Source organism: Elgaria multicarinata, chromosome 7 (genome assembly GCF_023053635.1).
Source record: "Elgaria multicarinata webbii isolate HBS135686 ecotype San Diego chromosome 7, rElgMul1.1.pri, whole genome shotgun sequence".
Taxonomy (NCBI): domain Eukaryota; kingdom Metazoa; phylum Chordata; class Lepidosauria; order Squamata; family Anguidae; genus Elgaria; species Elgaria multicarinata.
Genome location: NC_086177.1, coordinates 79177537 through 79321715, shown reverse-complemented (window position 1 = coordinate 79321715; position 144179 = coordinate 79177537). Strand labels below are relative to the sequence as shown.

The 144179-nt window shown below is 41.0% G+C and overlaps 1 protein-coding gene across 3 annotated transcripts; it reads left to right on the top strand.

The window, feature by feature from the left end:
* Positions 1-32478: 32478 nt before the first annotated feature.
* PAG1 (phosphoprotein membrane anchor with glycosphingolipid microdomains 1) lies at positions 32479-135585 on the top strand. Of its 3 annotated transcripts, none has more exons than XM_063130885.1 (7): positions 32479-32510; positions 109327-109540; positions 114341-114392; positions 116317-116413; positions 125343-125935; positions 132742-132801; positions 134928-135585. In XM_063130885.1, exons 2-7 carry the CDS (start codon positions 109416-109418, stop codon positions 135276-135278), a joined length of 1278 nt encoding a protein of 425 aa, XP_062986955.1. In that variant the 5' UTR covers positions 32479-32510; positions 109327-109415; the 3' UTR covers positions 135279-135585. The 3 variants fall into 3 exon arrangements, with proteins under 3 accessions (XP_062986955.1, XP_062986956.1, XP_062986954.1); XM_063130886.1 differs by lacking the exon at positions 32479-32510 and adding an exon at positions 70268-70298; XM_063130884.1 differs by lacking the exon at positions 32479-32510 and adding an exon at positions 95184-95231.
* Positions 135586-144179: the final 8594 nt, after the last annotated feature.

The following is a 144179-nucleotide window of genomic DNA, read 5'->3' as shown; positions in this document are numbered from 1 at the left end:
GTGATGTCTGGCAATGTTCCAGGAAGGCTTTTCAGAGCTTCCATCGCTTTAATTAGTAGCTTTCTCCTTACAACTTTTGCTCCTGTTGTTGCTTCCTGCTCAACGGTGGTAGATGCATTGATAAATAGCTTCTTAATTGCCCAGTTCCTTTTCTATCCTATTTTGCAATTTTAAAAATGAAAAGAACAAAAATAGAGGAAATTAGTAACTGCATGAACTGACTAGTTAAGGACCAATTAAGAAGCTATAATGGTGTGAAAAAGTTTGTGAACCCCTTACGACTGTCACATATTCCAAACCTAAAATGTTGTTATATCGTAATCTAAACTCACAATCCTAGATACAGAATAATAGATAACCTGATTAAACAAATGACACACAAAGAGAATGCTTTGACCACTTTGTTTATCCACAACTTCAAGTAAGCATTTCCTGTAACTGTTGGTCAATTTCTCACATTGGTTTTAAGGAATTGTGGCCCATTCTGCTTTACAGAACAGCTTCTACTCAATGAGATTTGAGGGCTTCCTTGCAGGAACAGCTCGCTTCAGGTCTTTTTGATGGGGTTTACATACAGACTTTGACTAGGCCATTCTAAAACACAGAATTTATTCTTCTGCAGCCGTTCTTTTGTAGATCTGCTTGTATGTTTAGGGTTATTGTCTTGTTGCATGATCAACTTTCGGTTCAGCTTCAGCTCACAGATGGATGGCCTGACATTCTCCTCTGGTATCTTTTGATACACTGCAGAATTCATAGCACTGTCAATGATGGCAAGCCATCCAGGTCCTGAGGCAGCAAAGCAGGCCCAAACCATCACATCCCCAACATTACGCTTGATAGCTGGGATGAGATTCTTCTGTTTGAACTCAGTGTTTGTTTTCACCAAACATAATGTTTCTCTTTGAGACCAAAAAGTTATCTTTGACTTGTCTGTTCAGAGAACATTGTTCCAGAAATCTTAGAGATCTATGTGATCATTAGCAAACTTCAGATGGATGGCAATGTTCTTTTTAGAGAGCAGTGCTGTCCTCCTGGCTATCCTCCCAAGAACACCATTCTCATTCAGTCTTTTTCTGATCACAGAACATTCACATTCACATTGTGCTCTTGCCGCTTGAAAGCCTCTGAACTTGTAGGTTTCTGAGTGTCCTAAGGCCTGCTGGGCTGAAGCTGGGCGGGAGGAGTGGTGGACCTTCACCTCCCCATCCTCCGTCTTTCCTGATTTTTCACTAGATGGCATTTTCAGCCCATCTAGTGAGGGTGCTTTGGAAGGGGAAGGAAGGAGGCTGGAGGAGGCTCAGGATAATTCATATCCTGGCGTCTCTGGTTTCTCCCCCTCCCCACCCCACCCCACCCACTATGGTCCTTGGGAAGCTCACACAGGGACCATAGGATCCCTCTCTAAATATTCTATTATTGGTGAGAAATACCATGCATGTGCTTTTAAGTTTTCTAATTATTAATTTTAACAAAGACAGGGCTCAATTTGTGCAGAAAACATAATAAACAGAGTGGAGAAGCCCCATAAACCTCACCTGTCAACCATATGAACTGTACAAAAATAGCACTTGGGATATCCAGTTCAAGAGACCCAGTAAACTGCATCAGGGACATCTAATTTGCTTCACTTCAGGCTAATACCATTTCCAATAAGATGAGTGCATTGAACTCTACTATAATAAACCCATTGCTTTTCTTGCCATTGCAGATGTTACAGCTCAGATGCAGGCAACATAGGCAATGGTTAAGAGGCAGGTCAGATGTATCTTAGAGATTGCTTATGTCTGCATTGATTTACTATAAACAACTAGTTGTGATGTATGCTCTTAAGGCTGATGCAAAAGTACAAACTCATTTAATATTAGCCTACCTTGCAAGCTGTTGGTATTACCAGAAATGTGCAGTGCTGGTATAAAGACTCTCAGCATGCAGACTGCCTTCATAATGTGGAGTAGATCTTGCATATTATACATCATCCGGAGTCATTGCGATATGGTAGCATTTTTAGAAACCTTCATATGGTTTCCCACATGGTTTGGGTCCAGGCTACCTGCAGGATCGCCTTCTCCCGTACAATCCGCTCCACACACTCAGGTCCTCTGGGAAGAATCTACTCCAGTTAGCAAGAACTAGATTAACCACTGTTACCTAGAAGACCTTCTCTCCTGCTGCTCCCAGACTGTGGAATAGCTTGCTGGAGGAGACTCGTCAGCTTGACAGTCTTTTAGCATTCAAGAAAGCTATCAAGACTGATCTTTTCTGGCAGGCCTATCCAGTAGAATTTCAGGATATTTTTAGTATGTTTTTTGGATGCTTTAGGATGTTTTTAAACACTGTATACCATGTTTTTAATCAGTATTTTATGTATTTTATGCTTGTTGTTGTTCCCCGCCTCTATCCAATTGGAGAGGCGGATATGAAATAAATAAATAATAATAATAATAATAACAACAACAACAACAACAACAACAACAACAACAACAACAACAACAACACAGAGCTGAGCCTAACATGAGCTGTGCTGGAGCTCAAGAACTAGATATTGGGCCTATTCACTCGTCATGCTAACCCCTGGTGGCAAGTTATGTAGAATAGGTTGTTTGGCAAACAACCTACTGTGCCCATCAGATGATCTGACAACAAGCTACGCAGCATAGTTTATTTCCCTCCCCCTTGCTCCTCCTCTCCCAGTAGTTCTCCAGCCTGGCTGGGCAGGTACCCCAGCTTCCTTTGAGGTGAAAACAATTTGCTGCCGTTCTTCATGCTCCCACTATGTTAGCATCCTGTCTCCGATTGGTCTGCTTCACGCTAAGGGTGTCTTCTTCTGCCTCTGCTGGCTCCCCTGCCCCATTTTCAACCCAGTGTTGTTGCCATCATTCTCAACTGGGTGCCCTGCACATATGCATGCACTGTGTGTGTCACCTCTAATCTTTAGCCCTTATCCATTCAGATGTATGAAGGGTGGATTATGGTTATCAGTGGTCTTTTGCATTTGCTCAAAGGCATTCTTGGCTTTATTACATAACATCTCCCAGGACTGAATCTTGGCTTCAAAAACATGTTTTGGAACTAAGCCCTAGTAAGGCTTGCCATATGGTCCGATCCCTGAATCCATATGCAGTCATATTGTCTGGATAGCATAGCTATTCTCTTGATATATTGTAAAAAATTGCATGCTCTATAGGTGGCTTTGTAGCTAATGGATCTGTCTTAGATCCAGTTTTGATGAACACTTATTCAACCAACAGGCATGGAAGATTTATTTATCTTGATGTATTGTAAGACCTTTTTATTTGTGCTGGCGTTTGGTAGCTTGGTTAAACTGAAATGCATCCAGGATATTAACTTTTTATCATGCCTGCGGATAATATATTTTTGCTTGCTTTTTGCTTACCCTAAGCCCTTCAAATCTGGTAACTCAAATAAATACATACATTAGATGCACATTATTGCAAGTTCAGCTGTGACAAGGAAATAACTTGTGGGACATCACCACAATCCAGTATCTGAAAAATAACATGAAAAGACACCGTGAATACATAGGAAGCAACTGGGAGATCTTAAGATTTTCCTAAATTACAATATTGTTGCACTTAAATCAGGCCTATGTTCTCCTTTGGGGCACTTTAAGGATTTCCCTTTTATCGGATTTGCTACATTAACCTTTCAGCACCCTATAAGCCTGATAGGATACATCTTTGCTTTCTTGTTTCTCTTTTCTTGCTTTGTATCATTTATCACCCTTATAAAAGTTGTGGCAGCTGTTTCTTTCCTGCCTTTCTTTGCATTATAAAAGCCCAAGGGCTAACGAAGGCACTGATCCGGAAAAAAGAAGTTTAAACTTTATTGCCAGGAACAGTCAGATTGCATCGGCAGTATAGCGAAGCATGCATAAAACTATTTACAAGGCAGACTGCTACCAAGACTATCTATCTATTAAATTTGGAGTTAATTTGGGGTGGGGGAATCTTTCCCAAACAGATGTTATCCTAGGGCATGGACTGAGGGCAGATGGTGAAGCTACACTGAAGCTAAACAAGCCTGGGTCTGGTCAGTGCTTGGATGGGAGACTTCCTAGGAACCCTTGTAGCCCACCTTGATATACATGTAATCAATCACCTACTGCTCTGGTTGCCCACCTTCTTCTACCCATTCCACCTTGGGACCCCCAAATGCCCCAGAGCTATACCATCATAACACAGCATAAGGCCAATATGAGTGGTTTGTGATTCCTTCTCTATCTTACGACAGAAGGCATGTAATGGATTGTGATGGCAGCCATCATAGCTTTTGCAGTCTTTCCTTCTCATGCAGGGCTCCCTGCTATAAAGAAAGGAACAGTGACAACATTTGCATGTTGTCTCTGACCATAGGGACTGATTTCCAGTAACTGAACCTCTTGGTCCCAGGAGCCCAAGGAAGCAATGGGGGATATTCCCATGGCGACACTAACTAAAGCAGCACAGATTTCTCTTGGTCTTAATTCTGATTTAAGGGGCCAGAGGCCTTATGACTGAAGGTGACCCAGAGAGCCAAATACACAACCTGACATTATTATTGTTGTTGTTATTATTATTATTATCATCACCTTTTCCTTCCTTATTCTCTCTTCTGAGTCACGCAGGCACCGCCTCTGCATTGTGCTGCTTTCATTCAGGTTCCCATTCAAGAGAAATCCGGACAACCCGATTGACTGAGTAACAATTTGCCCTGGTTGAGCTGAAGCTCATTGGAGAAAAGCTCCGTGTGTTTAAATACTACTGACAGTTTGTACTTGTGGTTGTGACTATACACACACACACATCTCACCTTAATGATGAATCGAAGGTGGTGCCTTTGCCATTTTGCTAGAGTGAATTAAGCTGAACGTCCTCTAAAGATATAGTGCAATCTATATCACCATTGACTTTATGCCATGCTTGCATTCAATATTGCCCAATGAGAAAAGTACTCCTGGTATTTAATCATCTAAATGTATAAATGCAATCATATTTAATTAAAGCCATGCGACCGAGGATTATTGCGTGGTCACAACAATAAGCCTTTCAACGTCCTACTTGTCTTGTCCCAGTGACCCAGTAAATGGCTGCATTGTCCATCGTCTGCCAGGGCTAAAATTATGGCAATGTTGTGTGTGTGCACGTGCGCGTGCATTTCTTGTGCTCACCATATAAGCTCAATCATCCTGACACACCAATGAAAAACACATACACAAGACCGCCATCTAGAAGGGGAAAAAAGATGAGTTAACATTGACCTGGTTGAAACTTTAGACCCAGCAGCATTGTCCAAATTATTTTTATTACATTTATATCCCAATTTTCCCCCTCCAAGTTGCCCAAGGCAGCTCATATGATGCCCCTTATCTTCATTTTTGGCTGAGAGTCATTGACTGGCCCAAAGTCACCCAAGTGAGCTTCACCGTAGAGTGTGGATTAGTATCCGGGTCTCCCGAGTCCCAGCCCAGGCCAACGCTACAACATACTCAGCTCTCAGGCTGCTGACTTTTGCACGTCTGCACGCGCCACCGGCTTTCAATGAGGAGAGACACCCTACGCGGGGCACGACGAGGATGAGGGGAGAGCGAGAGAAATGTCTGGCCACAGGCAGGAGGAGGAGACACGGCCGGCTTGGCTGTATGCCGAGGAATTTGGCTGAGAGGCGCCCCCGCAGCAGGCCAAGGAAAGTGCCTCCTGCTGCCGCGCGGACTCGTCTCCTTCTCCCAAGTCCCCCGATGCCTCCTCCCTCGTCATTTGGCCGCCGCCGCCGCCAGCAGCAGCGCCTGTGGTGTCGAGGCTTTCGCGCTGGCGCCCATGCGCATTGGCGGCGAAGCTCGCGCGCTGTCCTCTCTTGCTCCGCGTCTGCTCCTCCTCTCTCGATGCTGCTGGCACGGCCGTAGCTCTTGCTGCCGCCTCCGTCCTCTCTCTCTCTCTCTCTCCTGCGTAAGACTCCCGAGCAGAGGCTGCTCTCGCTTGAGCTGACCGCCTCTCCACCCGCGCCCTGCGCTTCTCCTGCCTTTGCGAAACCTTTTCTTTGGGGAGGGTTGTCCTTTGCAACGCGCGGCTTTCCCCCCTCTCGCCTCCTCTCCCCCTCCTCCGTTTTCTTAGTCAAGCGGCGCTGAGGAGGGAGAGGAGCGGGGCGGGCTGATACGACTTGGGCTCCCAGCCGCCCGCACCGGCTCGCTTTGGACTCAGCGCCTCAGGCTTTGGGAGCGCGGGGTCCGCAGCCGCCGCGCAGCAGTGCCAGCAGCCGCCTGCGGGGGCGCTGGGCGTCAGGCTCGCCGCGGACTCCGCAGCCTGAGGCGGACTCGCGGTCTTCTTTCTGCCGCTGCTGGGGATAGCCTGGATCTCGCTGGTAAGTTGAGGACCGTTTGCAGCGTTAGATGCGTAGAAACCATGTGCAAACCTTCCTAATGCTCCCGAATCCTAGGGTGTATTGGAGGGGGGTATATGTGTCAGGAACGGCTGCGGATATCCACTGGCGAGGGAAATACACTCTGCAGTTGCTCAGAGGCACTACTTTCGTGCTAGAAAAGCCCCAAATAAGCATTTGGTAGACTTGACTTTGACGATGGAAAATAGGAATCCAGGATTGCTCAAATTTGGTCCTAAGAGTTTGCGCGGTGGCGGGGGAGGAAGAATGACAATTTCCAATAGTGAAATGGAAGGCAGAAAGGAGACGGTGAACTATAGGTACACCTATATCCTGATTTCTTACCCAAGAGTCTTACCTCCCTAGGCCAAAAGGCAGGTGAAGAACAATAATTTGATATGATGAGAAGGGGTTCGTGAGCAATAGCTCAAATAACCTGGGGGTGATAAGATGGTGAAAGCCCAAGTTCTCCTTCACTCCCAAGAAATCGCATTGGGTTGCATTTGAGTTGTACGAGACTGTTCCTGAAATCAGCGATTTCGAGATTGCAGCGTTAGGCTGAGATCCTAAGAGCAAGTGCAGCCCTGTCCTAGACTTGCTTACTTGGAAGTATCATCCACGGTATTAAGTGGGGCTTACTCCCAAGTAAGGGTTGCAGCATCATTGGGAAGAAAGTCCAATTGGAATACAGGTGATTGCTTACAAGGCGATGCGTTTTATTTATTTATTAATTTATGAGTCACCTTTTGGGCCAAATAGAGCCTCTAACACGAAGTACAATTAAAATGTTCCATGTTCAAGATACTGATGCTTGTCAGTGGACACCAGCTAGTGTTTGTGGTGGCAGTTTGCAAGACTGTATGATGTGTAGCCTGGATTTAGGTTCCTGTTCAGTGTTGAAGCTCGCTGGGTGGTCTAGGGCAAATCCTTGGATCAAGGAGATAAGAATTATAAAAACACTTCAGATGCTGAGAGGTGCTTTAGACGGTGGAATAATACTATTGCTTTATAGTGAGAAGGACTGTAGGGGCGGAGAGGCAAAAAGGAGAAACAGTGGCTTTGAGATGTACACTTGGCATGATATCTGCAGAAACTTGTGGAAGGTTGCCAACCACAAACCATTTAATTACAAGGTTTCTGTTTTTGTTAAGGTGCTATTGGATTTTATAGGGCTATTCTGAAATTAGGGGGGAAGTACCCAACTAGTCCTATGAAGATTAGACCCATTGAAATGAATGGGGCTTGACTAACTGAAATCTCATTCATTTCAGTGGGTCTACTCAACATAGAACTAAAGGTGGATACAACCCAGGTATTTGTGGATTGCAGCCTGAGGCTCTGAAAGTAAGTATACTTGCTTGGAAGTCAATATCACATGGAAATCTAGAAACAGCAGGTATAGGTGGGAGGGCGCCAGTTGATTGACAGCAAATTATATTTGTGGCTATAATCTCGTAATATCCCATTGATTTATTGATTTATTTACTATATTTATTTATTTATTTACAACATTTTTATCTTGCTCCTCAGACAAAAAAATGTCCCCAAAGCAGTTTACAAAGATTAGTAACAACACCGTTCCTGCCCTCAGGTTTTGTGAATGGTTTGCAGATAGCAATCTAAGCAACTGTGTTCTGTAGCGGTATTTGCATTGGAAGGTTAGGATAGGAGAGGGTGGGGGTGGGTTTGGAACAGCAGGGAGGAAATTCTAGTCAATGGTAAAGCGGGGGGAAGAAAGGGAGCATGTGGTGAGAGTGGTTGTAAATACACTGTATGCAATTTATTCCTGTACTGAAGAGCTGTGGGATTATTCAGTTCCAGATTATCTGACCACAGGTCATGTTGCACCTAATGGATTGCTGCCAAATCTGTATGACTAGTTGCAAAGGAGTCCTGTTTTTGTTTGTCTGTTTTTATTCCAACGCCAGGACATTTATGTCAACGAAGGCCCATTACTTCCAGCCAGATTTACTTTCAAACAAGTGTTCAAGGTTTCCATTTCATACCCAGCCCTAATTAGTGTGCATACTTGGAAGAAAGTTTTGCAAAAAAACCCAACCTATCGGTTTTACTTCAAGGTCAGTGTGGCTGGGACTGAAGGTGCCTTCTCTGTGCAGACTTTATATAAATTAGTGTTGGAATTTGGGATTTAGCCCCCATATCAATGGATTGTGGAAGGATCCTGTTACACCAAGGTGGCTTTTGTGTATATCACTCTTATAATTTTGTTTTGGGAGTAAATTCACTGAGCTAATAGAGGTGATAACATAAGAGGTGCAGCAGCAAGTGAACTTTGCAGCATTGCATGACTGCATAGCTCTTTTCTGTCTCTCTGTGCCATCCCATTCCTTTTCAACCCCCTCTCTTTCTCACATGCAAACACACAAAGTAGAGGAAGAGAGGGCCAGTCCAGAGAGCAAGAATTGGCTGGCAATGTCTGGAGAGATGGATGATGCTTAGGGCTGCATGAAATTAGGCTGAAAGCTGCAAGTTCCCCACCCCAGTTATCAGGTGTGCTAAGAACAGCTGCTGGCAATAATTGGGAACCTTTTACAACAGATTAGTTACTAAGCCACTGCTTACACTGTCCACGCTACAGCATAAATATGTACTATTATCCAATATTCTTTGGCAACAGGTTTATTTGCGGTAGATAATGTACTAAAGCCCTATTCAGATACAATGCTAAACTAAGGATGGTTTTCCTTAACTGTGGTTGCAGTTCAATCTCATGCAGTTACTCAGAAGTAAGCCCATTTCCAAGTGGGTATGTTTAGCCTCCTTCCTAGTGGGAGTGAATAGTTTATGCATTAATGTCTAAATACCTAATCATTAGCTGCAAACCTGGATGTGACATCATGGTTTGAAATGAGTTTGCAAACCATGGATTGTATTAACCATAGTTAAACAGTTCATCTATGCCAAACAATGGTTAAGGCAGTTTTACCCACTTTCTAGCCTCTGTTTGCAATATGATGAGCAAATTTCATTGGTGTCTCCCTATACATGCAGTCTCAAGCTTTTTATTTATTTATTATATGTTTTGACCCCACCGTTCTTCCATGGATCTCAGGGCAATAGACAGTGTTCCTTCCCCCCTCCCATTCACTTTATCCTTGCAACAGCCCTGCAAGGTACAGTAGGTTAGGTTGAGAGATAGTGGATCTACTCAATTAATCAGTCTTTATTTACAGTCAACAGACCACCATTACAACATATAAGTACACAGACGTAATGAAATACATGATGATAAAGAAGTAGGGATACAAAATCTGTAAAAATGCTAATCAGTAGGTTTAAAATAATGATCAAATATCCATGAGTGGTCTAATGAGAATAGCCAGATTCAAAAATTTGACCACTTGCTCAGAAATAAGCTTACTGGTACCCTGAAGTAAAATAATCATAAGAGACTCAGCGACCGGGGAAACGCTTTATAATAGGGCATATTAGGTCTTTCCTGGCCTCTTGATAGTAACTGCAGTAAAATAGTCCATGCAAGATGGATTCCACCTCGACGTCATTACAGGGGCAGCATCTAATATTCTTTGGAATTTTCTTGAATCTGCCCTCCAATAACTTGGAGGGGAGAACATTGAACCTTGCTAAGGAGAATGCCTTCCTATATTTAGGGATAGTTAGCCATCCCAGGTATGGTATTCCGTCTTTGCAGGGATGGCCTAGTAGACCCAATGACTGAGGGGAACATGGTCCCCAAGCAACTCCCTGGAGCTCCTGGTAGCTGAGAGAAAGGCCACCATCCCCCTGAGTGGGGATTTGAACCAAAGTCTCCCTGGACGTAGTCTGACACTCTACTGACTACACTGCACTGGCTTCAGGGTGCAGCTCAGATCAGCATGCTAAACCATGACTTCCTTCATGGTACGCTTGGGACCTGAAATAGGATGAAACCATCAAGTTATATCTAGTACGCTAATCATAGTTAAGTGTTGTGTGTGCACTTAACTTGTGGACTGATAGGATTATATTTTTTGCTATGTATTAGTGACCATCCTGTACTGGGATCAAACCAGTACACACAAGTGCTTTTCTTGTATAGCGCCCCCGTTGCAACTGCATTTTCATTTCATTCATTCATTTCATTTATTGCATTTTTATACCGCCCAATAGCCGAAGCTCTCTGGGCGGTTTACAAAAATTAAAAACTACAACAATATTTAACAATGTACAAATCAACAATATCACAATAATATTCAAAATATACTAAATACGCATGTACAGCAAAACAAACCAGGTAAGGGGAAAAAAAGCCTTCAGCTCCAGCCTTGCTTTAATGTCTCCCGGTGGGGGGGGGAAGGGGAGCAGGTGGAATAGCTCACCCTTGATGGTCCAGCATTTCTCCCCCAGAAGCAGCACTCTAAGATGCTGCTCCCAATGGGCTGCCACTGGAAGAATTTCGCTCCTCTTCCCACGCAGAAGCAGCTTCCGCTCAAATGTGGAGGTGGAAGAGGGTCTTCCCATGGTAAATACTCTCACTGTTATTCAATGGAGAAACCTGTAGTAAGTCATACAGCGAAAAGCTTTTCAGTTGCACAAAACTAATAGACCTAATTATCTGTATACACACCCAGTGATTTATAAGCGGTCGAACAGTAATGCTTTGAATACTGGAGCTCTTTAACCTTTCATTCTGATCTGTCAGCCAGAGATCTGGTTTTAAACAGAGTAATATATCATCAGTGGTGCTGAATACTTGAACTGATTAAATTTGTAAAAGGAGTAGGCACACAGAGAACACCAGGCAACTGAACAATAAGCTCAGCAAGTACAACAAACAGTTTAGCAATGAAGTCACAAAATGTGCTTTTAAGTGTAAAGACACAGTGTATTTTGAGCTGTTTAGATTTCTCTCTCTTTAAATTATTCTTTCATTTTAACTGTCTGGGATATTAGAAAATTCAATATTATTAGCTATGTCCACTCAATAATAGAGGGAAGTTTCTTAGCTCGTCTAAATCATTTTGTATAATATTGGGATTCTGCTAGTGCACAGTGTCCTCAAGATAATGGTCATAGAGCCAGTTCAGGTATGCTGGTATAGTCCTCTCATGAAACTGTACCCCTGAGGATGCACGTGAAGATTGTATCATATGTACCCAATTGCACATTTGTAGCAGTTCATTTGCTCTGGTAATCCAAAACGTTATACTTGAAACCTTGCTTCATATACTTTCAAGCAAGCATTCTGTGGATCAAGGCATTGTTATTCTTTGCTGTACTCTACAAGACAGACACACTTTACCAAATCTGTTGCAGTACTTGTTGCTTTAGTGTTACAGCTGTCACCATCTTTTAAAGGTATACATGTCCTCTATTTCTTCTTAAGAACCGGGATCTAATCTTGCTGTGTGTTAAATATATTTTTGGAAGATACTGGCCCTTTCTACAGCTAGGATTTTTCCAGGGATCATCCCTGTGCATCCAAATGACACACAGGGGATCCCTCCATTTCCCCGGGATAACTGAGATATCAGTTATCCCGATTTTACCTGCAGTCCTGGGTCAATCCCGAGGACTGCAGGCAGCATGGGCATCCATCCTGGCTTTTTCCCTCTTCCCAGCGAGTAGCAAGGGTCATCAGAGGGAAGGAGCCAGGATGGGGGGAGTCCAGGGCCATCGGGGGTGGGTTGGAGAGTGGGGTTGGGGCTTTTAAAATTTTTTAAAGCTCCTGCAGGTTTAAAAAATATGGCCGCCTCCACTCACACGACACCCGTCTCCCATCCAGGATGTTGCACTGGCCATTTGGACATGGGGGACGATCCTGGAAGAAGGTAAGTCCGGGATTGTCCCCCCCTCCCTCTGCACCCATATGGTGTAGAAAGGGCCACTGAATGTCTTTAAGTGAGAGAATATTTTCCATGTAAAGTCCACATACCTTATTAATATCCTTTGGAGTCTGGTAGTCTAAAACATAACATTATACTTGAAACTCATGTACTTAAAGAAAACACAGTGGCCTGGTTCACACGTCACAATAAGATGGTGATCATTTATGTGCAGCCAGGCTTGGGAGTCTCACTTGTCATGGGGAAACAGAGTTCCTAGTCTGCATGTAATGTGGTTTCTTTAGCTCAGGGTTGGGGAACCACCAACCCACAGGCATAATCCCACCTGTAGAAGTTCTTCATCTGGCTCATGGAAGCTTGGGCTTCCTCCTTAGGCTTTTCTCCCTACCTAGAGTCTACCAGGGGCTTGGGGAGAAGACAGAGAAAGGAATCCCTTGTATCTCCTATCTGTTATTGGATATAAAAAGGGAATTCTCCTTACATTAGTATGCTGCTTCCTTTCTAGTTTGAGGTGCACTTGGCCAATGCTTTTAGGTGCTGTCTGAGCTCCAATAATGCAATCCACTTATTTCTCACCTTCCCTGTATGGGAAAGCAAAGCCGGTGATTTCTAGAAATGTATGGAAGGCGAGAGACAAGCAAACCCAGTTCCTTGGCTGAAGTACTGGCCAGCCAGCACTTTGGATGAAGACCTGTTGATGTCTGGGGTGGTGGTCCTGATGTCACGGGCAGGACTCCAACCCCTGACATCATCCAGCCTGTAGTGGGGTCAGCTCCCAGAACCAACATGGTTCCTCACGCCTAGTTTAGCATGCTGCTCGTAAATGATAAGGTCATAAATGGCTCAAACAGTTATCATGATATGTGAACTGGGTCATTATTAAACTGAGATCATAACGCTTAGTCACTTTCAGCCCTGTCTAGAATTAGTTACACTGACTAGGATTAAAAATCTAAATCCTAAATATTCCTGCCAGCCCTGGTCAGAGTCATGGCTGGGGAATGGCCTGAATTCCAACCTGGGAAAGGTCTCAGGCCCACATTCCACCTGTGGGCCATAACCAAAGGCAGAGTGGCCATTATTCTTTCTGATTTTAATCCCACTCAGAAGTAAGCAGGATAAACCTCTGAATATCTACTCATGAGTAAGCAGGACTGACATTTTAAGCACAAGCATCCTAGTCCTAAATATTCCTGCTAGCCCATCCCTGTCCATTTTGCTGATACATCTCGTAGATCTTGCACTGAATATGAGCCAAATTAGTCAGAAAAACTGCTTGACTGAGTAAAACAAAAACAAACAAAAAACCCTAGAAGGATCATTCTAATCTTTAAAATGCACATAAATGGTTTTCCCTAATTCCTTTTGTAAAAAATATCATGTAATGAAAAATTAATCTGCAGTCTTGTTCTTAATGCATCTCAAAACCCAGAGCTCTGGATAAATCTAATTGCAAGGAGTTTTAATGACAATATGAGGGCAGGGGGAAGGGTTAGTTCATGCATCAGTTTCCCAAGGACTCCATTAAGTAACTTAAGCTCCACATTTAACCAGCCATTAAAATGATTTTAATTTGGTAGACGGCACCATCTGGAGTCTGCCTTTTAAGAAGGAACACTTCATAATCTAAAGCAGGAATTGCTAAAAGAGCCATGGTTTGGTTTTGTCCCAACAAGCAGCTTTTCATTGAATTTTCTTTATTGTCCCTAGGGTATCATTCAACTGTTGTTCGTTCCCAGGAGTTCACATCATCCAGATATGAGAATATTATATAAACTTGGACACCTGAACTTTAGAAAAATCTCAAGGGGAAACATCCTTCCTGAATCCCTTATTTAAAAAAGCAGGCAATCATATCCTTAAGCCAGACACAAAATAAAAGACCTGGCACATTATTTTGTTCTTCTTAGTGGAAGTTGGTTCAAAGAAAGCAATTTTAGGATTGAAACTGATGGTCAGTACTTGTTTCTCCTTGAAGCGGATGGCAAATAGTTATTATTGAGATGCTTTTTTTTTTTTTAGTGTTGGCAATATATTTATACATTTTAGTTGACATTATGCTATCAATTTATGGAACAAACCAGGATTCTAAACCATGATTCGAAGTTGGTTTAAGGTCTTGGTTTTTTCCAAACCTGATAAACAGTGCAGACGAAATGGGAAACAATGGTTAATTAAAGACATCTACCTTGCATTCAGATGTGTTGTAAATGAAGAAGAGAAGGGGCTGTGTGTGTGTGGATGAAAAGCTTGTTTACATTTGAGTTTATTAAACTGATTTATGGTTGTCTGAATTGGAGCAGTACCTGGCACTTGTCCACACATTGAGCTATGGCCTGTCCTTAAAGCTACATTTCTACATGACCACCATTTGAGAAGATGGAATAGTACGTTATTATAATAGCACACACACGACACACGCTTCAATTCAAGATCTGTCAGGGTTGTACCGAAGAGCTAGCTTTAAAATATATATTGACACTTATTTTAACAGATCACTCTCTGCTTCAGTTGCTAGTAGTTTGTAGAAAGAAAGCTATAGAAAAGCCTGAAAGCCTTCCAACGCACTGGGAGGAAAAAATGTCTTTAAGCTTCTTTTTTTAATTCATCCTGTTGCAAGGAGTAGAGAGCCTGTGTGTTGTATAAGAGTCTCAAGTTCCAGTCATTACTTTTTGTCAGCAACACTGATTAATCAGGAGGCAAATTTTAATCTGTGATCAAAGCTTCAGTGGATTAATTACATTGGTTAAAGTTTGCAGGCTTAGCGCTCTGTAATACAAAGCAGTATATGCAGACTTCCTGACACAGTGAGTTTGTTAATGTTACAAACCTCTCTTTCTATTCCTAATAGTAGGAATCAGTGTCTGGGGTCAGTTCAGGAATGGATGGGAGTTTACCAACAGAAACCTAATCCAGATGGAGATCTCTTAGTCAAGAATACTTGGTGAGGTGATTCAGTCTGATCTGGATAGGTTGCAATCCCCTTGAAAGAGCAAGGACATATTTTGGGGATGCTCCTTGATAAAATAACTTGCCTTGGATTCTCAGGTTGTGGCAGTTGCTAGCAACAACTTTTATCACTTTTGTCTGATACACCTTACCCTGAGAAGATGGACCTGGCTTCAGTCATCCATGGATCAGTTAATTTCAGACGGGATTATTACAATGTAGTGTATGTGGGTTGCCTTTTAAGAGAGGCTGGAAGTTTCAGTTGGTCCAAAACTCAGGGACTAGGCTTTTGTCCGGCCCTTGCAGTCAGAACATATAACTGATATTATGTCAGCTTCATTGGCTTTCTGTTTGCTTCTGGTTTCAATTCAAAGTACTTAGGACCAGGGTACTTTAGAGATCGCTTGCTCCAATATAGGCCTAGATCAGTGTCAGAGGCCTTGCTTTTGCTTTCATTACTGGAGATTCAGTGGGAGCACAAAGGAAAGGGCTTTCTCTGTGATATTGCCACAACCCTGGAATGCTCTCCCAATTTGTCAGGCTACTTCTTTGCGTCTTTTGCCAAAAATGCTTCTAACGTGTAACACGTAATGTTATTGCTTCCAGTTTTGCTCTTGAGGCTGTTTGTTTTTCCTTTTGTTTCATTTTAAAGAGTTTGTATATTTATATGATATGATTATATTATATTATATGGTATTGTACTCTCTTTTACTTTTATTAGTAGCATGGGATATAAATGCATTTTAATAATAATAATAATAATAATAATAATAATAATAATAATAATTCTTGTACAGTTATTTGATTATAGCCAGGGTAGGCAACCTTTTTGGTCCATGGATGCACTTGGCAATTTGAAAAACTGTTCTGGACAACTTCACAAAATGGCTGCCATGGGAGGCATGGGAAAGGGCAAGTAACATTACCAAAAAACTGAGTACAAGGCAGATGTGGGGACTGAGACCTCAACACACCAAACAACTCCTCTGAACCCACAGTTTTCAGCACAATAGGAACCTATTTCATGGAAATCCCAGCTGCTGGTAGGAAAAATGTTAATTATACAAAAAAGGTGGGAGGGGTTGGGCACTTTGGTTGGCACCAAGAAATGTGTCTAGGAATGCAGTGGTGCCCATGAGTGCCACATTACCCACCCCTGGATTATAGAATGGCAACATCTACAGTATTTAGGATCTAATACCAACTTAACATTGTCAATGACCCATGGAAGTAGATGGGACATTCCCTTTCCTCCCCATCCCTTCCCTTGCAGGGACTAATGGTGGTTAACTGTGAACAACAGCATTGACATTAACCCTAACTAGGGTTAACCAGGTTTCCTGATTAATCTACAATCTGAAATCAACTTTTGTTGCCTAATGAAAAACATTTATGCATCCCAAGGATTCACAATATAAACAGCACCCGCCTACCCAGATGTCTTAACACAAATTATATTTTTCTATAAAATATCCAGACTTCCCATTTCTGCAGTATTTCATAGATATGAAGCAAATGCATGAATAAATGGATTCATACTTTGTCTCTCATTTGTACCTGAAGAAGGTACAAATATTCTTGTAGCTCATTTATCAGCAAAGGATCATTCATAAAGTTTTTATTAAAATAATAATAGACCTTTGTTTGCTGTGTTCCATTATTGCAGCAAATCTGTATTTAAAATTAGTTTGCTTGCAAAATTTAACTATTAATAGGCGTTTCTATCTTCTGATCAATCTATGCATTAACTTATAGTAAGCTTATGCTAACTTGTTAAAAGCCCGAACGTCAATTAATGCCAAATTATGCACAGATTAGCCAGCGTGGAAACAGAAAAAGCACTTCAGTTCTATACAAAATAAGAACATTTAAATTGGGTATGATTTATTATTTTTATTCCTGAGGAAGAACTCAGGTTGCCTTGGCTGCCTTGCTTTGCCAGATAAGGGCTAAAAAAGACTTAGATCCTGACACTTTATCATACAAGTTAACAGATAAGTCCGAGGTACCGACTTCATAGCAGCCTTGCCAAATCCTATGTAGGCTTTTCTGATAGCCTGATACTGCTTATAAAATGACACTTGGGTATAGTGATCTTTCAGCCTTTCAATGTTTCACTTTTATGTAGTTAAGCTTTCAAATCTCCATCCTCGATGTCAGGCAAAGATAGCTAAAAATATATAATCTGACTTTCTGGAATAAAGACCCGAATGTGATTTCAAATCCCATTTGTTGTATGTGACAAAGGAGATACAGATATTGGTAACAAAATATTAGACTACTGTCTGCAAGCAGTTTATCTTAAGTGCTTACTTGTAAGCAGCTTTTGTACCATTCATTGCACTGGGAGTATATAGGCACAAATGCATGTTGAAGGATGATGATGTTGCTGGTAATGGAAACATGTCAAACTGCAGCCTGGCAGGGCTTAAAGCAAAAGCATCATGGAATGGCAAATCCCCAATCAAGTGTCTTGTACTACACATACATATGACTGTACATCATTAAATCATTAAGGATGCAATGTTATACACACTTGATTGGGGGGTAAATCCCATTTAACTCAATGGAGCTTACTTCTGAGTATATATGCATAGGATTGAGCTATAAACCTTCTTATATTTTCTGCCCATTTCTAATCGTTTTGCTATTGTTACTGTGCAGAGAATGTTAAAATCACATAATGAAATGTGGAGCCCCAAGAAATCTTATGGTTATTTTAAAGCTAGGCTTCAGATGTTAATGTCCCTTTTATCAAAAGGTGAACATGATAAAAGGCTTATCAGTCTGCTATTTCCTCATGACAGTAAATTTTATTTATTTACTGCATTTCTATACCTCCCAATAGCCGAAGCACTCTGGGCGGTTCACAAAAGTTACAGAGTTTTATGGAGTAACTGACGTGAAAGCACCAGTGCTAGGATCAAATCTCTCAGTAATAAGCACCACCATTTCCTGGTTATAGGCCTCTGTGACCTCTAAATGCATGCATTTAATATTGAACAGTCTTGGATTAGACTAATTATCTGGTTCCATTTCAATTGGTATTCAGGCTGGGTTTTGGCATGGAAACAGCCTTGATCGTCCTGCATGAAGACCTATATCAGGAGAGAGATGGGGGAGTGTGACCTCGTTGATTCTCCTTGATCTCTCAGCAGATTTCAGAACCATCAACCATGGTATCCTTCTGGGACAATTGTCCAAATTTGGGAGTGGGAAGCATGGCGTTGCAGTGGTTTTGCTCTTGCTTTGATGGTCGGTTCCAGAAGGTAGTACTGGGGGAATACTGCTCGGCCCTGTGGATTCTCCAGTATGGGGTTCCACTAGGGTCAGTTTTGTCCCATATGTTATTCAACATCTACATGAAACCATTGAATGCGGTCATCTAGAGTTTTGGAGTATGCTGTCATCAGTATGCTGATGACATGCAGCTCTATTTCTCCTTTTTGTCTTCTTCAGGTGAGGCTGTGGATGTGCTAAATCAGTGCCTGGTTGTGACAATGGATTGGATGAGGACTGGAAGGATGTAGCTCAATCTGCCCTGGTTGGGGTTGCTGACAGAGCAAGTTCATAGCTTGGGGTCCTCCTGGAACTATCATTGTCACCTAAGGCTCAAGTAGCCTCAGTGGTACAGAATACCTTTTATGACTTTAGGTTGGTGTCCCAGTTATGCCCCTATCTGTACAGAAATAACTTGGCTTCAGTAACTTGGAGGCTCTGGTAACCTACAAATTAGATTGTTGCAATACACTCTATGTGGGGCTTCCTTTAAAGACTGTTCAGAAGTTGCAGCTTGTGGGAAATGCAGCAGCCAGACTGATAACAGGAACAAGATGGTCCAATCATATAACAGTGATTCTGGCCTGCTTGTACTGTCTGTCTGTACGTTTCCAAGTCCAATTCAGGGTGCTGTTTTTGACCTATAAAGCCTTACATGGCTCGGACCATAGTACCTGATGGAACACCTCTCCTGGCATGAATCAGCCCACACATTACACTCTGCATCCAAGAACCTCCTCCAGGAGCCTCCGTGCTGTGAAATCCATTAATTTAACCCATGGTGGCTTAGTGTGCAAATCATCTCGGTGTCTTTGATTTCTCCCTAGGCCAGAGGTACAGAACCCCCGGGCTTTGACCCCAATCCACCTGTATATTAAATGGAAGATATTCTCTGCAGTGGTAGATGGGAAGAATAAATGATTATTTCAGCTACATGTACTTTGGCTTAGTTACGGTATAGTAATGGGATTATTAGTTTGTTCATGATTGGGTCATGTCGCAGTTTTAATCTACGGTTGATACATACCTTAAGTTGCACTTTGATTGTACTTGAGTTGCTTTTGCCTCCTTCAGAACTTACATAATTCCTGCCTAGGAACCCTGTCTTCTACATCATGCTATCCAAATAGTGTAGATACCTGTAAAATTCCATGAACAAGGAAAACATGTGAGGGTTGCAAATGGAAGACAACACTGTGCAGAAGCCCGTAAAATTCCATGAATGAGACAGGCAGACGGCAGGATAAAAGCCTTGTCTGGAAGCACCCTTGAGGCAAAGGTGATGCACTCTAGCTTGGAATGTTCCAGATTCATGCTCAGTGTGCAATGCCAGCTATATTCAGTGGCACTGCAATTCACATTCCAAGCAAGCGTGCATCACCTTTTCATTCCTCGGTATTTCACCTGGGGAACAGTGACCTAGCAGCAATCAGGGCTGATTGGGAATATAAGGACTAGGACAAATTTTGGCTATCTCTGCAGGGCTCCAAGGTTGTATGTTGGCTTATATAACCTTTCGTTGAGTCCTTTTCCTTGCTGCCTGCAACCAGCTGTTGGGTATCCTATGTTCTGTAGAAAACATTGTGTAGCTATATTATTGTTCACAGAAAAGATCTTTCAAAATTGAGCTTCTGTGTTACCCTGTAATAATGACTATGGTCACACTACAGTTCACCCATTTCCTTATTTTAGCTAGAAGCTATTTGACGATTGGATAGCTCTCTTCTGTCTGTCTTCACAGCCTGACATCCATGGTTTAGTGGAATGAATGTTTACGGGGGGGGGGGGGGTTGTTTTGTTTTTTAAGTGATGTATTTTGCTCTTGCTTGCTGTTGCCTCCTTTATGTGACTAGTCATGAAGCTTTCCTGTATAGATTAATGCATAGCTCAGGGGAGCAGTAATTTTTGTAATATATTTTGAGGTAACAAAAGCTTGGCATTTCAGTAGTTCAAAGAATAAACATCGAACTTAAAATATATCTTCAGAATTGTACTAAAGATATAAAACTAGTAGTGTTACATTTTGCAGACCAGATGACAGAACTACACAGTGGCTTGGATCCAATAGTGTCCATCTGCCAGTGGAATGGAAACTGCTGGTGGAAGGGATTTTCCCTCCCTGAAGCCCCGTCTCCACTCCCCAAAATCTGCTCTGGAGGATTGGGGCCCCTCTAAGTAGATTTGGGGGTGGACGTGAGGAGTAGATTGGGAAAGTCCTATTGCATGATCAGAGTTCTACTCATGTGATGTAGGAAGTAAGCCTAAGGATGCAATGCTATTCTCATCTGGGAGAAAGTCCCATTGTACTCAGTGAGCTTACTTTTGAGTAGACCTGTATGTGATTGCACTGTTCAGTAGAAGACCACCATTCCCATGTACTATATACTCAATGATATCTTCTTTCAGCTAAAAGTTTTAGAATATTGGTTAGTCTTTAAAACACAGCCCACACAGCCTTCACTTGTTTGATAAAATATGTTATGGTTGGAAAAATACCTTTGCTGTAATGTTTTAATAGATCAAGTAATTTGCTAACATGCTTGAGAGAAAAAGCTGCTGATATAAATTTAAAATAATTTAAGAACCGATATGGCACAGTGCTTGGATTGGGCTTTGATCAGGGAGAGATTCAGGTTCAACTTCCTTTTCATCTGTGAACTCTTGAACTTTCACTTGTTTGTTAGCTTAGAGGTTCATCAGATAAGTGTTTTATTTCATGCTCTCTACTGTGGACTTATGGATGTGCACATGTCCTTTAGATAAAGTCCGCCTCCCGGACTGCTCCTGCTCCTTCTGCTCGTTTTTCCATAGCAAAATAGACCCCCTTGTAATCCGACTTTTTTTTTAAAAAAAACAGAACTTGCTGCTATCTCCTGCTGTGTGCAGGAGAAACACCGTGATCAAAACAGTCCACTGAATGGGCCACGTGCACGTTGTTTACTTCATCTTTTGAAAGAGGAAGTAATGAGGGACAAAAGCACAGGCGGAGAAGCGACGGTAAAGAAATGCAATTTCCCCCTGTGTGATGACGCAGTTAGTTATCTTTCACCCAATGCCTGTTTGTTACCCATTGGTTCTTAGATATATAGCCTCTTCTGGATGGGGTTGTATTGAAGGATGAAGTTTGTAGTTTGGGATTGCTCCTAATCCAACTTTATTCATGGTTTGCAAGGTAGTCGCTGTGGCTAGGAGTGCATTTGCACAACTTTGACTGCATCCTTTCCTGTAGAGCCTTTCTACATGAGACATTTATTGTGCACTCATGATTAGTGAAGCAGGCGCAGTGTTGGCATAACATGAGCTATCACAATGGTTCCTAGTAGGGCTGTGCACTGCTTTGGTTCCGGATCTAAATTCTGAACCAAAGTGGGGTGCTTTGGACTGCTTAGTCCAAATCTGGAGCAGGCCAAAGTGGTCTGAAGTGGGTCGGAGCGATCTGAAACACTTTGGATTGCTTTGGAGTCCAGACAGCCCTGATGGCGGGCCTCACGCCTGGCTTTCCCAAGCGCCCGCCAAACAGCTGTCCCCACTCGCACCCCCCAGATGTGCCTAACCAGCATGTGAGCCCCCTGCTCCTTAACTGGACCTGTTGTGAGTGCTCCCTCTTCAAGGGAGTCACCATTTTCTTTTAAAATGGCAACTTGTCTATTTCTGTAAAACAAATCAGGTGCAAGTGGCGGCTGTTAGGAAGGTGTAAATGTTTATCAGAGATACACTGGAGCAATAATTTTAATTAAAATTATTAACTTTTTAATAATAACTGTGCTGAGAATCTTACAGAAAGGATCAAAAACATTTCTCCCCATGGCTTCATTATTTCCAGAGAGTTTACAACTCTAGTCTTTTTATAAAGGTCTTCTTATTACATCACTTTTAGAACTGATGGGTGGGTGGGTGGATGGAATAAAGGCTTGGTTGCACTAAATAAACACCTTGGCTTAAATTCTAATATATATATATATATTTAATCCAGAGCTGTTCAATTTTTTAGAAAAACAAAAACGGTCCTTTGAAAAAAACAGAAAAACCTCTTTTTTCCTGAATTTTTCCAGTGTTTTTCCAGGCCTTCACATTTCTAATGGTTCCAGGCAGTAGTAGTTTCTCTGCCACATTCTAGCTTGAGTGGTAGAAAAACATTTCTGTACTTTTCAAGAGATCACAGTGTTATTTATAAAATATTTATGACTTTAATTCAGCACACCTCCTTGCAGATGCCTGGGCATGAGTTACCTTAAATGACCCAACCTGGATTGTCTCATGAATCACTGTGCATAAACTTATTTCTGTCCTTTGGTTTGTAGTTATTGTTGAATGTGATGTTTGCATAGACTTATGCTCAAGCTGAGAGAATATAGTGCTGTAAATTTTGGAAATGTTCCAGAATAGGCATACTATCATATTAAATAATTGGAGGCTATTTGACTGTAGCAGAGTCTTGTGACAAATTTATGGTAGCATAAGATTTTATGGAATAGAACCTTAGTAGATTCTACTACATGAATGTGTATTCTGCAATAAATCTCTTAGGGTACAATGCTATGCCTGTTTAGACAGAAGTCCCACAATTCCAAGCACTTGGGAATTTTAAGATGTTTTCTGTTGTTGTTGTTATTATTTATATCCCGCCTTTTCGCCCAGTACTGGGACTCAAGGCAGTTTACAAGATTAAAACATGTACAATTAAAACATAAATATAAATTTACAAAACCTAAAATAGAATTAAACCCACATTTTTAAAAATGTAAAAACAGTAACAAATACAGTACATTAATACAGGTCCAGAGTATTTCTAAAAGCCTGCTGGAACAAAAACATTTTTGCCTGCCTCTGAAAGTGTAATACAGAGGGACCCAGTCTAGCCTCCTTGGGAAGGGAGTTCCAGAATCTTGGAGCAGCCACCAAGAAGGGCTTCTCCAGTGAACCTGTCAGGCATACCTGTGATGTTGGTGGGACTGAGAGAAAGGCCTCCCCAGAAGATCTCAGAGCATGGGCAGGCTCATATGGGAGAATGTGGTCTTTCAGATAACCTGAACCCAAGCCTTATAGGGCTTTATAGGTATAACCAACACTTTGAATTGTGCCTGGAAACTGATCAGAAGCCAGTGGAGCTGTTGTAACAGGGGAGTTGCATGCTCCCTGTAACCTGCCCCGGTCAACAATTTGGCTGCAGCTCTTTGAACCAGCTAAAGTTTCTGAACACTCTTCAAAGACAGCCCCATGTAGAGCACGTTACAGTAATCCAGTCGGGATGTAACTAAGGTATGTGTCACCGTGGCCATGTCTGACATCTCTAGGAACAGGCGCAGCTGGCGCACTAGTTTTAACTGTGCAAATGCACTCCTGGCCGCTATTGAAACCTGGACATCCAGGGTCAGGGCTGAATCCAGTACACCCAAGCTGCAAACCTGTGTCTGAATCCTTATTCCTTGATCTGCCTTTTGAGTGACCAGGAACACCCTTAATCTTGCATGTGGAGCTGAGAGTGACTAATATGGCTGCCCCCTGGGACTTGATTATAGCTTTATTTTATTTTCCCTTTGTTCCTTAAAACTACAACTAAAATAAACATATGTTTAGAGATAAAAGTGGCTGGGGAATGCTGGTAGTTGTAGGACTTTCTGTCTAAACATGCATAGGATTGCACCCTTAAAAGTGTAGATTTTTATCAGACACTCTGAATACCTACTGTCTTTATTGGTAGAGGAAAAACAGAGGTATACTAAGACATGTGAGATGTTCTACAAAGACATGTGAGAAATTGCTTAGAAAAAGTTACAAGAGGCATTGTGTAGCTGTTCGATCTTTCCTCCTTAACAGATTTTTTGTGGTAAGAAGAAAGACAGGAGGGTTACAAACGGAAAATGGTAGTGAGCTTTTCTACACAATAAATTTATTGTGCTTCCTTACTCATGGTTGTTTATGGGTTTTTTTAGACAATGTCATGATTCTCCAGTTTTGCTTCTGTTTTTTTCAGAGCACTTTCTCAGGTTGTTGTTGTTGTTTTTCGAAAATGGAGTATTATCTCAGAAAGTGCTGTTTCTACTTGTATATTTGTGCTACTCCACTATGGCCAGATCTACATTTTGTGTCAAATCATTATGGATGTGGAATAAAAAGCAGGAAATAACACTACGGCCTTAGCTAGACCTAATGTTTATCCCGGGATCGTCCCGGGGTCGTCCCTGCCTGCTCCTGCGATCCCCTGTGTGTCATTTACATGAACAGGGATGACCCCGGGATAAACCTTAGGTCTAGCTAAGGCCAAGGAAAGCGGTATATGGAATGTGGATTGTGCCCCAACAGTTATCAGTGCACTTCAGTACCATTATAAAGCAGGAGTGTAGATCTAGCCTACTTCATGTAGAGGTTATGTGGCAGAAAAGTAGGAAAGGAGAAGCTCTTTGTGTAGAGCTGAGGTTTTAAATCTGTGATGAAACCAAAAGTAGATACAGCAATTAACAGCCTCATGTAGAAAAGCTCAATGTCTGGACTGCTTGTCAAATTCTGTGTTTGAGGCAGGGTGATTGCACAATAAAAGCCTCACCTGGAAGCCACCTAGGATTGCTCTATGTGTGTTTGCACACACACACACATGTGGCTTAAACATTTTCTGATTTAAACATAACCTCTCCTTCCCTGTATTTAAACCCTTTCTTTTGACAGGTGAAATTTTTAATAACGTTGTTCATACAAACTAATTTCTCTTGGCCTTTTGTGGTGTTATTATACATATTTACAGTAAATGTGATATGAATTTGGGTGTCAGAACAAAAATAAATGGATGTTCACATGGTGCCTTTTCTTTGTGGGACATTCATGCATCTATCTGATGATGACAATGTTTTGATTAGACACTTCGTATATTGATGATAAAATACAAACATTAATGGATTTTCTCTGCCCACCTGCAATAATTGCCAAACCATCTATTTTAATGAGTACTTTCTAGATTTCAGAAAGACGGAAATTATAGAGTAGCTTTATCTCAGTAAGAATCTTTTTCTAGTGATTCAAGTCAAATAAGCGGTATTGAGAAATATTTATGAAGCTATCACTGTTCTTCTGTAACGGATAATGAGTTATGGTAACTTTATTTCAGCACAGCTGAGACAGCTATAGATAGCCTAGGAATGAAATGTTGTTATCCATAATACATGATGAATAGTAGTTGTGTCTTATGCTCCCTGATACATCTTTGTTGGGGTGATCCTACATTCTTAGATGAGGTGTAAATATTCTCTTACTGCCCAACATACATTCCTCGGCCATATTTACAGGTTTCTTTTTTTGGCAAACTTTATATGTCCGGGGATAGTCCCCCCATCACCCCCAGCCTGAAGTGCATTGGGGTGCTGGCTGGGGATGTTTGAAGTTGTCCCCAACCCAACTAGAGAGCACGAGGTTGGGGAAAGCTAAGGAATCATTTGTGAGTGAAACAACTTGATTTTGCTAAAGCCTCCTGAATGATGCTGTATTTGTCTGTTGCGTTGTGCTCTAAGCAGCCTTTCCCAAACTGGAGTCCTACAACTCCCATCATCCCCAGCCAGTATCATACTGCCTTTATACAAATCTATGGTGTGACCACACTTTAAATACTGTGTGCAGTTCTGGTCACCATAACTGAAAAAAATGATATTGTAGAGCTGGAAAAAGTGCAGAAAAGGGAAACTAAAATGATCAAGGGGCTGGAGATCTCCCCTATGAGGGAAGGTTACAACAGCTGGGATTGCTTAGCTCAGAAAAAGGGTGAGTAAGGGGGGGCATGATAGAGGTGTACAAAATTATGCATGGTGTGGAGAATGTGGACAGGGAGACATTTTTCTCCCTTTCTCAAAATACTGGAACCCAGGGTCATCCCATAAAGCTGATTGGTGGGAGATTCAGGACAAATAAAAGGAAGTACTTCTTCACACAGCGCATAAAATTATGGAATTCACTACCACGAGATGTAGTGATGGCCACCAATTTGGATGGCTTTAAAAGGTGGTTGAATAAATTCATGCAGGAGAAAGCTATCAATGGCTACTAGCCCTGATGGTTATGTGCTACCTCTAGTATCCAAGGCAGTAAGCCTGTGTGCTGTTGCACCATGTCCTGCTTTGTTGATTCTTGGTTGACAGCTGGTTGGCCACTGTGTGAACGGAGTGCTGGACTAGATGGGCCCATGGTCTGATCCAGCATGGCACTTATGTTCTTACGTTATGGATCTGACTGACACACACACACACACACATACACACTTGTTCCAGCAACTGTTTCATTTCTATTGTGCGCTGAGCTGTTTATGAGAAAACAGAACAATAGTAAATCAGGGCCATCTCTGCTGATTGCAGGGGCTAGCTTATCTGTTAAATCTAAAACTAGCCTAATGGGGAATGTTACATGTTGCAACCAGTCATATTATAAATATATGGCTTAAAGGGGAATTGGTAAGCCTCTTTACCATATCTCATTTCCAGCGAATGCAGATTCTGTTTCATAGTGTCAAAAGGTTTTTCTTCCTACATCATTTTGCAAAATGTGTAGAGGAGTCACTGGTGGGGCAGCAGGGGTGGGGGAGTACCAGTTTGAGGTCTGAACTGAAATATCTCATAAACTGAGTCTGCTTGAGTGCATTCAATTGAGAGGCATCATTCTATCACTGTTGTCCTCTGCAGTTTACGCATGCTTTCGGATTAGGCTTTTATAATACCATCACCATCACTCATTCATGAAATTTGGGAGGGGGAGGGGACAAGCAGACAACAAAGTTTTCTACTTGTAACTCTCCCATGTTTTCCCGCTGCTTCCTCTGTAGAAAATATATGGGGTGGGGGAGGCAGAATAGCTGTGTTATGGCTTCTAATGGGCAACACTAGGACTCCTCCATCTAGAAGCACTGTTTAGCAACCCTACCATACATTACCATGTAACTATCCCTCCAGCATACATTTTAATAAAATGCAGCTTGTGGAGATGAAATTAGGAATGGAGGAAGGGTGAGTAAGGAAAGTACTTAATAATTTGCCACCCGGTTGTCCTCTCAAAATCCACCCTCCCTGCTCCTTTTCTTGCTCTAAGGGAAAAGATATAATGACCTGTATCTTTTCTTCTGCAGAAGGAAAATCATCAGAGGGAGGGGCTAAGAGGAACAATAGCTAAGAGGAACAATAGCTGGAGAGAAGGGGTGAAATTCTTGTTTGCAGCTTCCTGTTACTCCATTTTGAAATAGTTTGGAAGTTACAGTGAACCCTGAGTAGCTTGTCCCTAAAACTTAGCAAAACCACAGTGAGGACTTTTAGGTGGTGGGAAATTGCGTTTCCTTACCGTCACTCTGCTTCCTGGTTCTCTTCCACACTTGAAACAAGCATGAAACAAGCATGCGAGGTACGGTTCCCTGGTTCGGCCCTGGTTAGGCCTCATCTTGAGTATTGCGTCCAGTTCTGGGCACCACACTTCAAGAAGGTTGCAGACAAGCTGGAGCGTGTTCAGAGGAGGGCAATGAGGATGATCAGGGGTCTGGAAACAAAGCCCTATGAGGAGGGACTGAAAGAACTGGGCATGTTTAGCCTGGAGAAGAGAAGATTGAGGGGAGACATGATAACACTCTTCAAATACTTAAAAGGTTGTCACACACAGGAGGGCCAGGATCTCTTCTCGATCATCCCAGAGTGCAGGACACAGAATAATGGGCTCAAGTTACAGGAAGCCAGATTCTGGTTGGACATCAGGAAAAACTTCCTGACTGTTAGAGCTGTACAACAATGGAACTAGTTACCTAGGGAGGTTGTGGGTTCTCCCACACTAGAGGCATTCAAGAGGCAGCTGGACAACCATCTGTCAGGGATGCTTTAAGGTGGATTCCTGCACTGAGCAGGGAGTTGGACTAGATGGCCTTATAGGCCCCTTCCAATTCTACTATTGTATGATTCTAAGATTCTAGACGGAGAAGAGAGCAGCGACCATGTGGCCTATACAATTCAATGGGACAGCACCTTCTACTGTGCATTTTATAGCGCAACCTTGCCTGCATACAGCAGGAAATCATGACAAACCCGACATATCTCAGAAGAGTCGGGTTTTCTGAGGATTATTATTTGAGGCTAAAACTGGGAAAAGGAGCGAGAGATGTGTAGGAGACTCACATTGAAATGCCCCACGAACATCCGCCAGTGGCCAGTCACAAGCTTGCTATAAATCGCTCGTTTAAAGAAGCCTAGTCTCTAGATACAAATAACAGAATAATGACCCTTGACGTGGAATTGAAAAATAGGATAAACACAATCCTTTTAATGTTTGAACCTTTTCCCCAGCACATTGAAACTCTGGCAAAGGAAGGCTTAATATTGGGTGATGACCATTGTACGGAATTGCCTTATTCAGCTGGAAAACTGACAGTGTACAGTCTACTTGAGCCTCTCACCACTATTTGGGCTGTTACGTGTTAACGTGCATCTTTCTTTGAATGTCATATGTTTACAATATTGCTGGTGTAATATTGTGTATTCTTTCCAGATAACACATGTAAGACACAAAGTAAATAAAAAGTCCACTGATTCCAAATAAAACACGTCATGGTACTCTCTCATTCCAAAATTCATGTGTACAATTCTAGCTCCCTGACAAATGCCTCTAACATAATGCATTCCACCTCTGAAAATGTGTTATCAAGAAGCAGGCAGAAAACAGCAGCTGACATGCTGCAGCAGCTAAAGTGAACAGATTGTAAGAGATTGCAGATATTTTCCATTACTGAAGCAGCTCTTCAGATATGGTAGTGACTGTTGAGATCTACTTGGCAAATTTGGTCAACAGAAATGATAAAATATGAGACTTGTTTTTAAAGAAAGCAAAAGTGAAAATCTCTGTTTGAAGGCAAACTGTAGCTCTTGACCTGCTAAACTAGAATTCTATCTTATGAATAGTCTACTACTTGAGGCAACACATGGGAGTACCTTCGGAACAATGTTGAGACTGAATAAAAATAAGTAGCTTTTCCACTTAAGGAAATAACAGTTGATTTCAATGGAATTTACCAAAGGAAATGTTCAGGAACAGCGAGCAAAGGTGTATTACCGTAGAGCAAGAAAAACCAGGGGCCAAGCATCCGGGCCTCATTCAAGAAGAGTAGCTAGTATGTTAGCCTGTTGCAGTGAAAACAAAGAGTGCTACAGAACATTTAAAGATTAACAAGTATGTTGTGTTATAAGAGTTTGTAGACAAGACCCTACATATGGATCCGGTGTTCAGTTAAGGAGCTTGAACTCCTAGACATGCAACAACGACAAAATAAAATGTTGACATAGATCCAAAGTTACCAATACATGAGCAGATGGATGCTTCTACCCAGGCTGTAGGGAGTAGCACCAATCTCCTCTTCCACCACTCTGTGCCCCCAAACCTTTGTGACTGGTTTTCATGGTGCAGGGGCTGCTTTTGGTTTTTGAGGGGAATCTCACCACCATTGTCAACAGCTGCTTGATAAATAGAGAGCCAATGGCCAAGTAAGCAGTGCCATCTATTGCTCCTTCTTCTCATTATCAGAGAGAGATAGGGGGCAAGGTTTCAACAAACAGGTTGCAGCGGTGAAGAGGAGGAGCATAGAATCATAGAAAAGTTGAGTTGGAAGGGGCCTATATAAGGCCATTGAGTCCCAGTCCCCTGCTCAATGCCAGTCCAAGGGGTTCTTGTCAATGGGTTCCTGCAGGGATGTGAGCCCTCAGCAGGTGCTCAACCATGCCTTTCCTTGGTCTTGACCCTGGGGGATACATGGAAGAAATCCTACAAACCACATTTCTTCTGTTAATGCCCTGACACCCTCTTAAACAGTAAAAAAAATCAGTGCACATTGATTTTTAATGTGTATTGGGTGGGGTGATGTTAAGAGGGAAGATTGACATATGCCCATTGTACATGGATACATAAGTACCAACACCATCTTTTAGCCATTTCCTCTGTTCTAAATAATGTAGAAGCCCACCCATCTTTTTACCACCTGGCCTCTAGCCCAATTTGTAGCCCAACCGTCCTGTATTTTTCTTCCGTAATAAATTCCCTTCATTTTTGCTATACTCCTTCTGTAAGAGCTCTTTGTGAGAGCTGAAGTACAAGGGAGTTTCTCTGCAGGTATATGTTTAATTTTGATCATGGTGGCTGCTGGCTTGAACCAGATCCAAATTTGGAAACTATTACCTATATAAGCAAAATGAAGGGGGGGAAACCTTCGCCATTCCCTCAGCATATTTTATTGAAATCCTGCCCAAAATATCAACAGAAAATAAGTGGCATTCATTTCTTCTTGGTATAATGTGATTTCTGCTAAGCTCCCAGTGGGAAACAAAAAGCTCCTTTCATCAATAATGCTTTTCAGTTTCTGATAACCAAGTCATGTGCTAATTTCATTTTTCAATTAGCAAACTCAGAGCTTTATTTGAGCTCGAGATGAAAATCCAGGGAAATGCACAGGTCATGGTCTTCTCAACAGAAGCATGATGCAGTAATAGAGGCCAACACCTTTCTAAATTTCCCTCCAGGCAAAGGGGGGGGGGAGAAATCACAAAGAAATTAATATTAGAAAGCCCAACGCAGAAAAAAACCCTTTAGAAATGTGTCTGCTTAAACACACATTTTAAGAATATTATTTGTTCAAATGTGATATAAATAGCAAAATTAAGAAATACGGAGTCACAAGGAAAGGATGCCACCTACTATCCTTAACCCCTACCCCTAACACTGCACCACACGTGGTAAACAAAGTTTCACTTTTTTGCAGACTCCTCCATCCAAATGCCACCTCACAAGCTGCTTTTGAAACTACACATGCTACTTGAGAAAAGCGGTTTCTCAAGTGACATGGGCTTGGGTTGGGTAAGAGCGACCAATCAAGTTGAAAGTCCCCATGGGACCCATGTAAATACATAAATAGCTGCATGATTCTTTTTACATTCTAGCCATTCGGTGGGAATATCTTCTACAGCTTTGAGTGGAACACGCTTCCACGTAATAGGTGTAGGTATCAAGACACAGCACTTTACTACACTGTATGTGGCTTCCCAGCTGATTAAAACGGGTCAGAAACTCTCTGTGTGTGCGTGTGTGTGTCCTTGCCCAACCACTTGCAAGCAGATATATGGGTTCATTGCACCGCACACCAGGGCAAAAAGATTTATGACTGAGGTGTTCGTGAAAGGGTTTGGTGTTGTGTTGTGTGTGTGTGTGTTTTAAAGTATGAAATAAGATTTGATTCCCACCCGTCTTAGTACTTTTTTCTGTTATTTAAGTGATACTGTACATTTTCTAGAAGATCAGAAACATCCTTAGACGGATGCAAGTTTTAGGCTTTTGGAGCTTTATTTATTTATTTACTTATTTATTACATTTCTATACCACCCAATAGCCGGAATTCTCTGGGCGGTTCACAAAAATTAAAACCATTCAAAGTATAAAACAACAGTATAAAACCATAATATAAAATACAATATAAAAGCTCAACCAGATAAAAACAGCAGCAATGCAAAATTACAAATTTAAAACACCAAGTTAAAATTTATTTATAGACTGTTAAAATGCTGGGGAAATAAAAAGGTCTTCACCTGGCATCTAAAAGCATATAATGTAGGTGCCAAGCGAACCTTCTTAGGAAGCTCATTCCACAGCCGGGGTGCCACAGCAGAAAAGGCCCTTCTCCTGATAGCCACCTGCCTCACTTCCTTTGGCAGGGGCTCACGGAGAAGGACCCCTGAGGAGTCTATGGGAGGAGGCATTCCTTCAGATAGCCTGGCCCCAAGCCGTTTAGGGCTTTAAATGTTAATACCAGCACTTTGAATCCGGCCCGGACCTGGACTGGCAGCCAATGAAGCTGGAAAGGGACTGGTGTGATGTGGTCTCGTCTAACTTACTTTAGATGTAAGTTAACACCCACACAAAGGAATATTAAGCCATAAGTAAGAAATTGTCAATAAAAGTCACACATAATGTTGTTATTGAATAATTGCTCAGAACTGGAGTAAACCCACAGTGACTTCTACAGAAAGCAGATACATAATTACTTACTTTGCTGACCCTGTAAGTTATTCTGATGCTGATATGATGATCTATAGTAACAAAAGGCATCTTCTCCTGGTAAGCGTACAGAAAATTCCTACAAATCTTGAGATGCAAATTACTAGAAATAGGGGAGGGGGGAGGGAGAAGAGAAGCGGTATGTAGCAACAAAATAGTTAAATAATCTAGGACATGATTACACAGGGATAGCTCGGGAACATATATGTATTCCCAGTTTGAAATTCATTTTCTTTTTCTCTTTTGCACTGTAAAGAGACATAAATGCTGCAAAATTAAAACAGCTCTTTTAACATAAGCCCATTCCAAATGGTACAAAACTGCACTGACACATGCTAGTACAGACCGACTTCCCAGTCGGAGGCTGGAGGCTCTGATTTTGGTGGGGCTGTGAATCCATTCTGGGTTTCGTTCATAATAAAGTGCTGAACCCTATCCCCAAAATAGGCATGTTGGGGGCACCTTTAGCATTCTGTCTGGTTCTGACTGAAACCCAGAATGGATTCACCAAAATCAGAGCCACAAGCCTCCATTGAGACCTCCCTATTCAAAGTTGAACTGATGATTCCAGGATCTGGGGTGATTCCAGGATCTTCCTCTCAACTGTGCCCCAGGTTGTAGTTGCTTGTAAAGTTGCTTGTAACACTTAATAAAAGTAATTGAAAATCAAAATTTCTTCTGTCACTGCAACCCCACTTCTTCATAAATGCACACTGGGATCCATATTTCTTGAGATGCTACCAGAGGAGGTTTTTATCATGTAATTCACCAGGAGGACATTTTGCTATTGTGTGGACAAAAATATAACAAACAATCACTCTACTTAATGCACGGAATTTTACAGAGGGTCCAGACAATGTCATCTTCCATTTGAAATCAGCATGAGTTTTCCCACTGCTTTATCTGTCTTTTTTCCAACCACCAAAATGGAGAGAAAGGGAAGAATAGCAGTACATTTTTTCAACAGGTGTAAGTCAGGAAAATGTGCACGTCAGTTGTCCCCGGGGAGGGAAGATGGCATGTTGGGGGCCCCCATCCTTTCCCTATTGCTTGCCATGTATTTCCAGTTGCAAAGCAAGTCCTTTTGCCTCTCCTAAGGCTTCTCTGAGGTTACAAAGCAGGGAGAAATTCTATTCCACAAGAAGTCTTATTTAGTAAAAACATGTAAGAAATGTCTATAAAGCTTCAATACTGGTGTTCCATCTGTTTGTTTTTAATTAAATTTTCACTATGCTAGTATAAGGGCATTCTGAAATTGCACAAAAGCTGCCTATTTTGGGTGTGAGGTTTTTAAAAAGAAGACATTGGGGGGTGGGGAAACTGACAAATCCTGACAATTTCAACAGCTATCTCTTTGTAGAAACAATGTTTTTGAAACATTTAATTGATCAAATGAGCCTCTTCAAATGTCTCCAACTGGAGAGTCAGGAAAGTGTTGAAAAGGTGGAGAAAAGTGTCAGTTCAACGCTTAAAAACTAGAGGATCACATAACCAAGGGGATGATATGCCTCCCCCCACCCCATTTTGCTGCACTTATTCCTTTGGTTCACCTAGTCCCATTTTTTGTGCTTCTGAATTACACTTCTGAACCCCTTCTTTCTCTTACTATTATTTCTTGCCAGTAATGTTCAGATTCCCCGATCTGCAACCTCATCTTGTCAATTTCCTTGTACCTTACCTACTGCACTTCACACCATTTGACAGTTGAAACATAAAAGGAAATTGATCAGGCAAGACTATACATATCAGACAGCTGTTAGTGCACACTTGTGAAAGACTGTTGTGCATTTTTGAAGCACCAAAAAATAACATTCAAGAGCTAGGGAATGAGTTATGGTCTTCCAAAGTGCCGTTTCAGCATTGGTGAAAGGTAGTCACTGGTGAGATTGTGAAGAGCAAGCGGCATAGTTTTTAGGGGTTTTTCTTTTCTTTTCTTTTTTTGCCATTTTTGCTGAGCAAGGCTCTGTAACCCACAATAATTGGTCTCCCGGGTTTGGATGATTCTGCAACCCACCATGGGTATGACCAACCCTACAATAAGCCATGGGTTCTGTGTGTGGTGTATTTGCAAAAAATAAGCTACCCCATGGAAAACACTGGCTGCCCATGGCAAGTTGCCGTGTCATGCAAACTCAGTCAAAGGGAATTCTACACTTAGCTTACAGTGAAAGAATGAATGCTTGGCGGCACCCTTGATCATGCTACAGCAACACACAAGAGAATATGGGGATATTGGGAACTTGCTTAGACAGAGAGATGATAGATGATAGATAAGAAGAGAGTATGGGGGAATAAAAGGAGGGAATTAACTGCCAGACTGCATTATTTTTTCAAATACACAGTCACCTCCTTTGTGTTTTTGACACTTGCAGCTGTGCAGTAGAGTATGGTACAGTTGCATAGGAGAACTCTTTGAACAAGAAAAAAGCACAAACTGCTGGGTGTTGTTTGACCTTCCCTGGAGAAAGGAGGCTCAAGACAGTAGTATTCTACATACCATGCTGTTATTCAAAGATACTGTATGTACTTATGTATGGTCACATGCAAGCCACTCTTGAGATGAAATCAGTTTCTGGATGGAATCACATCCCCTGATTAGTGATGAACAAATTTGTCAAGCTTAGTTTGCACTTGTCAATTCATTCTGTCTTGTTTCGGCATCAGACTATGATCCACCCCCACCCCCCATCCACATAGAAATTCGTACAGATTTTTATCTGCATTTGTTTGAAAATGTACATATTTTGTGCATTTTAAAAAATGCTTGCTTTTTTGTGTGCACTCTTGCAAATATATGTACATATTCAAAAGCAATCTTCCAACGTATAAAGCATTTGTGTGCATTTTTTCTAGCTCTTTTGCGGGGGGCATTTTTTATGCATGTGTGCATTTTTGGGCAATCTGCATCACAAACTTCAGAAATGGTTCATATTTAGATTTTGGAAATGCATATTTGGTAAGTACACATTAATATGTGAACCCAACGACTTTCTCACCCAACCCTGACCCTGATGTTTGTAAATATGTTTAAGATGTGGAATCCATGTTACTTTCCCCATTAAAGACTTTAATGGGGCATTTGTGCATGGGAGTTATTTCAGAAGACAGATATGCCTATTTAGCATCACAAAAGATACAGAGTACCTATGCAAAAGTTGCCTTCATCTCCTAGATGTGGAAAGTCCTGACCACAGTCCATGGTTGCCAAAATCCACACACACCTTTTTATATCTTTGCAGAACCAAACATGGTAATGAAAGAAAATGTTAAGCTTAAAAGCTGCTTTATAAATGACACTTCTGCTTCAACAGTACATAAATGTAGGGGGAAACACACCACTGTGTAAGAATCACAGGGGTGTATTTTGCTGTGTGCACCTGTGCACAAAGTTCACATGAGATTATTTACATCAGTGCACATAGGATTTTCCCTGTAGTGAAGGTGTCATGTGTAAAGCATCTCAACAATGACCCCGTAGGAACATAGCAAGCTGCCCAGCACAAGATCTGTCTTTTTATCTAACTTAGGCCAGTATTGGTTTCTCTAACTGGCATTGTCTCTTCAGGATCTCAGGAAATGTCTCTCACATCACTTGCTACCTGATCTTTCTAAGTAGGACTGTCAGGGATTGAACTTGAATCCTTCTCCATGCAAACAATATAATCTACTGGGAAGCTATGGCATTTTCATCCTAAATACCATATAAATGTGCACAATATAAATGAGCATCACAAGCAAAAGGTTTTTACATACCATAAAAATGAATCAATGAAAGCATTATGACCTCATAGTAACCTGATGACTGTTTCTTAACTGTTAAAATAGTTCTTGTATTATCACAAAATTTCTTTAGGATTACGCAAATTCAGACATTAACATTGCACTGTCCAGCAGAAGAAATATATATTACATGTTTTTATAGGCCCCAAAAGATGTCCTAAATTGGAATAGGCAAGTTTAGTTGCCAAGATGCCACAAAGCCTAATATTTAATAAGTTATTCATATAAGTAATATGAACTATATTAAAAAAAAATTAAAAGAAGTTTAACCATGTCAGTGTCAAAATGTCCTGGAAGGCACAACTCAATTTACAAACTATCTATTTTCACAGAGAGGATTGTTTTAAAGATGGAATGTGATGATGATGATGATGATGATGATTAGGATTAGGATTAGGATTAGCATTGTAAAACAACCTGAACAAATTGGTTGGTCTTCTTCAGTACCAGTTCCAGGTTTTTGAGAGCCTCTCAATGACTTGGCCTTCTCACCACCATTGTCAGTCCCTGCTATTACGCCTCATCTTCCTTCTCAGCATTGTAACCACTTAGTTGCTTGACAGGCTGAGAGCAAGTAGGCAGTAGCATCTGCTCCTTCTTTTTAGTGCTATCATTATCTGGACCAGACCAAGAAGTAGATGAACATGCAGGTTGCAATGGTGAAGAGGAAGAGCAGGTCCAGAGGGCTGTTGTCAGTGAGTGCTGCTGGGATGTGGGCCCTCAGAAGATGTCCAACACTGCCTACATTTGATGCTGGCCCTGGTCTTCCCTTTTGCTTCATAAAGCTCAGGTTATTGAATCCTTCCCTTATTGAAAAGGACTTTTTCAATAAGGGAAGGATTGCTATAGATACTAAAAACACTAAACTTAACATGACGTGGAACATGTGTGATTACATCTCCCAGCATCATTTTCTTTTGCTAAGAGTAGCTAGGGAGGCATGTTTTGGATTATTTTTCTAAGTTTGTATAGGTCTTCCACCAAATCGTGCCACGGCAGTGGCACAGTGAGATATAAACCTTTCTTCCTACGCAACAGCATTCATCTAAATTGTCTCCCTGAAGCTGTTCTTAGCTGCACAGGGTAAAACATATAAGCACAATACAAGTGCGAGCATATTTTCTTGTCTGAAGTGAATAGCAGCTCTGCCGAATGATTTATATTGGGGGAGTGTGGTATTGGGGCGGGAGGAGATTTTGACCTCTCCCCCAGCTCTGTAGCTCTAATCCAAATCAGTCCTCCCTTAATTCTTTTTTTTTTAAGCAAAAGGAAAAGAAATCAGGCAATGCATTCTTGGCATCTCCCATATCTCATTTAGTGGGGTCCAGAGTCTAACTGTTCATTTCATTGTTTCAGTACAACACTCTTATAATTGGCTTGTAAATAAGGCAGTAAGTACTAGGAACAATATACTTATATTACTGTTGGTTATATTCTCTATTTATTCATTGGGAAATGAATTCATTCATCTCCTTTAGGACAACCAATTAGAACCTAGATGCCCTCTAGATGTTTTGGACTCCAATTCCCATCAGTTCCAACCACTGCAGCCAGCATGACCAATGGTCAGGAATGCTGGGAGTTATATAGCTTTTCTACCCAAGGCTATTAATCTGCTGTATCTACTTTTGGATTCATTGTGGAATTGAGAGCCAAACACTACATGAAGAGTGTTTCCTTTCCCATTTTCCCACTACATAGCCTTTCGGTGGCACTGTGCTATAGCAGGATAATGCAATTACAAAAGTTATAAAGGTGTATAAACAACCATGAGTAGGGAATCATAAGTGCACAATAAATGCCTCACGTAGAATGCCATATAGTTGTTTTGGACTATGAGCTTTCAAATTCTATGATTCTAAAAACTCATAGTCCAAAAAATCTGGAGGGCACCAGGCTGGGGAAGACTATTTTAAAAAAGACATCCTGAGAAATTCATATAATGGAAGTTTAGAAGCAAAAAACCACACCAGTTTCTATAACCTCAGAATCACAGTATAGAAGAGAGTAATTCCGCCAACAACTTAACTGATTATTCTGTGCTTCCTTCCCACATACCATTTATATATTGATCAATTGTCCATTTATAGCTGGAAAGACCAACCTTGTAACCCCTCTAGAGAGAAAGAGGGGTGCATGTAAACGTACGAGAGTGTGTGTGTGTGAGAGAGAGAGAAAATATAGACACATAGAGAATGAGACAAATTCATTACATTTTTATTAAAATCATACACTTCCCAACTTTTATATTCTAGCCATTGTCCTTTAACTATTATAGCACTAACCACTGTCCTTCAGTTTATGTTGTAGGCAAAACAGCAGGTCATAGCTCTATAGCAAAGCAAACCTGGTATGCATTTCTATTAGAGCATGGGGAGTCAGCTGTTTCACACATATCAACACCATGACCTGCCATCCTGAAAGGAATAGGTGTCTGAGTGATAGTGAACTATAATTATTCTGGTTCTTTTACATTCGAAGGCATTTCGTAATTCCTCCCTGTGCTATTCTCCATCTGTTGAAAAACAGATCACACAGAACGAATGTAAAACCCCTAAGCCAGATGGAGTCACTGCAAACATTCTCTGTCTATTGTTGCTTAGATGTAGTACAAACACATACAGTTGTGTGAAAAAGAAAGTACACCCTCTTGGAATTGTATGATTTTACATATCAGGACATAATAACAATAATCTGTTCCTTAGCAGGTCTAAAAATTAGGTAAATACAACCTCAGATGAACAACAACACATGACATATTACACCGTGTCATGATTTATTTAACAGAAATAAAGCCAAAATGGAGAAGCCATGTGTGAAAAAGTAAGTAAACCTTATGATTCAATAGCTTGTCGAACCACCTTTAGCAGCAATAACTTGAAGTAATCGTTTTCTGTATGACTTTATCAGTCTCTCACATCGTTGTGGAGGAATTTTGGCCCACTCTTCTTTACCAGGTTGCTTCAGTTCATTGAGGTTTGAGGGCATTTGTTTATGCACAGCTCTCTTAAGTTCCTGCCACAGCATTTCAATCAGGTTGAGGTCTGGACTTTGACTGGGCCATTGCAACGCTTTGATTCTTTTCTTTTTCAGCAGTTCTGTTGTAGATTTGCTGGTGTGCTTGGGATCATTGTCCTGTTGCATGACCCAAATTCGGCCAAGCTTTAGCTGTCGGACAGATGGCCTCGCATTTGACTCTAGAATACTTTGGTATACAGAGGAGTTCATGGTCGACTCAATGACTGCAGGGTTCCCAGGTCCTGTGGCTGCAAAAAAAAAGCCCAAATCAGCATCCCTCCACCACCGTGCTTGACAGTTGGTATGAGGTGTTTGTGCTGATATGCTGTGTTTGGTTTTCGCCAAACATGGCGCTGTGCATTATGGCCAAACATCTCCACTTTGGTCTCGTCTGTCCAAAGGACATTGTTCCAGAAGTCTTGTGGTGTGTTCAGATGCAACTTTGCAAACCTAAGCCGTGCTGCCACGTTCTTTTTAGAGAGAAGAGGCTTTCTCCTGGCAACCCTTCCAAACAAACCATACTTGTTCAGTCTTTTTCTAATTGTATTGTCATGAACATTAACATTTAACATGCTCACTGAGGCCTGTAGAGTCTGAGATGTAACTCTTGGTTTTTTTGCAATTTCTCTGAGCATTGAACGGTCTGACCTTGGGGTGATTTTGCTGGAACGTCCTCTCCTGGGAAGATTGGCAACAGTCTTGAATGTTTTCCACTTTTGAATCATCTTTCTCACTGTAGAATGATGGACTTTAAATTGTTTGGAAATGGCCTTATAACCCTTCCCAGATTGATGGGCAGCATCAATTACTTCTCTAAGATCATTGCTGATGTCTTTCCTCCTTGGCATTGTGTTAACACACACCTGGATGCTCCAGACCAGCAAACTGAAAAAACTTTGACTTTTATAGAGGTGGTCATACTTGCTGATGATCAATTAATCATGGGCATTTGATTAGCAGCACCTGTCTGCTACTTAGCATCTTAATTCCTATGGAAGCAGTAAGGGTGTACTTACTTTTTCACACATGGCTTCTCCATTTTGGCTTTATTTCTGTTAAATAAATCATGACACGGTGTAATATGTCATGTGTTGTTGTTCATCTGAGGTTGTATTTACCTAATTTTTAGACCTGCTAATGAACCGATGATTGTTATTATATCTTGATATGTAAAATCATACAATTCCAAGAGGGTGTACTTTCTTTTTCACACGACTGCAACTTCTATGTGCATTAAACTGTTATTTTGTTCCTTTCCCACCTGCTAATATAAAAAGGCAAGACACTGGAGACAGAGCTACTATAATTATTCTAGTATATTTCAAAGAGTTAAAAAACAATAGCAAATTATAACAAGTATCTCCTATTCAGTTCTGACATACATGAAAGATCCCTTGCATTGTTTACTAGGACTCACATATCCCCATTACATAATACTTAGACATCAGAATAAAATCCCTCTGGTGAAAGTGACAGGATTTTCTGAAATCCTACTCTCCTCCCGATAAAGTATTTCATTACTCACACATGAATGATTCGAACTCAAAAATATGCCACACTTTCATGGGAAATTTGCCAAGTGTTACTTGAATTAAAAATATCCTCCTCTCCTATCCCTTGTAATATACCAGTTTATAGACAAAATTACTAAGAATTCATTAAATATATTGATACTGGTAAAATATAACAGTACCCCACATCCATTTTGCAGTCACTAGAACTCTCCAGCCCAGAACTTTGAACATCAAGTTGGTAAGGAACCCCAATACTGCAAAACAATGAACAATATAGATCAGGAGTATGCAACCTTTTGGGGGCCCTTGGACACATTTGTCAATTTGAGAAACTATTTGGGGGGGGGTCATTTCCAAAGTCAAGGTGTGAAGAAAATTGAACCCTTTGGTCTTTGAGCCCTACTCAACTGCACAAGAAGTCAAAATACTCTCTTCTTCTGGGTCCAAGTGGAAAATGTGGTCACAACAGAGTTTCTGTTGAGCTGGCACATAGGGGTCTTTTGTCTAAAGAGGAAGGAGGAAAGGAAGAGAGATTTCTCACAGCTAGTCAGAGTCTAGCTTGAAGCATTTGCTTTCTTCCTTGCTCTCTTGGAGGAAATATACCTTACATATTTATATGGTGTCATAATCTCTGTCCTAACATGCAACAACATCCCAGATAATATGGCCTTCCCACATATGTGTCTACCTACACACTGACTAGGTTTGGATGTCACAATAACCCACAATGGCTTAATTAATTAAGCCATCGTAGGTTATCGTGCCACCTGGTGGGAGGTGTTGTTGTTTTTTACATACAATGGTTTATTTAGCCAAAATAACCCACTATGATAACCCATGGTCTGCAGAGTGGGTTATTTAAACCATCATGGATTATCATGTCCTCTGGGTGGGAACCATTGTTATTTTGGCCTGCTAGCAAGCTCTGTGGCAAAAGCGGTCAAAACCGGAAGTGTAATGTTGTCCCGATCCTGCAAACCCCCAAGGTTTTCTAGCCGTTTCCCCCTTTTAGGTGCACTTGTCTTTTTCCCTCCTTGATGAGTGATCACAGAGGGGTTTGATAGTGGTTCAGGTGCCTTCTGACTGGGGAATTTTTTGTCCTGACCCTATTTAAAAAAGAAGCTACTGTGAGTAGCTTATTAACCCATAGAGTGCTATCGTGATGTCTGAACGCAGCCACTAAAACTTTGGAGAACCTGCCTCTCCGTCTGAAGAACTGTAGTTGGCTATTTGGCATAGAGCCTCCTCAGTGGTAATATCTCTTCTTAGGGATGCCTTGCTTCCTTGTTGTTGTTGTTGTATTTTTTAGAGAGCTAGATAAATACACACCCTTCACCCCTGCATTTTAGACAATTGTTCTGTTGGACTTTGAGATTGTACAATAAATCTGGTTTGAATATGGATTTGTTTTTATTAGTGCAACCTGATGTAATGCTGCTATTTTGATTATATTGTGATTTTAATATTTTGTATTGGACTGTAATAATCATTGGACTGTGGATTTTTAAAATGGAGAGTCAGATTATCAGGCTATACATGTTGAATAAAATTGTACCATTGAAAAAAAATATGAAGCAGCCTTCCCCAACCTCCAGATGTTTAGCACTCAACTCCCATTAGTCCCAGCCAGCATGGCCAATTATCAGGAATGCTGGGTGTTGTAGTCTAAACATCTGGAGGGCACCACATTAGAGAAGGATGCTCTAAAAGAGTTGTTGTGGTGCACACATTAGTAGGAAAGACTCCACCATGTCGACTTCAACTACACTCCTGTACCTATGGGCGCTGCCACATGTATAGCCACTTTTTCTGCCCCTCCCCACCACTGTCACCATCACCACCTCCACCTTGTACATGCTTGTGCTGATAGTGAAAGTAGGCAATAATATAGACGCTTTGAAGATGTTTGAAAAAGCAAGACAATAGCCCCATTGAGGCATTCCCCTCAAGACAACATGTGAGTAGTGGGTGAGGTATGCATGTAAGCCCCACCTCCAACTTCCCTGTATGTACTGGCTTCTCTTCAGACTTTTGCACAATTGGTGTGAAGAACTGAAAAGGGTTTCTAAGCATGTTTGGCTGAAAGTGCTTAGAAGCCTCTGTGTGATTGTGAACGCCAATAAGTCCAGATGAATGCATGAAGATCTGAAGAGGAGTCCATGTGCATGGGGACGTTGGTGGTGGGATTTGTGTGCACACCTTTGGGTGAACCCCTGAATAGGGCATTGTGAAGGACAAGGGGCCTGAAAGGGTTTCGGTTTTGTTCTGATTTAATGTTGCTTTTTGTGTCTACCAGAATGTGTATTTAATTGTGCTTCAAGTTTCGCTATCCCAGGCTCGGGTCGGAGGGAGAGAGCTGGGAGCGCCTGCCAAGGTCGTCTTCGCCTGGTACTTCCAGCTCCCACTGTAGCACCTGGGGGTTATCAGGGCTGCTTAGAAGTCAACTCATTTCAGCTGTCGGAAAGAATGTTGTCAAGATGTGGGTCTCACTCCTGTTGGGAGGGGTCGCCAAAAGCCCGGGAAGGGCATCAGTTGGTTAGCATGGGTCATGGGGCCATGGGGCCAGGTGGCCAAAAAAGGGATAAAAAGTCCAGTATCGGAAAGTCTCCATCTTCCTTTGCTGGGCGACCCATGTGTCAAGGGGAAGATCAGGTCCGAGCATTCAAAGGGGGCTGCTCAGGGTTAGATAGGCTTTTCTTATGTTTTAATGTGTTGGGCTGTTGTGGACAAGGTCAGCCGCCGCTGTGGCTGGGTGGTGGAATGACTGATGGTTTTATTAGGGTAATTGCTAGCCTTTCCCCCTTAATCTCTTTCCTCACTCCTTTCCCCTCACCTCCTTCCCCTAACCGTCTCTTTCCCCTCTGCTTAGCTTTTACCGACCAAGGCCTTACATGTTAGTCTTAGTGGTGTTAATAAACCTGCTTTGGTCCCTAATGTGTGTTTGTGCTTTATTCTCAGAACATCTGGCTCATCCCGGTTGTGGACAGGGCTAGGGAGGCGGGTTGCCTGGGAGTTCAGGATGCTTGGTCCAGGAGCCTACCTTACAGGGACGTCAGGTGGACCCTGACTTCCGTTACAGGCATAATTAATGGAGCATTGGCAGGTGCCATTTTTAGGAGAAGCATTCTCTCTCTTGTGCATATGCACAGAAACAGAGGAACGAAGGAAATTGAGTCGCAATATATCTCCTATGTTGTTGCTTGATAGGTGCTAGCACTACATAATGATATCAGGACATTCACAGCAGGCATAAAATCAGGAATTTTAGAGTTGGAAGTCATCTCTGCTCAATGTAGGACCTTCAGTGCAGGCTACATCTTACAATATCCCTGACAGATGGCCATCCCCCCTCTGTTTAAATACTTCCAGCAAAGGAGTGCGTACCACCTCCCCAGGCTCTCTGTTCCACTGCCAAACAGGTCTTATCATTAGGAAGTTTTTCTCAATGTTTAGCTGAAATCTGCTTCCTTGCAGTTTCCACCCCTTAGTTTTATTCTTTCCCTCTGAAGCTGCAGAAAATGCCTTCTCCATCTTCTGCCTGACATCCTTTCAGATATTTGAAGATAGCTACCATGACTCCATCTTGAAAGAAGCAGTCTGTGTTTCTGGTGACAGACTTTGGAAATGCTAGAGTACATTAAAATTTGTTTTACAATAATTAATAAGACTATCACCCTTTTCATTCTGCCCCCTTAGGTTGCTTGCTTCACCTTGCCTCACTGAAGGGCCAGTCTGCTAGCCTTTTACTGGCCCTGTTCAGAAGATACCTTAAACCACAGTGTTAACCATGATGGTTGAGCCAGAAAGCTGGCTCATTTTCAGAAGACACCTTAAACCACGGTGTTAAATGTGGTTAAACACATGTGGTTAAACTGATGGTTTGAGGTGTCTTCTGAACACGGCCCAACTTTCTGGCTTAACCACCATGGTTAACACTGTGGTTTAAGGTGTCTTCTGAACAGGGCCACTGCAAAATTAGACCAATTTAGAATTGGTGAGTAGATTTACTTTTCAACTGATCCATTTTGTAATGACAGTCAGCTTATTATACTGATGTGCACAATTCAAGAGTCAAGAGAATTTACTATCAATTTACTATCACTTACTTTGTGCTAAGTATTGAAATCTGTCCCCCAGTTATTCACAGACTACTGTGTAATCAGAATATCTATTCACTTCAAAAATAATTATTCTTGCAAATAGCAGTTATAGTGCAGCAGCAGCAGGCTTTTAAAGCCTCTGTTTTAAAGTGCCAAGTTTTTCTTGTTTTGTCATTAAAATTGCTCTATAAATTTTAGACAGACTTCAGCTGAATGAAAGTCTATTGCATGCCAGACACATATTGATTTCCCTCTCTCAGATCAATGCTTTCCAGGGGCACCATATTATTTATTCATAAGGCAGAAAAGATGCCTGAGAGGCATTTACAGAGGTGTAAATCTGTAATCTGGCTAACGTTGTACTGGGCTCTTCCAGAAGCCAAGAAATCAGTGCAGGCAAGAGAGAAAAAACATCTTCATTCTAAGCACACACTCATTTCTGCAATCATTCATCTATTTGGGGATAGAGCTAGCTATTATTAAAGCTAGAAGCTTAACATTTTAGCCCATTTTTTCTATTAGTATTCAAGTAAGGAATGCAAAAGAGTTTTTCATCCTCCTCCCAGTTTATGAGGCAGCTCCTCTTTTATTTCTAATAGGATATTGTGTGTATGACCCCCTTGAGGAGAAAAATGTTTTCCTGCAAACCAGATTTTAAACTTTCTCCATCGTGGTTCAGTCAGCCTAAACTGCTTATCAGTATGCATATTGTGTACTTCCCTTGACCATAACAGTATTTCATTTCACACTGCTGTCTCTGCATACATTCACACTATTAACACAGTGTCCACTGAGCTGTCAGTGCACTTCAATACTGTTATAAGGCAGTAGTGTAGATCCTGCCCTAGTCATTCACACTGGAATTCAACTAGATGTATCAACACATTCAGAATACTTACTGACTTCAGTGTCTTCTTAGAAACATCATAATTCAACGTGTTTATATCAAATACCCACATATAAGTTTGAAGCCCTTCTCGTGTTCTCCAGCAACATGAGAAGAACTAAAGTGGGGATGGGATTTATTTATTATTTATTTATTTATTTATTATATTTTTATACTGCCCAATAGCCGAAGCTCTCTGGGTGGTTCACAAAAATTAAAACCACAATAAAACAACCAACAGGTTAAAAGCACAATTACAAAATACGGTATAAAAAGCACAACCAGGATAAAACCACGCAGCAAAATTTATATAAGATTAAAATACAGAGTTAAAACAGTAAAATTTAAATTTAAGTTAAAATTAAGTGTTAAAATACTGAGAGAATAAAAAGGTCTTCAGCTGGCGACGAAAGCAGTACAGTGTAGGTGCCAGGCGGACCTCTCTGGGGAGCTCATTCCACAACCGGGGTGCCACAGCGGAGAAAGTGTTTTCCGCTGTGTTTGAGCATGATGAGTATGGTATTGCTTTCCAGTTGGGTTTTATAACATAGAATGGTAGCTTCAGTTGCATAGACTCCATATGTTTATGCCAGTGAGTAGACAAATCTGGGTTTTAGGTCCTCCGCTAACAGCCATCCAAGGTAGTGGTGATGCTGGAACTAGTCACAGAATAGGATATCATACCATATACATATTGGCTAAATAACATGTCTGTTAACGGCATCTTTTTTAACAGCTGCAATTTTCTGGCATTTCAGCACCAGAATGAACATGGAAAGCCCTTAACACATGTCAAACAGAAAGGGGTTTTGTTAATGGAATCTGCATATTGTGTGACACCTGTAATGATATAGGAAGGTTATCTATAGACTCTGAGGGCCTGTTCAGACAACATGCTAAGCCATGGTTAAGCTGCTAACCCTTTTGCATCAAATGGTCAGTGAGTGTTTTTAAACCATGGTTAGAAAGTAGGGTGACCATATGAAAAGGAGGACAGGGCTCCTGTATGTTTAACAGTTATGCAGAAAAGGGAATTTCAGCAGGTGTCATTTGTATGCATGCAGCACGTGGTGAAATTCCCTCTTCATCACAACAGTTAAAGCTGCAGAAACCCTCTCTAGCTATAGTAGAATGATGAGATATAAAAGAGGGCAGGGCTCCTACAGCTTTATCTGTTGTGATGAAGAGGGAATTTCACCACGTGCTGCATGCATACAAATGACACCTGCTAAAATTCCCTTTTCTTTACAGCTGTTAAAGATACAGGAGCCCTGTCCTCCTTTCCATATAATTACCTAGAAACGGTTCACATGACTTGCTAAGCCATAATGTTTAGCTCAAAATACTTAACCACCTTGGCTTAGCGTGTCATCTGAACAGGGTCTAAATGTATGATTAAGGCCAGTATTTCACTCCTTTGCTTCTTTGGATTTCCCTAAGGCCATCCTCCTGTTGCCAGGTTAAAACCAGTCATGTTCATATATGTTGGTGCAGACATGCCTTCACAACCTGAAATGATGCTGATTGACCCATTTGGGAGCCCTGAATAAAAACTTTTGTTAGAAACTCTGTTCTTCTGTCTGTAAAGCATGTTTCCAGTCACAAAACTTATTTTTAGTTTGCCATGTGTCCTGTGGCAGCAGCTGCTGTTTGTTTTTTTAACTGCAGATTTTCTACCAAACAAAACAGAAATAGCAAGAGGGAGGTAAGCATTTTATAACTGGGTACAATATAAACTGTATTTGCTTGCTGAGAATTAAGTATAATTCTTATTAAAATGTGTGTTTTCTGAACCACTAAGATGTGCTCGAAATTCCTGTGGTATTAATTTATCCATTTAATAACAGGTGTTTTACTAGTTGTTGGTAACTGATGATTTCTGCATCCAATATAAATATCCTTACTCAAATCTGTTTTCACAGTTCACCCTGTGACTGCTATAAAACACACAGATGCAACTCTTTAGTAGTTCTCTTTTCTTCCAAATAAAATCATTCATGTAGAGTATGTAGAAACCATTTTTCCATTAGCTCTTGAAAAATTGCCATGATCCAACTTCAGTACAGAGAGTTGCCTACTTCTAAGTTACTTTCCTACCATTATCTCCTCTTATCCTGATTACCGTAATTTTCTCCACTCTTGCTTAAGAAATTTGAACGCTGCATACTTGACTGTAGCAAGATAGTGACAGCCTTATTTCCTCAGTAATGCTTGTGACAAGAAAACAGCCTTCAGTTCCACTGACACCTCCAATAACCCCACCAACAGGCATATTCTCAATTGCAAAACAGTGAGGCTCTGTCCCCCCATATAAGATGTTTAGCAGCAGACTACCGAACCATGATTTACCTGGGTTTTCCTCATTCTAAGGCACACATCTAATATGTTTATCTTATTACACTGCTAATTATTGAATCAGGTGAGGATAATCTAAAGAACTTGGTCTTTGAGATTACAAACAGTTCCATGTTCCTTTCCCCAACATAAGAAATGCCGTGCTGGATCAGACTGAGAGTCCATCTAATCCAGCACTCTGGTTCACACAATGGCCAACTTGGCTAGCAGCTACCTTCTCCCACCCCATTTTTACTTTAGAGTAGGTGCAAAGCCTCTGATCTGGATTGGGACCCTATCATGAGGTGGTGGAGAGAATTTACCCTTTCCCCCCACTTTGGGCCTAATCCGAATTGGGTGGTGTGCACCTACAATTTCGATTACAAAATAGTGATCCATTGCTTTATAGGTATGCCTACCCGATTTCAGTAGATGTGGTTATCTTTGGGATGGTAGGTTGCAGGTAGGGGAGGTGAATTGTATATTCTTTTTTCTAAAACTTTTAGAACTGGATTTTAATCTTACTTTTACACTGTTCGTTTTATTTATTATTTATTTATTTATTTATTGCATTGCTCCATAGCTGAAGCTCTCTGGGCGGTTCACATAAGTCAAAACATTTAAAAGCATTATACAAAAATTAAAAACCACAAAAACATGTAAAATGCGCATACATTTAAAACCACTGTAACAACTTTAGAAACAATGAGCCAAAAAAAAAGAAAACAGACCCAGGCTCATTACATATTGCTATTTGTCCTGGCCCACACAGTTGCGTTGCGAGAGCAGCTCAGATCATTGCCATGGGACTCTCTATAGAGCAAACTTCAAACTAGCAGGTCCACAACTACAGTAGATATAGTGTCAAAAACATTTTTTTTAAAAGCTATTATTAATATCATGGGAAAGTTATCTGCCTGGTAAGAGGATTGGACTTCACATACCTCTCCCCTACCCCAGAGTGACAAAATAATGTCAGGATTTAGTGTGTGTGTTTCAATGTGATGTCTGCTAGCTGCTGTGGTAGAAGTCTCCCATTCTTTCTGGAGTATTCAGTGAGGGGTTCAGTATCAGGAAGACATTACATTAAAATAAAGATTATAGAGCCTGGTTCATACATTACTGTCTCCTCACAAGGAGGGGTGAACAAGAGTCTGGCCTTGTAAAACCTGAACCAAGCCTTAAGAAACTATATTATTTAAAGAGTGGAGTAAACTTTTACATAAAAGAGCACCATTGCTTGCTAGTGGATTAGAAATTTACTCTAAATACCTCCCCAAACTCTGTTAACTTGCTGAGAAAGTATCAGCAGCTGTATCATTCTCGTAGCGGTGAGCAAACTATCCATCCTGCTGCAGTTCAGTGACCACTGGCAGATGGACAGAGCTCAGTGACCTACAGCATTTTTTTTTATTGTCCCCTGTGCCTGTTTGGTGCATTCCCTTCCCTTTCTTATTGTTTTATTATGATTTTATTAGACTGTAAGCCTATGTGGCAGGGTCTTGCTGTTTTATTGTTTTACTATGTAAAGCACCATGTACATTGACTGTGCTATAAAAATAAATAATAATAATCTTAAAATATCTGTCAACAGTACAGAAGTAAGGCATTCCTTCCTCAGCACCCTCAGAATTTGTTACATCACAGTTTGCTAGATTATGGTTTAAGACAGAATCTTCTGCATGTTTAAATAGAAAAAAGTGCCACAACTCCTAGCATTCCCCAGTAAGCCATCATGTTGACTGGGGAATGCTGGTAGTTGTAGGACTTTTTCTGTTTAAACATGCATCCTTAGTTACTTACCGTATCATGTGATCTGGGCTATTTTCTCCGGGATGTGCATCAGACTTCAAAATACAAATTTCTCTGTTCTTCTACCATTGATGCTGACTTGGCAACAGGGGCTTGATCTTGATCCAATAAATACTATGGATTATACATGAATACAACAAAGAAAGATGATTCTCAACTGTATACTATTGAACCTGTTACAGATAGTAGCCTAGATGGTCACCTTTCGTTATCAGCAAAGATCCATAGTGTATAGATTGGTGGCCTGCATGCAGCTGTACTAGCCCAAGAGATAAAATATCAGACAAAAGGAAAGGGAATGTTAATGCACTGAATCGTTGCAATGTGTTACAAAGCAAGTATTGTACGAAGGCCACTTATTCATAGGACAATCTGAAAACGTTTGCTGCTATCATATGGTATGTGTCAAATGTGATATTTTATCTTTTGTGTATTGATAGGCAGAAATCTCATATTTGGCTTGGATATACAGGTAAAAATATTACCGTGTGTATGCATTGTGTGTGAGAGAGAACATCAAAACAAGAGTTGTATTCTAGTATGAATGATAATGACGTTATCTATATTAGCCCTTTTTATTTCAAGCTTAATTTATTGTAAATACATGCTTGAAGAGTTATTAAAGTGTAATTAGTTCATGAAAACGAACTATGGAGATAATGATGCCTTGGGATTTGAAATTAAACACAGAAAGATGCCTTAGTGCATTTTATTAAATCTATCTCTTCCTTTGGAAGACACAAGGAAGAAGAAGGCAAAGAATAATTAAGCTGAGATATCTTATAGATCTACTTCTATAACATGTTATACTGTAGAATGTTAGTGCCGCATTATTGTTACATGATTGCTGCTAACAGAATGGAAGGTAATGGCATTAGCATCAAATTATTCATTTGAATGAACAGGGAGCATCCAGATTTTCAAATTATCAGGCATTCGGATAACTATATTAGGCTTCATATTAACATAGGATGACTTGAAGGATGCAGCATCTATTTAAATAACCAGATTTTTTTTCTATTGGTAACTAGAATTCAGATACTGGAAGATCTTCTGTGCTGAAGATATTACATACATTGGGCATGGGGACAGGGACTTACACTGCCAAATCAAATGCTTCAGAGGGAAATAATGGCAGAATTTGGGTTGAACACCCTGGCTACCTTTTCTACTGGAGCTGCTATAAAAAACTGAAGTTAGTTCTCTGTGTTATGCTCTTTCCAGATATCTTTGCTCTAAGAGAAAAAAAAAGTAACTATAATCAGACTGTTCTGAGATCATCTGCAAAGGTGCTAACTGTAATGGCTTGTGATAGTAACCATTGTTATAAATTCCAGTGCTTTAAATCAGAATTGACTGTATCATTCTGGATATTGGATTACTGTAATGCGTTTGAAAACGGTCTGGAACCTTCAGCTGGTACAAAACAGGGCAGCCCGTTTACTAACAGGGTCTGGCTGGCGAGATCACATTACACCAGTCCTTTTACAACTTCATTGGCTGCCAGTCCAGGTACGGGCCCGATTCAAAGTGCTGGTATTGACATTTAAAGCCCTAAACGGTTTGGGGCGAGGTTATCTGAAGGAACGCCTCCTCCCATATGTACCTGCACGGACCTTAAGATCATCTACAGGGGCCCTTCTCCATGAGCCCCTGCCAAAGGAAGTGAGGCAGGTGGCTACTAGGAGGAGGGCTTTCTCTGCTGTGGCACCCCGGTTGTGGAATGAGCTCCCCAGAGAGGTCTGCCTGGCGCCTACATTGTACTCTTTTCATCGCCAGCTGAAGACCTTTTTATTCTCTCAGTATTTTAACACTTAATTTTAACTTAAATTTAAATTTTACTGTTCTAACTCTGTATTTTAATCTTATATCAATTTTGATGCATGGTTTTATCCTGGTTGTGCTTTTTATACTGTATTTTGTATTTGTGTTTTTAACCTGTTGTTTGTTTTATTATGGTTTTAATTTTTGTGAACCGCCCAGAGAGCTTCGGCTATTGGGCAGTATAAAAATGTAATAATAACAACAACAACAACAACAACAACAAATATTTAAAATATTTTGAATATTGTAATTCCTTCATAGGTTTCTTGTTGAAAAATGAACTTAATATTATCTTTACTTTCTTATGTATAGAGAAGCAGTTCTCTGATTGATATCGAAACTTTCTAGAATTGGTTACGTTTTTTATATTTGTCAAATGTCATTGCATGGTAATAGCACTGCCCCCCCCCCCCGTATTTAAAAGCTCTTTTAAATTACTTTCCACCACTATTAACTACACTCTAATTGTCCTAACTATTTCTCTCTAATAAAATTTCTCTGATAGCAGCAGGTCTGGGGGCCTTGCTAGACCAGCCGTGATAAGCCGGCAGGGAGGCGGGGCGACGGCACGTTAACTTTAGCGCGCGCCGCCCTGCCTCCTAGATGGCCGATACGCAGGGACGACGGAAGCCCTGCAGCGTCGGCCATTTTTTAAAAAGTTTAAAGGGGCCACGTGCGCCCTGAAGACTGCGGACAAGATAAGTTTCCCCCCCCCACCCGCTGCTGATCCCTCCCCATAGGCCCCTGCCTGCTCGCTTGTCCTCCCCGCATCTGCCATCCCCGATCCCGTCCCCGATCTTTGCCCCCTCCCTTAGCAGCCCCGTCACCGATCTTCTCCCCCCCTCCCTTAGCAGCCCCGTCACTGATCTTCTCCCCCCTCCCTTAGCAGCCCCGTCACCGATCTTCTCCCCCCTCCCTTGCCATCGTCGATGTCCAGCTTCCCCCCCTCTCTCCTGGCGGGTCCGGCCTTCCCCTTGCCCCTCTCCCACCCCCTTGGGATCCACCCCAGCTGATGGGCACAACGCTGAGCGCTGTGCCCAGTCCATGGCTTTTTGCGGCTACTCACGAGTAAGCGAGTAGCCGCAAAAAGCCACGGACCTTGCTAGATGTTCCGCAGCCCCGGCCTGAGGCCGGGGCTGCGGAAAAGGCGCGCCATAAGCGACTTCGCTTATGGCGCGTTAAGGGAGGCCTTAGCACGGCCTGGGGCCGGATTCCCCTGTGCGTCATGTGGACGCACAGCAGGGAAACCGGCCCACAAAGCGCGCTAAGGCCTCGTCTAGCAAGGCCCTGGTTGTCTACAGAGAGACTTTTTTACCATGCTATTGCATTGCTATGACTTGATGTATTTATGTATAGAGGGCTTTGATTATGGGGAAGAAAATCTATAGATATCTGACTGAAGCATAAATGACTATGAATGTGACATAAATAGTTGGGATTATCTTTACTTTCTCCCTCTGCAAATTAAAGTTAATCCACTGAGTTATGACTGCCTTTATAATTATGTTGCTTATTTTATGACTCACAAGTGTTACCACATATGCTTTTGTTGGGTAGGGAAGAAGGAGCCAGTAAGAACAAGAATATATGGTTGCTATGGTGTCCAGTATATTGGCAAACCCACTGAACTCCAAGCTGAGGAAAATTCCTCTTGATTTCACCCCTAGAAACATATGGTCTTTCTTCCTCTGATAGGGCCATGCAGGAGTGATTCATTTTGGATTGACATGTGCTACACCAGCCTAGTTTGAGTTAGGAGGAGAAATCTCTGAAAACTCAATGCAGAACAAAGAGAATAATAAAAACACACCTCCTCTACCACCCTGACTAAAGATGTTGTCTTAAGTATCATCCTCATTTCTTAGAGGCATTTTATTTAACTACTCTATTTTCCAGCCCTTCATTAATATTGGCAAGATGCCCCCTTTCTATTTCAATATACACTAACTTTTTATTATGAATTCCAGCAGGACCAAAAGAAGCAGTGTGCTGTTTGGCAGCTGGCATAATAGAATTTTTGATCCAATAAATAGAATGCAGTTGATGGGTAGTCTGCTGGTTTAAATCATTTATGATTCAGTGCAGGTCTTCCTTATTAACCGAAGAAATGACATAACTCATGCAGTGGTGAAAATACTTAGTGAAATGAAATGGATGCAAAAAATGTACCATGTCTATAAAATTATAGATGAAATGAAGAAAAAACACTTCAAAATTATCCAAATGAAACACAGTCATATTCCTAATTTTGCTACACTTTTCATAAAATGACCTCTGATTTGTAGATATTCTCACAGCTACTCTTCGGTTGCTGCAAGTTCTTCCTGTATTTTTGTATGTCGTACTTGCTGGGTTTTTAATCATTATTAAGTCTCTTCCGTTGTCACTAGCAACAGGAATTCCATTCTAGTTATATGATAATCTCTGTGCCCACAACTGTACCTTGACAGTAGTGCTTAAACAAGATTAGATTAGAAATTAACTCTCAGTACTCCTGCTGTCATAATTGGTTATAATTCTAAAGAATAATATTTCACTGTTGAAATCCAATTGTATAACATTGTAATGATATTGATTTCTGGATGAAAGTCAACATATGAGACAGCTTACTTACTAGCAGCTTCATTGCTAGTGTTCTCAGTAACATCTGGAAATAGCATGAGCATGAATGGATGAATCCTTGATAAATTCTGTTTAATTGTAAGGTGCAAACTACAATTGATTCATTTTTATATATTTTGCTATTTAATAAATATTCTTATCCCTAACACCATTAAGAAATAACTGAGGTAGTAAGGATGCTGATTATATTCAACACAAATGATTAGACATACATTTTTTTTCACAGATGATACTTTTGATATTGATCATTTCTGATTAATTTGTACCATGATGTCAGGTAGAGGAGTCTTTTGGTATCTGTAGGTGAAAAACAAGTGTGCAATCTCCATTTTCAGAGACAGTGTACTAGATTGAGTGATTTTTCAAACTATGTTCCCAGAAACCCTAGAGTTTCTCAGAAGCTTATCTGGGGTCTGTTCCTTAATGAGGATATATGTAACAGAAGTCACGATTCCTTGAAAGGCCATTTTCTCACTACTTTCTGTTTGGACAGAAAAAAGTCCTAAAATTGTGTTAATGATTTATTTTTGATTCTTCTTCTTATTATTATTATTTATTTATTTATATAGCACCATTAATGTACATGGTGCTGTACAGAGTAAAACAATAAATAGCAAGACCCTGCCGCATAGGCTTACATTCTAATAAAATCATAATAAAGCAATAAGGAGGGTAAGAGAATGCACCAAACAGGCAGTATATAATAACAGGCAGTATATAATATTCTTATATTTGATACCTCATTTTAATCATAATTATTTGCCCTATTTTGTAATGAGTAAAATTTTCAGTGGCAGCTATTGTTCATCCACCTGATTCCTAGTTCCTTGCTGGAACAGTGAACAGGGAAAGATGAACCAAAGGCCAGGGCAGCTGTGTGCAACAGACTCTGATCTGCAAAAGAAGCTCAATACACTATGATGCCATTAAATACACTGACCCAGTTCACACATAATGCTTAACTATGGGCTAAACAATCCATAGTTAACTGCTTTCCATTTGGATTGGCAAACAACAAAAGCCCTGTTCCAGGCTTGTTGCTGACATGTGAACCTGGCGCTCTGGGATGTTGAGAGAGAAATAACCTAGAATTTTAGCCCAACAGCAATCCATGGGTTAAAACTCTGGGTTGTTTCTCCCTCAGCAACGTAGAGTGCCAGGTTGCATGTCCAGAAAGAAAGCAGGAGTGTGCAGGGGGCAGCGCACTTGCTTGCTCTGGCATGGTCATGGTTAACTATGGTTGTTTGAGCCATAGTTAACAATTACGCACAAACTGGGTCACTGTGTAGAATGGAGTTTTAGGCCTTTGAAATATGGAGGTAGTTCAAATTAAACTGATCAAAACAAAGTCTAGCCAGTTTCTGCCATGCATGCAAATATGACGGCTTGCACATCTCCTTCTCTGTGAAATGCATGCCTTCACTTTGCGATTCAATTATGTTTCTTCTGTTGGGTTGCTTGCACCATGTGAAGCCGCCTTTTTTCACATATGGACATACTGTAGATCTCATAGCATTGCATTTCTAGTGCACACATGTTGGATGCACAGATTCTAAGACACTCTTTCTTTTCATGTGGTACATTTATTTTACTTTTTACATGGACTAATTTAACCAAGGAGGAACTTTACTTTCATACAGGGTATTATTCCTTCCCTTAAAATGTACAACTGCTTTATTGGGAAGAGCCCTGGACATAACGGAAGCCAATCAATGGAACAACTAAAACTGGTCTTTAATATTCAGTAGCAGAAAGTTCTGGCAGTATTAGATATACAAGTTTAGTACAATAAATATGAAAGCTTAGTGTGGTATATAGAACACTGGTTTTACAGTGAGTAAAACAGGGACCTTTGTGGCTTGTGATGGAGGACCTTTACTATGGCTGGTTTAGAAAATAGATTTGAGTGCATATCATGTGAAATTCTCCCTCTTCTCTGCTACAAATTTAATGGGAAAGTTCTGCTGTAGTGAACTCTTGTGGTTTTTGAACAAGAAAAACCAATCCATCTCAGCCATACCGATGGGAAGTATGCAATTAAATTAAGTGAAAAGGTTACAGTGTAGGATATGTATTAACATTCTATTAACCCTTCAGGAGATAAACAGCTATGAGAATGAGTTAATAAGGATATCTCTTGGAACTGCAAACTTGTTTTTGGTCTTCATGCTCTATCTACAAATTCAATTTACGTTAAGATAAAATAATTCAGGTACACTGAACAATGACACTGTAACTGCAAAACTGATTTGACAGGGTGATAGACCTCCACATTTATCTTTCAAAAATATTTTTAAATTATTAAAACTTATATTAGCTGCCCCACAACTGTGAGGCTCTCTAGCCTTGGAAACAGCCTGATATCCAAGCCTGAGCATTTTTCTCAAATGTGTAAAATTGTCTCATTTATACTGGCTTTCAGTAGCTGGGGTTAAAGTCAAAATGGTATTCTTACTTTTTGGATGCTCTTAATTTTATTCTATTGGGGCTTTTGGTGGTTTGTCCTAAATGTTGTTACTCATCACCCATCCTGAATTTCTTTGGATGAGAGAGGCTAAGAATCTTAACATCAATTATGGAAAGAGTGCCAGGAAAAACAGCTGCTGTTAAAATTGAGCTTAATTTCAGAAGCACAACTGTTTCTCCAGACCTCTTTCAATTATATCAACAAAATAGATATTTACATCTTTTGTACATAGCATAAGTTCTACTTTATAGCAGGGATCTTAATCTTATTTATTTATTTATTTATTTATTTATTTTTACATTTTTATACTGCCCCAATAGCTGAAGTTCTCTGGGCGGTTTATATCTTTATAAGCTGTTAACGAAAGTACAATCAAGACTGCAACTTTAGAAACTGAAAAGCTTTGAGGCATAGTTAAATTAACTTCCTGCTCCAAAAAGCTGCTTTACTATGCTGAAAAATATACATTAGTGATAGCATGAAACCAGATTATATGAACTTCTCAAATCCAAATTTGATTCTAATTCCTTCTAGCCTGTCTATGGCTTTTTAACAGAAATAAATCAATGTTGTGAGGAAAATGCATGTTTAAAATAAACCTATAGAATTGCATTTTGGAATAGCTATATTTCAAGACGAAATAGAAATTCCATAACTATCTTGTAACATCTGAGACGCTGAATGCGACTATAATATTTTCTGATTGGTCTTTTCAAATTATCAGCAATGATTATTTCGTGCTCTTAAAGAATTATGTATGACATATCTGCCTTCAGGAATCAATGCACCGGAAAAACTAATTTAGTAGGATATAAGGTATGGCTTAGATAATCAGTAAAATTAGAAAATAAATGCAGACCTATCAATAAACAGCGGAGGGAGCAATCCTATGGCCACTGGACATTGTCTAGAGCGCCATAGAATTCTTCAGTTTCTGGGAACTGAGTTTGGAACCATGGCTCTGATCTTGGAGCCCAGGAACTGCTCTCCCTGACCTCTTCCCCGACCCACTGTAGCTGCACCAGCTACATCTCTGCGCTTGGAAATGGCACATGGAGAGGGTGAGAAGGGGGCAGTCCCAGGGTCGGGGAGCGCACTGCAGAAGTTGCTTTATACAGCTTCCTATCAGGTCTCCAGGCTCCTTCCCTCCCCCTCCCCAAAGCTGTGGCTGGATAGGTAAAATCCCCCATCTAGGCAAAATGCAGCGCAACTGGAGCACAGAGGAAAAGATCCCTTCCATGCTCCGGCCACCCTGCCGGAGTTGGCAGCCTCCAATTTCAGAGATTGGCGATTATCCAGATAGGATTGAATGCTGAGTATAAGGTTTTAGATTCACCTAACCATTTGGTTCAGATAGTAGAATTTAGTTGGCCAAGGAGACTTCTAAAACAGGCTCTAAAATAATTAGTGTTATCTAAATTTGAATGGATGCAAGCAACTTTTTCTATAAAATGCTTTGCACACTAGTCACAACAAGCTTCAAATGGCTCCATGGTTTCATTGTAGGAAGATTGCAACAATACTTTAATAGCTTGGAGAGTGGGATTAAGTAGATGGAAATTTGGTGGAAATATACCTTCAGATGTAGAGAGAGAGAATTAGTAAATAATCTGGATAACCGCCCAGAGAGCTTCGGCTATTGGGCGGTATAAAAATGAAATAAATAATATAATTAATATAATATAATATAATATAATATAATATAATATAATATAATATAATATACAGCCCAGAAACACTATACGGCTATGCAGGTATTTGTCTGCAACACAGGGCATGTCTACGTGGGATTTTTATCCCGGGGTTGTCCCTAAGCGTGTACAGGGGATCCCGGGGGCAACCAGGGACAACCACTCCATTTTCCAAGGATAACTGGTTCCCCAGTTATCCCGATTTTCCCACGGTCCCAGGACTGTTCTCAGACCACAGTAGGTGTGGGCACCCGGCCCACCTTACTCATGAGTAAGTGCGGCACCAGAAACAGGCACAGAGCCACGTAGCGTGGTTCCGTGCCCATCGGGAGGGGGTGGCAGCAATTTTGCCACCCCTGGAATGGCAGGGAGGGGGCTTGGGGGCAATTTTGAGGGGGAAAGGTTCCCCCCTTACTTTTCATTGGAGCGGGGGCTCACTCTTGCACAACTGGCCCCACTGCTCCCCTCCCAAAAAAAGGCAGCTGCGACATCCTGCTTCCTCCCCAGATGTCACACGCCGTGTGTGAATCCAGGGGGAGGATCCTGCAATGAGCATATTGTGAGATCCTCCCCCCTCCCTCCCTATGTGTAGAAATGCCCACAGTTACATTCAAACTGGGATGGGACATGTGTGAGCTTTGCTACCTTACAGATCTTCATGCATTGAGTGGAAAGGTCTGCACAGGGGCTTGTAAGCATATTCAGTTGGACATACTTACACAGCTCCTGGAGTTGTAAACCGTGCCTATCAAGGTTCCAGGTTGTGGGAGCTGTGTAAACGCATTTGGTCAAACATGCCTACATACTGGCCATGTGGGGACCCTTGGAGGTGGTGTGAGTATGCTCACACATGTCCCATGCCCACATTAGCCCTATGTGCAATGCTAGGAAATCATAAGCTGTATATAGTGGTGTTTGAGGTGTAAACTCCAAATTCTGTAATAATTCTGGGGATTTTTATGCATGAGTTGCCAAGGGCAAGATGGGTATGATGCAATTAGTTTGTCTGGTTGGTGCAATTCAGTTTTCTTTTCACTTAAACTTTTAAAGATAATTAAGGAAACCTAACAGGTATTCAGTTCTTGAATACATTGTTTAAGTACAGTTTTTAAATTTTAGATGGGAAAGAGCTTTTGGATAAGAAGGGTAGCATTTATTTTATTTCTGTTCAAGCAAGTGTATATTACATGCATGTTACATCATCATTATTATTATTATTATTATTATTATGGGTTAAATCAATATTTTTAATGGCTACTTTTGTGAGCCCATTATGTAACTCTAGAATGATTGTAAAGCCCTCATATTTGACGGTCAAAATTCATAGGCAAAAACAGCTAAGGTGAAAGGGAACAGTTCCTGCAACAATACAAGACAAACTTTGTCAGAATTAGCTAATTTTGTGAGCTAATTTTTGGGCAGCTAATAGTAATTCCAAAACAACTGACATATTCTTCCCCAATATTAATCATGTTAAGCCACTTTTGATGGTTCTTTATAGATCCTTTAAAACTGTAAAAAGTATAATATGGTTTGTCATGGAATGTAAGATTGCCAAAAGAGTAATTAGGCAAGCTGCAAGACAATTAAAAATATTGGTTTGTGGAAAGTTGTTAAAGCATTAGGAAAATGATGTATAAACATGCTCCCTTCCTCTCATGGAAGGCAGATCATGGATCCAACCCACTGTTTATGTGGAGGTGGGGGGGGGGGTTATCTGCCACATATTCCAAATCGGTATCTTTTGTATTAAGGTCTTCAGCCACTTTCTAGTTGGAAAATACTATTGATCAAACTTGCAAAAATGCTGGTTTTCTACTTATCAACAGTGACAGATCTGTATTAAAAGGTGTCTTCTTTTGCTTAATTCTTTCATGGCTGGAATTATTAAAATATTTATATTACACATGTGGTTGGTTCTAGTTATTGTTACTGATTGTTGTATTTCACACTCTTGGAGTTCTGATTGCAGATGTTACTTGTTATGAACTGTGGTGTGAAGAATTCATAACAATAACATAATAACAATAAATCAGAATTAGTAAATTAACAACATTATGAAATTGCACAGTGGCCCAACTTTGCACAGAGATTCTACTGGAAGTGTTTGGATTAGAGTGTCTTAATTATTATGCAAGTTTCACCTATAGCGTAAATGCTTAATAAACATTTTAAACATCTTTGCATAAATGTTGCAGAGACTATGGCCCTTTCTACACCTAAGGGTTATCTCAGGAAAATAGACGGATCATCCCTGCCTGCTCCCAGGATCCCGTGTGTCATTTGGATGAACAGGAATGATCCCGGGACGATCCCGGGATATAGGGTTGGTGTAGACATGCCCTAAGTCTCAGTTCACACAACACATTTCTCTACGCAGTGGGCAAACTCCACTCAACAGTTGAGTTTGCAAGGGGTACTCACCACACAACATGTTCTAACTTCACCATTGTGTGACTATGGCCTCCATATGGAAAGGAGGACAGGGCTCCTGTATCTTTAACAGTTGTGATGAAGAGGGAATTTCAGCAGGTGTCATTTGTATGCATGCAGCACCTGGGGAAATTCCCCCTCCATTACAATAGTTAAAGCTGCAGGAGCCCTCCCATCTTTTGTATCTAGTCAGCCTGCAGCTTTAAGTGTTGTGATGAAGAGGGATTTTCCCCAGGTGCTGCATGCATACAAATGACACTGGCTGAAATTCCCTCTTCATCATAACTGTTAAAGATACAGGAGCCCTGTCCTCCTTTTCATATGGTCACCCTAGGTAAAACTCAACTCAGCATTTGATTGACAGTTCCTCTGCCCTCTTTCCTACCCCAGTCCTCCTGATGCTATCCCTTCTCATGTTTCTGCAAGGTGTTGTACAAGTGAAACAACATCGTTTTGATGTGGTTTCACCTTTGCTATACAGTGAGAATACAAGCCTTCTGTGAGCAGAATACAGGAGGCTATTTACAAAGAGTCAGTCAGACCATTGGCCTGTCTTGCTCAGTATTTTCTATTGGCAGTGGCTTTCAAGGGTTTCAAATAAGAGACTTTCCCAACCCTACCTAGAGATGCTTGGGATTGAACTTTAGACCTTTTGCATGCAAAGCATCTCATCTTCTATTGAGCTGGGCCTTCCTTCCCCCTGCTGCATGTTGGGTAAAACTTTTGGATCCAACCCCATATTTTGGGCCATAGCTAGTGGATGCATATTATTATTATTATTATTATTATTATTATTATTATTATTATTATTATTATTATTTTCACTTATATACTGCTCCCATAGCCAGGGCTCTCTGGGCGGTTTACAGAAATTCTAAAATTGAGATAAAAACACGTATACAAAATTTAAAATTCTAAAACACAGAACATACACACATAAAGCATTAAAAACATGTGGGTGATTAAGATGTGCTGCCATATGCCTGGGCAAAGAGCAAAGTCTTAACCTGGTGCCGGAAAGATAGCAGCTTTGGCGCCAGGCGAGCCTCGTCAGGGAGATCGTTTCACAGTCTGGGGGCCACCACCAAAAAGGCCCTATCCCTCATTGCCACACTCCGAGCCTCTCTCGGAGTAGGCTCCCGGAGGAGGACCTTAGATGTTGAACGTAGTGACCAGGTATATTCACGTCGGGAGAGGCGTTCCATCAGATATTGTGGTCCCAAGCCGTGTAAGGCTTTATAGGTCAAAACCAGCACCTTGAATTGGGCTCGGAAACATACAGGCAGCCAGTGCAAGCAGACCAGAACAGGTGTTATATGGTCAAACCTTCTGGTTCCCGAAATCAATCTGGCCGCTGCATTTTGCACAAGCTGCAGCTTCCGAACCGTCTTCAAAGGCAGCCCTACGTAGAGCGCATTGCAGTAGTCCAACTTGGAGGTTACCAGAGCATGGACAACTGAAGCCAGGTTATCCCTGTCTAGATAGGGACATACCTGGGACACCAACCGGAGTTTGTAGAAGGCACTCCGTGCCACTGAGGTCACCTGAGCCTCAAGTGACAATGATGGATCTAAAAGAACCCCCAAGCTACAAACCTGCTCCTTCAGGGTGAGTGCAATCCCATCCAGAACCGGTAGAACACCCCCCATCCTGTCAGCAGAATCACCTACTAACAGCATCTCAGTCTTGCCTGGATTGAGTCTCAGTTTATTAGCCCTCATCCAGTCCATTGTCGCAGCCAGGCACCGGTTCAACACATCCACAGCGTCTCCTGCTGAAGATGAAAAGGAGAAATAGAGCTGCGTGTCGTCAGCATACTGATGACAGCACACTCCAAAGCTCCGGATGACTGCACCCAGCGGCTTCATGTAAATGTTAAACAACATGGGGGACAAAACTGACCCCTGCGGGACCCCATACTTGAGAGTCCACGGGGCCGAGTAATGTTCCCCAAGCACCATCTTCTGTATCCGACCCGCCAAATAAGAGCGGAACCACTGCAGAGCAGTACCTCCCACTCCCAGCTCAGTGAGTCGTCCCAGAAGGATACCATGGTCAATGGTATCGAAAGCCGCTGAGAGGTCGAGGAGAATCAACAGAGTCACACTCCCTCTCCTGTCTTTCTCCCGACATAGGTCATCATACAGGGAGACCAAGGCTGTTTCCGTGCCAAAACCAGGCCTGAAGCCTGACTGAAATGGATCCAGATAATCAGTCTCATCCAAGAGTGTCTGGAGCTGGCCCGCAACCACCCGCTCAAGGACCTTGCCCAGGAATGGAACATTTGCTACCAGCCTGTAGTTACTAAGGTTTTCCGGGTCCAAGGAAGTTTTCTTCAGGAGTAGTCTCACTACCGCCTCTTTCAGATGGTCTGGGACCACTCCCTCTCGTAGAGAGGCATTAATCATCTCCTTGGCCCAGCCGGCTGTTCCATCCCTGCTAGCTTTTATTAGCCAAGAGGGGCAAGGATCCAGTACAGAGGTAGTCGCGCAGACCTGTCCAAGCACCTTGTCCACATCCTTGAGCTGTACCAACTGAAACTCATCCAAGATTACAGGACAAGCCTGCGCTCTGGACACCTCACTAGATTTAACTGCTATAACACTGGAGTCTAAGCCCTGACGGATGTCAGAGATTTTGTCCTGGAAGTGCCTGGCAAATTCATTACAGCGGTCCTCAGAGAGTTCTACAATGAGAATGTGTGCAGCTCAAGATGTGGAAATTAGGATTATTCAACATATTAGATAGCATGCTTTAAAAGCACCACAAATAGCAGTTTTTGCTATTTTGAAATTGAAAGTGCCTTGCATTAATATTCAGGTTCAAGCTTTTTGTATATTCAGTTCTTGGTTTGGTACAATTACATTTTGGGGGAGCAATTTCTTCCTTCATCAGTTAGATAAAACAGCCAGGTGGGGTTATTTTGATATAACTGAATTATATTATTGCATTATTGTTCATCTTTTTAAAACAAACAATACAGCTGATGGCTCTTTTAACTTGCTTATCTCTTTTTGCTTGTTTTAGAATATATTATGATCATACTTACAAAGGTTTACAGCATTTTAATAAAACCTTTGGGGACTTTCATAAGCAATGATTAGTTAATCCATGCGCCTGACCTCTAGTACAGATAAGATTCTTCATATGATACTGAGGGAGCGGTATTGTAATAGATTGTATTTGTTCTTTAAGTCATTCAAGAATTAAACAGCTTGTGAAAGTGTATTATTACTGAGAACCAAAGAATAATTGTGAAGCTAACGGTTTTATATGTGTATATAGCTAGTTGATAGTCCATTCCACTGAAATATAAACATGGTTGCCAAAGAATAATTGATACTTACCGTATTTCTTTGATTGTAAGACGCCATCGATTGTAAGACTCACACTAATTCCAGTACCACCAACAGAAAAAAAGCTTTGATTCTAAGAATAATAATCGCATCCGCAATTCTAAGACGCACTCCGTTTTTAGAGATGTTTATATGGGGTGGGTGGAAAGTACGTCTTAGAATCGAAGAAATCTGGTAATTCATAGTAAAGTTTATATTTCTAATGAGATGTGATCTATTTCTTGATACTTGGGGGCAAATTGTATGTATGTGAAAATATTTTTAATAAAGCCTTTATGTGTTGTTGTTGTTGTTGTTGTTGTTGTTGTTAAAAGTTTATTTTTGGTTCTTCTGGATTGTGGCTTTGGTTGGATTTTTAAAGAAAACGTCTTAGTAAAATATTGTGATCCAAAAAGCTTTTTAAATAGTAGCTGCTATATATTCAACCTAAAGATTAAGTAATTAAGAGACCCCGAAAGGGATGCAATTGTATTTAATTATACCAGCTTTTGTTGATTATGTAGGCCAAACTATACATGATGCTCAACTTACTTTTATTTCCCCTGTCCCAAATTCAGAGATGGAGGCTGAAATCTAAAATGAGATATTCACATGTGTGAAAAATTGGGGTTCAGATTTGTTGTATGTTGTTATATTTATTCTTATCCTCCAATCTTCATTTTCTAGTGATTCCCTCCCAGCTTCTCCCTCATCTTCCCCACATGCAAACAGGGAAAAATATATGGATACATGTAGAGATGTCTAAGAAATCCACAATGGAACCAAATGGAGTTTCGATTTTTATGAATCCAACCCATGAATTCCACAGAGAATTTGGCTTTTCCCACATTGGGCAGATTCTGCAGATTTGCAGACTGTTTTTCTAACTTGGAATTTTGCATATTTTTTTCATAGAAACATACAGAAAAATTTTAAAAATGGCCAAAAATATGCATTTCCCCCATAGGCTAAAAATATGAAAATGCACATTTTGAAGGAAACTGTGTGCATTTGCAGAAATGTGGTAATTACCCACCCACCCACTCCCATGGGCAGATGACAGAAGGAAAGGCACCTGACAATCTATGAAACACAGTCAGAATGGATTTTATGCAATCCATTCATCCCTAAGTACATGTACATTTTCCTCCATGGAGAAAAAAGCAGCTGAGGTGGGGGTGATATTTAGCAGAAAAATTGCTGGGAGGGTTAAAAAGCCACGTGTCCTCACACAGCAAGTTGTGATATAAAAGAATGTTGGAGTGTCTTGTGTTTGGACCAAAGTGTATGGAAGTGAACCACTTGCTTAATCCTGCATTCATAGAAGTTCGTTCAGTGGAAGCTATTACTTCACCCATTTTGCGATTCAAATCAGCAGCAGCTAAACATAAGCCTTTGAGTATCACTTCTGTGCACAACCCAATGAGCGTATGCTTGTTTTTGAATTATATCGCATGCTGTGAAGATTCTTTGTTATAGACATCTTGAGTATTACATTGTGATACAATTGATTTGTATATGGCATTACAGGCCAAAAATGTGAAAGCCTAGGGGTTTGCTCGGATATCACTTTCTACTAATTTAACCACGCTTATTCGAAACATGTAAAAGGAGATATTATAAAGTTCTGTTATGTTATTCAGAAAGGCAACCAGTACATTTTTCAGACACATTAATGTCTAGTGAAGATGGATGCTTATCCTCTTAAATTGATTGCATACTCTTAGAGAATCAGCTAAATAAAAAGGCTCAGTTTTCAATTTTCTGCAACTTTTAATGGCTTGTTAAATAAATGCTTCTTTTTTTATTGCAGGAAATAATGGAATTTTTGCCCTTTCACATTAAAGGTGTGAAACAAGCTATTGGATAGTAACATGGAGGCCATTCTTTATTACTAGGTCATGAGATTCGAATACTTTTTCTTCCTTTAATGAGTTTGAGTTTATAACCGTTGCTTCAGGCCACAGTAATTTCAAACTCTTAATGGCTTCCGAAGAAGTCCTCAATAATTATTTTCATATTGTTAAAGACCCGTGTGAGCTAATTTATTGAATTCAGAATAAACTAAGAAAATAAGGTTTGTAAGAAAGAAATATGTTCTTTCCCCAAGAACCTGAAGCAACTTCTAAAAATTTATACAGAGATTCATTAAAACGATTCCCATACCACTTCTCAGTTATTAGTTTCTGAGGAGAAACATCTGTTTTAAGGATTCTGATTATATATGTTGTATGTTTTTGAAAGACATTAAAATCTGATCCTTGCTCAGGTGTGGGAAAGTTATTTGTTCAAGATTTTTTCAAGAGCCATCAGCTTCTTCATCTGGTCCTCTGAATTCCTTGGAATGCCCCCCTGTGAATTCAGCTGAAATTAAAAACTTTATCATACAACTCAAAGTTCGAAAAGCTTCAGGCCCAGATTGTATTACATCAGAATTACTAAAAGCACATTTAGAGTGGTGGGCCTCCCTTCTGACAATTCTTTTTATTCTTATAAATCAAACATGGGAGGTTCCCTGAGGTGTGGAGCAAGGCTGTCATAATTCCCATCTTTAAAAAGGGAGATCCAAAGGCCCTGGCAAATTATTACCCAATAAGCCTTTTGTACATTATAGGGAAAATACATACAGGTTGTTCTCTTTATCCAAGGTGGTTGTAGTAGTCCTTCAGCTGATAGATTACTTAAAGCAAAGCTATTTGCCCAATTATTATATGGTGGTATTATAAGGCATCCAATATAGATTGAGGTGAACAATTCTGTTGTAGAAAAGGTTTAGAGGACCTACAGCACATTTCTGTCATCCCTAACTGTATAGGATATGCAGCCCTTTGTTTAGCAAGTGATGTAGGATTTGTACAAACTAGACTTTAAAATGTTGGCTATTTCTTCACTTCAGTGACAGCTAGAGTTGTACACCTTATGTTAACAGATTAAGACCTGATTTGCATATTGTAGCAACAGTTCCTGCGTTGTTTGACACAGGAATTGTGGGGATGTGCAAGCCATGCAGTAGTTGTTTCCATTTTTAACTAACAACCCAGTTCCTAGGTTGTTTTTTTACATGTGAATCTGGAAATTCTGAAGCTGTATGGTTAAACCGTGGGTAATTGTTGGGTTAACTCTGGGTTGTTCAGCCCATGAACAACCAAGAATCCTGGGTTTGCATGCTGTGAAACAACCCAGGAACATTCCTGGATTGTTAATTGAAAGCAGAAATGATGAGCACATGGGAGGAAGTATAGAAACAAATTTCAACCAACACAGAACAAAAAAATCACATTTCAGTCAAATTACAACATCACTACTTGGGGTGTGGTGTGGTGTGTGGAATCAAACTCAGCAGATGGCTTTCAACTGAGAGCCATCTTAGAAAACAAAAGTAACCAAACTTACGAGGTATGCCCCAGAAACCATTAAACCATTAGGTATACCTTAAAGTTTCCAAAATACCTTTTGCAGCTATAATTTTAAGCTTTACAGAGATGTATAAAACATCTTTTTGGGAAATTCGATTCTTTCCTAAGACATTCCACATTTTAAATACTATGCTTTTTCTGTATCTTAGAAATTTGCTTCTATCAAAGAGATGTCTGTAAGAGCTATAAAGTTGTTACCCTTCCTAAAAGACTAATAGCTACCTTTTAGCCTAATTTCAAAGTCTGGTCGTATTCAGTTCTGAGCATAAGAATTTGTAAATGTCAAATGTCTTGATTTTAAAGATCGTGGTGCCGTATGCTTGCAGTTTCTATTATTTTGTAATTGCTAGCAGTCATTTTGCTTCTGCAGACATTGGTAACCTTACATCTGAGAGACCTGGTGACCAATAAAGCACTTTGCTAAGGGTGCAATACTATGCATGTTTAGTTGTAGGACTTTTTTTCTGTTTAAACTTGCATAGGATTGCACCTTAAGAGTACTTTGTAATCATTGGACTACTAGATACAAATCTTTGTTTGTCCATAAATTGAGAGGTTAATCTGAGGAAGCCATTTTCTTTCAGCCTCACTTCTCTTCCTATAAAATGGGAACAGTGGTAACCATTATGCATAGGGTTATTGCAAGGATAAAAGACAAGTTAATTATTATACCCTTGCACTTTAAACATTCTATGATGTTTACTTAGCAAGTGCAGCAGGCAAGAAATTTTCAAAAGACATTAGAACACCATGGTGTCTTTTTATTTCCCATGTGGAAGCCCTTTAAGCTTCTGATCAAATTCTATTCAAGTAGCCTTTATTTTTCTGACTTGTATGTACGTATGTATCTATGTGTATCATATGCCTTATATATGCTATATATCTTAAATATCCAAACTTTCGTTAGACCTCCTTAAGCTGTTTTAGTCTAGCTGTTCCAAAAGCATATCCATTTTGGAAAGCAAAACAAACAAACACTTTAAAAAACACGCCTCTAATGAAATCCAACCCCCAAACTTAAAACATTCAATATCAAACAGATTCTTTTGGTTAATTTATGTGCATTTATAAGTATTCTTGTGATGACAGTTGAATACATTTGGATTTATTCCAGTAAAACATGCCCCAGTATATAGTCATGACAATAGAGGTGTAACACTGCTAATGGTTTATAAAAGCAGTTTTGCCCTTTTCTTAATGGAGGGCAAAACTGTGGCTCAGCTGAATCATTTTAAAAGCCATTTTAAAAAAAGGATTTTTCCTAATGGACGCTCTTTTTTTGAGGGGGTAGCATGCAGACGGACTTATGCTATTTTAATTCAGTGATGCATCAAAAAGGGAGGTATCATCAGTTGATGTGAGTGGATCATGTTAACACATCAGTTACTAGGAGAATTGAAAGAAAGAGCTAAGCCAGCTTGATGAGGAAATGCTGGAGAGACACAGCTGGAATAAATATATAAATAAGACACTGAAAGATACCAGAGAGAAGGAAGTTGGATACAAAGCTGAAAATGAATTGCGGACCAAGGCAGTGAAGGGGATTCATTTATGGGAGGCATTTACGAGGTCATAAATTATGTCTTGGGCTATTACTGAGTATGTTTGTTCGATGGTCCTAATATAGTGGTGTTGTTTGGAAGCTCTTGTATTGATTTAGCTCAGCCTATTAAATAAGCTTCTGTTTCCTGACATCTTCACTACTGCTTCAGAATTAGGAAGGGTTTCAAAAGAACACAAAATAATGAGGAAGAGGCATGCATAATCTCAGGGCTGGCTCATGGAGCCTCTAGCATAGCGCTCCACTTCCTCTTGCCCCTCCATTCACCTTGTGTTCCCTGGCTGGCCTCTTCACTCTCTTTAACATCTTCCCCTCCTACCATGGGAAAATAAGCCCCCTTTGAAAAAGGGGAGAGGAGAAGGAGGACGACGATGACGATGATGATGAAGAAGAATAAGTGTCCTGTTGTTGCCAGGCAACTGTAGGAGGTCAGTCCCATCCCAACCCCCCAATACTATCTTTTTCATAACCAATAAAATGGCCCAGTCAGGCTTTTTGCAATCTTGGAAGAGTGTGCTGAAGCTTGTATATAAAGCAAATGGGCTATTTAACCACATAGCCCCAGCCATTTCTGAAAACTGAAAATTCGTTTTGGATATAGGTATAAAATTGGATGTGTTCCTCTTCAAAATACTTGATCTTGCAGCGGAGCCTTTGCTACAAATAATTCCAAGATTTTAGATTCAGGTACATTTCGTAGTGTACCTGAATCTAAACAGATGAATACAAAATATGCCATTTTCTATAATCTTATTTAATCCCTGTGACAGCTTTCCCTAACCAGGAGGCTGCCTTCATGGCACCGAGTTAGCGCTGCTCTGCTGCCAAACCCCACGGTGCCGCTGGTGTTGGGTGGCGGTGAATAATCCCCAGTGGGGGAGGCAGCGCGTGTTCTCCAGAGGCTATTAGGCTTGCCAAGCCTGCCCCTCACCCTCCCGTGGCTTCCCACGACCAATGGGAGGTCACCTTCCACCCAGGAATGCCCCCAGAGCAGCGCCGGAAGCGTGGAAGAGTGGAAGAGCCACGCTGACCTCGCTCAGGCAGGAAAAGATGGGGTATTTTTCTGCTGCAGATCTTTGGCTCTTTGCCCAGGGGTGACTCCGAATCGGTGTCTGAGTCATATAACTGATGCAGCATGGATCCTAAGCCATCCTGAAGCAAAGATGACATTTAGACAGCCCCCGTCATCCTCCAGATGTGTTTGACTACAGTTGCAATCACTTCCAGACAGCATGGCAAATGACTTGTTGGAAAGGATTATGGGAACTGTAGCCCAACATGGACACCAGTTTGGGGAAGACTGTCATAGCAATTAAATAAACCCATGGAAAATACCATATTTCGTACTCATCTGTTTAATCATTTGAACAGGAAGAAAGGATGACGTGGAGGATGAGATGATTTATACCAAGCTCCATAAATTCTTTTGAGAAGACGGACTTTCTATTTTAAGAGCCAGAAATATTTTTTATGATTAGCCTTATTCTCTCTCTCTCTCTCTCTCTCTCTCTCTCTCTCTCTCTCTCTCTCTCTCTCTCTCTCTCTCTCACTCACACACACACACAGTTTCTACTCAATTGGTTTTCAGATAAAAATGTTTCACTTTTTGGATTACCTAAATATCATAGCAATTCTGCTGCCTGAGTTCCCACAATACCAGCAAATGATCTTATTAAGGGTAGCTAAGATCCTTTCACCATCATCATAGGACTATCATTGATTTATCAGAAGCAGCAGCTGCAACCCCCATGGGAAAGTTCACAGCTGTCTGCAGCTGCTACAGTAAATTTCTCTCATAAGGATCCAATGCAATTTTTAAAGGAGGAAAGGAACACATGGAAATAACATTAACACTGTATTTACGTATGAATGTGGTATGGGAGGCAGTGCAATCCACTGACTGGAGCAACTTTCCCTCAACCTGGTTCCCTCCAGATAACTGGGGATACTGAGAGTTGTAGTCCAACATATGTGGAGGGTACCAGGTTGAAGTATTACAAAATCTATCTCTTTTAAACCTTAGAGACCTTCGTTTAGTATGAAAATTAGCAGGGCAGAATCCTGTCTGGTCTCTCCAACCCTGCTTAATCCTAATTGCCACATTATTTTTCTGGTGCAACAGCATCCCCACCCTCCCCCGCATGGGCCAAAGTAATCTGCTGCTTGATCCTCTTGTGCATCGCACACTACCAGCCTCCATCTTGGCGGCTGTGAATTGGCGACGCGTGTCCTCAAATCCCCGCGTTTACGCTCTGTCGTGCTGTCCCCACATGGAGAGAACATGGGGGTTATGACAGGAGGGGAGGGAGGAGCCGCTCTGCCATGCCACTGGATGAGCGCCGCTGTGGCTTGGCGCATCCTTTCTCGGTCCCACCCCCTTTACCTTGCTCTCCTGGGAGGACGGGGCTGATCTTGGCTCTCCCCGGAGGTGGCAGGGAGGCGGGCGAGGGGGTTGTGACAGGAGGGGAAGGAGGAGCCGCCTCTCCCCTGTCCTGCCCAGCGCCCCATCCATTATTGTTTTTTTACAGTTTTGTGCAGAGGTGCGGAGGCAGCCCAGCAGTCAGTCAGTTCGCTTGGCTGTCCCCTCCCACCTATCTGGACCCGCTGTGCTTGGCTCCACTTTTTTTCCCCTTTAACTGTGCTACTCTGCGGGCCCGCAGAGGCCCGGAGCTGGCCCAGCGGCCATTTGGCTCACTGCACCATTTCTCCCCCTGTTGCTGCTGATGGTGACGCAATCAGGGTTCACCAGTGGCTGGGGACACGCCTCTGGCGCAAAGCCAGAGGAGGGAGATAGATAGGAGATGTCGGGTCTGCTCCTCCCTTTCCTGAAAAAGTCCCCGACTTCTTAAAAGCGTAGCTTCAGGGATTTGCCCCTGGATGGCTTCGAGATGGCAGCTGCATCATATAGATGACCTGCCACCACTTCAAATCCACTCCAGGGCAAACCTCTCGTCTAGACAGGCCCCCAATGTCTGCTGCTCTCCTGACTAAGGAAATGGGGCAGGATCCCAGCACTGGAGCAAATGGAACTGGAGCTTGATTCGGGATAAAAAGATCTTTGGAATGCTGATAGGAGTGGGCCAAGGATAATGTGTAGCCTAAAACGTGAGAGCTTGTCCTTGTTGCTTAAACTAAAAAGAAGAAGTTTGAGCTTTTGCCTTTTCAGCTTTTTCTTAAAATAGAGAATGTGTTTATTGTAGCATCATGAAAGTGATCAAGTGTGTTAGTGTTCTGTCTTGCTAAATTTGCTACACAAGACCATGTAGAAAGAATACCCAGGAGAGGGGGGAAAGTAAGAGAAAAAGACAATAATACAAGAGCTGGCATCAGAATGGGTTTGGGTCTTCACAGCAATATATCAGAACTTTGTATGTTATGGGTTTCTCCATATAGAATGTGAAATTGCATTTGAAAAAGTGGTAGCTGTTGAACCAATACAGATTATTATTAATCATAAGAGAAGAAGAAAGGTAGAGATGTAATGTTAAGGTGAAAAATTCATTTTGTATTGGGTAAAGCAATGATATACCTTAGAACTTTGATTTAGGAGACAAACACTACAACACCATTGTAGATATTGAATGGTGTTAGATGGATGGGGGGAATCCTAAGATGTTTGCCACATTTCCTGATCAAACGATTTTGAAATATACAGGGTGCAAGGGCTTTACTGCTCCTTTCCCTGTCATAGGCTTCCCACCTCCTAACCTTTTAATCATGTAGCTGGTCAGGTTCAAGCATGCCTTACTGCTGGGAGACACACAGCTCCTTTAGGTGTCTTGATCTGTATGGTAGCTGTCTCTATATTCTTGACTTCATGGGCCCTGCTGGAACGACCATTTAGTCTGGCTCTTTGGGGGCATCGAGGGAGTACAATCCTATCTCTGCAGAGATTTGGGCATTGTATGATTTCAAAAAACGCTTGAGCCTAGGATGCAAGGTTTGGGTTTTATATTGAGGCTTGAAGCCAGCTGCTGGAAGAGATCACGTTTCCCTGCCAGGACCTGATGCAATCCATTCAAGCCAACAGCAAGGCTCCTGTCACAGCACAAGTCCACAAGAAAGGAAAACATGCTTAGGGAAAATAATCCAGACTTTAGGCGTTCTAGGAAAAGACAGAAAAGGCTGGGGAAAAGGTGGGGGTGTCAGCAGGACAGGCACAGAGTCATGTAAGTACCATGCTGCAAATCCACACACCAGGCATGGCGAGAGTGCACTAAATTGCTGGTGTGATGGAGCTCTGACTCTGCCCAGGCTGCCCATTGGTCTCTTTTATTTTGTAATCTTATCATCAGCAGAGTGCTGGAGTTTAGAACAATTATATTGAACAGTGAATTAGTCTAGTGCAGTGGTGGGGGACATGTGACCTTCCAGGTGTTGGTGGACTACAACTCCTAGCATTCCTGGCCAGTATGGTGAATGGTGATGGAATTGAAGTCCAGCAACATCTTGGAAGACTACATCGCCATCTCTGGGCTAGTGCAAAAAAGAAAGGAGGGTGGTCGGCTACAGAAGGGAGGCTACAAGGAAAGAAAAAGCCGTGGAAGAGTAAACCTAGCCCATCATTATGCTTCATTTTCTTGGCCCACCAGCGAGTCACTGAACATGGATCTAAAGTTTACATTGCATTTGGCCTGTTTCAATTTCACTTTGAAAATGACCAAATTCCTACACAGAAAGGAATTTTGTCATATTAGAAATCACCTGTATGTTTGCCTGTGGATGAGCTGCAGAATTTCTTCCACCTAAACTTGTCAAAATTCAGTAGTCAACATTTATGTGTAATTGGAATAAATTTGCTCAGAGATCAGCAAAACTGCAGGCCTATAAAATTTATGAATGGACAGTCAAAGAGCATTGCTATGTCACAAAAATAACACCAGGCAGGTGCTTTTTCAGCCTCTTTTCTCATTTCCAACTATTTTGCCTAGTGTCATCATCGGAATGACAAAAATATGTCAATCTTCCACTTGATGTTTCTGTTTATAGCGAAAATCTTATGTGGTACTGTGCAATCATATGGCACGGTTTCCCTTTCTGGTGGATGGGCATATTTTCAGTTTCATGAATATTTAATTTCCAAAGTCTTCCATTATATCGACATCCAGTGACTTGGCATATTATTTGACATGCTTTTTAATCAGATTTGGCATGTCAGAAAAGCATTTATATTAGCATTCCCTTGTGTTTTGAGAGCTTTGCAATTTGATTTAGCTAACGAAATATTCTGCATAATTCAAGCTACGTCTAGGGAGTTCTTATTACTTGGTCATGACAACATGGTAAAATGATTGGCTTTTACATTTTCCTAGCCAGGTTAACTTCAATGCATTCAAAAATCACAAGCATGGGGGAAATCTTGATTGGAAATCTAATTAAGGAATGAAACTAACAGCATGAAAGAACCTCCAGACATGTCAATCCCTTCATCTTCTTAAATGAGGCACACTTGAAATGGCATGATGAGCAGAAGTAGGTGCCCAACAACTGAAATGCCTCCTAGAAACACAAATATTCACTCTACTTTTACTTGTATATTTTTTCTTATATTTTGAAATTAAGAAGTTGTTATTGAGTACAGATGGAGGAGAAATAGTCAATGGTACATCTAAGGCTGGGTACCATAAGCAAATGCTTCTGCCCCATCCTTCAAAAATGGGGAAAAAGTTAAAATCCTACTTTCAGTGACCATGCAAGCGGAAATCTATTTTTACTGCCCTGCCTGGCTCCAGTTTCTGATCTCTCCTCTCCAGATGCCTGTCCAGAATTAGGTATGCTTGAGGAATTCTTTCTTTAAATGTTCTGATATGAACTGATGTACTCTGCATCTTCTGGACTAACATGTGGATCAGAATTTTGCGACGCAGTTCTTGGCTTACAAAAAGTATCAAAATGCACTTTAAATGCTTTTTTTTTTTAAAAAAATACAAAATACATTTAGAATTATGTATTTTGAGACAAAATATGTTCACGTATATGTATTTAAGTGCAAAGTTCATGGAGATTTGAGTGGGGGGGAAATCTCAAGGATTAATGCAGAAATGGGACACAAAGGATATATAAATAAATATACGCAGAAGTGAAAAAGGCCAAAAGAGTCATCTTGTCTATTCCTATTCAGAATGTGCCCAGGCCATAGGATTTAGCATACAGGTACAGTAGGTAGTGTGTGTGTGTATAGATGGGAATCCTCAGTTTAACTGATTTTTAACCATAATGGGAATAAAGTTGTGGCTGGAATTGCTACTGTTCAAATTGTATAGAATTCTTGGCTGAGGCTGATGAGAGTTGAATTTTACAGCACACCCTGAAACACCCTCGCTTGGGATTCCTATTTTAATTTTAATATTAATAGAAGGAAGGCACTGAGTATGTGTGTTTGCTCTTCACTGGAAATAAATAGGAGCAGTGGTTTAGACCAACTAACCCTGTCCTATTTTTCAAATGTTGCTAAGATCATAAGAACAGCCATGTGGAATCACAGGCCAAGGATCTGTCTAGTCCAGCATTCTGTTCACACAGTGTTGACCAGGAACCCACAAGCAGGACACAAATGCAACAGCACCCTCCCACCCATGTTATCCAGGAATTGGTGTACATAGGCATATTGCCTCTAATACTGGAGGTAGCACATAGCCATCAGGATTAGTAACCGTTGACTAGTAACCATATACTCTTACAGAGCAGCAGACCTGATGGTGGCTTTTACATCAGACAAACTTTGATGTGCTCTGTCTCGTGTTTCTGCTGCTCTATGGATACAGGGATAAAATTTCATATGAGAATTAGGCAAATTTGTCATAGTAATTCAGCACAAATAGTTTGCATAATCAGTATCCAGATTTGTGTGCTAAGCAAATTGTTTCATGAATTTGAGTGGGTGGAAGTGAGATTACCCTAATCTATGAAGTTCAGAAGGCTTCATCATTAGGCTAATGCAAGAAGCATTTATACTCTCCCCTAGTCTAGCCTTCTTTCTTTAATTACTTATTTATTTTTTAAAGGGTATTTATTTTCCAGTTGCCTCACAATACAGTGTTGCACCTAACAGGCCAGGTACAAACATTTTGTATAATTTTCAAGCTAGTTCATTTGTTACTTTTCCCATTCCATCTGTGTTTTGCAGTTAAATTCCATTCCATTTCTATAATACAAACTCCAGGCATGAGTTTGCTAAATTACATATATTAAGGGTGCATCCCTATGCATATTTAGACAGAAAAGAAGTCCTAAAAGTCCCAGCATTCCCAAGCTAGCATGACTGGCTGGGGAATGCTGGAAGTTGTAGGACTTTTTTTCCTTTCTAAACATGCATAGAATTTCACCCTAAGTCATTGTTATATGTACGCTATTTATATAAACTTTGCCCCATAATTAACACATCTTTATACTTACTTTTATCTTTCTTTGCATCCTAAGGCTCATCTACACCAAGCAGGATATTCCACTATGAAAGCGGTATATAAAAGGCAGGAGCCACACTACTGCTTTATAGAGGTATTGAAGTGTACTGACAGCTGTTAGGGCCCATGACACATCTACACCAAGCAAGATGTAACGCTATGAAAGTGGTATGAAAACAGTATATGGTATGTGTCAATGGGCCCCAACACTTGTCAGTGCACTTCAATACCTCTATAAAGCAGTAGTGTGGCTCCTGCCTCTTATATACCGCTTTCATACCACTTTCATAGTGGAATATCCTGTTTGGTGTAGATGAGCCCCTAGTCTCTTCCCTTAATCCGATGTGGATTACCCCTTACCTTTCTAATTTACTTTCCTCCTGCTACAGAGGAAGCTGACATGCCAAGTCACATCATTCATCATCATCCATCTAGCTCAGTATTGTCTACTACACTGACTGGCAGCAGCTTTCAGGGTTTCCGATAGGGTTTCCCAGACCTACTGCCAGGGATTGCATCTGGGACCTTCTGAATGGAAGCAATGTACTCTACCGCTGGGCTTGCATGATCATGGAGGGGGATATAAGCCATGTTGGCTTATTTCCTCTACTGCATGTGCCATTTGTGTGTTAGGGGGATTTGCATAATTACCCATACTGGTGCGGCTTGCAGTGTTATTTGCACCTGGTGAGGGTGGCTTATTGTCATGGTTAACAAGCCACACAGATCTCATGGGCTGTTATAGGGTTATTTCCTGTCCATGAGTGTGTAAACAGGCACTACTACTGATCTTTGGCCCTTTGACTACCTTTCTTTTTGGCATCAGCTTTAACTATTTTGAATATCTCCTGCTTGCTCTTCCTTCCTGCATGGACTGTCTGTAGCTTTACCAGATTATTGCCAGTGTAATCTAAGAGCTGTGATATGTGTATACATATTGACTCTGGACATCAGAAATCTGCATCTTAATTCAGCTCTGTCACCATGGATCTTGAAATGGACATGATTCTTGCTCTGTTTGTGCCTTGATAACACAGCTCTAGTAGCCAGCAGCATACTCAACTGGTTGGATCCTAAATTAGCCTTCTCCGAATAGAAGGGCTCCTACCGTCCATGGAAGGCTGTTTGTTTGTTTGTTTGTTTATTTATTATAATATATATATATACTGCTTATTATAATATAATCTCAAATAGCCAATTCTCTTAGTCTCTGGTTCAATGTGCTGTGAAAAGTGCAGGGCTTGTATCAGCCAGCAAGCGATGGAAAATACTCACTGTATTGAAAAATACATAAATTAAAACAGGGGCAGGAGATATCATGAGCTGCCAAGGTGTCTGCAAATCAATGGAAGGGCTGCTTCTGTGGGATGATGATTCACTTTTACCCTGAGTCCATCTGCAGATTCTTCTGCTCCTCACCTACTCTGAAGGGCAGGACTGTGTCACCAACTGCCAAGGAACAGAAGAACTGCACACACACCCAAATATCCTAAGCAGAGGATCCTGCTGGCCTTATCTTAGGATCCAATCCTCCAGAGCAAATTTTTGGAGGGTACAAAAGAATGCAGGAGAAAGGGAGAATTGGAAAAGCTGTCTCTGGCCTTCCACAGTTGGAAGCATCTCTGGAATTTTGCTCAGAGGATGCTCCTGCCAGCAGGAGCAAAGTCTGGGTCTGAGCACCATCTAGTAATGCTCCATTGAATTAAACCTTTTCTCTGATGCTTCAGTTCTGTTGAATTAATGGGTTTCTTATGGTGGTTCACTGTAGCTATGGCTAGAAACATGTTGTTCTGATAAATAATATGAAAACAAAATATTACCCAGGGGAAGCAAAGTAGCTCCAAAACAGTCACAATTCCGTAGTCTCCAAGGCCATGTCACTCGCTTCTGCACATTAACTCCTTGAGCCTCATTTGAGCATAAAAGTGCAACATTACCTTGATGGAATTTGACCTTTTAAAAAAGTGTATCTAGCTCTGCTTTGCCTCAAGCAACGAATGTTTTCGAAATGTTCATAAGATTTATGTGTTATTTCCTTTTGCTATTTATTGGATTGTACAAGTAGCATTAGATGTACTTGGATGTACATATACTGCTTGCCTTTTAGCATTAGATGGTTTTCTTCATTTTTAGGCAGGCTTTTAAAGAAATAAAAAGGCTAGAATGTGTAGTAAGCACCCACAATTTTCTATCAAATAACATAGGCCTTTTCTTCTAGAAGTTTGTTCTGAGTTTTGTATAGTTAATAAATTGCTGTAATGAGCAGGAGCAGGACATTTTATTTATTTATTTAAGCTGCTTCTATACTGTTTGACATGTAGGATTTCCAAGTGGTTGATATAAAAACATATACAATACAATATAAAATCCAATCTAAAAGCAGTATAAAACAATATATACCTTAAAAGCATTACAAAAAGCAGTAAAACAGAGCACTGTCATGATTGATTACAAGTCAGGGAAAGTCTGAGTGAGTAAATGTATTTTCAAGAGGCAATTTTAGCTCACCGCAGTTTCTGCCTCTCAAATCACACACATGGGAGAGTGTACCAGAGGGTGGGTGTCACTACCAAGAAGGCCTGCTTACATGCCATTATTTGATGGCACACTGTTGATTGTGGAATGTCCCTTAAGGCCTTCTTCAAAGATCTCAGGAGACTATTTTGTGTATATAGGGGAAGGCAGTCAGAAGTTGTTTAGGGCTTTGAATGTCAACAACAAAATCTTGAGTGTGGCTTGGTTGATAATAGGCAGCTAGTTAACATAGTGAGGCTAGACTGTTTCTGTATTGTGGAAGTGACAGGCTTGATCTGTTAGGAACTTAGATGGGGGAAATAGAGGGCCTCTATTGAGATTGCCATTTAATAAATGTGCCAAGCACAACTGCTGCATTGACTCTGCTCATTTGGGACTCATACTGACTCTGCAGTTGTCTCTGTCATATGTGGTTGCAGAGTTGTTGCGAAGTGAATGTAATAAAAAAAACAACCTTGATTTTGCAACCTTCTGATCTATTTCGAATTCAGGGTATTTGGAGAATCCACAAAATTGGCTCACGTTAAGCTTGGAAGAATTTTGGCTGATGTCATATGAAATGCTCTGCTGGGTCCAGTCAAAGTCCATCTGATGTAACATTTTGTCTCCAACAGTGGCCAGCCAGATGCCCCTGGGAAACTCTCAAGTAGGGTGTGATGGCAAAAAGCCACTCTCTGTCTGTAGCATCTGGTGGTTCTCAATCAGTCTTGGGCAGTCTTTGCAGGAAAATGTAGGGTGATGGCCCAGGGATAATCAAGTAGCTATTGGTTTTATCAAGTACAAGTGCTTTTAGACATCGTGAAATCAACATAGGCCATGTACAGACAGTATTTTGGTTTTGTTCCTTTAGTCACTAAAGTTTAGTGACTTATGTTTAGTTGGAAGAAACACCAGCCTCTGGAAGCATACTTAATTTAATAGCATCTAACTACCTTTATCATGAAAGATTATGGATATTGGAGAAACTGCTTAGCTTTAAGACATATGTTTATTTTATTTTATTTTACTATTTATCAATTGAGTACTCTAATGCATGGATGATCCAGCTGGTAGGTATATTGCACAGCAGGTATTCTGCATCCCCAGAATCATGTACTGAGATTAGTCTCTTTGCTTTTAAGGAGAGAAATGAGCCCCCAATCATCCAAAGATGTATTCATCCTCTTTCATCACCCAAATCCCACTTCAAATTCATGCTCTATCATTCATAATACAAGTACTCTGTTCCAGAAGCCCAGCCTATGTTCAAAGACCAAATCCATCCCAAAACAGAGAGCAGCAGAAAGGTTTATCCACACTCTCCTGACACCCTGTGAGATTTTCCTTCTTACTCTTTTGTCTTGCTCTTGATGGGTTGAAGCAGGCACACTGTCCATACCCTGTAATGGATATTCCAGATGTCTGCTTATACATTCAGCCACTTGGGATGAAAGTATAAAGCTAGCAGACACATTCCATCATTAAATCTAAGGTTGTGAGTCCAAAAAAGAAGCACCCGTATCATTTTGCTGCCATTTTAATAATGACGACTGGCAGTTAGGAAGGGGGCACCCAAAAATATATGAGTGATTTCCTTCCATCCGTTCCCACCCAAGTTAGATTGCTTTGAAAGGAGGAGGAGGGGAAAGTCCAGCGTTGTACATGAGAGAGGAGTGTCTTTGTGATACTATTCATTCTCTGTTCTGACAGAGAAAGCATTGTTTGCTCACTGTAATAGGCTTGGCAGCCAAATAAGGTAGGGATCTGTGCTGCGCATACAGATTCAGAAAGTAGCAGAGCGGACAAGAATCTGAAAATTCCAAGAACTGGATCACTAGGAAGGACTTCATAGCGTGCTGCTGTGCATAGATGTTTTATGGGGGTCGGGGGTGGGGAGATTGTCTTTGCTTGACAAGCTGAACAGTTCTGCATGAAGAAGCATTTTAGACCGGAGGTAATTCTTTTTTGTTTTTGTAATGATTGATTACTTAATATTGCTAATAAGCCATCACCTTAAAACAGAAATTTAAACGTCTAACATCGGCAGGCTTATCTAGTTCTTCCTGACTCTGAGGATCAGTTAGGTTCAGAAGCAGCGCCTCCCCACTGTGCGTATGTCGACTGGATTAACATTTAATGAGACAACTTGTGTGAAAAAGAAAAGGCCATTTAGGTTGCTTTAGCTGTTCCATTATAGCTAGCAACTAATGTTTATATGCAGTGTGGTTTGAGGATTTTGCTAATAGGAATGCATTGACGTAGAGCCACTAGACAAGATCATATTGCTCTGCATAGTTCTAGATGTAGTAGAGCCTTACCTCTTGATTGCTTCTTGTAGCAAAAACTATACTGAACAGTGTTGTAATGCTGTTTTCCCCACATCATACTATAGTTTACAAACTGTGCTAAAACTGACATTTATGTAGCAATTCAAATGTGGTTTTCTTCACCTTTGCTGCTTCAATGATGATTATTCCTTGATAACGTCTAACTCCTCAATTTCTTTTATTTTAAATCATGAATTTTAAAAGTGGGGGGGGGGGGCGCACACACACTTGAGAGCTAACAAGTCTTTTGGTTGTTTCTAATTGCTGCTGTGCCCTGAAAAGTATTCAGGGTTCAACAGCCAGTACAAGTGAACTGTAATGATGAAGTAACAATTGAGAAGCAGTCTAAAAATATCTGATTTGTGGAGGAGGGAACTGAGTGCTTAACTACTTCAAAGTTAAGGGGAGTGTGAGAATGGAACCAGGCAGGAATGCTACATTTTGAAAACCCTGTTCAAGATTGCCCAAAGGGAAAAAAAGAAATGGGATCTGTGGTAATCTAGCAATCTGTGGTATCAAAGCGGTATCTGATTGAATACCTGGACGCTTTTATTCTTGAGAACCCAGCTCATGCCATCTGTGGATCTGCTAACAAGTTCGGATCTCATGAGGCTCACTGTACTTGTGTGTTAATCCCCAGGGAACAACAGTTCCAAGTAGCAAAACACACTGTGTTGTATGTGAGACTCTAGAAACATGCTGCATGACAACAGCAGTCCCTGCTATCGCATTTTAAAAGAGGCTGCCAAACCATCTAGGATTGCTGTCTCATTAAGAGCTACAAGCTGACCAGCTGCATCTAACTGTCAAAGCTCGTGAACAAGTAAATGGGGCAGGGGTTGGTCCCAAAATAAATAAATAAGACACAATCTCTTACAGACTGCTTTGAGGTTACTTTCTGCCAGGAGATGCTTAGGACACAATCCTATGCATGTTTAGCTGGAAGTTGTAGAACATTTTTCAGTCTAACCATGCATAGGATTATGCCCTTAGACACTATTATATTTTTAGGTACATACCTAAGATTTGGTTTTTTAATGTTCACCTAAAAATGCAAAAGCATGAACGTGGCAACCGGGTGTTTGAAAATACATTGATCATACAGGTGCGTTTGTCAGAGAGCCTGGATTGGATGTAGCTCCCTGTTGAGTGTACAACCAATGATAAAGTCAACTTTGTTGCTAGCTTGTGTGTGAAGTGGTAAGTGAGAAGCTGTCTTGTACCAGATCAGACCATTGTTCATGTAGCCAAGTAGTGTATACTCTGACTGACAGCAAGTCTTTTATTTATTATTTCTTTAGTAGTAGTAGTAGTAGTAGTAGTAGTAGTAGCAGCAGCTCTGATGTCACTGGGGCAGAGACTCCGCTCCAGTCAGAACTCCAAAGGAGTGATCTAAGGTGCAGAACATTGGATAGCTCCTTTAGAGTTCTGACTGGAGCGGATTCAGCACCCCACTGACATCGGAGCCACCAAACTCTACTGAGTAGTAGTATGCCACTCCACAGCTGAAAAGGCTCCCAGAGAGGCTTACGTATAATCGATTAAGCATGACAGTCGCTGCCTGTAGGCTTGGAAGGCAGCAGCAAGGGAGAGGGCGTTCTTAGTGGTGGCCCTCCAATTATGGAATGATCTCCCCGAAGGGGCCTGCCTCGTGCCAACATTATTACCTTTTTTGGTGCCAGATTGAGACCTTCCTCTTTTCTCAGGCATTTAGCAGCATGTGATGAGTTTTAATCAGTCTGGATTGGTTTTATGGTTATGGCTGACTGCTCAAAGTTGTGTTTAGATATACGTTGTCTCTGTGTATACTGTCTGTCTGTGTGCTTTTATGTAAATAGTTTTAAAACTTTGTATACTGCATTTTAATTATCTTTAATCTTGGCAAACCCAGAAAGCTTCAGCTATGAGGCGGTGTAGAAATGTAATCAACAACAACAATTTAAAAAGAGGGGTCACACAAGGAAAAGCAGAGTTGGTGGAATAACTTTGCTGTCCCTCGGCTCAGACTGCTGGAATACCTGCTGCTGGTAACTGTTGAGGTAGGTGAAGACTTCATGAGGGAGACTTTTCAACAGAGCTGGTGGAGTAGCCCTGCTTCTCTTCTCATCTCCCTCAGCTCAGCCTGCATGTCTTTCCCATCCCCTGCTTCTAACTGGAGATGCCTGGATTGATCCTGTGACCTTGTGCATGTGAGGCATGTGATCTACCACGGTCTCTCCCCAAATGGTTGGGAAGAGACATTCCTTCCACTGACTTTATTTCAGTTCTAAATGTAGTAAAGGAAGGTTTAAATTATGTTAATTTCCGTCTCCAATAGTTCACGAAACAGAGAAAGTGTTATAGGGCATGTGCATAGTAGTACACATATGGCTTGTATGTTTCATTTTGTGTCCAATATAGCATCTACATTTTGACTTAAAGCAAGATGTCACTCCCTTTTGAGAGCTGCTTAAGGTGAAATGGGTACCTCACCAAGTTTTAATTATTTTTATCACCATGTGTTCTTAAGACATATGGGGGAAAGTGGTCAAAAGATCTACATCTATGTAAGTGGAGAGTAGTTGTGCACGCCCTCAAATGTATGTTCAGCCAGCCAGTTTCTGGGAGGGTCACTGAATACACATCTGATTATCCCAGGTTACAGAACCACTTCCCTCTTTGTACCTTTTTCTCTATGACCTGGTTCACACATAACAAGAAGCCACCAAGGGAGAATTTCCTCACAGGACTTCCTGTTGTGGTGACTCCCATGTGTGTGTGTGTGTGTACGCGTGCCATAGCTTGTTGTTACGTGGGAACCCCTGGGCTGTTTTAGAGCTGCAGGTGGCTTGTCAACAACCCCAACAATGCACCCTCACTGGGTCCACATGTAACAACAAGCTACAGTGTATCCCTGTGCTTTGAAATTAATAGGCTAACTTTCTCTTCACACTGGCTGTTTAATTTTACCCTGATTTTGCATCATCCTTGTATTACAGAATATGCAACTGTAGTGGTAGCTCAGGAAGAAAGATTAACCTCTATTGATAATATATCACAAATGGCTTTAGTTTTGTCTGTAAAATAGTTCTGCTTATTTGTTTTTTTTACTACGGTTCAAATTTGAAATATATGTAAAATATAAATGTTAAATGCCAGATTTGCTACATCCATATAGAGTTAGATGAGCCATACTTTTTGCGGTCATGCAAGAATGGAAGCTTGTCTGTAGAATTTATGTTTTACCCCCATCTATCAAGTGAAAAAGGCATGACTGACATTATTTTAGGTTAGGAAGCACATGGTTTTTTCCTCCATGTTCCTCATTTTCAGTGAATACATTTTGCTTCCTCATTGAAGTTGCATTACCACAGCTGTGAGGTAAGGAAGCCACTTGAACTGTTAAATTTGCAATTCATTCAGGATGTTCAAAATTGTTACTAGTTATTCCACTTCAGCACACGCTTATTTGATCTATGCTGTTCATTTTCTTGAAAAGTTCATGTGAAGTTATGTTATACGACATCTAGTATTGCCCATTAACACACACAAGTGTTATTTTACATTGGATTATCTAATAGTGATCTAAGTTTTCTGAGGGCTGTCCGTATGTAGCCAAAAGGTTTGCAAAAGTACATAAAAACCCCACCTCAGGGTAACCCTGAAAGCAGCCCAATGAAGACAGAAGAGGCTGCATTCGGACAACATGATAGTCAACAGTGGGGTAATAATTCAACAGTTGTTTATGTAGGGGGTACGTCCCACACAACATGATAATAATCAACCATGGTATGGATTAGGATCAATGGTGAGTTGACTATTAGTCTGCGCTGAGTTGACTTACTCATCCCCCACTCTCTCTCCCCTTCAGTCCTCTGCTAGTATCCCATCAGGCATTGCTGCTGCTGGAACTCTATACCGCTGGCTGGGCTAGAGCAGCAACTTGAGCTTTGACCGCTCTTGCCTTGTGACTCTGTGGCTGACAAAATAACCAATGGGGGCTGAAGAAATAACCATCGGTGCCCTCCACACAACACAATAACCAACAGTGGTTCAAATAGCCAACTCTGCACAGTGTTGCTTATTTGCGTTGCTTATTTGCATTGGTTATTTTGGCCAAATAACCAATCGTTTGTTAAAAAAAACTCCTGCCACACAACACAATAACCCATGGTGGGTTAAATAACCAGCCATCAACTACTTAAACCACTGTTGGTTATCATGTTATCTGAACCCAGTCAGAGTACGCTAAATTGATAGGGAGTTTTGACTATTTGGGGGGGGGGGAGCTGGGGGGCAGAAAACAAGGGAAGCAGGGGAACTGGACTGGACTGGGGTATCTGGAATCATTAACAGAAGCAATCAGTGTTGCAACGTATTATTGCAGGTCCATTGTAACTAACTAATGAAATTACCTAGCATAGTGTAGATCAGTTGCTGATGGTGTTGTTTTAAGAAATAAAGTTAATGGAGAATGAGACTAAATAGACTGAATGTAATGTGTACAAAGTCTGTATAATTCTGAATAACTAGGGAATGATCAGCACCATCCAGACCTGCTTTAGACCTTCCAAGGGCATCTGGCCAATCAATGTTGGAAACAGATGGCTGAACTAGAGGGGATCTTGGTCTGATACTTCAAGGCAGTTTGTGTGCTTATTATATTTCAAGCTGACAGCTATGATTTAAAGTTCTGAACTGAGCATCACGAAAGTATTTTAACTGGTGCTGGAGTCTACCTACTTAATATTCCACAAGTCTGTGTATGAAGCATACATTTTTCTGCTTGCCTTTCTATTATTCCAGCCTTAAAAGTATGAGAAAAGGAAAAAAAAACACCTTGCAACCCCTCTGTTGCTTTTCTTTGGTCCTCATCCTCTAATGTTGGTAGATGATGTATTGCTTCACTCAGCAAACTGCCAGGCAACAGCATTAAATAACTTTTTCAGCTGCACTCATCATTCTTTTCCCCATCCTGCCACTGCCAGTTGGCATACGGGAGCCTCTTCGCTTGGAGAAAAGGCCGTGGCTCAGATACTGTGACTCCAACGTTTCTAGACTGTGTTAACTGATCGCCTTGGCAGATTATTAAGAAAACTAAGATGAACTGCGGAATGTATCTATTTTTCCTTTCCCAACCTTTTTTACTTAGCTCCATTCACAGTCCTGAGAGTCAAATGTTCTTTACCCATTTACTGTAATTAATTTACAAGATGCTAAAGCTTAAAAAGACACTCTAAAGCAGTCTTTAGAGCAGCCTTCCCTAACCTATTGTCCTCCAGATGTGTTGGACTACAACTCCCATTATCCCCTGACAGCATTCCCAGACTGGAGGGTAGCAGTCTGGGGAAGGCTGCTCTAAAGACTCCAATCTTTTGTTTAAACAGGGAACTCACTCAGTGGTTGAGTGAGTTGTTGTTGAACCATGGGTTGTTTGTTGAATTGTGGGTTGTTGTGTTGTCTGGACGCAGGACGTTTTCCACAGAGTAGCCCTGTAATCATGCAGTGTGACTTATTTTTCTTGAAAAAGCCACATCGAGAACCCATGGTTTGTTCAATGTGGTTAATAAGCTGCACTGCATGGTTAGCAATGGGAATTATCCTGGGTTCAGATAACATGCTAACCCGTGATGCGACAAACAAACAATCCATGGTTCAATAACAACCCACACTCAACCACTGAGTGTGGGTTAATGTGTGGTGTGAACAGCCCCGGTATTTAAAGAAACGTGTTAGCAGGAGCTCTGAGGATGATCTCAAAGTGCAGAAGAAGGAAAAGAAGAAGCTCAAAGTACTTGCATTGTTCATCCCCATGCTTGCTTAGAAAGAAAGCTTGCAACCCAGGCTTCATGTCTACTTACAAGGATCTAAGAAGACCAAACCCATCACACTTACACTAACCACTTAACCCAGGATATATAATTAATTACTTTGTTTTAAAAATGTATTGATGAGCTTTCTATAAACATTTTCCGGTTAATTAGTATTATAGCCATATTACCAATCCCATGATGGTAAAGTACTAACAATTAAGTTAGATAGTTGATTCAGGTCTATTCAAACCATGTGTGACAACCAGAGTACTGGTAGTGAAAAGAGAATTGGACATAGATCCAGGTTCAAATGCCTGGCAGCCATGTAACTCACTGGGTGATCTTGGTTCAATCTCTGCTCCATCGCCTTAGGAAAGCCAAAGAAGAAAGGAAACAATGGCTGCATTCAGATGACACTGTTAACCCTTTTGTGGTTAGTGTGGTTAGGGCAGCATGGTTAATGGTGTCGTCTGACATGAGTTTTCCCTAACCATCTGCCGTCGCTAACCACATTGTGGTCGGTTTCACTAACCATGTTGTGCAACATGGTTAGCGGCACTAACCATGGCTAAAAGTGTCATCTGACACATGTCTATGGTTAATGGCGAAATCACAGAGATTCCTGTATAGAGCATCAAGCATTGCCCTGGCCACTCTAGCCTCTGTTCTCTATCACTGCTCCAGACTGCTGCTTTGCTTAAACGTTAATTGCGGCCACCATTTCGCTGAATCAGCTCCAATTTTGGTGCAGTAAAAATTATTTTATTGGGTGTGTTCTGTACTTAATTCTACTTCCCTCTTCCCCAGCACTTCGTAAACTTGGCGCAGTGCTGTTACAATGTCCCTTGTCCTACCTTGGCAACGTCACAGGTTGATGATGTGGCTCGACCACACGTTTTGACTGGCTCCCTCCTCCCCTACAACAACGCTAGCATGCACTCAAAATGGCCGATGGCAGCAGGGGAGGACCAGTTGCTCATTTAAAAAAAAACAGTAATCTTTAACTGCGCAGTGTCGCATCTTGCAGGAAGGGGATTACTTCTCCTGCTCTTAGTTTTGGCCTCAGGGTAAAGTAAAGTACTGCTAGTACCTTTTTATTTTATTTTACTCAAAAGTGGGAGACCCAATTTCAATCTGGACCGGAGGGGGCATAGGAGGCTTTACTTCTTTGCTCTTGAGCTCTTTTTTCAATGGATCACTTTTTGGCAATGCAAATTGCAGTTGCAGCCTCTGCTTCCCAATCCATATCAGAACGAGAGCTTTAAGTAACTTTTAGTAACATGTTATTTGACCCTCTGTTTTTCTCCCTGATATATGTGTGCTCACTATGCCCAACTTTAAAAGTGTCAGTGCTCCGTTGGCAACTGGATCCTTGCAATAATTCATGTATGCAATATCAGAATGTTGCATGAAAAGAAAAAGAGTAAATTCAAAATAAACACATTTGGTTGGATCCACGTTTAGTCATACTTAAGAATTAATCCATTGAATCCCATAGGACTTAACTTAGTTATTACTAGTTTAAGTCCCATTGATTTCAATGGGTCTACTCGAAGTATGACTAAGCCAGCCCATTTGAAGGTTAAAAAAAATAATCAGTAGGACTGAGAGGGGGGAAGTGGTGAGTGATGCTCTGAATTCTTCAGTAGAGATGGAAGAGCCAAACCCACAATTCTAAGATGAGATTGTGTGTGTGTGTGTGTGTGTGTGTGTGAATGAGAGAGAGAGAGAGAGAGAGAGAGAGAGAGAGAGAGAGAGAGAGAGAGAGAGAGAGGCATTACACTTTGCTTAAAATGACATCTTGCAAAGATTGGGGTCAACTGAAATGCCAAAAAGAAGAAGAAGTGATAGTTCTGCAGTTCTCTCTTTAGACAAGGGGCACGGGGTCCCTCTAAATCAAGAGACTTCCTCTTGTGGAAGACAGATCCTGAATCCAGCCCATAGTTCTTGATGTGATTTTGAAACAAGAAATTGCTGAGGAAACTGTTTGCCTTTTTAAAAAACAGTAGAGTCATCTTTTAAAACAAGAAATCTCTTCTCCATTCTTCTCCACCCCACCCTGCAGGGGAATTGGAGAAGAAAAAGAGAAGGAGGGCAATGAATTGTCCCTTTCCTGCACACAAGGCTGGATCCCATCCAGTAATGTGGATGGGACATACTGGATGTATATACTCACAGGCAGTGCTTTGCCCTTGGAATTGTGAAAAGTCAATTGCCATTCTGCTGGCACCTTACAGTGGAACAGCAATAATTCAGAAGCACTCAGAGTTTCCCATCAGAAGTACCCTAGACATCATCAGTGATACTTTTGCTTCAGTGTTCCATCTTGGATCAAGCTACTAAAACAGGTCTTAAATGAGTGGGCTACTCTCACCAATATCCATGTGCTCATTATTATACTTAAAATGAAAGAGAAGAGGGTACCGCCTCTATCTGGCATTTGCAGTCTGCTTTCTTGCTCTGATCTTGATTAGATATCCTAGTTTGTTAGTGGCACTTAAACCACAGTTTCCCAGTTTGAACATCACAGGAACTTGTGATTCACCAAACTATGCTGTTGGTGTACTCAAAGCTGGGTACACAAGATGTGGGGAGGGGTAAGGAGGGAGCATGTGGACCCAAGGCTTGTTCTTGGTCTGATTAAACCAGGAGAGGGCATGCAACTCTCTCTCTCTCTCTCTCTCTCTCTCTCTCTCTCTCTCTCTCTCTCTCTCCACCCCCGTTTTTCATTATTCACACAAAACAGGGTGAGCAGGGAGCACATGCCTTGTGTTAAAGCCAAATCATGCTCCCAGAAACCCCAGGGGAATGCAATATTACTTTAGAACACGGTACTCTTCATGCACCTTGTTTTAATGGGAAAATTAAATTAGATTATAATGGCAAATTTAGCAGTAGTGGGGGTTGCAGTCTACAATTGGTTTGGTGTGTGGGGGGGGAATTGTCCCCTGGACACCTTGAAATTGCTCACACCTGAATTAAGTTATGTTTTTTCATACCAAGATAGTTTATGTCTGAATCAGTTTTTTCTGTGGAAATAATTATTAGAGTACTGAAATTACACCAGGGACACATAGGTTCTAATCCCAACTATGGTTCAGTCATTGGAGCTGTTCGCATGACATGACAGCCCATTGTGGGTTATTTAACCCACAATGAGGTTGTAGTATGTGTGGGGCATGTGCGGCTGTCGTTTTGAATATGCAACCCCGACTGTTGTACGAGCCTGGCAAATGTGGGTTATGCGAGGATTGAATTGGGTATTAGTTATTGGCCCTTCTTAAATAGGACACTCTCTGCCCCTGACATCTGCCTTGATTCACACAAATGCACAAATCTTAAAATCCATTTTTATTGTATCATGCACGCCATACCAAGAATTTTTGCAACTATGAGCTGTCATCTATGCATTCTTCACATTCTTGAAGTGTATGGCCCATCTTGAGGCAATTGGAATGTCTTATCATCATGTTAGACTTCCATCCGAAAAAGGCAGTAGAGGTGACAATGAATAGTAGTGATTTTAAAAATTCTCCCACTCCCCTCATCAAGAGAGATTTCATTTCATTCCTGCTTTATACATTTCTTGCCAAGCACATTTATTTGGTTGGAATAACTAAAGGAAACAGAATATAGATCTTGCTGTTATTACCAAATAGAGACACCATATGGTGGATTTTGCCTCACCTGTAGTCTGCCTGAATTCTGACAGCAAGAAATTTAGAATTCTTCATGTTCACTTTAAAAACAGAATTCTCAAGAAAAAGGCATACTGAGTTTTGCCATTCTCCTTGTAAGACAAGGAAGCATTTAAATCAGATGATGGTGGAAAGAGGAGCCTTTACTATAGTATACCTTCTGTTTTACATAATGGAAAATCCCAATGAACATTCCAGAGAATTCAAATTGTAAAACAATATAAAATCCAGTAACTGATGACACCATATGTAATTTTCAGTGGCTTTGAAATTCTGCAGTTAGGCTACAGTGAGGGGTGGGCAGAAAGTAGGTGTGCAAATGTTTTGGACACAACTCCCAGTATTCCTGATCATTGGCCATGCTGGCAGGGGCTTCTGGGAGTTGAAGTCCAAAAAGACTGCAGCTCTGTCTTCTGCCCATCCCTGGGCTACACTGTAGCCACTACAGTCAGTACTATACAAACACACACACACACACACACACACACACACACACACGTACGGCAACCTTCGTTGTCTTGAGTGCCTATCCTTAGGTAGTCAAAACAGCAGTATCCAGGCATGGGGGAACTGGAAGGTTTGCAGAAAAAGAAAAAAATCATGGGGAAAAGCCCTAAATGGGGGTTGGGGGAGAAAGAGAGAGAGACCGCAAAACAGCACAATGAGAATTAGCCTGCCCTGTAGCCATGGATTGCTTGACCGACTCTTGTGGGGCAAATAGAAAACTGGGGTGGAGAGGAAATGAAATGAAGTGCCCTGGAAAGGGGCATGGCTGGCTAGAATCCTGAACAGGAGCACTTGATGCTGTAGTATCCCACTTTACAGGTCTCACTTGTGTTATACTAATCTCCAGAAAAGTTACTAGATTTTGGAGGTAAAATCTCACTGTCATTGTCACCATTTATCATGTTCACAAAACAAACGTTAAGCTTTAATTTCCTCTGAGAATTGCTGTCATTAGCTGTATGAAAATCCACAACATTCAGTGCAAGTCAAAGTTAGCTGAGTATTCATTTCGGCCCAGAAAGAGGTTTACAATTTGGTCTCCATTGGAAAGATTATGGGCCTTGTGATGCAAAAGAGTAATCCGCAGAATAACTTCCATTGCCTGTAAGAGCATTCAAGCACTTGGTTGAGTGCTCACGTTTTGTTTTCCTTTGAACAGCTGCTCTCATCCATGCTGCATCAACTGCTTTTTAATGTCTCTTATGCTTCAAAGGTGATTTAGGATGTAATCTGAGGTGCGACTGGTTGGGCAGGAGTAGGAATTAGAAGCTTTTTAGGGTGCACAGAGTTACTCTATTCCTTGTGAAGGCTTCTGCTATTCTTACCTTTTAAGAGTCAATTCATGCAGGGATTTTTCTTGTACTTATGAGAACTCTTAGGCATAATGCTCATTATTAATGCAATAATTATTAATGTGACAGTATGTGAACCAGCTTAACAAGGATGCAGCCAAAAGCAATTATTGCTTGAAAAAAGGGCTTATGGCTGTATCTGTGATAGCTTACAGTATGTCACACATTACATTTGTCCACATAAATGCATGCCCAGGGACACTCTCCACTCTCTGTGTGTACAATACTATTATGAGACATAGCCCCAAGTCCAGAAAAAAATCACTAGCTGAAAAACAGTAGCTTGTTTTGTTTTTCATTTATAGACTACACTGTAGTTTGGTCTAGTTGCAGTCCAGAAGAGAACTGTATTGCTTAAATTCTTTTATCATCGTTGAGACCTAAATATATGTAACTATAGGGTAGACTAAACTGTGATTTTAAGAAGATTAATTAAAACATTAAATTCACATTTACAAGAAATGGTTTCAGCAAAACAAAGATTAAACAGAAAGCAGGAAGCGTGGAGGAGGGGAGAAACAGCGACAAAATAACCACAAACAGATGTGAACCCATCCTGCATGTTGTACACAGTTCTATTGTGCACAATACACAAGTCACATTGTAAACCACTTTTCGGTAATCAGCCCTTTTGGATATTCTTAATTACAAAGTCAGGGAACAGAACAGTTGGTGCGTTTTAAAAATATATATATTTCAAGGCACAAACGGAGACTCTTATTTAAAGCCACAAAGTTTAATCCTCTTATTCCTCTGAGTTGTTTTATTAGAAGTCATGGTGGAAACATAGAAATGCGGCGGCAATCTTTCTAGATATTTGCTTATGTAATACTTTGATATGGCTTTTTACAGTATTGTTTTGAATTACAAACCATGTAGTAGCATTTCATAATTTATGTGACAGGCAATAATCAAGCATGTGTTGATGTTTTCTTATTTCTTTTGTCCATGCTTGACTTCATTTAAATGCATAATCCATTTTATGCACGTCTGAGGCTCAAGACATGGTAATGGGAGGTCTAGACAGGGCTTTAATAATATTTTGAATAACTGCCAGTCTAGTTATGAGTGAAAAGAGTCTGTTTTTCTAAAATATGCATACGTAAAGGATGTTCTGATGTGAGATTTAGCAACAATCAAAGCATGGTTGTTATCACTGAGGTTATTTAGGGAAACCTCTCGCTAAAGCAGCTGCCAGTGCCTCAGGCTTTGAAGTTGGGGCTTTGGGTTTGCTCATCCTGAAAAAGCTGCATTCAAATGTCTTTTCCAAGTACACAGAGTTGAGGTTTCTTAAGGTGAACGTTATCCAAGAGAAACTTTACTGCATGCCTCTTAGTGAATTTTTAGCCTTAAAGATTTATAGAGTTTTGAATCTTGTTCCTGAAGTGTGGCATCCTGAGCGAACTTGGGTCACATCTTGTAGGATGTGCTTGGTCTTTGAATAACCAGGCATTTTAGCTAATGGAAGCTGGAGCTGGAATAACGAAGTTCAAATCCCATACCAGCCATGAATTGGGGTTTATTTTGTTTCAGCCCTATTGTGAATGACCTTTTTTATGAGACTGTTTTGAGGATTGTAAAGCACTTTCCATGCATAATGCTCCATGTTTTTGTCCATTTGGCTGTCCGCCTTCTCTTCCTGTACAATTTAACTGTCCTCAGTAGGTGAGGTTCTGTCAGAAAGTTCAAACAGTAGATAGTTCAATAGCCTAATATGGTTCATGTACAACTTTTAATCTAATCATCACAATCAAATGCTGCTTTCCCCTGGGAACTACAAAGAAAACCACAGTGATGCTTATGAAGACTTAAGTGTTCATCGTCATCCATTAAACCAATCCTCAGATCTGTTTGCAGGATTACAAACTATTTGTGCATGTGTGGGTGTGGGTATGTGTGTGTGCTTGGCCTATGTCCCCCAGCCCAGTATGACATGCAGTCCTTGGGATCAAAAAGGTTGTGCACTCCTGAATTAAGTATTTGTTTATGAATTGGGTTGCTGTCATCTTAGAGGAAGTTATTTGGAAATCCAAATAACTTGGAGTACCAGGGTAAGTAAGTACTAGGGTAAGACCCAGGTATAGCAACAGCAAATAGATATTCTGAAAGGTCAGGCAGAACAAATGTACATCATGGGCTAAGGACCACCTGTACAAGGAATGTTTAGCATATGAAATGGACATGGCAAAGAACAGTCAGGCTAGAAAGGCAACATACCAAGGTGAGCAACCATCAGCACAGCTGCTACCTGGAAACACAGCTAATGTTTATTCAGAAGTAAGCCCCGCTGAATTCAACAGGACTTACTCCCAGGTAAGTATAGGATTGCAGTGTTATTGACAGTGCTGGAACTGGGAAAGCTGGGTACATTCTCCAGGAAAATAAATTCAAACCTTGTTCTTGATGCAAGGTCTCACCTATCTCTAACCCATGTTTCCATAAAGGTTCTCGCCTTTTGACAGGTTTCTCACCAGCTAATAGTAAATAGTAATTCTTCTAAAAAGGAATTTGTGCTTGTATTTCCCCCCATACCTGCTTCATTTAAAGTTGTGAGTAGGAAACAGGGGAGCCCTTGCCTTGGCGTGATTTATGGCAGAATCTAGATTGTGATTGCCACAGGAGAGACCTCAAAATGGGTGTAGCTATGTCGCAGGAGCAAGATAAGCATCTGAGGCAGCTTTGGATTCTGAAAACTAGACAGCATGATTCTTTCTAAGTAACTGACGTTTAGAAAAGAGATTCTCAGAAAGCAGATCCCTTGTCACTTGTTATTTGGAAAAGAACCTGTGTCCGGCTGCCAAGTTCTTCCCAGCTTTCTTCAGCATACTGTGACAGCCTCGAAGTGACAAATTCAGAGCTGACCTCACCGTGATGTATCGTTGAGCATCTACCTCAGGTTTGTATGAATAATGGAACTAAGTGGAGAGACTCAGAACCTAGAAGAGAAAACAGTTGGGAAAGGGAATGGGAAGTAGATTGTAAGCCTATGTGGCAGAGTCTTGCTATTTACTGTTTTACTCTGTACAGCGCCATGTACATTGATGGTGCTATATAAATAAATAAATAAATAAATAAATAATAATAATAATAATAATAATAATAGATATCTTATGGAGGAGGCTCTCAGTTACTGCAGCTTGTGTGGGCACACCTAGAACTGAACAAAAGACCTTACCTCTAATCAAAACCCTGCAAATGCTTTATGTAAATGAAACATGGGGGCAGAGGTTCAGAGAGAGAGAGAGAGAGAGAGAGAGAGAGCATGATTTGGCAGATTCCAAAGAATATTTTCCCCCTTATTCAGAACTGAACATATGTATTTTTTTAAAAAATAGCTGAGGAATAATTATTTGTGTATTTTGATTAAGGTGCCCCCCCCCCAAAGAGTCTTAAAGACAACGTCTAGGTCCTAATTTCATGTATACCACCAGTGTGGTTTCCCTTTCAGTCTTTTTCCTTGCGATGCCCAAAATATAGTACGTTCATCTATTCTCCCAGGAAAATTACTGTGAGCCCAAATTAGTCAGCATTTATACAGCATCATGTAAATGTAAAATGCTTTCGACATCTCAATTATAGTAATTGCCATGTGAATTTTGTTTGAAGCTTAAATTTGCATGCTGAGTTAGAAAAGAGCAAATCTTTCAAACTCCATCTTTCTTAAAATGACTTGTGTGGCCGAGCTCATCTTGCTTTTCTCTCCTTTGAAAGTAGGAAATGTCCTCGTCCTCCTCCCAGAAGATCAGATCTGGCTGTTTTTAATAATCAGTTCTCTGTGTGTGTTTGTGTTTAGTCACAGTGGGTAAATCTGCAAGCAAAGCCGGACACACAGTCTCTGAGATCGATTCTGCTTGTTCAGCAGATGGTTTGACACAATATGCTGCCATCTATGCCTGCTGAGTCCTAAAGGCAAATGTACCATAAGTAACCTTGCCATAAGCCTGTTAATGCAAAGGCAATTTTCTATTTTAAACTCTGTAAAGCTCCCCTTTCTTTGCCGCCTGTCTATTTACAGTGACTGCCCTGCAAGCGAATAGCGGATTGTTTGCTCGAATAATATGGCTAAGCCTTAAGGCCTTTTAACGGGCTGCACTTGCATTCATCCTACATAAAATGATGATACTTGTTGCTTGGCACATGATGAGCTGTTGTACTGAAAATGTTTGAAAGCATTACCTAAGTGCCAGAGCAGATGCACCAGTGTGTATATGTATGGGAGCAGGGAGGGGGTTGGTACCTTATCACGGCACAGAATGAACAAGTCTTGTCTCCTTGCATCAGTGAAAGCAGCTCGTGATCCAGCCCTGTGCATCTTTGACATATAGCTCAAGCTATGGGCTGCTTTATATATCTAAAATCGTTACAACAAAACAAGTTTGCCATCCGATAAAACATAGCAAGAGGAGTGGATGTACTACAAAGGTACCTTAAGGTAAACACGACCATGAAACTAATCAAATCAGACAGGAGGATATTTTAACTGTCAAGACGATATGGAGGTGTCACTTGTAAGATGACAAGTAGTGCTCCTGCTTCAGTGTCATTGTGCATTCCAAACCTCTATACACATCCATTTTTAATAGAGAGGAGCTGAATTTTTGTATGTTTCATGGTTTGTTCTAAACTGAGTGAACATGGATCAGTTGTTCTCTCTAAGCCTAACCTACTTTAAAGGCATGTCATGAGGATAAAGGGAGAAAGGGGAAGAATAATGTATGTTGCCCATTGTTCCTTAGGGAAGGTGAGATGAAAATGCAATAAATAAAACTTAGTAGAGTTGTGAAGGCTTGGGGGGGGGGACTGGAAACATTCAGAAAAAAGCCATCCCCTCCCTATTTTTTCCAAAAGCTTTTTTCTTTTTTTTTTCAGAAAAATTTGAAAAAAATTGAAAAAATGGATTATGGAATGTTTTATTTTAGCATGATTAATACAGCGTTTAAGACAAGGTGTTCATATATTTACTTCCCCAGATGATTTCTAAAAACTATGTACAGTATCAGATTATTACAATTTCTGTGCACCGAGGACAAGCAAGTCTAGGTTGCAAACTGATACTACAACTCTCAAATGCAAAAGCAAGATGCATTTCTGCCTCTAGGGGGCACTGCCAGTGTCAAAAGAGAAGGAAAGAGGTTTCAGTTTCTTTTTTTTCTTGTAATAATTTGATGCCAAACCAGCTTGTACATAATTACATTTTATGTTCCTAAGGTAACAAAGTGACTTTCAATCTGTAAAAAGTGCTAATATTGCATTTCCCCCCAATTCTTCTGAAAATTTCCATTCCCCCCCAAATTATTATTATTATTATTATTATTATTATTATTATTTATTTATTTATATAGCACCATCAATGTACATGGTGCTGTACAGAGTAAAACAGTAAATAGCAAGACCCTGCCGCATAGGCTTACAATCTAATAAAATCATAGTAAAACAATAAGGAGGGGAAGAGAATGCAAACAGGTACAGGGTAGGGTAAGCAGGCACAGGGTAGGGAAAAACTAACAGTAGAAAGTAACAGTAGAAGTCTGCACAACATCAAGTTTTAAAAGCTTTAGGAAAAAGAAAAGTTTTTAGTTGAGCTTTAAAAGCTGTGGTTGAACTTGTAGTTCTCAAATGTTCTGGAAGAGTGTTCCAGGCGTAAGGGGCAAAAACTGTTTGGGAAAAAAACTGTTTTCCCCACCCCATGGCTTCAAAATTTCCAGTAATTTTACATCTCTACTTATGACCCAATTCTCACAAAGACTTGCAAAATCAGAAACTCTTGTTGCAAGATGATGATAGTCATCATGATGTTCATTATTATTGTTGTTATTTATTGCATTTCTTAGTCACCTTTCTCTTTAAAAAGACTCAAGGTGACTTCCAACAAAATTATTGAAACATACAAAATATTAAAAAATGTAAATGATTTCTATTAAAATATCAAAACAAGAAAACAACTAAAATATCGGTACAGAATAAAAAGGTATACCTTCAAATGCCTGGCAGTAAAGTTTTAACATAGCACTGAAAATATGTCAGTGTTGTTGCCAGGCAGGCCTCACTGGGGAGAGTGTTTCACAAGTGGGGCTACCACTGAAAAGGTCCTCTTCCTTGTTGCTTTCTTTTGAGCCTCCTTTGGAAGAGGCACTCTCAGGAGGGTGTCAGATGTTGATCACAGTGTATGGGTAAGTTCATACTGGAAATGTTGGGCCCTGTGAGCCTGAATACCAGCTAGCATATGATATCTTACTTGGTGAAATACACCCTCATCAGGAGTTCTTAGCCAAATAGAAGTCTTAAGTGTAGTTCCAGATAAGATACAGGGAAGGGTAGCAGGAGAGAGGTAGGTATAAATCTGGCTGCCATTTGGGCTTACCAAAATTATAAACTAACTTGCCAAACAAACCTTGTGAAAAGTCTCTCTCTCCTAACTCCCTATTGAGTAAAGCAACCCAATTAAGTTTGGAGAGAAAGACCTGCTATTCATTAGTTGTGAAGATTTCAAAGATTGTATTAGTTGCAGATCATTAGATCTTATAATCATATTTGTTCTGTGGTATTAAGGGGGAAACCCACTGCTTTCAGATCATTCTCCCAGGGTCATAGATTAGCTCTCATTGCTTCAGCATCTTGGATAGAGTCTGCAGTTTTATATTTCCCCTTGTGCAGGAGGAAGGAAAGCAAGTAAATTGAACATAGCTCTGGGAAATTGAACAAGTTTGAATCAGAAATCAGTTTGTGTTTTATTTATTACGCCATTAAAAATACACTAAGGACCAGTGGAATTGAATAGCTATGTTTTTAAAAAGCACCTGTGAATTGACTGTCACAGATACAGCACCAAGGTTAGAATGTTTGTGTCACGTCAAGGAAATGTTTTTCTATGAATAAGGCTCACACATTCAACTACAAGCAATCAAGTGTACAGTAATCAAGTAATATCCATGCTTGTGTGAATTAGCCTTTGGTGGTTTTTAAATGTAGTATCATGTGGGCACAACCACACAATGCTCCTAGACTTTTGCATAGAGTTCTTCAGACCATGCCTAGGTTGTACGGTGTGTACTTCTAGTAAAATTATGAGCTATTTATCAAATTTAGAAAGGTATCAGGACTTGGGAGGAGTCTTATTTACAGCCATATATAGACATACGTAGTTAAGAATGACTACAGAAGGCAGGGGTCTGGAAACAAAGCCCTATGAGAAGAGACTGAAAGAAATGGGCATGTTTAGCCTTGAGAAGACTGAAGGGAGACATGATAGCACTCTTCAAGTACTTGAAAGGTTGTTGCACAGAGGAAGGCCAGGATCTCTTCTCGATCATCCCACAGTGTAGTACATGAAATAATGGGCTCAAGTTACAGGAGCCAGATTCCAGCTGGACATCAGGAAAAACTTCCTGACTGTTAGAGTAGTATGGCAATGGAACCAATTGCCTAGGGAGGTCGTGGGTTCTCCCACACTGGAGGTCTTCAAGAGGCAACTGGACAGCCATCTGTCAGGTATGCTTTAAGGTGGATTCCTGCATTGAACAGGGGGTTGGACTCAATTACCTTTAGGCCCCTTACAACTCTGCTATTCTATGATTCTATGATATTTGACAATCTGGAAGGAATGGACTTCAGTGTGGATCTGCAGTATTTAAAGTAGGGATACAGGTCATATTTGTAAAATTATTAATTATTCTAACACATCGGAAATTATTTCAAATGGCTGCTTTAAATGGTGTTAGTTGAATTCTTGGAAATTAAAGTGCTTGTTTTCTAAGTCTTCTTTGTTTTTAAAATTGGGATGCTTAAATACAAGTGTTTTGGAGATTTTAAAGGTATATATCATTTGTTTGGGATTTGAGGGTTCTAGTGTATTGAGCACAATTTTACTTGTCCTAATCATATACAAATACTTTCCCCACAAGTATTCTATGTCTTAAGGGGCACACAGGTATTACTCAGTTGTTTCCAGGAAACTGCTAGGAGACTATGCTGCATTTATTGGCATGGGATATCCCATGGAGAATATTTGTCAGGGATATAGATTGAGCCTTGAGGACAGGTTGCATATATAGTCAAGAAGACTCTGGTAGTGTAATATATGAAGTGAAAAATTATGTCAAAGACTGGAGCACTAATACATCAAAAAGCTTTCAGTGCTTTAATTATCATATTAAAATTACGTACAGTCATGTGCTTTTGGAAACAATGCCTTTAAAAAAAACTTAATTAGCATTGCCTAGCTGGAACTGTCAGCTGTCAAAGATTTATGGTGTCACAACCAAAAAAACACATTTCACGGACAGAGTTTTTATTTCTGTGCTCTTTAATGGCTTTGCCACACATACAATAAGCTAAAAAGCAGCATACCACTATTTACCCAAAAGAACTACAGTGAGGGGGAAATGCTTTAAAATTTCTTGTACTTTTAAGGCCGGTGAGATTACTGGGCTGCGTAATACAGCTTGCCTTCTCCACAGGTAATCCTTAGCTCACTCCAGCACTCGTATCTTCCAAATAGGGTTCCCACTCCAGGTGGAGGTCTGGGCAGTTCAATTCTGACAGCACAAATGGTCTTGACAGTGTGCTAAATCCAGGAAAACATAAAGCTTTTTCAACTGAAGGGGGATGATTGTCTCAATAAGCCCTAAGTTCATAAGCACTATAATTACTTCCTTGAAATAGGGTGTGAGAGGGAACGCTGTGCCGTAATTAGACAATCATGTATATTGTGGTCAGTTATTAGTTAAGGATGTAATCTCTGAATACTACACTATAGACATAAATTAAGTGGTTCGTGAAGTCTGTAGGAAAACTAACTTTGTGGTTAGTGAAGTCTTTGCGCAAATGTAACTTTTTTAACTTACAGGAAGATTTGCGCAAATTTGCTAAAGTGCAGCAAATTTGTGCAAATCTCCCGGAAAGTGTTTTTTAAATTTGCGCAAATCTCCTAAAGCTGAGTAAAGATAACATTAAATATGTGCTAATCTCCCTAAAGGTGGGGGAAATGTATTAAATTTGTGCAACTCTCCCTGAAGGTTAAAAAAAGAGGAGTTGCTGCCTTGAGAGGCCACAAAGTGGAGGAATAAATTGACTTGTGTCATTTCAAGACATAATAGACAAAGGATATTTTTAGCAAGATTGCAAGGGGTGACTGAGTTATTCATTGCTCTTGCCAGGCCATCATGTCAGGTACGCATGTCATGACAAGCCATCCTGAGAACAAGCCACCCTGAACAACAAGCCACCCTGAGGAAACTGAGCCAGGTTCAGACGTAATGACAAGCCTGAAACAAACAAGGCTGACAACCCACCATGGATTGTCATGTTGTGCAAACCATGTCAATGTCAAAGGTGGTAAAAAGAAAAGAAAAGAAAGGTTTTTCATGACAAATGGCAGGAAAGAGCTGTTAGCTTGACTGACTAAACGCTTCAGTGGGGGAAGGGAATTCAGTGAAATGAAGAGAATGTGCATCAAATTGCAAAGGTCAAAGGGAGAATTTGGGGTATAAAGAGGAAATTCCTAGTCTAGAAGAGAATGCTGGATGATGGAATTCATGGAATTTTAGGGCAGAGAATTTAGGGCAGACAATGACCTCAACTCGTAGCCCACCTGTGTTTTCCCACTACTACTGCCTTCTTTTCTTTTCAGAAAAAAGCTGCTAAGAAAGAAAAGATGTAATAGCTGCACAATCCCTTTTGAGTGTTAACGCTAGGAGCCTTCCACATAGAAGTAACCTAAGAGAAGGCCACAATTCCCCCACACACACACCCAAAAAGATGACTGGTAATGAGCAGGTTTATTTTTCTTTGTGACATAATTGCATATCCAAAATGGAACAAAAATCAGTTCTATGATTGAAAGCAGAGAATGTTAATGGAGGGAAAAGAAAATATTGTGGAAACTTGGGCGTGATTTACCAGTATGTAAATGTGTTTGTATTTGAAAGCTGTACGTTTCTACATGCATGACCACACTGTTGTGTTTATGTGGATTTTAGTACTCATATAACCATATTCAGTTTACTTGGTTGTGCGCCTATATTTTACCTTGATGTCAACCAAAGGGATGATCGAAAAGGCAGAATTTATAGCACCTTTGTAGCTACAGTTCTCACATCTTCATTGAACATTGTAAATTGGATTTGAAATAACACTGCAGTATCCCAATAAACAGAAAAGGTGTTAATCCGAGCTTTAAATGTATCTGCGTATCTGATTAACTCATACATGCTTTTTACAAGGATTGTTTGTCACTGAATGACCCTGTTTCACTGCATTCTATTATTTCTTTATTTCATTTCTATAGCCAAAGCTCTCTGAGCAGTTCACAACAATTAAAACCATAAAACACAACAGAAGATACACTATAAAAGTTTAAAACTACAGTATAAAATAGAAGTAAAACCAAAATAAGATCCAGCAGCAATGCAAAGATTCGAAATACAGTATCAGATTTAAAACAGAGGCTAAAATGCCTGGGAAAACAAGAAGGTCTTCACCTGGCGCCAGTAATAGTACAACGTAGACACCAGGTGGGCCTCTCTGAGAAGCTCATTCTACAACCGGGGTGCCACGACAGAAAAGTCTGTCTTCTTAGTAGCCACCCACCTCACTCCTTTTGGCAGGACCTCCCAAAGAAGGACTGCTCAGGACAAAGTCCTCCATACTTCATACTTATCTGAGGCTTCTTAATGGAGGCTTTCCTTTGTATGGATTTTGTTGATGCCTCTTTTTTAATATTATTTATTTATTTTTATTTATTTATTTATTACATTTTTATACCGCCCAATAGCCAAAGCTCTCTGGGCGGTTCACCTGGCCCAAATATCCTTTGCAAGAGAATATTTTCACATTTTGACAGGGCAGAAAGAGAAGAGAGAGCAAGCCCAGAGAATCAGAAAGATGATCCCTTTGAAAGATGTAAGTGTAGGATTCTGGTGACTGCTCTCAACTGGCTTTTACTGGCATGAACTATTTTGTCACGTTGGCCCAAAATAATGAGAGAAGCAAAATAGTTGATGTAGCAACTTTTGTAGCTTAGGATAGATTCACAAGTTGATGCCAAGTTGTCTGCTGGAGTGCCCTCAGTAGTAGGATAGAATGCTTTCTGCAAATCTCAAAAACCATATTCAAACAAGCATTTTATCACGCGCTTGCGATTGGCCACTCACAGATCTTTGAGGGTCATTTTGACGATGCAGTGATCCTCCTGTGCATCTCCCGCTGTATTTCCTGGTTTTAGCATTGTAAATTAATCCACAGAAAAGGCAACTATTTAAAAAAACAATCCCGACTATATTTCCTGCTGTGTGCAGGAAAGTTGCGCTATAAAATGTCCACTAGAGGGTGCTGTTATTATTATTATTATTATTTATTTATATAGCACCATTAATGTACATGGTGCTGTACAGAGTAAAACAATAAATAGCAAGACCCTGCCACATAGGCTTACATTCTAATAAAATCATAATAAAGCAATAAGGAGGGTAAGAGAATGCACCAAACAGGCAGTTCTCAATGCGGAAGAAAGCAGGAAGCAAGAGCAATGGTACGCGATGGTAAGGAAACATGATTCCCCCCCACCCCGTCTGAAGACGCTCTCTGAAGCCAACACTCTGCAAAGCCTCTGACAATGCAATCCTATGCTCCTCTCCAGGGAAGCAACTGGAACGATCAATGGAAAGTTTTGTTAATTCATCCTCAGTGTGAAACCTTTTGACTCTAAAAATTCCTTCTGGAAATATATTTCCTTTCCTAAAAACACTGTAGGGCACCAGGAATGGATTAAAGTTAGGGTCCCATTCTCAAAAAGGTTTGATGAGAAACCCAGGTTTGCCATTGTGCAATGTCTGAAATAGTCCTAGGACTGTTCTTTTATGTGACATTAAAAGCAACTTTGAGTCTCTGTTGTGTGATTTGTGCCCATGTATACGTTAGTGCAAGAAGAAAATCTAACTGTGAAAACGGTCAGAATTTAGTTAGTAACATTAACCTAAATGGCTTACAGTGCAATCCTATGCATGTTTAGACAAAAACAAGTCCTATAACTCCCAGTCTTCCTCAGCCAACATGGCTGACTGGAGAATAGCACCCTTACAGTTAAAACACACTAGACTGCCTGTGAAATGTTAATCACCGGTGTAAAAAGTGACCTAAGCTACCATGTATTGGCAATATACAAAAATGTAATTGCTGCTTTTGAGCAGACACAGAACAGTAGTATAATGCTGCCACCTTGTGCCCAAGGCTGGAACAAATGTTTAATGTCATGCATGTATGGACAGTAATTGCTCAAATATCACGATGAGATTGCTCTTTAAATTCACAGTTGTCGTTTTTAAAATTTACAAGAATTCTGGCACGAACACAATTTTTGCTATGAGAGTAGATGCTTGAACTTAGTGGAATTCTGGAGGAATGAACTACGATCTAAAATCAGATATCCCCATTTATGAATTTAAGATCATTTTTTTTTAAAAAAAAAGGTAGTCTGGTTTTAATAATATAAAATCATTCCTAGTTATATTCATATTTTCCCCATGTAGTTTGATTTCTTTGAATACCAAAGATTTACAGTTTAAAGACACAAAGCTCCATTATTTCAGCTATTCAGAACTCCTAACATACCCACCCTCTTTCAAGCATTAGAAGGAGCTCCATGTGATTAAAAGGCTCTGGTGCCAGCCCAGCTCCCAAAGTCATATGGATCTCTAAGCATGGACAGCTGAAGGGAGGTAAACCTACATAAATAGGTCTCCCCAGGAGATGGAACTCTATGTTTCCAGGGTTCCAGCTCCTGTTAGGGTTTATGCATATAGGTTTTCCCTCTGGAGACATCTCAGCCCACGGACATGAGGAGGACTGCTAGGAAGCCACATGATCTTGGGTGGGTGTGGCAGACACAGCGATGCAGCCTCACTGCTCTCTTTATTCATCTGGAGCGTATAGCATAAAGGAAACGCGAGTTTATTCAAATTCACTGTGCATCATCCAACCACTACTATAGTAATGTAACTGTGTATATATACTTTAAAGTTTTGGGTATGCTTTGAAGTTCTTTGATGAGGTCATATTGTATTGGCATTCTAGAAAAAATTACTTCAAACCAGTACCATTCTTACCCATGAAAAATATTATATTTGAAAATGTTATTAAAGTTTGTTTCAGCACTATTAATATCCAAAGGTAATTCAATGCACAGATCCTATTTTCCTATGCTGTGCTTCACCATCCAGCCTGAACATCTGTTTTAAAAAGTACCTTGGTGGAGAATAACAGTGAAAAAAAATGATGTGTTATACAGCATGATATGGCTTTAAATTAAATAAATAAATAATATTTCTAGGACATCTGGGCTTTTAAAAATGGACTCGTTTGCAGAGATGATTAATGCAAAATCGTTACAGGCAAAGAATTAAAACAGGCAAAATTGAAACAGGCAAAGAATTGTGTCAATTACTGGATGGCATACTCAGCATCTCCCCTTTCTTGTTTTTCCCCAGAATTATTAAAATATTGTCCCCCTGATCAATAACCCTATCGATTTTCCTCAGGTTTAATTAAAACTAGACAACTATATCCATACAAAATGATTTGTACTTAGGTCCCATAGAAATCAGTGTGAAAAATTATCCATGGCAACTTAAGTGCCACTAGCCTGGTTCACACATAATGACAGTCCAGAGTATGCACTGAGTATGGGTTGTCATTGAATCATGGGTTGTTGTTACATGCGAACCCTGCATTTTGGTTTAACTCTGGGTTGTTAACCATGAACAACCGAGGAAGAGAATTCATGGTTTCTTGATGGGTTGGAAACTCTGGGTTCTTTAACAACCCATGGTTAAATCATAGTGCAGGTTTTTCATGTAATGACACAGATCAATGACAACCCATACTCAACCCATACTCTGGATTTTCATTACATATAAATCAGGTTACTGATTTCTTGGGAACTAAGTGAAAGTCATTTAGTCTGGATACAGCCCTGTAAAATTATCACTTTTCCCTAGCGGATTCACATAAGGATTTTCTCCTTTGCTAGAGAGCTGTGTAACCTAGGAGCTAAGAGACTCCTCTGTTATCTCAGAATCAGTTATCTCTTCCATGTGCAATATGGGAGATAATAATACATTACTGGGTTGTTGTAAGGATTATAACTAATAAAGCATGTGAAGTGCTTTGAATAGTTTAAGTGCTATACAAATGTTTATTGTTATTATAGTCATGTGGTAACATTTACCAACTAACAAATATCTTATGTGAACTAATTGTTTTTGTTGCAGCAAAAGCAGAGTTCATGTACATGCTGTAGGGAAAGTACCATCTCATCTCTTCAGACTTTCAGACTTGTGCAGTTGAAACAAAACGTCATACATTTATTTTTATAATGGGCCTGTTCAGACAACACACTTAGGCCCTTTCTACACCTCCCGGCGTTCCGGGAAGGAGGGGGAGGCTCTTGCGATATCTTGATCGCGAGAGCCTCCCCCAGCATGCACACGCAGTGGCGACATCCCAGGAGGAAGCAGGGACGTTGGGGGGGTGCTGTGTGTTTTTTCCTGAGTGGGGCCAGTAATGCAAGAATGAGGCCCCGCTTGAGCGAAACTCTCTCTCTCTCTCTCTCTCTCTCTCTCTCTCTCTCTCTCTCTATATATATATATATATATATATATGTGTGAAATCAGCCCCCCCAACCCCCTCCCTGCCATCTCAGGGGTGGCGAAATTGCTGGCGCCCCCTCTCCTGATGGGCATGGAGCCGCACCACGCGGGTCCATGCCCATTTCTGGTGCCGCACTTACAAGTAAGCACGGCATCAGGCGGGACAGGCGCTCACACCTCCCATGGTCTCGGAATGATCCTGAGACCACAGGAAGAATCAGGTTTTCACAGGATTTCTTTATCCCTGGGAAAACCCGTGCCCATCCCCCCCTGACCCCGGGAGTCCCTGTGCATCATTTGGATACACAGGGACTCAGCTGTGACCAGCCCAGAATATCAGGCTGGTGTAGAAACGGCCTAAGTAAGCCATGGTTAGGCGGTTAACCCTTTTGCTGCAAATGCTTAGAGAGCATGTTTAAACCATGGTTATATAGCCACCATGGTTAGGAATGGTTCACATGACACTAAGGCTATAGCTAGACCTAAGGTTTATCCCTGGATCGTCCAGGGGTCAAACCTGTTCATCTAGGTGACACACAGGGGATCCAGTGCTCAGGCAGGGGCGAATGCTGGATGATCCCAGGATAAATCTTAGGACTAGCTGTGGCATAAGTCATGGTTCATACCACACATTAAGCCATAATATTTAGCTCAAAGTGCTTAAGCACCATGGCTTAGCGTGTTGTCTGGACAGGGCTTGGCATGTCCAAACAGTTTCGCATAGAAAATATTAAATCTAATGGCAATTCCCAGAAATAGACCATTTTATACTGTTTTAAATGAGCATGCACTTAGAATCATAGAATAGCAGAGTTGGAAGGGGACTTCAAGGCCATTTGAAATGAAAAAGGAGCAACTCTTAAGTATTAGGAAGATCCAGCAAGTGCCACTCAGTGCTGGAATTGTAGGGAAACAGCCCTGTGCCTTTTGTGATGGCCCCTATTAGTTGCTGTTGTAGAAAGTTTCTGGGGTATGATTGGGTTCTTATCTCCCATAGCCCTTTTTCCTGGATCTGTCCTCCATGTCCCTCTGTGGCTGTGTGTGTGTGGCTGGGGAGGGCAGCCTGGTCTTCAGCTCTGTATTGCTTTGTTTATTCAGGCTGGCTGTGTCTCTAGGCTAGGCAGGATCTCTCTTGAGCAGTGGCATAGTGGAGCAAGTGCCCGCAGGGACCCGTGCTGTCATTTCTTTATTAGGAGGGACAATGATGTCATCTGCCACCCCTTAGCCATTGCTATTCCCTTTTTGCTTAGCTGCAATCCTCGCAGTAACTGGTGTGTGTATGTGTGTGTGTGTGTATGTAATGAAGTTTTCCCAGCAACAGTGTATTGTTCCCTATGATAATGCAAAGCAGTTTGGGGTGGCTTGCTGTTGAATAGGCAATGAAGTCTGCTCCTGGTGGAGATGAGAATTGCTTAAAGTGGTTTGTTGATATAGATCAACACAACTGTCTGAATTATTGGATTTTCTTTGGGCCACGGCTATGAGATTGTCACGATGAGTGCCTGCACTTCAAAATGTACCACTGTTCTAGAGCTGTCTGCTTGCCTATTCCTCTTCTATGGACTTAATTTTGTTCTCTCCCATGAACTTTGTGTAGCTATTCCCTTTTGTCAGCCAGAATATCCTATGGCACCTAAGGATCCCTGCTGCCTTAGCATCTATGCACACTGGCTGAAGTGCAGACTTAGTAACTGCTTTAAGTTTTTTTTTTTTTTTTTTTTAAAGAGATAGCCATGCTGGTTCATGAAGAAACAAAAATAAATTCAAAATCCACAGTTGAGAGATACTGTACTAGGGCCAACCAATATTTCACAAAAATGTGCAAGCTTTTTAATCAAGTTTTATTTGTGATTATAAGATACCGTGGCTATCATTCTTCTTGCTAGAAAGATGCAGTACAAATCAAATTAATCAATACATAAGGACTATTGGGGAAGGACTAAATTGCTGTGGGTCAGGCAGGAGGCTGCCTTTCTGCACATAATTTGAGCACTTGACCTGCTGCAATGAACAAAAGTATGTGCCTCTAGATTGGGCCGTTCTAGGGCGTACTATCAGAACAGGTGCTGTATTAATAGAGGATGCCTCTGAACATGTGGGAAGTACCAGTTTCTCAGTACTATACAACCACAAAGGAACCCGCCCATTTGTTTTTAGATTCAACCTGGCACCTCTCTTTGATTAGATCAGGTCTTGATTTAAAATTGAGGATTAACACCGCTGAAATTTCAATTGTATTTTAAATATATTAAAGCAAGATGAAAAGCTTTGCTCCCATCAAACAGCCTGCTAAGTGGACTTTATTTTAATGTCTCTCTCTCTCCCTCCATCCTTCATTTTTCTTCACAGAGGAACTCTTTTCAATGCAAATGCCAAAGTCTCGTGGGGACTAATCACCTCTGCGCTTAGCAGCAGCAGCAGCAGTATCTCCTTATATCATGGGACCTGACAGTGATTTCCTGAGCAATGGGCTGCTTCACGTCATCGTATGGGGAGGTTTGGCTGCCATGACAATGCTCCTGTTCTTCAGTTTTCTCATCTTTCTCTGCTCCAGCTGTGATAGGTAAGGGCTTAGCCAATGAGGCTGCAATAAAGGCAAGAGCGAGAAAGGATGCTGTTCGACCCTTTGGATCCAAGTCCCACACAGTGGAGTTACAACTGTCAGGGCCACTGATGCCTTGCTGCTGCATCCATTGTGGCATGCTGCAGCCACTACAGGAAGGAATAGGGTAGGCCTGACTATCACTAATGATGGAAAGTGGTAGCCACTTTACATTTGTTTGAATTAACTAGCCTATCCTGCTCATTTCAAAGGAACCAGTTTCCTGTGTGCGTTGGAATCTGTGTATGAGAAGACATTTGAGCTGTAGGGCTTTTCTACATGAGGCTGTTAATCCGCTGCATCTACTTTCGGGGCTCATCTACACCAAGCAGGATATTCCACTATGAAAGCGGTATATAAAAGTCAGGAGCCACACGGCTGCTTTATATTTATTTATTTATTTAAAACATTTGTATCCTGCCCTATATCGTTAAGATCACAGGGCAGCATACAGATATTTATAGTGATATTGAAGTGCACTGCAGGATCTACACTACTGCTTTATAGTGGCAATGAAGTGCATGGACAACTGTTGGGGCCCATGACACATCTACCCCAAGCAGGATATAATACAATGAAAGCAATACATGGTAGGCGTCATGGATCCCAACAGTCGTCAGTGCACTTCAGTACCACTATAAAGCAGTAGTGTGGCTCCTGACTTTTATATACCGCTTTCATACCACTTTCATAGTGGAATATCTGCTTGGTGTAGATGAGCCCGTGGTTTCAGCACAGAATTGACATCTGAGCACTACATGAGGAGCGTTTCCTTTCCTGCTTTTGTGCCACATAACCTCTAGATACCACTACGGTATAGCGGAATAGTGCAACTACCAAAGTGGAAACAGCATTTTCTTTCACTTTCAGAAATAATACCTGATTTCCCCTGCTATAAAAAAAAACCTTGCTGAAAGTGCTGTTTACAAATAGAAGTGAAACTGGAGACTTATCTAAAGAACTTGTAAACAACCATGAGCAGGAAATGACAAGTGCACAATAAATGCCTCATGTAGGGATTCTTGACAGTGGCTTCCTGCTAGAGTGCGGGCCGTCAGGAGCTGCCCAGCCATGCTTACCCTTGACGCGGATCTGCTTGTAAGAGGTTGAGATTCTAAAACAGACTCCTTAAAATTGAGGAATGATATTTTCACATTCAACCACATGAGATCATATTCAGTTTTAATCTACACTTTAATTTAACTGGAATTAATATTAATCAGTCTGTATATGTAACCAGCATGTAATGCATATTAATTGCAGCCCACTTTGCATTGTTGATTAGTTGAACAACAGAACTCATGTTTGAATGGATCTACCCTTAAAATAAATAGGTCTTGCCTGTTAAACTTTTGTTCATATTAAAAGGGAAAGGGAAAAAAGCTATGAAACATGTAGTTAAATTGGATCTGAGTATAATACCCCTAAAGAATTATTACCAAAGTTTATGATTGATAACTCTTGCCCTCTTTTGCATCTTACATCCCTGAATTCCCTAAGACATTTCCTAGAGGATGAAACTGAAGAAATTTTTATAAGAATTAGTCTGCTGGGTATTTCTAACAAGCTATGCAAATTCTGTTGCCAGACAGTATCTGGCAATCATACTTTAATAATTTAGCATGATACTAAGCTTGATGTGGTGTCAGGATATTCATGTAGCAGGTACTTGCCCAGAAATGCAATTAAACCAAATCTCTTCCTTCTTGGAATAGTTTCACATATGCTGTTGATATAATCATTGATGACATTAAAAAACAGATGCTTTGTCAGAAAAGCTTCTGGGAGCAAATTACTAACTGTAAACATGAATCATAGTGTGTATTGCTTGGACAGTATCATGGATTTTAAATGGCATAATTAGACTACTTTCAATGAAATTCATTTTTAGAAGTACAGCTAAGTTAATGTGGGATTTGCCACGGAGTTCAGTAGGGTAGTGAAATGTAAATTTGCTGCTTCAAAAATTCTCTCATAAGGGGAAGTTATGTCCCTGTGTATTTGCAGCAGCTTGTGTTACTTGTATAATATTCCACTGATAATGGTGTTGCAAAGGTATAGCAGCAACTGATGGGTACCATTCTGATAACTCATTTGCTGGTGGCACTAGTCTTGGGATCTGACCGTCCATCATGCTCATCCTCTTACAAATACTTCCCACTAATGTGTCTCCATTCCTCAGTCCAAGGGTCAGGACTATTTGCTTTTTGTTTTCATAAAACAAATCACAACACCATCTGGGGAGCATCCTTTTCCTTAGTTAATAGAATGTACAACATCCTGGACATGTAGCAAAATGCCAAGAACAATGGATAATTTGAAACAAACACTTAAGTGTTCCTTTTGTTGTCTATTTGTAAAAAACCTGTTCAATTACAGAATACATGCTACAAAGGATTTTGTTCCAAAAGGATAGATAGCAGTGAAAACTCTTCCAGGAAGAAGGAAGGGAGGAAGGAAGGAAACCAAGATTCATTTGTCACCAGAATAACAAATTTATTCTGGCATGTGCTTTCTTAGTCTTTAAGATGCCAGGGGAAATGTTGTTGTTCATTTTATATAGGTATGGCTTGAAGTATGATAAACATTTTCAGACAATAGAACTTCTTCAGATGATATGCTGAGGTTTAAAAGACCAGGTGCCATATGAAATATGTACAACCTCTATACATTCAAATTGAGAAGGTTCACTATTATGCCGTATTATATGTTATAGGCAAGAATGGAGGATATGGACACTTGGCATTCTTTTTGTTCCTTCTTATCCTCCCACTCCAGTCTAAAAAAAGCAAAAGGAGCACTGACTGCAGCTTAACCATAGTTGATTTTCTTTCGGAAGCCTTATAAAAACCCAACTGCAGTATTGAATTTCAGTCTAGAATCCGTTAATAAACCTGCCAGCTCCACAGGCCAGATGCAAAGTTCCCGCTAAATATGTGCAGTGTTAGGTGCTTGGATATTTCCGTAGGTCAAGAATCTATATTTTTAGTCGGGATCCAGGCTGGGTTTTGGCGCAGAAACAACCTTGGTCACCCTGTATGTTGACATATGTCAGCAGAGAGGTAGGAAGAGTGTGACCCTGTTATTCTCTTTAATCTCTATGTGGCTTTCTATACTGTCGCCCATGGTATCCTTCTGGGGTTACTACCTTGAGTTGGGAGCAGGAGAGACTATATTGCAGTGCTTATGCCCTTACTTGAATGAAAGGTTTCAAAAGATGGTTCTTGGGGCATACTGCTCAGTTCCATGGCTTCTCCAGCATGGGGTTCCACAGGGGTTGGTTTTGTCCCATCCCCCCCATGCTCTTTAACATCTATATGAAACCATTAACGGGGGTCATCAGGAGTTTTGGAGTGCAATGCTGTCAGTATGCTGATGACACACAACTCTGTTTCTCCTTTTCATCTTCATTAGGTGAGGCTGTGCTAATTAGTGCCTGGCTGAGACAATGGACTGGATGAGGGCTAATAAATTGAAGTATAATCTGGAGAAGACTGAGATTTTGGGCCTGTTCAGACAACACGCTAAGCCATGGTTAGGCTGCTAACCCTTTTGTAGCAAGTGGTTAGTGAGTGTGTTTAAACCGTGGTTATGTAGTCATGATGGTGTGGAAGAGTTCGCACAACATGCTAAGTCATGGTTCACATGACACGCTAAGCCATAATGTGTCGCTCAAAATGCTTAACTACTGTGGCTTAGCGTGTCATCTGAACAGGGTCACTGTTAGTGCGTGGTTCTTCTGACTGGATGGAGGGTGTTTAACCTGTTCTGGATGGGATTGTATTCTACCTAAAGGAGCAGGGTTGTAGCGTGGGGGATCCATCATTGTCACCTGAGCCTCAGGTGGCCTCAGTGGCAGGTTTGGCCAGGTTTCTACCAGGTTTGGCCCAGCTACATCCCTATCTGGACAGCAATAACTTGGCTTTAATAGTCTATGCTCTGGTAACCTCCAGGTTAGATTACTCCAATGCTCTCTATGTGGGTCTGCCTTTGAAGATGGTTTAGAAACTTCAGCTTGTGCAAAATGCAGCAGTCAGATTGATAGAAGAGACCAGGAGATCTGATCATATGAAACTGATTCTGCCCAGCTTGCACTGGCTCTCTGTACATTTCCAAACTCGATACCACAATGCCTGATATAGTGTGTCTCCCAGTATGATCCTACATGTACACTATGTTTGTCATCTGGGGGCCTCCTCAAAGGGAGGCTCGGAGGATAGCAACAAAGGAGAGAGCCTTCTTGACGGTGGCCCCCGGGTTATGGAACACTCTTCCCAGTGAGGTCCACCTGGTGATAATATTGTCATCTTTTGGGCACCAGATTAAGACAGTCCTCTGCTCCCAAGTATTTGATGGCATATGATGAGATTTTAATGTTAGTTATTTTATCATGGTCCCAGTATCTTATTGTAACTGATTTTAGTTGTTTTAAAATGTTTTTGTTTCGTAATTTTTGTGAACCACTCAGAGAGTTTGGCTATTAGATGATATACAAAATAATTTTAATCTAGGAAGGCTAAAAATCTTAGCCACAATCAGACTAAAGTTAATCATGCTTAAGTCCCTTTGAAATCAATAGGATGACTTATTTATGAGTATATTATGCCCAGTTGATCTCAATGGGATTTTAGTTAGACAGTGGTCAACATGCAGTCATCACTAATATTATGCAAACATTGATTGATGCTGTAATTTATGGATTGATGCTGAGACATATAAGTATTATTTTAACAATTTATCTAAATTTTATTTGCATTGAAGGGAGAAGAGACCCAAGCAGCAGAATGGGGATCATGAAAATCTGATGAATATGGTAAAAAATAAAATCACACTTATTATTTTGAAATGCCTTTTTAATATAGTTCAGAGTCTGTAATATAGGAGGAAGCATAAATATAAGATGGTTTTGGCTATTATGCAATGTGTGTTTGCATGTGCATGCATGCCATGAACATCAAGACTAAGAAATCATTTATATACACTTTGTCAGGAAGTTTTCCCATATTACAGATGGGGTAACTGGGTCTTCACAAGACCACCCATTCAGTTTATGGCTGAACAGAGACAAAGTCAACTCTTTATCTACCTAGTGCAGCAATCAGCTTGCACTTTTGTAACCAACATGATTGTACATTATAATGCATTTGTAGTGAATATCAGTGTTCCAAGAGTCTAGTTCGATAACCGGACAATGGGTTCATCTAATTCCACACCTAGCCTTGCTAAATTTATATAAAGGATTAGATATAAACCCGCTAAGTAATGAATTAGTATATCATCTATTGTTAGCAGCAAGATGGTTGATAGTCAAGCACTGGAAAGATGGTAAAGAGCTCTATATCGAAAACTGGTATCACAGAGTATGGTAGATCACTCTTTTAGAAAAAGGTTCCTTCCAAGGTTCCTTCCTTCAGTCCAGCTTTAAGGAAAATTAACAGAACCTTGTCTTTTAAGGATACTTTACAAAACCTTGAGTAGTATCCTTAAAACACAAGGACCCTGTTCAGACAACACATTAAGCAATGGTTAGGCTGCTAACACTTTTGCAGCAAATCGTTAATGAGCATGTTTAAACCATGGTTATGCAGCCACCATGGTTAGAAATGGTTCACACGACACGCTAAGTCATGGTTCACATGACACTCTAAGCCATATTGTTTAACTCAAAATGCTTAACCACTGTGGCTGTAACTTTGCAACTGTGTGGGCCTGCAAATGGGAAATGTTTTAGAAAGAAATTCCCTTTTAAAACAGTGCAGCCAAATGTCCAAATAAAGAAAGGAGTTCATTCAGGATGGAAAAAGAGAAGAGTAAGGGATAGCAAGTATCTCTCTCAGACACACACACACACACACCACACTTCTGGGAGAAAAATCAATACATTCAATCTAATTTAGCTATACTTGAGTAGAAACTTGGTTTCAGAGTTTATGCAGAGTTAACTGCAGAGCAAATGGTCTAGGAAAGAGCATTGGCTTCTTGATTAGATATCGTAAGAGAGACAGGAAGTGAGAGAAGCCTACCTATTTCTGAGAATCTGAGATCAGTGAAAGCCTGCTCCTTAGTGGAGACAGACTGTTATTTTGCTTTGGGAAGATAAAACTCCATTTCCAATGTCAGTGGTCTAGACGGGCAGACATGTTAAAATGGCTGGACACTTCAAACTGGATGAAACATTGTGGAAAAGAGATTAAGAGTGCAGCCCCCCCCCCCCTTAGAAGGAAGCCTCCTATCTCAGAGGCTTCTTCGAATCCAATGTGCTACTGGGCTGCTGCCAGTAGGGCAAGAGGAGCAACAGAGGTGATTTTCATCTCTCTGTCCTCCTTTTAGATGTTTTTCTCCTAGACAGGCTTTTGAGTCAGTGTAGAGGGGTTATGCTGGTAGGAGCTGGAGAGGACAAGGGATGTCAGAGGACTACAGTTGGGGAGTGGAGCTAGGAGTGCTTTCATCGGCTCAGCCCCCTGGTCTTCAGCTAGTCTTCTGCTAGCTGGCCCAACTCCGCATTGAGTTGGGTTAGCTAGCGGATTTTGCATATATAATTTTTATTTGCACAAATAGAGAATATAAACAATCAGTTGTGTAAGAAAAGGAGTTAGTTAAAAAGTGAAAGTAATATGAAATTTAATTTGATAGTCATAAGCCAAAACTAGATCTCATTTCATAACCGTTATTACTATGTAATAATTCATGCTCAACCTATGCAAATGATACCTTAATCCACACATTTTGTTTTTCAGCCTTCAGATAAAGAGGCATTTAGCCATTCTGTCACAAGTCTGACTACAGATCCACTTGCCAGCAGTGAACAAAATGGTGGACTCAGTAATGGTGATGGTAAGACTTGATTGTTCATTATGTGATTTCTCAGGACTTCTCATAGAATCATAGAATAGTAGAGTTGGAAGAGGCCTATAAGGCCATTGAGTCCAAACCCCTGCTCAATGCAGGAATTCACCTTAAAGCATTCCTGACAGATGGCTGTCCAGCTGCCTCTTGGATGGCTCTAGTTTGGGAGAGCCTAGGTAACTGGTTCCATTGTTGTACAGCTCTAACAGTCAGGAAGTTTTTCCTGATGTCTAGCCAGAATCTGGCTTCCTGTAACTTGAGCCCATTAGTCCATGTCCTGCACTCTAGGAGGATCGAAAAGAGATCCTGGCCCTCCTCTATGTGACAAACTTTCAAGTATTTGAAGAATGCTATCATGTCTCTCCTCACTTTTCTCTTCTCAAGGCTAAACATGCCCAGTTCTTTCAGTCTCTCCTCATAGGGCTTTGTTTCCAGACCCTGATCATCATCATTGCCCTCCTCTAAACCCCCTGCAGCTTGTCTGCATCCTTCTTGAAGGGTGGTGCCAGAACTGGATGCAATATTCAAGATGAGGCCTAACCAGTACTTTGCGTGATTTGGAAGCTATTCTTCTATTAATGCATCCCAAAATAGCATTTGCTTTTTTTGCAACCACATCACACGGTTGCCTCATATTCAGCTTGTGATCTACAACAATTCCAAGATGTCTCACAGCTGAATGTGTGAACCAACACTATCTTGTGTTTGAGACAATGGAGCTGTTCACACAACACATTAATCCACACTCAGTGGTTGAGTGTGGGTTGTTTTGAACCCTGGGTTAGTGTACTGACTAAATGCAGCCAAAATGGCTTAACCGCAACGCATTAACCCACACTCAGTGGTTGAGTAGGGGTTGTTTTGAACCATGGTTTAGTGTGCTGTCTAAATGCAGCCAGGATGGCATATTTTCTCAAACAAGCCACCTTGAGAATTCACGGTTTGTTGTGATGTGACATTAAAGTTCTAGTTGTGTTGTTCTGTCTGTGGTGGCTAATTGCTTACCACTTCATGCCGCATTGATCAAGACATGTGTGAAGTAGCCAAGAGAGAACTGCAGATATACTTGTAAATAATAAATAGGTTCAATACCAACTTGTTTATTTGTATATTGATAAAACGCCTTTTGGCTCTTACAAGAACCCTGATCAGGCATTATTAAACCGAGTAGACTAAACACACAAGGAGAGAGAGTGTGCTAGAAAATCAGTGTTCAAAATCACATGGAGAGCTTCCTGTATCTGAAGAAGCTCTCCTCTCCAGAACATCACCTTCTATGAGTACGACAGAATCTCACAAGGAAGGGGTGGGACTGTTTAGTCTACTTAGTGTAATAATGTTTAGTCAACTCGGTGTAATAATGCCTGAATAAGGTTGAGGCCCACAAGGCAGTATACAGAAATGGAACATTAAAACCAAACTTTAAACAATACAAAAAACACTGCTCTCCTGAACCTCAGCAGAGATGGAGGCAGTCCAACATACCTTGGGTGATCCACAGTTGAGGTGCTGCTGCAGAAAATGCCCTGCCCTGCATTACCATTAACCTTACCCCCTTTAGTTAATATTGTCCACACTGCGTGGCATTAGTTTTTTCCCTGTTTCAGACACTGGTTTTCCCCAGCCCTACCTGTGGATGCCAGGGATTGAAACTGAGACCTTCTGCATGCAGATCATGCACTCTACCACTGAGCTGTGACCCTATCTTGTCTCATTGGTTTCAAAGGGTCTTCTCTAAGCATAACTAAGTCTGGATCTATCCCAGAGTGCTTCCAGATGGTGGGTTCTAAATGCTAACTGTATCTATGCCATCTTTTCTCCCATGTTAACAAAAAAGTTGGATGGAGCAGTGGGAAAACGTGGGAGAGTTACAAGTGGATGATAGTGTCACTTGGACCTCACCCACGCCCCCTGGTAAAATTCCACAGATGACACATGTTTATTGCACATCAAAAACCTTGTCTGGAAGCACCCCTAGTATTTAAAAATAAAGGTAGAAAGTTTGTTAATAAGTAAATTGAGGGAAATGGATGGACAAAAAGGTTCATAGTACCATTCCATTGCAATAATTTATCAAATGCTTTTCTAAAATTAGTACCTATTGCCTACATTTTAAGATAAGAAATGTTTTTGTTTACGCAAAATGCTCTTACATTTTGTTCCCTGAATCACATCACTAAATCACAATGTGCAGTACTGTCCTGAGGTAAAATGAACACACTTATATTCTTGGTAAAATGGATATCTATAAAACTCCTTAATGATTCAATTCAAGCATTGTGAAGGTAATTGAAAAGTGAATGAGTATTCCTGCTTGGCTAAACATTTGAAATTACTCATTAAAAAATGTTGAAAACTCTTACATGCCAGAACCTGAAAATAAAAACATTCTTAATCAATGACCCAGCTTGCATGGTAATGGCATGGCTTGTTAACCCTGCTGGGAGTGCTGGCCAGATTTCCTTAAACTACCCTCACTGGTGCGACTTGCCGTATTGTCTGGACACAGGCAGCATAGCTTGAGGGGGGCAACAACCCACAAATAACCCATGGGCTGTTGTTGGGTTAATCGATGGTTGCTGCCCCCACCCTCATAAAGTCATGCCACCCAGGTTCAGATGACACAAGCCACACCAGGAAAATTACTTCTTATTATGGCTTATTTCCCTGGCTGTGATCACGTGAACCAGCCCTGTGTCTTCCACAGCTTGACACACTGACCCAGACTACACAATCAAAACAAGTTTTAATATGCCATGGTAGCTTAAATTAGTCCATGGCATGTGCCAGGCACCATTTCCCTAATTACCTGCCTGGGCATGATTTATTGTGTTGTCCGAAACTGAGTGGCATAACTTATTTGGGAGGGAACAACTCTCAGATAACCCCATGGCTTTACACAGGATAGCTTAAAGGAAAAGAAAGGAGGGACAGCTGATAGTCACTACCAGGCACAAGGCTCGTCAAGAGTTTGGTTTTTGAAGGATAACAGCACATCTGTAACCCTATAGTTCCACGATGTCTGCTCCTCTGTTTTCACCACCATTTCTGGAAACCAAAGAGTAACTTGTTGTTGAAAATCTCTGGCAAAAGGAGATCCTCAATGAATTGAGCTCCCTGCCTGATATATAGGTGTTGAGTGTGGTTCAGGAACGCCCTCTTCATATGATTAATGTGTTAATGGGACTGATCTGTGGAGTATGTTTGTATGACTGTCATGGGTATGTATGTATAACTTGCAGAGGGAACAATCTTATGGCCACTAGACACTTTCTAGAAGGCCATAGGATTCTTCAGTTTCTGGGAACTAAAGATGGAACCAGGGCTCCAACCTCCGAGTCCAGCACCTGCTCGCCCTGCTTCCTCCCCTGCTTCTTCGTAGCCAGTGTGATTCTGCCTTGCCAGCTATGTCTCAGTGCTTGGAAACAGATGAAGAGAGAGTGAAAAGAGGGCAGTCCCAGGGCAGGGAGAGGGGAGACTGCCATAGCTGCTTTTTGCCCCTTCCCTCTCTGAAGCCACTCCTGGACAGGGGAAATAGCCTATTTAGGTAAAATTCAGGGCGGCTGGAGCCTGGAGGAGAGGTTTCTGCCAGGCTCCAGCCGCCCTGCATAGGATGGTGGGCAGCCTCTGATTTCAGAGGCTGGCAACTATCCGGATAGGATTATCCCTTTAATTTTATTTTATATGAATTTCAAAGGGTGAGTTCTCCTTAACACTCAATCACACTTCATATTTATTTAAAATATTTTTAGGCTGCCTCACAGCCAAAGATGCTAAGGTGATTCATAAAGCAGTGCAGTTAAAAACAAAACAGTGAAGTCCAGTTAAAAACAGCAGCTGAAAACTGAGGTAAAACCAGAAAGTGCAAAAAACAAAACAAAACCTTGCAAACTCATTAATTAAAATCTCAGGAAAAGATCATCGTCACCTTTTAGGTATTTGAAGAGTGCTATCATGTCTCCCCTCGATCTTCTCTTCTCCGGGCTGGACATGCCCAGTTCTTTCAGTCTCTCTTCATAGGGCTTTGTTTCCAGACCCCTGATCATCCTGGTTCATCCTGGTTGTAAGCTTGAAGGCAGGGACTTCATTACTACTGATATTTGGGGTGTCTGGGCCTAAAGAGTGGGACAAAAATGCTTTACAGGAGTAGCAAATAAAGTTGCAGAGACATAACGCATTCCGAACTGATGAGAGACTCCCGGGACTTCCACCTCTGTCCCCCTCATTGTACAAGCAGCATTGCTTGCTGACCCCCGGATTTTGCTGCCTGGCTCAACCTGCAAAGACGAGTGATTGTTCTTGAATGCTTGAGAGGCTGCATTCCATGGCCGGCTGGTTTAATTTATTTATTTTATTTGCAATATTTGTATGTTACTCCATATCGAGACAGATTCTGGAAAGGTGAACAGCCGGTTGTTGCCTTCAGCTTTGTGTGTGGGAAGCCATGCTGGTCTGGGCTAAAGTTTTTAGACACCAGAGTAAACTGGCGTATAGCTGGGGCGGGTGGGTAGGTGTTGGAGGAGGTCTCTGGTGGTTGAACCTCTGTGGGTTACACTTGAAGAACTTAGGAAGCTTTTCTCACATCCAACTCTTTGTTTACCTTGCTTAGTATTGTCTCTTCTGATTGGCAGCTGGTTTCCAGGGTCTGTTGCAAAGGTATCTTTCACCTGTGGCTACCTGAGATCCTTTAACTGAACATCCTGGGCTGGAACTTGGGATTTTCTGCAAGCAAAGCAAGTGTTCTATTACTACCATGTTTTTTAAACTGCCCAGAGAGCGTTGGCTATTGGGCGGTATTGAAACGTAACAAGTGGAATGAAACGTCGCAGTCCACCCCCGTCACTGTCCAATTTCAGTAATGATACCGGCTTAAGGGCGCAATCCTATGGGGAGGCCCATCAGCCACCAGATCCGGAGGCTAATGAGCATCTTATGCAGGGTGGGAGGAGCACGGAGGCAATCCTGGCCTTTGCAGCTTTTAAAGCTCAGCTAAAAACTTTTCTTTTTCCTAAAGCTTTTAAAACTTGATGTTGCTCAGACTTTAGACTGTTAGCTATACTGTTAGTTTTTCCCTACCCTGTGCCTGTTTGCATTCTCTTCCCCTCCTTATTGCTTTACTATGATTTTATTAGAATGTAAGCCTATGCGGCAGGGTCTTGCTATTTACTGTTTTACTCTGTACAGCACCATGTACATTGATGGTGCTATATAAATAAATAATAATAATAATAATAATAATAATAATAATAATAATAATAAAGGTAACAACTGAGAGCTTCTCCACATGAAGCTAAAATCCCGCATCATTACAGGGGCTTCTGCTTCTGGATTCCTGGCAAGATAAGATCGGTTGCATTACACACAAAGGCCAAAATCTGTTTCCCTCGTCAGCAAGTTCAATATCTTTCATTATACAGCCACTAGATGGCACTGTGGTATAGTGATATTCCAGAACTTCACCAGAAATATATCTCATTATTTTATCTGTTATTGTATTTTTGGATGTTTAAATAAAGCTGCTATAATGGCCAGAAAGAATGGGAAGGATCCTGAACGTTGATGACATTGTGTAAAGGACCCATCAAAAAAACATGAGTGACCAGTCACGAGAGTACGATAAAGGCTTCATATAGAAATGCCCTTGGTGTCCCTAGGAAGAGCATTCCACAATAGGAGTACCATTGCTAAAAAGACCCTATCTCCAGTCAACCCCTACTGCTCCTCTGAAGGCAGCAGCAGCACTGATGCAGCTCTTAATGAATGGGAGGAATGATCCATATCTTCCAATAGCTGTCTATTAAAAGGGATAAACAAGCTAGCTCCTTGCATCATAATTCCTCTTTTTCTCACACACATCTCTCTTTCCTTCTGTCTCTACACAACAGGGGGTAGTGCAGTGTGGAAAGTGTTTGTCATTGCTCCTGAAAAATGAACACCTGTACAAGTTATAAACAGAGTTAATTGCATTAGGATGGCCTGCAAGGTCATGAAAGTTGTATACCAGTCACAATAACTTTGAAATTCTTTAATATCAGAAGCTAAAGATTCCTTTGTGTAGGCAATTAGCCATTGTCTTTTGACAATGTTATGCACACTCCTTGCCAAGTGATGCTGTGTTTAAATAGGAACGCCTGAGGACGATTAAAATGTCTAGGAAAGGGTGTTTCTTCAGTCTTGCCTGCTCTCTTTCTAGGAGACTTCTTTTTGATGAGAAAATCACCACCTTTAGTTAATCAAGACATTACCTAATACACGCTTCAAAGAGATCAAACTTTCTCAATGCAATCTCTATTAAAGGGGCTTACTCTGTTGGTGGTGATCCAGAAGTGAAAGTAGGACAGGTTCCTATGAATCTGTTAATTTCATCTTGACTTACTTTAAATGGCGGGCTGAAAGATGTTGCATGGCAAAGACAAATAATCCAGTCTACCTGGGAACCATGTTGTACAAATCACTTCCCACAGGATATCTTTTTCCCCAGGTGTAGCATTTCTGGATTTTGCAATAAGTAAAAGTTAGTGGATTATTTCCAGTGTTAGTCCCATTCATTTCAGTGGGTCTATTTTAAGTAGGACTAACATTGGATAGAAGCCATTATGCTTGTATGGTAGGTAGTGGGCCAGTTCGCATGGGTTGTTGTTACATGCTGTTAGGGATGAGTCAGAGAGAGTGGGTGTGTTGCCTGCAGTACATGAGCCATTTCCCCTTCAACAACCTACCATCAGCCTGCTCATAGGTTGTTGAATGTAGCATGTGAACTTGGAGCCCTGGATTTTTTAGGGGCTTAATAACCTGGCAGTTACCTCAACAACAAACCACAGATCAACCGCTGGGTTTAACCCCTAATACTCTGGGTTCGCACATTTATTTTATTTATTTATTGCATTTTTATACTGCCCAATAGCTGAAGCTCCACACTAGGCATGTGCTCCGCTCTGGTTAGAAGCGCAGAAGCAGGAGCGAATTGGCCTGCTCCGCCTTGCCCAGAGGCGGAGTAGAAGTGGACAGCGGACCCCTAGAAGCAAGGCGAAGAGAAGCGCCCATTTTCGGAACGCTCCGGTTTCCGCGGTCCGATCCGATCGCCATCTTGAAACATTTCGCCCATAGGATTGCATTGCGGAAAAGAAAGGGGGACAACTGTGTTGTTTTTGAAGCTATCTTTCTGAAAATTCTTGTGCTTGGAGAGTCGTGGATGGGGGTCATTTTGAGACTACTCTCAGCTCTCTGCGTGCTGTGGTTCGTGTGCTAGAATTTTTTAAAAAACCGGCGGGAAAATACCTTTTCCAAAGGGCTGAGGGGCAGAGTCAACTCCCGGTCATGATCACATGATCCCAAAGTTGGAGGAGGGGATAGGCAAAATGGGTAACTTGGGATTCTGGGAACTTCTCTTTCTTAATCTGAATGGACTTTTCCCAGTGTTTTTTTAAAACAGTAGCCCCACCAAATGCACAAACACAACCTGAAATCATATACTAAGCCGAGCACTGCTACCCACCCTAACTTTGGGGAACAACTGAAAAGATGTGGTGCAAGGGGATGAGCTCCCCAAGGGCATCCCATGTGGACATGCCCCCACTCTCTCCTGTACTTGGAGGGCCATTAGAGCCCTCCAAAGAGAGTAACCCGGTGGAGCAATGCCTATCATGAGTTGAAGTGAGAGTTCTACTCCTCGGCTCTCATGGTGAAGCAATGGCTTTCATGAGTTGAACTGGCAGCTGCTTCCCCCTCCCCTGGGCACATCCCCCTATTGCTGGTAAAAGACAGATATAGCCTTTTTTTAAAAGTTCTTCTTGTTTATTCAGCAACACTGCTGCTTTTAATTCCACCCCTCCTTCGTTTATTTATTTATTTATTTATTCCATTTTATATGCATTACTGGCTTATCCTTGACTCACTTCCTTATGCCCCCAGAAATGTCTGCTGCCTGCCTGCCTTCCCTCTCTCCTCCCCTGCCCACCTCGCAGGGATGTTGTGTGTGTCTGGCTTTGACTCAGGGGAGAAGTCCTTCCTGCGCTCACTTAGAGTTTTGGAAGTTCCAAATCCATTTTTCAAGTGTGGAAGAAGATTCATACTCCCCAATTCATGGCATGTTGGGATTTCCTTTGAAATGGCCCCATTGAGAGGTCTGCAGGTTTAAGCCCCGTCAAAAATCAGGGGATAATGGGACTGCCTTGAGTCTGGGCGTGTGTGTGTGTCCCTGGATAAGTTATCATGGTGGCGAGTTTGAGGTTTTTAACGTGCAAATTGACGGAGCTATCGAAAGGGGTGTGAATGGGGTGTTGGATTTTCATAAATTCCCCAAAAATCAGGGGATGATGGGACTGCCTTGAGTCTGGGTGTGCGTGTGTGTCCCTGGATAAGCTATCATGGTGGCGAGTTGAGGTTTTTAACGTGCAAATTGACGGAGCTATCGAAAGGGAATGGGGTGCCCGATTTTCATAAATTCCCCAAAATTCAGGGGATGATGGGATTGCCTTGAGTCTTGGCGTGCATGTGTATACCTCCATGAGGTGTCATGGTGCCAAACGTGAGGTTTCTAACTTTCACAGAAAAAAAGTTGTATACTTTTTTAGCTTAATGCAAGCCTATGGGGGGGGGGAATGGAGCTCCGATCCAGATCCGGAGCTCCACAGTGGAGCGGAGCGGGCATAGGCGGAGCAGGGGCGGAGCGAAGTGGCCCAATCCGCAAATCGCGGATCTGGAAGTGAAACGGAGTGGGGGGTCCGTGCTCACCCCTACTCCACACGGGTGAGCACATGGGAGGCAGGGCACCTGCTCTCTTGCGCTCATGCATTACAACCCATGGGTTGTTTAAACCATGGGCTATCATTACATGTGAATGAGTTCAATGTTGGCCACATGGTCCTGGACTTATAGTTAGCTGCTTATGATATGCATGTATGTATTTTTCTCCTAGTTCTTTCAGAAGACAGCACAACTGCTTGCATCCAGCCTTATGAAGAAGTACAAACCTCTGTTACGGATCTATTGGATCAACAGGACAGTCTGGGGAGGTCGTTAAAATGTCATCAAAGCCGGGAGCTACCCAGAATTCCCCCAAACAATGCCATAGATACTGCTCTCACTACAAGAAATACCGAAAGTGATCAGGGGCTGGGAATGGAGGGGCCCTATGAAGTGCTGAAAGACAGCTCCTCTCAAGAAAACATAGTTGAAGACTGCTTGTATGAAACTGTGAGAGAAATTAAGGAGCTGGGAGCAGCAAGCAACACAGAGAAGAGCAAACCAAAAGCTACGGTGATGGTTAACGGAAGTCTAGATCATGTTCTTGAGCGCAAGATTGAATCAGCCGAGTATGCCTCAGTTGACAGAAATAAAAAAAGTCGCCAGAGTGCCAATTCAGAGAGTCCTCTTAGCAACACTCCAGATGTGGAAGATGAACTCCCACCTCCAGTACCAGTGAAACTCCTTGATGAAAATGAGAATGTCCAGGAGAAAGGTGCCAAAGAGGAGGAAGTGGAGACAGAAGGGCCCAGTGAACCTGACAAGGTACAATTTATGTTGTTTAATCATTAAAGAGTACATCGTTGTTTGAGTTTTGTTCCTGATGTTTTTGTATAGGCTATGGCAAATACTGTCCTTTATCAGTAAAGGATGGAAATGAAGGTGGCGTTAGCTAATTTACCAAAGGCAGTAGGGATTTTCTGGGATTTTCCGCTGACCTAAAATCATAAGAATAGGAACATTGACCACATTATTGACATTTACTGTAACATGTTTCATTGTTTGTGTGTTTATGCACATGTACATAACTGTGAGACAGTACTCTACTTGCTAGTAAGGACAAGGAAGTATATGCATTTCAAGACTATTAAAAAGTAATTATTCCTAAAATGTTTCCAGACATATGCATGGTGATTATTTTTCTTCTACAGGCAGACACATTACTTGCCAACTGGCTGTTAATTAGTCTGTCTCTTGTTTTAAAATCATTCCAGATAGTCTAGATTGAAAGCAGAAGCAACTCAGATTGCCATTGGTGGCAACAGAAAAAGCAAGAGATAATAGAATTCCTGGCCTCCAAATTACTCATTTAACTGAAAGCTCATTGAAGTTTAAGCAGAACTTCTCCCAAATTTTATTCAGCCCAACTGAATTTAATGGCACCACTTTAGCTTAAATAGATTATGGATTGCCATATTCCTAATGGGTCTATTCTAGGCCTCAACCTATCAGTCTATATTCCTTTAAACTACTTTGAACATCTTAAAGCAGCAAATTAGGGAGCTACTCATTCCCACAACTCCACAAATCTGGTCCAGAGCAAAGTGCTTCACAATTATAATAATTGTTTCCCATTAATTGTTTTAATGGGTAGATTATTGTCCATTTTAGGACATCTTTTGGGCCATGACTGGCTTTTTCAATGTCTACTCACAAGTATACATGTCTACTCAGCAGTAAGTCTCTTTCAATGGGGCTTACTTCCAGGTAAGTGGTTCAGGATTGCAACCTTACTGTACTGCTTGAAACAGTTGAAGACTGTCTCATCAAATCGCTTTTAATGGCTGCTTGTATTTTCCATTTATTCTGCTGGATTTTGTTTTAGTGTTTCATTATTATATTATAAATGTTTCATTTTATTATTGTTAGCCTTCTTAAGTTCTATAGTGGAAAGGCAGGATAAAAAATTCAATTATACATTTACTGAAAACCTATCTGTTTACTTTGGCTTTTTCCCAGGTGTGAGATACCTTTGAACCAATTTTTAATATAATACATGTGTATTTGTGTGTTTTATACTTTGTAAATAGCTTCTGGATTTGTTCAATGAGAAGTACTAACAACATCTAAGGTCCTCCTCCGGGTGCCTGTTCTGAGTGAAGCTCGGAGGATGGTAACAAGGGAGAGGGCCTTTTCTCTGGTCGTTCTCCCCCCCCCCCCCCCCCATTATGGAACTATCTCCCCGATTAGGCCCGCCTGGTGCCAACATGGTTATTTTTTTGGCGCCAGGTCAAGACTTTTCTTCTCTCCCAGGCATTTAACAGCATATGTTGAGTTTTAACTGACTCTAGAACTAGCTTTGGCCTGGCTGAGTGTTTAAAAATTGTTTTAAATGTTAGCTGTTTTTATGCTTTTATACTTTTAAATTTTGTATATTGATTTTTAATGTTCAGTTTTTTAACCTTTGTAAACTACCCAGAGAGCTTTGGCTATGGGCGGCATATAAATGTAATAAATAAATAAATAAATAAATAAATATGTTACTACTACTATTACTACTAATAATAATGAATTATATTTAATAGACATTGTAGTACTACATTACTACAGAAAGCTAATATGAGGAACTGAAAAATAAGAATAGAATTATTATAATTATTATTATTCCTGCCTTTTTTCCTCTTGCAAGGAACCCAACGCGACTTAAATGGTTTTGCTCTCCATTTTATCCTCACAACAACCCTGTGAGGTGTTGTTGATTGAGAGTCAGTGACTGGCCCAAAGTCACCCAGTGAGCTTCCCCAGGACTGAGCGCAAAATAATAACATTTATATATCAGATACATAAAAAAAACAAAAAACTGAATTGTGTTGTACCTGTATTTTTCAAGGACAGGACAGGTCTACAACTTACACAATGTGTATTAGGATCAACTTCAGTAGGATTTTTCTTCTCTGAACAAAATTTCATTAGACAAACACTTTTCCCCAGCTCTTTTGGGACTGCTGGCTGTCACTCATTGATTAATTCTTCTAAGTAGAACTACTGCAATCCATTCCCAGTTTTTATACTTCCTGACACTGTATTTCTCTTGAATTGTAGAGCTACAGAACAGCTAATGTAGCTATTTGCCCAAATGCCTAGGAACCACATTGAAGCGTTTTTCAGTGATTTCTCTGACATAGCAGGAGAAATATGGTTTATACCAGGGGTGGGCAACATCTGGAGGTCTGTGTGCCATTTTCATCTGGCTGCCGCCTGCTGGCTGCCACACAGTCAGTTTGCTGTCAGAATTGCTGAAACACAGCACTACTGTGGTTAAATTTAGCTTGTTTTCAAGCTAAATGTAACCCTTTTGGCCTTCCATCGTCAAAAGTACCAAATTTAGCTAGTAATTTGGCCATTTGGACGCTTTGTAACCACTATGGATTCCATATATATGGGGAGCAGCATCTCACCCATATGTTGCATATTGCTCACACCTGGTTTATACTATGCCTAACAATGTGAAAATGGTTTTCATAATATATTGAAGATGGCAAAAGTTCTTTTTACAAACGATGTCATGAATTCTACCTTTCCTGTATTTGATTAATGTAAAAAATTAAGGGCAAAATGCAGTACTTCTCCCTATCTGTCCCCATATGTGCAGCTCAAGATTCCCTTCTAGTGACATCCCACAATGAATCCCCTTCCTGCATATACTGAGCAATCCACACGCATGCTACTACATCCCCCATCACTACTACATTCACACGTGATGTAGTAGTGATGGGGGACTTCAATTACCCTGATATCTGTTGGGAGACCAATACTGCCAAAAGTGGCCCTTCCAAGAAATTCCTGACATGTGTGGGTGATAACTTTCTCCTACAGAAAGTGGAGGAAGGAACTAGAGGATCGGCAATCCTTGACTTAATATTGACCAATAGGGATGACTTAGAGGATAAAGTGGCAGTTACAGGAACTCTGGGGGAAAGTGACCACGTCATACTTGAATTCTTGATTATGAAGGAGACAAAAGTTGAGTGTAGCCATACACGTACTCTGGATTTTAGCAAAGCTGATTTTAATAAACTCAGAACTATGATAAGTAAGGTCCCATGGCAAATGAGCCTAATGAGAAAAGGAGTGCAGGATGGGTGGGAGTATTTTAAAAAAGGAAATTTTAAAGGTACAGTTACAAACAATTCCAACAAGGAGAAAAGATAGAAGACAACAGAGGAAACCAATGTGGCTCCACAAAAAGCTTAGAGATGACCTGAAAACAAAAAGGGATACATATAGGAAGTGGAAGGAAGGCCAGGCTACAAAAGAAGAGTACAGACAAGTGGCGCAGAAGTGCCGAAATGGCGTCAGGAAGGCTAAAGCTCAGAATGAGCTGAGATTAGCCAGGGATGCTAAAAGCAATAAAAAGGCTTTCTTAAGATATGTGAGTAGTAAAAGACAGAGGAAAGAAATGGTGGTTCAACTGCTTAATGAGGATGGCAAATTGATAACAGATGACAAAGAAAAGGCTGAAGTGCTCAATTCCTACTTTGCCTCAGTCTTCTCTCAAAAGCGGGTCTATGACCCCCCTGGAAAAAGTGAAGCAGAAGTTGAGGGGGCAGGATTACAGTTTGAGATTGATAAACAAATGGTCAAAGAACACCTAATTTCCTTGAATGAGTTCAAATCTCCTGGGCCCGATGAACTGCATCCTAGAGTAATGAAGGAGCTAGCGGAAGAACTCTCAGAACCTTTGTCTATTATCTTTGCAAAATCATGGAAGACGGGTGAGGTGCCGGACGACTGGAGGAGGGCTAACGTTGTCCCTATCTTCAAAAAGGGCAAAAAGGAGGAATCTGGGAACTACAGACCAGTCAGTCTGACATCCATCCCTGGGAAAATTCTGGAGTAGATTATAAAGAAGTCAATCTGTAAACACCTTGAAATCAATGCGGTGATCAATAGAAGCCAACATGGATTTGTCAAGAACAAGTCTTGTCAGACAAATTTGATCTCATTTTTTGATAAGGTAACCTCCCTTGTGGACCGTGGGAACGCTGTGGACATCATATATCTTGACTTCAGCAAAACTTTTGACAAAGTACCACATGACATTCTGATTAACAAACTAGCTAAAAGTGGGCTAGATGGAACAACTATTAGGTGGATTCACAGTTGGCTACAGAATCGGACTCAAAGAGTACTTATCAATGGAACCTTCTCAAACTGGGGAGAGGCAACGAGTGGGGTACCGCAGGGCTCAGTCCTGGGCCCAGTGCTCTTCAACATTTTTATTAATGATTTGGACGAGGAGGTGCAGGGAACGCTGATTAAATTTTCAGATGACACAAAATTGGGTGGGATAGCTAATACCCTGGAAGACAGAAACAAACTGCAAAGTGATCTTGATAGGCTGGGGTGCTGGGCTGAAAACAACAGGATGAAATTTAATAGGGATAAATGCCAAGTTCTACATTTGGGAAATAGAAACCAAAGGCACAGTTACAAGATGGGGGATACTTGGCTCAGCAACACTACAAACGAGAAGGATCTTGGAATTGTTGTAGATTGCAAGCTGAATATGAGCCAACAGTGCGATATGGCTGCAAGAAAGGCAAATGCTATTTTGGGCTGCATTAATAGAAGTATAGCTTCCAAATCACGTGAGGTACTGGTTCCTCTCTATTCGGCCCTGGTTAGGCCTCATCTAGAGTATTGCATCCAGTTCTGGGCTCCACAATTCAAGAAGGACGCAGACAAGCTGGAGCGTGTTCAGAGGAGGGCAACCAGGATGATCAGGGGTCTGGAAACAAAGCCCTATGAAGAGAGACTGAAAGAAATGGGCATGTTTAGCCTGAAGAAGAGAAGATTGAGGGGAGACATGATAGCACTCTTCAAATACTTAAAAGGTTGTCACACAGAGGAGGGCCAGGACCTCTTCTCGATCCTCCCAGAGTGCAGGACACGGAATAAAGGGCTCAAGTTAAAGGAAGCCAGATTCCAGCTGGACATCAGGAAAAACTTCCTGACTGTTACAGCAGTGCGACAATGGAATCAGTTACCTAGGGAGGTTGTGGGTTCTCCCACACTAGAGGCATTCAAGAGGCAGCTGGACAAGCATCTGTCAGGGATGCTTTAGGGTGGATTCCTGCATTGAGCAGGGGGTTGGACTCGATGGCCTTGTAGGCCCCTTCCAACTCTGCTATTCTATGATTCTATGATTCTATGCTTGGGGGACTCTTTGCTTATATAGAAAAGCCCTTGGATTTCCTTGGCTTTTCTTTTCAGAATAGAAAACATCCACTGCATGTTTAATAATTATATATTGTCTGTCAAAGTCCAATCCTACCATGTTAACCCCATCCCATTTTCCTGGGCTTTTAACTAAACCATTATAATAGCTTTTAACTGGAATACTTTAAGGTCCTTTCTTAGCTATTGGGTTTATTTTATGCTGTTGTTCTATTTCAGTTTTAGTTTTTGTATTGTTTTATTGCTAGTTTGCTTTGGGCCTAAGCCATGGTTAGGGCGCTAACCCATTTTGAAACAATTGGGTAGTGAGCATGTTTAAACCATAGTTATATAGCCACCGTGGTTAGGAATGGTTCATGTGACATGCTAAGTCATGGTTCACATGACACTCTAAACTATAATGTTTAGCTCAAAAATGCTTAATCATTGTGGCTTAGCATGTTGTCTGTAATTATCCTAAAACAGGATAATTGTTTTACAATTTTATTGTAACCCCTCATGGATTCTGTGAAAGGGAAGGCAGTGTAAATATATTCTAAAGAAAACTACCTAAAATTACAGCAAAATAAACTGCAGAGAATGCAGTATTCCTCATAGTTCTGCCTCTGTGTTGTCATGCAGGGCTCAGTAACTGATCTAAACTTGTAAGGACCTTCCTAAATGTAAGAAAATACAATGGAAATTATAGTACCAGTTAGGGAATTCAGTAATGATTTGTAGTGATATTCTAGCATTGTTGATAAAGCAGGAAGGAAGCAGCAGCCAGGCACCTCTCCATCGTGCCTGGGTCCAGCTCCAGCTGAGAGCCCCCTCCCTCCTGTTGCCAACTGTCAACTGTCACTGCTGAACTTTGCAACTAAGAATGTAGTGCCTGAATTTGCTTTGCTTTACCCCCTCCTCCGCCCTCCCAATCCCCTTTCCTTTTGTGTCATGTTTTTTAGATTGTAAGCCTGTGGGCAGGTACTGTCAAGAAATATTTTTGTTAGCTGCCGTGAGAGCCTTTTTTGGCTGAATGGCGGGATAAAAATGCTTAATTAATTAAATAAATAAATAAAGCATTGAAAACTGTAAATAAAAATCTTATGATCAGCCAACAGCTTGGTTTTAATTGTTTTCATACATAGATGTTTCAGGGGAAAGCTCAAAGAACTGGAGTCCATGCTGTTATTGGATAATTTCACCCATAATTACACCACTCATACCAAGGGACCTGCTGTATCTCAAAGCTCTACTTAAACTCAAAATTGTTTATTTTTGAAACCGCAATGTGGGTTTTAGCTAATGTAGAAATGGATGGGTATGCAAATGACCATTTCATATATGTTGATTCATTGCAGAAGTGTGCCAATGCTATTACCTGTTAATAACGCTTATTTCCCTGTCTTTTTCAGAGGCTTAGTTCACTGTCTTACAAATCTCGAGAAGACGACCCATCTCTTACAGAAGACGAGGTGGGTTTCTCCTTGCATGAAATGTAATAATTCTTTTTACAGCAATAAGCATAAGTACTGTATGAATAGGATCTGAGAATAGTGATCAAATCTACAGAGGAAAAGATGCCCCCAAACACAAAGCCTTATATTTTATTTATTTCATGTCTTGAAGCCCTATGTTTACTGCATTTTAAAATGGAGGAAGACATTTTCTGTTGCTCGTTGGAGCTCACGTCTTGTCCATTTAAGGAGTGTCAGCATTGATTTGGGGGGCCAAAGCTCGAAAGAATTGCGCATGTGATTCTGCTTGGGTCCCAGCCACTCACCTCGTCTCATTGCGACTCCTCCAGCCCCATGAACAAACCTAGGGTGACCATATGAAAAGGAGGACAGGGCTCCTTTATCTTTAAAAGGAAATTTCAGCAGGTGTCATTTGTATATATGGGGAACCTGGTGAAATTCCCTCTTCATCACCACAGTTAAAGGTGCAGGAGCTATACTAGAGTGACCAGATTTAAAAGAGGGCAGGGCACCTGCAGCTTTAACTGTTGTGATGAAGAGGAAATTTCACCAGGTTCCCCATATATGCAAATGACACCTGCTGAAATTTTCTTTTCAATACAACTGTTAAAGATACAGGAGCCCTGTCCTCCTTTTCATATGGTCACCCTAAACAAACTTCTCCCCGAAGCTCAGGGAGCCTTCAGGAATGGCCTGCAACTAGCAAGAGGATTTGCAGCTGGGTCTGGGGCAGCAGGAAAGAATCAGCAAAGCCCTTCATTGTATGAACATAAGTCACTTCTGCTTGTACTAGGGATATTTTGGAGCCAAAACTGATTAGTTTGATTGATTTTAGAAAGAGAATTACCCACTGTCTTCAGGAATTCTTCTTTAAAATATTGATAGTCTTATAACTGCATTTTCCCTTTGCCAAATAACAAATGAAATACATTTGAAATGCAGTGAAACCTTTTAAGGCCCTGGGGTAATCTATATACATGGTGCATATTTTTCACATGGAGTATATTACAGAAAGACCCCACTTTTGACCAGGGCTTCCTTAGAGATATTTTGTTCTGGCTTAGCGCTGGACTATATGCTTTACTATTCCCAAGAATTTCCCCCAAAATAGCATGATGAGTTCTCTGACGTTAATTGTAACATTTAGAAAGGTTTATCACATGATAGCCATCATGATGTTGAATATCTCATATTCAGTGGGTTGGATCCAGATTAAAGCAGACTCATTGGAATTAATGGGACTTGTTAATAATGAATAAGGATGTCAGATAAATCCACAATGGAATCAAATGACTTTGGATTTTTATGAATCCGATTCTGCAGTAGACTGGCTTTTACCCAGTCATGCAGATTCCACAGTCTTACGGTCCGTTTTTCTAACTTTTTGGAATTTTGCACACATTTAGTAATGGAAAAATATGCAAAATAAAACCCAGCTGAAGACATGCACTTTCCCCCATAGGATAAAGCATAAAAATGTGCATTTTGTGGGATTTCCACATTTTTACAAGTGCAAATTTCTACAAATTCAGAAACAAAAAAAATCTGATTCTGTTGATGAGTGGATGACAGAACAAACGACACCTGGCAATCTGCAAAATGCAGATGGAACAGATTTACACAATCCATATATCCCTAATCATGACTTAACAAGTTCCATTGATTTGCTCTAAGTATGAATAAATCTGGATCCAATCATTTGACTACAAGATTTCATTTCAGCAACATGACAAGTCTAACATCATTCCAGGTTTTAGTAACAAGGGGCTGTAGGTTCCTTGGAGTGCAATAGTTTCCTCTAAGGGCTGGTTATAATCTCAGTCCAAGAAATTGTATTTATCGTACTGAGAACAAGTCCTGCTTCCTGGTGTGTTTAGGACTTTTTCCTGTCTAAGCATGCATAGTATTGTGTCCTTAATCTCTTACTAAAATCCAAGTTAACTAACCACAGAGGGAGTCCAAAGACACAGTGCTCATTTTCAGTCCAATAAAACAGTTGTTACATCTGAACTGGCCTATATGCAATAGTATATATTACTCAGTGAATTATAAAACAATAGGAAGACATTTGCTATTTTTATATACTTATTCCCCCCCAACCCTGCTTTCCTACCTCCTTTTAGATTTCAGCAATGTACTCTTCTGTAAATAAGCCTGGGCAGGCAAGCAGAGACCTGGAGTCTACATATACCTGTATTCCAGAAATTGTACCTCAGAAATCACCATCTACTTGCAGTGGCCTCTATGCCAGCATGAAGGACTTGGAAAACACCCCACAACTTACCGCCTTGCCTCAGTCATCAGACAGACTAAATGGGGAGTTGGAGCCAGACTATGAAGCAATTCAGACTGTAAACCATGAGGAAGACAGAAGTGTTTTTGTGCCTAACAGCAGCCAATCGGTCCTCTCACAAGAGAATGACTATGAAAGTATTGGGGACTTGCAGCAAAACAAGGAAATCACCAGGCTTTAATTCTATCAAAGGGCAAGGCTCTGGGAATGGACTTCTTGACATGTGCTCCAGGAGTTCCAGGGTGGATCTACTCCATATCACATCACTTGTGCACTAGACTCACAGCCAGACATGTGAATGTGTCTCCACTGAAAAATGCATTGTGTTTGAAGTGTTGTCAGGTGACATGAAAGCTCACTCTGAGGTGTTTGATCTGTGATGGCTGCTTCACACATGAAAATTATTTTATAGATGTAACCTCACCCTGGAGAGCAGGACAAGGGCTATCGCTCCTTTTGAAGAACAGAGAGAGGCCAACTCGAAGATAAAATAAGCTGCTTTTTTAAGAAAAAGAAAAAAAAGGAAAGAAAAAAACTTTGCATGTCTTGCCAAGATGTATAGTATTATTTAGGTTATTGTCACCATTAGAGAAAGATAAAATCAGAATCAACGTTGAAGGTACTGAAAAGACTTCCACAAAGAGAACCAGTGTTTGGTAAAGAGTGCCATGTTTGTCACTTGCTAATAGATATATAGAGAGGGGGCAGGAATACACACACACTATCATTAAAAATCCAAGTTTCAGTTCTCTTTAAAACGTTACTTTGTCATCTGTTTCAAAATCTTTTAATTTGTACTTAGAAGTTGTAAATTCTCTTAGGATGTTTTCATACATGCGTCATGCCGTATGTCCATGATGTCCAGCAAGTGGTGTGGAATTGTTCACCGCCAGACATATAGGCACGCAAGCAAAGTGCTACATTGCAGTAACCTGCTTAATGAAGCGATGAGGACTTTTGACATTGTAACTGATCACGCAAAGCTCACCTGAATCTCATGCTTTGGCTTTCGTCTTTCTTTGCAAAGCACAGCCATTGAGATGCTGGAGGATGGCATTTGCGGGAGATCTGCAAATCAGTTCCTGAGAGGCTACAGCAGACATGGTGGGGAGGTGGTTTGCCGTTCTACTTGCGTTGTTGTGGTTGACTACAGAATGGTGCTACCATTCACAAGTGATCTATTCCCACGATACTTGAATGAATCTCGCAGAATTCATTCCCTGCAATATTATGCTAAGATCTATTTCCTACCTTCTCCAATAACTTTTGCTTAGAATATTTATTGCATTATATGATCAGTTCAAATAGGCTGCAGCATTTTGCAGCAAGTGCAACACAGGCAGGTACTTAATGCAACTTTAAGAAATATCTTTCTATATGAAATGGTAAGTAAAATATTTAGAAGTACTATAGAGTTTGGAATTATTTGTGAAGTGCCCAGATTGGGACATGACAGCAAAGTATTCAGGATATCTAAAAAGGACTGTAAACTTTGAGCTGTGGAAATCAATTTTAACGTAAGTGAAAATTAAGTCACACAAGAAAATAATAATCCTAAGGGATTCAGGGAATACTCTCAGTAACCTTTTTTTTTTCTTTTTCTTTTTTCGGAATCACTCTGGGCAACATTAACACTCACTACCCAATTTCAAGCTAGAGCCAACTTCAGGCTAGCTACTGCCATTGAGCGTCTTTCTTTAAACCTAGGCAGAGAGATGAGAACGTTTTTGAACCAGCAACACAAACCAATAGACTTTTTACACAGGCTACTGAAGGTCAAACTATATGTTACATTAATCACAGTGTACAGCGGATCCCATCTTTGTTTTTACTCTAAAGTAAGTGTGTGTGGCTCCAATGTGGATTGGGATCATCACACTCGAGGGAAGTTTTACACCTTTCTCGCTCTGCTGCTTGTTTCCTGCAGCAGACACCCCTCTGGTACAGGAGTTAAAATTGAGGGGGAGGAAGGTTCGATTGACATCACTGACATCAATGGAGGCTTCCACCCCTTTAGCCCCCACTAGGGATGTAAGAGAATGTCCTTTCAGTTCATTTTTGATCAGGATTTACCCTATTCACACCTTCAGAACCAAATGGTCAAAGTCCATACATTTCTGAGCTTGCAGTATAATTCATGGACCCCCCCAAATTGCATTCAGCAACATTGAATGCATCTGAAAAATGTGCATGAAAAATTGTGCACTTTTGAAAAATGTGCACAAGAAGAATATGTACATTTCAAAGATGAATGGAACTGATATGTACATTTGGAAAAATACGAAAGGAAAAAACCCAAAGCTCCTAATCTGATAGAGTCTCGAGTAAGAATGAGCTTCGAGATGGAATTCGGAGAACTTCAGTGAGTTCCAGTTTTGCTGATTGGCCTGTTCATAAACTGTGTGTGTGTGTGTGTGTATGTGTAAATTCAGGAACCAAGCAGCCAAGGAGGAAAGGATTAAATCTACTCTCTTGGAAGCACAGTGGTCCTGATCTGGACACTAACAATAGAGTAAAAGAAAGAGGGGTTAGCTGCATGCTGTGAGATTAATGTAATGTGCAGTTTGACCCCTGATGCCAGCAATTCCACATGATCTGAGAAACACAGTCATTTGGTTTTCTCATATACTGGTGCAGGTGTTTTGTACATGGCTTCTCCTAGATGAAGTGTTGGGCAACTTCTGGTGGTCTGATGCCACTCCCCACCCCTCCCAGACTCTCTGTGGGCTGCATTCCTGCTGCCACCATGATGCTAAAATTTGGTGGTGTGAGGGCGATGGCAAAACCTCTGGCAGTCTGCCACCAAATTTTGGCGGCAAGGCAACAGAGGAGTTGGGGGAACATGTGGTCCATGAGTAGGGTGACCATATGAAAAGAGGGACAGGGCTCCTGTATCTTTAACAGTTGTATTGAGAAGGGAATTTCAGCAGGTGTCACTTGTGTGCATGAAATTGCCTCTTCAACACAACAGTTAAAGCTGCAGGAGCTATTCTAGAGTGACCAGATATAAAAGAAGGCAGGGCTCCTGCAGCTTTAACTGTTGTGATGAAGAGGTCATTTCACCAGGTACTGCATGCATACAAATGACACCTGCTGAAATTCCCTTTTCTATACAACAGTTAAAGATACAGGAGCCCTATCCTCCTTTCCAAATGGTCACCATACCCATGAGCTGTGAGTTGCCCACCCCTGTCCTAGATCCATCTAGGAAAAATATCATATATGAAGTAGCCATGAAAAAAGCCATGAAAAAACATGCTTTTGCATAGACATTCATTCTCATATACACGAAGGTATCTACAGAGGTAATCTTCCGAAAGATCACTTGTCTTGCCTTCTGATCTTCTGCCATTCTACTGTCACATGTCTAACCACAGCTGTAATCTTCTGTATCTATACAGCATCCTCTCCCAGGCTTTGTTTACCTGATTAACACAGTTTACAAAGGATGCCACTTTTAAGGGCTTGCTGAATGTTTCCTAGTATTTGCTGTGCCAAATATTGTTAATACGTGATGGAGAGGCATACATCTTCAAACGTTCAGAAGCATGTGGTGGACATGCTCCAAGGAGCTGCAATTGGGAGAAGAGTGAAGTAGTCCCAGATATTTAGAGCTTCCAGGAAACTTGGGAAAGCCAAAAATAACACATATTTATTCTCTGGATTGTTTTAGACATCTGGAGCCAATTCAAATTTCCAGAAGATACCTTGTTGCTGACTTGCAGTCTTATTCTAAGCACCTATTCAAGCTTTTGTGTGAACACCAGTGATAACACCAATTGCCATGTGACAGTTTGGTTGCATTAATTTGCTCTTACAAATACGCTGCCAGGGTTTTTATCAGCTCATTGCTTAATTATTACCTTCACTGATGTGAACTGAGGCTTTCTTCACATTACATCCTTCCAAATGGCTTCCCTCTTGCAGCTGCTCTATACAGCTGTGATAATGTGTTGAGCTACTTGTCTTGGGGATTATCCCCAATAAATGGATAGTATAACCATACTGCTATCAGGCATTCTTGGTGTCAGCTACAGTGGTGGAATTCTCTGTCTTCTGTTGGTGATCCATGGGCTAAGTTACCCTAAGCATTATGGGCACTCTGTAGATTATCCCCTTGTGGTGGTTCTTTAGCATGGCAGTCAAAGGGCAGTATCCATTGGGGCTTCTCTGCCTCTGCTGCTTTCTGCACTTGTGGGAATAACTGCTTACACAATGGCGCTTTGGTGCTTCTAAACATAACCATGGAAATGCTTGTTTCCAGATCAAGATAGGTCAGCAGAGCTTCCTTCTGAGAGCTCCACTGACTTGCTCCATTCTAAAATAAGTGTTTCCGCTCATTCTGGCTTACTTTTAGAAGCACAGAAACCTCATTGTGCAAGTGGTCACTCCCGTGAGCACACGGGCACAATAGGATACTAACCATAACATGTAGACTGACCTTTAAACTTAGGACTTGTAGCATTATAGACAAGTACTTGGTTTGGGGAATGCTGGCTTGATCTAATTACCATGGCTTTCCAGGCAGATATGCCTCTTTCTATGTTTAGAAGTCTTAGTTTCCAAATAAAATAAGGTTAGAATATGCTTTCCACAGAATCGCTCAAGACATACTCTAGAGTGCTTTGCTGCTATGTGCCATTAAAGAAAAAGCTGACACTGAAGAACTGATCTAACGGAACTGAGGACATGTGACATGGACCCCCTCCATGCATTGAAAGAATGTGCAAATGTTGTTGCTAGTTAGCCCAATGTGCTGGTTAGCCCAATGCCCTGTGGCCCATGCATTCAGGTGGCATGGGAAAGAGGCCTTCATGCGTACTGATATACATGCACTGATGCGAGAAGGGACTAATAATGGCCCAATCAGGGATCCTCATCATGTGGAGCACAGATGTTGGGGGAAAGCATTTTCTGCGACAGCCGTCAGCTTTGGACCATGGCTACATCAAGGGCAGGGTTAACTCATACAGCCTCGTCCTTGTTTGTCTTTTCAACACATGAAAGGGGCAGGATGTTAAGTGAACTTTTAAATACCTCTCACTTTTGCACAATGACAGCCTGTTGGTATGCTGCAGGCACTGTAATATCGTTAAGTCTAGGTCTTCTGCAATGGCAACTATGTGAGTGTCAGCTATTACGTTCCTCAGGGCATAAAATTCTGGTGCCTTTAGAAATCACCTTTTATGAAGTCTTCTGGACAGCTTCTCGCAATGGTCCCTATATCAAAGTATATGTGGTGCTTTCTCTTAACCTCTACTATGGTGCTTGATAAAATATTCTGAAAAGTCACCTTCTTTGTATATGTTCCTGTATATGTTTTGTATATGTTTTTTCCTAAAAGGAGCCGTTTCTTTCCTCTAGAAATTCTGCTTTGCATAGCTTGGAGTCGCATTCATTTCAGATGGAGTGACACTCATGCAGCTCTAGCACGAAATGAGGCACAAATTTTATGTTGAAAACAGACAATTGTATTTCTCTGCTAGATATTGAGTTGTGTATTGCCCATGTGTTCAGAACTCGGTTATTCTATATTCTCTATGCACATATCAATTTTAAGAAGTAATGCTTTCTACAAAAAAAAGCTCAATCCATCCACATACCTAACTCTAAAATAGCCCAACTATTCAAGTTATTGTTCAAATAAATGCACATAACTCAAATCAGTTACCAGCTGTACCTAAAGACTTTCAGAAACGCAACTGTAGACTTCATTCCAAAAGAAGCCCCATGTAAGGCAAGATAGAAACTGTTCTGAAGATCAGATTTTCTTCCTTAGGAGCAAACTACATCTTACATGCAAACATGTGCAATAAAGACCCACAGGTTCTTTTTCTATTTCAGTCCTCACCACTCGTGAGGTTCTAGGCACATGATTGCCCTTGCAAACTTGTGCCTGGAACCCTAACAAGATGGAAAAGTACCCAGAGGGTGACGATTTGAGCAGAAAAAGAGTAGGCAAGGAAAGAATTCTCCCCTCCCTCGTGGCTTCCCTGCTCTAATTTACTCCCCCCTCCCTTATAGCAACTTGTCATTTAAATATCTGAAAGTGCTTTGTTACTCCTATTTGCATAGGAGTGCAGTTTGCCCCCTAGAGACAGGATTTCTTTGTATTTTGGTTCTCCAATTGCAGATTTGTGTCTACAAAGAAATGGGTGAGACTTAGGAGAATGTCCATGGCTTTCAAAATACCAAGAGAAGGGCCACTCCACTCACAATGCAGGGTATTGTAAATTGTTGTTGTACTTCTGTTCCTACTATTATCAAACACATCAGCTCTCCTGCTGACAGCTGCATGGAACTTCCATAATCAGGGGCAATATACCTCTGAGACTGAATACCAGATGCTGGGGACAAAACTAAATAAATATGGTGAGGCTGCTGCCTTCATGCCCCTCTTATGTGTTTCCTAGTGTTACTTGGTTGGCCTAAAACAGGACTATGGCTTGGAAATGGTCCTTTAGCCAAATCCAGCAGGGCTGTGATTATGATCATTCCCAATTTTTCTGCGGCTGTTAATTGCACTAGTGCCGGTTGCCTTGGCACCCTAATCTTTCTCTACACAGAAAAGTAGACTGCTAATTTAACAGAAAAGATTGATGAAATAAAGCCAGAGAACAGCCTTTCTTGAAAGAACTCTTAAGAGGTGTGACATATTCAAGGCAGGAGATACGAAGCTACTGGCATGTAAATGTGAAAACTAGACCCTGGGATTACTTTTCTTGACAAGATACTGCTTCGTAATATTCACCTGTTCAACACAAATTCTTGAGTTCTCTCCTAGAACAGCTAAATTAATTGCTTAATTTTTTCCTGCACTGATCTTTTCATAGTGGTTTACATAAAATGAATAGGCACATGTTAGGATGGAAAGTATGGCTGAACAGATACCTATGTATATCAAACATTCCACCATGTTTATAATGCTTTAAATATTCATTTTATCCTTAAAACATGTGTACAGTACTTGCCCAAATAAAATGGTTCATTAGCATAGGTCCCATTCTCCCTTAATATATTGGAAACAAGAACTGATTGAGAAGTCTCAAAGGCAGAGAATAATAATAATAATAATAATAATAATAATAATAATAATAATAATACATTGTATAAATGATTGGTACATATATTTTGTTTCTAGATGTCTTGTATTAACTTTATGATGCTGATTTCCCCCCAGTATGTTTCACTAGGATTCTCTTCCACTACATTCCACTTACATCAGGCATTCACTGCTTCTACCAGACAAAAATTGGTAGCCAGGAGCCATGGATGGCAATGAATAAGAATGCTGCTGCTTAGAATGCTCCTTAGACATCAGATGCAATGAATTCACAACAGCAGCTCCAGTATATGCTGAACCTGGGCAGAGATTGCCATATTTTCCAGAGAGAACTCGCTTTAAATGTTCTATTTTCTGTTTAATTTGATCATGAGTATGTGCTTCATTCTGTACAGGGCTGATTAACCTTCTCTAACTAATCTCACTGAGTACTGGGACAGGAAGGACTTGCCGATCCAAATGATCAGTCTTGGAAATTTCAGTTTCTTGGTGTGAAACCCACCGTGCATCAAATGCATGAGTTTGTGGAACTGATAGCTTCCTCCAGCTTTGTGGAGTCACGCTAACAATCTTCCATCGTCAACACCCACCCATAGCTACAACCATCATTGCAGCTTTCCCTAATCTGGTGCTGGATGTTTTGGACTACATCTCCCTTCAATCCCAGTCAGCAAGGTTAGTTGTCAGTGACGATGGGAACTATAGTCCAAAACATCTAAAGGGCCCCAGGTTGGGAAAGGTTGCACGATCACAGCTCTTTCATGGCTATGAGCTTTGCTCCTACTTCAGAGCCACACCTGGCCTGCCATGAGCCCCCTGCTGTTGTCAATTTTGACACACACACACACTATTTACCCCTGTCTTCCATGGCTGGTTTCCTCCAACGAAAGTGTGTGTTGCTACTTCCAGGAGGTTACTCTAGGACCCTGATTCAGAGAGCCTACCCTTGAATGCTGGAGGCCAGAATAATAATAATAATAATAATAATAATAATAATAATAATAATAATAATAATAATTTTATTTAGTTATTTGTTATCTGCCTCTCCCTCTGGATCCAGGTGGGGTACAACACAAATAAAAACACCATAAAATACATACAACTAGTACCTTCTAGGAGATGTTCTGTCAGAGGGCTCTATGATCCTCAGCAATCCTGCTTGCTGTTTTCCCATCACTCAGAAAGCGATCTTGGAAGAGGGATAACTGGGTTGTTGGGAGAGGCTTTCACCTCCCCCCCCCCAGCAATCCTTAGATCTCATGGGCAGGAGGGGGAGGTTTAAAGTTCTCTATCCCTGCATATTGAGATGGATGTGTGTGCATTGGGGGACTGTGTGTGTGTGTACCTTCTAGCACTGCATGAGGAACTCAGGGTTGAAGAGGTTGTCCCCCCACACCGCTCTAGCTGCTTGCTCACTTCTCCACAATGGGTTCCCTTATCATTACCTGCCTCTTCCCAGCCTCTATATTCCCATTGCCCTCTTTTCTTGCTGAGCTACAAAAGGCTACACATCAAGGTGGTCCTAGGCAAGAGAAATGGCCTTCCCTTTGGCACTGCAGCAAAAGTGCTGCTCTTTCTTAAGTGCTGCTCCTGGCAACTGTTCTTGGCAACCACCTGGAATTTGCCAACCATCCGAAATCTGCTCCTGATCTGCCAAAGGCCCTCCCTCCTCACCCAAGTCACTTGCCTTTCATGCAACAACAGGAAGAGGCTAGCACTAGGATACACCACACACAATCATAACATCTTAAAACTGGAAGCCTGAGTGGCCCAATTCAACCGTTAGCAATCCTACCAATTCCCACAAGTCCTCAAGTCAACATGTGAATCTGCCTTATATTGAGACAGGCCCCTGGTCCATCTAGCTGGGTATTGCCTCCTCTTAACTGACAGAGGCTCTCCAGGGTTCCAGGCAGGAGTTCTCCCATCACCTGCTACTCTGACCCTTTTAAATTGGAGATGCCTGGGACTGATCTGTATGCAAAGCACATGCTCTAGCGGCTGAGCTACAGTCCTTCC

Coding starts and splice junctions, on each gene's coding strand:
- PAG1 (XM_063130885.1), top strand. CDS start 109,416: ATGGGACCTGACAGTGATTTCCTGAGCAATGGGCTGCTTCACGTCATC. Junction 125,936..132,741: donor GGCCCAGTGAACCTGACAAG/GTACAATTTATG, acceptor TGTCTTTTTCAG/AGGCTTAGTTCACTGTCTTA. Junction 132,802..134,927: donor CATCTCTTACAGAAGACGAG/GTGGGTTTCTCC, acceptor ACCTCCTTTTAG/ATTTCAGCAATGTACTCTTC.